This window comes from Lepisma saccharinum, chromosome 19 (genome assembly GCF_977018435.1).
Source record: "Lepisma saccharinum chromosome 19, izLepSacc3.1, whole genome shotgun sequence".
NCBI lineage: Eukaryota > Metazoa > Arthropoda > Insecta > Zygentoma > Lepismatidae > Lepisma > Lepisma saccharinum.
In genome coordinates this window covers 16,026,131-16,170,309 of record NC_139247.1, presented here as the reverse complement: position 1 = coordinate 16,170,309, position 144,179 = coordinate 16,026,131, and the positions used below count along the sequence as shown (strand labels likewise).

Below are 144,179 nucleotides of genomic sequence, written 5' to 3'. Positions count from 1 at the left end.
ATGACGTCCTATACAGAAATTTATCCACGCACCCCTAACGACAACAAAATTTCTCAACTCTCACCTAAAATTTTTCACTGAAGTCAAATTTATGATTATTTCGGTTCTAAATTTACCTTTACACTTCTGTAAAATTCTAGGTTGACCCCTGGTCATATAAAATCAGTATCGTTCGGCTTGCAATTGCAAAACAGTGATAGACTTTTTGCTAGCTTCCTAGTAATACAAACTTTCTAGTAGAACCATATCAAATTCTTACTTATTATACTTGGAAAATATTTCTACTTAGTAACAACTTTTCTCCCGAAAATTTTGGCCAGGGTATGAGGCCGGAGGCCACTCACCATCGTGAGCAAATTGGGGAGCTACGAACGATTAGCGTAATCAGGTCGTGGAAACCTATAACAACAACTGAGGGTTCGTCGTGCTAATCACACGTCATCCCGTAACTGGTAGCATGACAGAGGCGGAACCACGAATTTTTTAAATTTTTGTCTGGGGGGGGGGGGGCAAGTACCATAATAAACGTACCAATAATAATAATGTTATTATTATTGATTTTCTTTATTTTACTTTGCTTCTTGTGCCACTTTTGACTTATTTGCGAAGATGGGGATGAATGATATGATGAAATTGATGAATTGACACTCAAGCCGGGATTCGAACCCGGGACCAACATTATTATTATTATTATTATTATTATTATTATTATTGGTAGTAGTAGTAGTAGCGGTAGTAGTAGTAGTATCAAAGACGTTATTACCCTCGTAAATTATGCAAAAAGGGGTAGAAGTTGGTGCTAAAGTATTTGTTTTCGAACAAACGATCTAAATTATTTTTCAACACGTTCAATTTCACATTAATAATGGAAAACAAGTACTCAAACTATTTTTGAAAGATAGTAATGCTTGATAAATGCATTCCAAATATAATTCCCTTTTACATTAACATGTATAACATGCACGATATATGTTTCGCACATATGCAACATGGAGCGACGTGGACACTAAATTGTGTACGTATTCTAAGTTTCTTTAATGCATATTATATACAGGGTGTCATTTTAATGGCGCCCACAGACCACAGATTCGTATAGAGGACATCAAAACAAACAACTTTTCCCAGTAACATTTTTCTCGTTGGTGCGTCGATTCGACGCTACAGCCGTTCAAAAAAGACCGTTTTGCCGCCTGGATGCTGGCAACCCAACACAACATTTGATCGTACCTGTGACGTCATATCTATCCTCCGGCGAAACAGCGCACGGCAGGGTTGCAAAGAACACACAAATGTTGTAAAAAATGACTAACTACCAACCACATTATTAGCTGTAAAACGAAGCGAGAAACGCGTCCAGCAGACCGTATATCATAGCCTACCAGCCAGAAGATCAGCAGTCATCTCAGGGGAAATGGGAAATGAAACCAACGATATGAGAAATGGTAAAAAACGTATTCAAAATGAAATGTCAATGTCGGATTTTGTCTCAGCCTACATCTAAAATATCAAGAACTATAAATTTTATTAGACTTACAGCTTACACGTGGCTGTTTACGCCCAACTACATGTCAAATATTTGCAAATCTCGTTGCAAGGTTGATATCTACAGGTTTGTGTCCAGATGCCATGCGGTACTTTTGTGCTGATAACGGAAGTATCCGAGGTTCACGTTGTTACATTACGACTAAAACACGTACAACCACAGTAACAATCTAATGATGAATCAGTACCGAATATACTGCCCTGTTCACAGATGCAAACTATATTACATGTGTATCCGGTTCATAGATAAACACATAGTCGTCTTAGAGCTTGTAGTATTACTACTACTTATATCCCTGTATTTTCAATCATTTTTGCCACTTGCCTCATAATGCTCTGAATATACATTATATTATCTTTTGCTTACGTTTGGAATTTTGAGTTCTTTCATTTATATTTTGTCATCTGTTCAGTGTGTCACAGACAACTAGTATCAGAAGGTCGAAGTGGATAGACTAAATTGTAGATACAAACTTGGTAACTAGATTTGCAAATATTTGACATGTAAGCTGAGACAAAATTCGATATGACAACTTCCACTTGAATTATATTTTCTTTCTACCATTTTTCGTATCGTTTGTTTACTTCCTGTTAGGTTACAGAATGTGTTTTCTCGTTTTGTGTTACGGTACATAATGTGGCTGATTGTAGCCATATCATTTTTCACAGAGTATGTGTGTTCCTGGCAACCCTGGAACGCATCGCTTCACGACGGGATATGACGTCACAAATGCAATCAAATGTTGTGTGTGGTTGCCAGCATTCAGGCGGCAAAACGGGCTTTTTTGAACGACTGTAGCGCCGAAATGACGCACCAACGAGAAAAATGTTACTGAGAAAAGTTGTTTGTTTTGATTTCCTCTATACGTTTCCGTGGTCGCCATTAAAATGACACCCTGTATAATGTAATATATTATTTAAATACATTACACAATAAATTCATCCATATCACAATAAACCAACAGCAAAAATTACATAAATTGTGCAATTGCTCATACATTTAAAACAAAATCAATTAATAAAAGTGTTACTCTCTCTCTGGTAATTTACAATGCATTTCAGAAAACAACCTGCGAGTAAGAATATTTTTAGATCCATTTTTTTAATTCAATAGGGAGCAAATAATTTCACGGGACGCCAACGCATTCTCTCTGTTACAACTTTTTAGCCTCCCCGATGGCGTAGTGGTAACGTCGTCACCTTTTGATGGAGTCCCGGGCTCGATACCCGGCGGAGGCACATGACAGTGCTTCGGATCCCACTTTAAACTGTATGTCCAGTCCCTATTAGCCTTTCTGTGCATAAAGTGGACTTAAAACCACAATTCATCTCTTTTCATTTAGATCGTTCGGCGCCCAAGGCCGATTTTCGCCATCCCCAGCTATGTTTCGGGACTTGATAATACTAAGAAAAGCAGGTATTGCAAGCGAAGCGAGGAAGAAAATTTTACGAAAAGCATTTTTATTTACATAAAATTTGAAGTTGTGGGCGGTAATTGCCCCTTGCAGATGCACTTGGCCGTCAATGTTTCATCCCCCCAGAACTCATTTCCGTCCAAGGTTGGGGTGGGGGGCAATGCCCCCCTGTAGTTGCGCCACTGTTGCATGATCTCCCTCTGCTGAGGCATGTGGGAGTGATGCCGGCAGTATCTTGACCTGCTTGGACCTTTGCGCCATGGGTTATAATTATAATTATTGTTTACACGGAGAGAGAAATTGTATTGTATAAGCTTCATCATCCTCATCGTCGCGATTAAACTAAGAGTTATAAAAGCAACGAAAATAATAAATACAGTCAGTTTATGTGAATTATAGGACTGTGTTTTCCACAAAGACCTCGTATGCTTTCTTTCAATTTACTTTATCTTGAAACTTTTTCCCATCAAAGTTGATCTAACGGTGAGGTGAATATAAGTGTAATAAACTTAAATATATTGCTCTTTATATCATTAGATTAAGAAAGACGAGATGGAGGAATAAAAATATGAAACTGGGAGGAAGAGCCTCCATTATGGTACCATCTTTGAATTTATCCGGAGTGATTAAGTACAAACTGATACACGTACCTATATTTTCTACATTTAATGGACAGCCTCAGTGGCCAAATGATTTGAGTTATCGACTCAAAATCTCACCGCCGAAGATTCCAGGTTCGAACTTCGCCCTGGGTAATGTACACGTTTTCTTGAAAATTCTATTAATGTTTGAATTAGTAAGATTTTCGGACAGATTTCATTAGTGTATATCCCACGACATATATTGATCGCTGATCATATAAATTAGAAACTATCTGTTGAAAATATAAATTACAAATTTGCGCTGTCTGGGTGTCGTTCAGTTTGTCTTTCAAACATGGATTCGTATAAATTGTACGCAATTGAGGCTTTTCAAATCCCATTTCACAGTGGATGTTTTTTTTTATGTGGAAGCAATTCTGTGAAGACGGGACTAAATATAATCTAAAAACTAATTTCTGACATAAGCACAGAAATAAGCATAATATTTCTAATGACGCCTTCTTTGACGAGATCCCAAGATAAGAAATGGAGGACCTCTTCAACCTGGACGTTAACGATAGGTTAATTATCATCTCTTAAACATGTAATTCAATTTCTGTAACAGTGCATTAATTATTATATTAGGCCCGAACCCGAAGTGACATTGGAACATGCTCTTCACAGGAATATTAGAAAATGGAATCCAAGAAGTTAAATGAAGATAGAAGTGTTTTAGTGTTCGAAGGTAAAAATCTGCAATTTTGTGACTGTCTTCGTTTGGATATCACTTTAATTCATTCCTGAATTAACAAACTTACGGACAGAAAACGGCAGCAAAAGTTTCACTACAATAACTTACAAAAAAAGAAGCTCAGTTGTAATAAAATAAGCCAACTATTTTTTTCAGCGAGTTTGCAGATTCAAAATAAAATACCAGGCTGCCCCAGAAGACCTGCACCATACTAGAACGAAAACGAAACACAGAATATCAGAAACAAAGACAGACTTTATTCAGCAAAGTACAGGCCCCCATGTTCAATTACCTTCACCCACCTCTGCGACAACAGTTCAATCTGATGGCGATACCAGGTGGCAGGTTTAGAATTGAAAACCTCACGACAGGCAGAATTTACCTCATCATATGAACTGAAGTGCCGACCACACAGGAAATGAGAGAGAGCGAAACAAACCGTAATCCGATGGTGCAACTGCCAGACTATAGGTGGGATGAGGTAACAACTCAAATCCGCCAAGCTCAGCTAGTGTGTTGGTCACTCTTCGAGACCGTTGACTGGGAGCATTGTCATTTTGCAGCAGTAACCTCTTCCTCCTCGTTAATGCCGGGTATTTCCCGTCCAGAATGGCATACACTCGGCGTAATTGTTCAGAATACATTTCACCTGTTACAGCATGATCTTCTGGAACAAACTCATAATGGACAATCCCGTCAATATTCCACCACACACTCAGCATGAGCTTTTTTCCAAATCTGTCCTGTTTCACATGGGCGATGACCTCTTGTCTTCTTTTCGCCCACTGTTTACGTGTATCGGGGTTTTCAGAAACACCCACTTCTCGTCTCCTGTCACAATTCTCCTCCAAAAACGAAGATCATGCGGGTTTTGTAGCAATGTGTGGCAAATTGCAACTCTGCGCTGGGCCTGCACCTCTGTCAGCTCGTGTGGACTTTGTCGAGACTGTTTATTGGTGTAATCCATGTCATGCAAGCGAATTTTTACTGTCGATTTGGATGCCCCAACCACTCTGGTTAACACGTGTGCTGGATTGTGGTGTAGCATGCACAGCATCCTGCAGAGACTCGTTAATGTCCATCGGAGGTCACCCCGTGCGGGCCTTGTCCGCGAGGCGTAGATCACCCGAAGCGAATTTTTTACACCAACGGGAAGCTGTCCATCGATTCACCAGTCTTCGTTCTCCACACGACAAATTTCCTCCGCTGCCGCTTTTGCTGTTAGACATTTTTTCCATAAAAAAGCTAGCACTGCACGAAGTGCAATTTGGTCCTCACTCATCGTGCCCACTTTAATTTCAAAGGAACACTCGCTACACATGCTGCGCGTGCCTTCAATTGATCCCACGAACCTGTCCTCTGTGCCTGCCAACAGCCTTTCACCGGTGGCGCCACCTACCCTCGCAAACTTCATCTCTTGGGGCTCAGTGTGCTGATGGTGCAGGAATTCTAGGACAGCCTGGTATTAGTGTTGAACTAGTGTTTATTGACTAAATTATATATTTTACGCATGCACATATTTGTTGTGTGTATATTATAGGACAGGGTTTCGCCGATAAGCTGTCATTCTTCTGCTGCCTTCCTGCTTAATTGACTTCTATAGTGAGTACAGTTTTAATTAAAATTATTGATTTGATTTGCTTTCTTTAACTTCGCTTTTTGTGCCATTTTTGTCTAATTTGCGAAGATGGTGATGAAGAATGATATGATGAAATTGATAAATGGACACTCACAAACATCCATGCCCAGGCCGGAATTCGAGCCCAGGACCCCTGTCGTCGTAGCGCGATGTGCTAAGCACTCCGCCACGGGGGCCGGCAGTTTTAATTACACAATTAAAATCAATCAATTTAATAATACAATAATCAATTTTATACGGAATAATATTATATATTTTTTTATCAGAAAGGGGTTTGTCAATAATAATGAACAGAAATTAATTTAATGATGATGGCTTGAGGAACTTATATGCTATAATATTGCATTGGTCCAGTGATTGGTAACTAATTTAAATTTATATTTGTCAGTCTTTATGATTATACCACACTTTCCAATTGTTAGTATAAACTATAAAAAAAATTGAAAAGTATTTACGAATAAATTTGTTGGGATTGGGCATCGTCCTATAAAATAAAAAAATACTAGGCCGAGGTCTCGAAAAGGTTGAGAACCACTGGGATAGAGTAACCAACCTACCATCTGTTCTGTGTTCCTATGGACACAAGCAAGTGGAGAATAGAAGCTGCTGCGAATTTTGTCACGCTGCCCCTGCCCATGGCTATAAAAGGCTGAGGCAATTTATTCTGGATGAGGCAGTTCACTCCCCCCTCCCTTCTCTCTCAATCCCTCCCATCGGGCGAAACACTAGAAACCTGCCCGCTCGATCCCGTCGATTCTCGAAACCTGTTTTGTTTACCCTCGCTGAAAATGAGGAAGAAAACGGAATCGGAAAGTGAGAAGCCGACCATTTAGTGAGGCAATTGTACGCTGTTACCAAACTTAATAAAATTAAAATCAAGTATTAAATCATTATTGCTACAGAGAATTTGAGTGAATAGATTATCAAATAAACCTTTAAAAAGTGTCCCATAAAAATATGAAGGTCGTAAGTCCAATAGTTACGGAGGAGTGGAATTGATTACTTCTTTTACAAATAAACGGGGAAAACTCGTCTTTCTAGGAAAGGGAGGTGGAGACGGTCGCGCTCGGGCGAGGGGCATGATTTCCTCTTAAAATACTATTTTTATATTTATAAAGTTACTGGACAAATGACAGTTATACAAAATTTTATTGCTTGAGACCTCAATTCGAGATGTTGGAATGAGCTCTAATTTATATGACTGAAAATGTAAGAACATAACCATCAACAAAATTTTCAATATGCAGTTATTCTCACAAAATACTTTAAAAATGAGTATTTCACAAAATAATCGTTTATTTTTTAAAAATAGATTTATTGATTTAGTGTGAAAGTTTATACTATTTGGAGCACTTCTGAGAAAACCAGACATTCATAGGCGTCACCGTTCCCGAGAAATATCAAACCAAAATAAATCTAATACGGTGGACTATTTTGAACATGGGAGGCATCGGCACGCACATAGCGATTGGCTCCTCGACTGAAAATTCCTTAAATGGCATAACAATTCTACTACCAAGTCTCTTGCTTTTATCAAAAAGTGTAACAATTCGTCAATCATTAGGGACTTAGCCGCTGGACAGTGATCAAGATGGTGGGTACGAGTCCTCTATTTGGAGACACATCTTATGGCGATTCCTTGATTAAATACATTAAAACTTATATCAGTTTAACGCTTATAAATTAGGCTATAATTTTTATTGCAAATAATTTTCTGTCGCATAATTTATTTGATAGTTACAATCGAGAAAATTCTAAAAGTACAGGAAGACTTGTCTCTATTTTACAGGGGAAGACAAGACTTGTCTTTATTTTAAAAGATGATTTCTTACATAACGTGAAAACCACTTACATTCGTATCATTGCCTATCCTTCCAATTTTCATTTATTTCGAATTGAAATAAATGAATATCCCGCATCTATCACCACGTGGGATCGTACTACGGGTAATGTAGCTCATTCATCATTCCTCACCCCAACTATTGGCATACTCGCTGTTCATGGCAAACCTGATGGTAAGGTGCAAGTGGTACTGACTAAACACATACGTGTGGCTAGGGTTAGCAGATCGCTGTAAGGGAAATGTAGGACATGCTGTCCCAAAATGTAGGTAGGACACAAAACATTCTCAATAAATAATAGATATTTCTATAGAACACTTTAGAAAGTAGTTGAAAAGTGACACTTTTCAGTTTTAAAAAAAATGAATTCTTAATGAATTTTTAAATGCAAAATTTCAAAACTTGCAACCATACTAATCAATGCACCTCTCACTACATGATTTAAGCGGTACTTCTCAGAGGAGACAATCTTTATCAAAATTTCAGGTTTAGCCAAACTATATTTATGTTAGAGAGGACAGTCAAACTCTTTGAAATTATAGGGACCAGTACCAAACAAACATTTTACAGACTTCATGAAAAAATAATTTCTCTCGTGAGTCTGTTGTGCTGATGGTAATGAAAGTACTCTCTCAACATTTGAATTATGACCTGTAATGGCAAACAAATATTCAGCAGTTACCGTAATTGAAAATGGTTCGAGAAGTTTCATCTTGAGTAGTGTCCAGGGTGTCTACCAAAATAACACATCCAGAATTCTTGACTTTTTCTGGACTTTTCTATACCTTTTTCCGTTTTTCTTAATGTCTATTTATTCGACCCCTACTTAGGCAAAGTTGAAAATTAGTAATTAAGAAAATAAATATTTATTTAATGAAAAACCCTACTAAAGAGCCTGAAATGTGTTTGGCAGATAAGCGAGGCTTTGGCGTCTACTCACAGCCAGTATAAACTCATGTGGGGCTTGTGTCGGTTGTCCCTATATGTTTGTGACTGTCCCTTTATCCATCTTATCTTACCACCATTCATCCTCATCTTCGCGATTAGCCAAAGGGACAGAAAAAAGTGAAGTAAAATAAACTAAATCAACCAATCAGTCATTATGATAGCAAAAATTCTTGACCACAAGAATAATTTATTTCCTTTTTATTGACTTCTTGACCTACTTGTTAATATATTTACTTTTTCTTGACTACCATGACTTTCTTGACTGGCAGACACCATGAATAATTTTGTTATCTATACCCCTGCTTTACAATCAAATTGTATTGAATATTGAATCAGAATGGGCATGGGCAAGACCTTGTTCCATCAGTATAAACCCTAAGGCAAGAAATTCTGCTCAGGTATTGAACAGTGACGTTATCAGAAAGTGGTCCCAAAACTTTGTTCATTAAGTGCTTCCGTTTTCCTGTTTGTTTAATAGCAGGACAAACTTTTTTTTGGGGGGGGGGGCAATGACTTATGGCCGCGTTCACCAACGCCGATTATTTCGAAGTTCAGATGAACGAGATCAATTTTAATCCACAATAAATGAACTTGGTTTAAGGATTTGCATTGCACTGAACCTCGCCCGCAATAAAGATATATTATTATTATTATTATTTCTATTATTACTGTACTGTGGTAACTATTTGAATTTTTCATTTCTTAATTCTTATTTATTTATATTGTCGTGTCGTGTAAATAGCCAGTAACATGTATTTTCGTAAATTTATACAATCATATCTCCAACACCATGTAGCAATGTCGTAAACATTGCTGTATTCTAATTTACCTTGCACGTAATATATGACATTTATATATGTTTTGTGTTCTGCAGTGGCGTATGCTGGTTTTAACTAGTGGGTAATCTCAGACACTTTTGATTCATGCACCCACTCCTGAAGTCTCCCTGCAAATTTACCTCAACATCCATACAGGATTTACGAATGTATGTGTGAAAAATGTTACCTTATTGTTCGACCACTGTCGAATAATTGTTGTGATTGCACTTGCAGTTAATCTACGTTTAGAATTTCAAACAACAAAACAAGATAATATAATAAATCTATAAGAAAAAACCTGTAACAAAGAATATGAAAGGAATTCGGTAGTGAAATAAAAACCCTCAATATTAATTGAAGTGTAAAATTCAAGTTACCCCAGTACCCAGTTACTCGTGCATTCCTGATTTTTGTTTTTATACACGGAAGTTTGAGTTCAAGGCCTGTGGTACAAGAGATTCTACTGGCCTACCTACATTAACTATTTGCAATTTCTCCGGAAAAGATCCCGTTCCAAATATTTTCACACGAAAATATTATATTATATCCATTGCCTTTAACTTTAAACACAGCACTAGCACGAATACTAAACCACTAACAGCTAAACAAATATTAAATTCTCGAATCGCTACAACACGCATTCAATTCCCTGCGCCAATCTTCTATTGTGGTTCCTTACTGCTTGACACAGACTTCATATTCCCTGCCATGCGCGAGGTTCTATAAGTTGGAATCATTGCGTTTTTTGTTTATATATTTTACATTCAAACATCTTTTATCATTATGATCATTATTAATCTAGAGAGAGGGGAGAAGCAACTTAAATTACCTAATATATGTGTACGTGTATATATATAATTTATTTCTGATAGCTTTCCCTTTTAAAAATTATTCATTTCTGTGCAAGAAATACTCTCACTGGTTTTGAAGGCTACAAAGAAAGTAATCACGCATTTTAAAATACAAAAATGAATAAAAGTAAGCATATAAATAGTTTAATTACTTCATTAATCGATTTATTAATTTGTTATTTGACGTCTCTTTTCTGCCACTTTTGGCTAATCACTACGAGTGATGATATGAAATTGATGAAGGAACATTTACAAAGAGCACCCATATACCCAGCCCGGTATTCGAACCCTGGAGCTCTGACGTCGTAGGGAGCTGTGACAACCACTCCGCCACAGAGGTCGGTGTAATTTCTTGAATTTCTAGTTAAAATTTTAATTTATTTAATTACCGTCATCTTCAATATTAAAGCTTTTTTTTCCTATGACAATATCTGTTGAAATAGCAGATATCAGGAAGATAGAAGCAAATGTAAAATGAGAATTAACATAGAATTGGTTCGCAAATGTTGTTCACATTTCCCTGTTTCTCGCGCACTTTCAGATGTATTTTCTCTACTTTCCTTTTCAGTACGTAATTTGCGAACCCAGAATTCTGTTTCCTGAGAAATTTCCGTCGTAAACAACACAGCTCCTACGATACAAAGGCCGCAGGGGAAGAATGGCAGAAGAGGGTGCCAGCCGAGGGAACGGCAAAGGCTCTGGGGTGGAGAGTGCGACCGATGGACTCTCTACAGAAGGAGCTTACCCTTGCCACGCCTGAGAAGCAGTGTTTCCTTCCCCTCCCGTCAAGGGATTTAAAGGGAGCCGGTGGAATCTCACCCTGACGTCACCAGATTCCACCAGCTGGAGAAAGTGGCTGAAAGCCTCTCGGACATTCAGCGGCAAACGTTTGAAAAACATTCGCGCGCTGGAAGTAAAGAAATATGCGAATCAAAGATTGGTTGAGAAGAATATTGCGAAGAAATAAAAAACAACTTTTTTTAAAAATTATAGTTGGGTCATCTCCGATTACCTAGGTGACCCAGAGTATACGCCGCTGGTGTTCTGGGATAGAAAGTACAGTATTTATAAACATTACAACTTTGCACCACAGAACCACAAATTATTATTATTATTTTGGCAGTTTTTAGTTTACATAGTTCTCGAATTAATCAGCATTGTACATCCAACATCTCTAGCGTTTGCACGCCCTCGATATCACTTTCCGCTCTTTTTATATTAAAAAACAACTGCCTGCAGTCGAAGCGTCAGTATCGTGAACCATGATCACACACCAAAACGGTCGCGAATGGCCGATCTGAAGATAAAAAGTGTTGAACCGTCTTCGTGCAATGGAATTTTCCAGTGATTCTTTCCCGATCCGAGTTTAAAATTTGATCTTCGTTCGTGCAGACGGACATCAATGTCTGAAGCAAAATAAATTTCGCTATTGAGTTTGGAAGCGTAGTCCATAGACTTGTAACTTGCATGATTTCTTTCTGTTACCTATTTTCCTAATTAATATTTTGTGACGCTCGAAATGTAGGACTTTTATGATATTTTTCAAATTCCTCCCGGACGCCGGACATAAGGCTAAAATGTAGGACATGTCCGGGAAAAACCGGACGTCTGGTAACCCTACGTGTGGCAAGACACACCACTTGAGTTTTAAACCCCCAAAGACTGGATGAACATGGCTTATTGGAAAGGGTATACTTGTCTCTGCACTACAGCTGAAGATATGCGATGAGAGGTTACGCTCGAGACTATACAAAGAGTCTGACTTGCGACTCGTCTCGACACGGTCTCCCCAAGGCGTCCTCTTATCTCTCTTCGTAATCTTCGTACTCGCTCCTCGATTGACTGACTTAGAACTGACCACTGACCTCTCTCCTTCCAGACATTTATTCCAATCGAATTTACTCAGTTATCTGTAGACTCTTCCTTGATTGCGATCGTTTACACCTGTTTGCAACGATGGCGATCAAGGAAGCTCGGCAATGTCTGACAAGACATTCATTCCTTAGATGGTTCTAGCAATTTCCTGATTGGAAAGGTGATGGCTAAATGTCTGGGATTTTAGAGTTCGTTGTATGTTACATTTAAAAGATTCTACAGATCGTTACGATGCCCCTCTCCGGAAAATAATTCCTTTGAATTCGTCTTTATATGTGATCCAATCTTATAGGGGTATCGTTCATTACCAAAGCATAAAATCCTACAGATCGTTACGCATTATTGAACAACGAAATATTACCTTTTCTTCAGTCTATCTAATGAGGATCAAAAGTTTAATAGAAAAATAACTGCTTAGATATAAGCCAGTAACTAAGAGTCTGTGAATCCGATGCTTGAGGGGAAGCACAGGGGAGAAGGACGTGAACTTTTGAGATTTTTTTCTTCTAGTAGAGGTCTAGCAACTGACCAAAATCCATCTTTTACGGAATCATTCCCAACATTCGTCGTTTTCAACTTAATTTTTTTTTTTTTTTTGCTAACACAGAAGTTTTCACAACACTCCCACATCTCGTCCCCATGAACGCGGCTAAAAATATGAAAACAGTAACGTATAAATTAGCAATAACAGCACAAAATAAAGGCAATCATCAAGAGGAATATCATCTGTCCCTGAACAGTACGTATGTATATCCTCTAGCGCGACACAAATGAAAAGTCTCATTATAGCTCAGTTCATTGCTGATGCAGGACAAATTTCGAATTCATTTTTCTCTCTTACATAAAGAAAAAAACCTCGATAAAACTTTATTAGTATGAAGAGGAAGGATGGTAGTTAAAAATATTCAAAAATGAGAAAAATCGATGGGGGGATGTTTTGAGCTGTTCAAACTTGAAATTTGAACATTTGAACAGTTTGTTCAAATTTTACAAAGTTTCAACATTTTATCATCTCATAATATGCAATCGTTTTTGCCCTTTACAACGAGCTCAAGAACGCTTCTGTATCTTCGTTCGTTCCCGAGATATACTTAATTGAAAAGAGCATGTTGCTCAAAAATGACATTTTGAACAACCCTCATATAATTCGTAATAATCATATTTCAGCAAAATCCTTTCACAGGTTTTGGAGCAAAGCAAAGCTGTGTCCGAAATATCATCAACATCGTGACTATGAGGGTCAACTCCTGCCTGATTTCACATGAAATGAATGACCCGACCCATATATATATATATATATATATATATATATATATAATGTCATTAAATGTCTCAAATTATTTTATAAAATATACAATATATTATATCGACTGTCTTTCATTCAAAATGTATAATTGCAAATAGATGAACAATGATGTGCATAAGGGAGGAGGGATAAAAAATAAGATATATATATTAAGATGATAATAGTTTCATGTATAAAATTCACATATAAATGCCATTACGTGTTTTATTAAGATATCTATGTACTTCGTGGTTGCTAACGAAAGATGATGAGAAATGGAGAAGAAGTAACAAGTCGGTCTAATTTCTGTGTTCTGGGGATTGCTGGGTTTAGTGTCCTTAGAGGTGAGGCTCTTTGTTGTCCGTTCTTTTTGTATGTTCTCGATATTATTCCAGTCATGTATATTCGAATCTCAAACTAATTGTTTATATTTGTTGTTAAAACAAAAACTCTTCCCCCCTTGGAAGAATTTTGTGGGGGGAGGGGGGGAATTTCAAGACAAGATCGTTGGTGGGAGGAATTCCCCCCGTCCCCCCGGGATTCCGCACCCTAGTTTGGAACATTTCTTCTTCTTCCATTAGCATCACAACCCTTTGTGGGTTTTAGCTTTCTCAGACAAATCATTCCAATCTTTCCTCTTCTTTGCCATTTCTTTCCAATTTCTAACTTTGAGAATCTTTAAATCTTCGCATACATCTTCAATCCATCTCATCCTAGGTCTTCCAATTGGTCGCCTTCCCATAGGTTTCCATTCTAGTATACGTTTTATAGTTCTCATGTTATCCATTCTTTGTATGTGGCCTAACCACTTAATTCTTTGACTTTTGATATATCGTATAATGTCTGCACCATTGATTAATTTTTCTAGTTCCACATTATTTCTTATTCTCCATACATCATATTCTATCTGTACTGGGCCAAAGATCTTCCTTAAAATTTGTCTCTCAAATATACTTAATTTGTTTCTATCCTTCTGTGTTAGGGTCCAGGTTTCAGCAGCATATGTAACCACTGGTCTTATCATAGTAAGATATATTTTTGTATTTCGTTTCAGAAGTTTCGATTTTAGCAGGGATACATTAGCATAATAGGCCTTATTACCTTTCTTTATTCTTTCGTCTATTTCAGATTCTATTTTATTGTTTTCATTAAGTGTAGATCCAAGGTAAGTAAAGTTACTAACACATTCAAAAGAGTAATTATGTATTAATATTGATTTGTTATTATTCATGTTTGTTCTATTAATATTCATGTATTTAGTTTTCTTTTCATTGACTTGGAGTCCTACTATTGCAGCTTCCTCTACTAGAGTTATAAACGTTTCTGAAAGAGCTTTCTTAGTTCTTGCTACAATAGCTACATCGTCAGCATATGCTGTGACTTGTTTTAGTCTAGTACTGATGTCTCCTCTCACATCTAATTTTTTAATCACTGAGTCCAAAACTAAATTAAATAATGTTGCTGAAAGAGGATCTCCTTGACGGACTCCTGTCATGACATCGAAAAAGTCCGATCTTGCATTTTCAATTTTAACTGAGGCTCTAGTGTTTTGAATTGTCATTCGGATTAATCTTACTAATTTATTTGGTATTCCAATTTCTTGTAACCTTTGTAATATTCTTGGTCTATATATTGAATCGAAGGCTTGTTTGAAATCAATAAACAAAACATGCAAATCTATATCATATTCATAGCATTTCTCGAATATCAAACGCATCATCAAGATGTTATCTGTAGTACTTCTGTTATTCCTAAATCCACTTTGATACTCTCCTATAATATCTTCGACATAATCAGTTAGTCTGATGTTAATTATTGCTGCAAGTATTTTATATAGGTTATTTAGTAGTGATATGCCTCTATAATTTTCACAGACTGTTTTATCTCCTTTTTTAAGTATAGGGCACACTAGTGCTATGTTCCAATCATTTGGCATTTGTTCTCGATTCCATATATTAATTATAAGTTTATGTATTCTACGATACATTTCTTTTCCAGCTGCTTGTATAAGTTCACTGTTCATATTGTCATTTCCTGGTGCTTTTTAAAGTTTTTAATTACTGTATCCACTTCTTCGTATGTTGGTAACTAACTAACTAACTAACTCTCTAGCCTTCTTAAACCCGAAGGTTCATGGCTGCAGCAACACAGGCCTTCCATCTTTCCCTATCTTGAGCAAGATCTATATACTCTTTTCCATCCCTACCGATTTCCCTTAGGTCCATCTCAACATTGTCCCTCCATCTTCGTCTTGGCCATACTACAGGTCTCTTACCATCAGGTTTCCCAACAAGAATCCTGTAAACTCCTCTTTCCTCTCCCATTCGTGCCACATGGCCTGCCCACCTAAGTCTTCTTGATTTAATTATTCTAATAATATCTGGACATGAATACAAATTATGTAGTTCTAAATTATGTAACCTTCTCCACTCACCTGTTTCCTCATCCCTTTTAGGTCCAAAGATTTTCCTAAGGATCTTATTTTCAAATACTCTCAATTTATGTTCCTCTTTCAATGTAAGGGACCAAGTTTCACATCCATATAATACTACAGGCAAAATTACTGTTTTGTATATTTTAACTTTTAGTTTCTTAGATATTAAACGAGAAGACAAAAGTTTATGAAGAGAGAAGTAACATGCATTTCCTGAATTAAGCCTACTTTTTATTTCCTCTTTAATATAATTTTCATTTGTTAATATTACTCCTAAGTATTTGAATTTGGAAACTGATTCAAAAGAGTTGTTATCAATAATTAGATTTTGATTATTACCTAACACTTGGTTTCGGCCTGTAAGCATATATTTAGTTTTCTCTTTGTTAACTTCCAAACCTATCTCTTGAGCAGTTTTGAAAAATATTTTAGCATTATTCTTAATTGTATTCACATCATCCCCCAGTAAGTCTACATCATCTGCATATGCTAACAACTGAGTCACACCATTTAATTTTAGTCCTTCTGTAGTTTCTTTTACCTTCCTGACATTACCTTCCTAACAGCATATTCTAAGGCAAAATTAAAGAGCAATGGAGATAATGCATCTCCTTGTTTTAACCCATCATGAATTGTAAATTTGTCAGACATATTAATACCCACACGAATTTTACTTTCTGTTTCACTGGTGCATATTTTTATCATACTAACAAGCTTCTTAGGTATTCCAAACTCTACTAATATATTATATAATTTATCTCTTTTGACCGAATCATATGTTTTTTTGAAATCAATGAATAGCTGATGGACATTTTGATTATATTCCCACTTTTTTTCAAGTGTCTGTCTGATGTGAAAAATCTGATCTGTAGTTGATCTGTTACGTTTAAATCACCTATAATTTCATTAGCATATGGGGTCAGTCTTGTTAAAAGAATGTTAGACAATATTTTGTATGTTGTTGAGAGTAGAGAAATTCCACGGTAATTATTGCAGTTCATTTTATCACCTTTTTTAAACACAGGAACAATTATGGATTCTTTCCACTGTTGAGGGATTTCTTCTTTATTCCATATTAAATAAATTAATTTATGAATTTGACATATTAATGAATTTCCACCATATTTAATTAACTCAGCTGGTATTAAATCAATGCCAGGTGCTTTGTTATTCTTTAGCCTTTTAATAGCATCTTTAACTTCAGTCAAGTTAGGTTCTGGAACTAAAGGTTCTTAATTTACTTCTGATCCAGGTATGTTTATGGATATCTTTATGTTTAAATGTGGTACTTTTCACAATTAAATTCTTTGAGGTTGCAAAAGTAATCAATCTTATACCATTATCATTACTTAATTCATGAAGACTTTCTTTACCAATCGTGGGTTTAAATGTCTCTTCTTTGCCAATCTGTGCATTACAGTCACCTAACAGAATTTTCATATCATACTGAGAAAATTTATCAAACATCTGTTCTAACTCTGTATAAAAATCATCTTTAGTATTATCATCTTTATCTTCCGTTGGTGCATGTATGTTTATTAACATAATTTTACACCACCTACCCTGTAAAACTGCATATGATATTCTATCATTAATAAATTCTAGTGTTTTAAGAGCCGAGATAATTATATTATTTATGCAAAAGCCTGTTCCAAAATTATGATTTCAGTACCACCATAGAAAAAAGTATAATTTTTAGTTTTACAATTCCCTTCTCCTGGCCACCTAACTTCCTGGACAGCTACTACATCTAATTTATACTTAACTATCTCATTAACTGTACACTGAAATGCCCCAGGCCGGTAAAGGCTCAGAACATTCCAGGTGCCTAATTTAATATCCTTATTCCTAACGTAGATCTTATCCTTAGTCCAGGGACCTCCCAAAGTAGTCCCCACCCGGAGATCCGAACGGGGGACTATTTTACCTCCGGAATATTTTACCTTGGGAACATCCATGGCCTTATATTGCTGATTCTTGACATGTCTTTTTACAGTGCAGAGTTGTCAGCTCTACGCCTAACCCCCAATATGAATGGAGGAACTACTACACAAGACAAACATAAACACATTAGACAGCACAATTACTACACAAGACGAACACAAACACATTAGACAGCACAACTACTACACAAGACACACACAAACACATCACAACTACAACACAATATAAACACAAACACATCACAGCTACTACACAAGACAAAAACAAACAAATTAGACAGCACAACTACTATGCAAGACAAAACAAACATACTAGAGTCGTTTTCACGTTCAGAAGACACAATGGGCTCTTATGGGCAATGCTTTTCTTATGGGAAATACGAAATACGAGCGCGCTGTTGTGAAATTTCTGGATTTACAAATTTAGCTTAAGTAAAATCGGTACCTGCAGTTTTGCAGGAAATTTTGTAGAGAATACGATGGTGAACACAAAAAACTGGTAACTTGCTTACATAATTTTAGATAAATTAAAATCGCAAATTTTCCGTGAAAACACAATTTTACATTGTTTTCATTCCTAACGTTGAAACATGCCGTAAAATTGAAGCATTCATTATTAAAAAAAAAATGACACTGTTTTTTAATTGTCATAGGTGATGGTGGTTCTCAGAATTTATCAATACTTTAAAGCATATTCGCATTAAAAAATATTCAAATAAAGTATGCGGAGATTTTTTATATTCGTGCAGTAGAAAATGTCGTCGCTGGCCATTTTTTGTTCTGTAATTCCAAGTAAAAACTTCCAGCGACAAAGTTGTGGAGAAAATAATGAAATTATTTTTTATAACCACTCAAGGGTTCCCAGAAATATTACTTCCATGCATTTGGAGTTTCTTTTTAACCCGAACCGCGCGCGTAGTAAGGAGACGTTGTCTGGCCATCTTGAGCAGACTCACCGCAGCATTCCGGCTAATCACCACCAAGTTTTCAAGTTGTTATTTTATTTCCATTCAGTAAAAATATGAACTTCATGCAGTTTGTTATAATAGAATTGAAATTACTTAAATTTAATTATTGACAATTATTTCCAATGCTGCTGTTGTGAGCAACATTAGTGCTGTCGCAAATACACCTTGTTTTCGTTTACATTACTGTCGACATTAATACTGAAATGAAGATCACCTTTCAGTTTCCAACGTACACATAAATTCATAGACACCATATTAACCTTTGAAAGGCTTTCCAACACGTGACAAAATATGGGGCTTCAAGATAGAAATATGACATGCCTTGCTTGAGTCATTCACGTCTTATCAGTTCACGTGGGCCATAACTCATTTGTTTGTTTGGGTTGCAACTTGAATTTAACCCATGTGCCAGGTTCCTCTTACTTGAGTGAGAGATCTACTTTGGTCTGTTTAGACTTTTTCCCTCTCCCGAAAAAGTGTTTTCAGTTGTGTGAGCTCTCAGTGATTTTTACTTTTTTAAGTGATTTCTGAAGTGTCATATTCGTGCATTACACTCGCGTGTGTAGTGATCGCAATGGATCATAGTAAAAAGGGTAACTGTAACGTTCACAGTATAATATTAATATTAATAATTACATATAATTATCATTATATATACAAAATATGTAACACCTTCATTGTGAAGGAAGGTCATAATTTCCCGGCGACATGAGCTAGCGCTGTATTGGCAACACTGTGCGGTTTCTCCATAAGCGCCGTTGTGTCTTCTGAACGTGAAAACGACTCTAGACAGCACAACTACTACACAAACATACTAGACAGCACAACTACAACACAAGACACATACATACACACCACCGATACTACACAAGACAAGCAGAAACACATTAGGCAGCATAACTACTACACAAGACCATCCCAACCACACTAGACAGCACAACTACTTACTCTGCTGGGCTGATATGGTGACGTTATCCATGCATAATGAATGAAATTTATCAGACAATAGGAAACTATATTTCCCGTATCGTACTATCACTGCATGCTGATGTGTAGAGAGAGATGAAGTGATGTGATCATAAAATCTACAAACAAATTTCAAATACACTCCTATCCAGTGGCGTGGCGTGGATTTTTAAAAGTGTTACCGGTTATCAGTAGGACATTTAAGGGAGATTTGGGCACCTCCCCACCTCATGCCCCCCCCCCCCCCAATGTCTTCCAAGTAGTTCATATAATATTAATCTGGTACGTATGCAATTCAATACTAGATTTTGGTAAAGTTATTAATCAGGAAAAAAAATGTTGACGTAAGGACTAAAGTGAAATCGCAAACATTTGTTGTTGACACAATAATACGTAATTTGATACTTACAGAAACATCAAAGGCTACTTATAGAGCAGATCAATCCGACTTTGAAAATAGTTATATGATGCTGGGATCCCGGGTTCGAAACCCAGCTTGGGCATGGGCGTTTGTGATGTCTATTCATCAATTTAATCATATCATCACTCATCCCCATCTTCGCAAATTACCCAAAAGTGGCACAAGCGAAGCAAAATCAATCAAATCAAATCAAAAAACTTCTATGATGCTGTCATAAAGAGAAGTTTTTCATTTGAATTTGAATTTTTGGGTGCGTCATGGTCATGGTCCATGTTATCCACATCTGAATTCGACACGTTTTTTTTTTTCACCCGAAAATAGAGCGCATGGCTAACAAAAGAGTTTCGACAACTGCACACATCCATAGGGTGACCAGACATACTCTTTTTAAGAGTAATATACTCTTTCAGAGGTTCATATACTCTATACTCTTTTCAATTTGCAAAAATCCCCAAATATACTCTTTTCATTGCTATTTAATTTCATTCATTATTTTACGCGTAAAAATGCCTTAAAATCCACAGAACGGAAAACGTCAAGATGTAAACAAACTGAAGTATTTACTCCTTGACTCAAGAATTACCTATGAACAAATTCAAGAGTCATTTTCATATTCCATCAACAAGCAAAACATATTTCAAATTCATTGGAATTTAATGATAATGATTAGGGCTGAGCCGATACCACTTTGAATCGACACCCATACTCTTACCGATTCCCACCGATACCGATGCATCAACATATCAAGAAATTTGCTTTAGAATATTCAAGAATTGCATCAGAATATTAAAATATATATTATGTAGTCACAAAATATAATTTTTCGTGCAAAATTAGTGTAAAATAAAAAGGAAGTTTTAATTTTGCATAATTTTCAGGATAATTAGACTGTCAAGAAGTCGCGCGGGATTTTTGCGGACCCCGTGAAAGACCAAAATGCCGGAAAGTATCGACTGGTATCGGTAGCTGAATTCCAACCTATACTTTCCGATACCGATACCACTGGTATCGGCCGATACCGATACATCGGCTCAGCCCTAATAATGATATTTTTGAAACTTACTGTGCAATTTCAAAAGCCGTTGAAAACCATCTTGAAGATTGGGGGGAAAGAAAAGAATCAATGATGTGGAGGTCAGTGTGCAAAGATTCAGTACAGGCTGGGTCAAATTTAAAAGTGATTGTGCCTCTTATAAAATTCTTGTTTACTCTGCCTGGTACAAATGTTGGTTGTGAAAGACTCTTCAGTGTTATTAAAACTTATTGGCGAGAGGAAAAAAGCACACTCCTGGTGTTAACACTCGAACAAGTAATGAAAGTGAAATTCAACGTGGACATGACCTGTGAAGAGTTTGGACTGGCAATAAAGTACGATTTAAACATACTCAAGAAAGCAAAATCATTCCAGAAGTATGAACGATGGTGCCATTGGTGAGTAAGTATTTGTAATTAGCTAATTACATTAGACCCATAAGTAATTTGAATCTGTAGAGTAGGCCTATTTTATAGGGGCTATAATACAAGCAATAACAAATAGCCACCCTTATTTTCGTTTTCTTTTTATGTTTTGTGCATGCGCACCTTCAACTTATACACTATACTCTTTTTGGTCAACAAATATCTGGTCACCCTACACATCCACATAACCACGGATAGTCGTTATACCACGAAACATTGAAATGTCGGTCATATCCAGCAGACGACTTGGTTTTTAAATCATTCAAAATAGGCTTTGGCCTCCCTTTCGCCACAATTTCGATTTTTTTCTGCAAAATAACGAACCGAAAGATTGCTTCAAAATATCTTATATCGCACGGTTACACACACTGTCCAGATAGGATGAACCCGCCACCTCGGAACTCGGAGCAAGCTTCATTAATTAATTGGAAATGCCCGAAAACAACATAAAGACGAAAGACACCAGTCACAAAACTCCCACTGCACAGTCTCTCCCACAAACCGTTGTTTACTTTTGTAACACGTGAAGCACCCTCCTTGCCCCCTCCCCTCTCAGCATCGGCCCTTCCCCTATATTTCCTTCGGCATGTTGCCATCTTAGTTGTTTTGAAACCAGATTTGCCCAAATCGCGAAACTTTTCGTTTCAAATAAGACGCATGTAGAGTAGATGTCAGGGACGTCGTTAGGGGGGGGCCTGCGGGGGCTTTGGCCCCGGCAGTTGTAACTCTGGCCCCCGCAAACAAAATTTTGATCGATTAAAAATTATCCTAAATTAATACTACATATTATTTTCTGGTAAATTTGTAGCAGAGTTGGAAACACTGTTCCGAAGAAAATCTTCGGAAGCAAATGTAGGACAGCAAAATTCCACCCTTTCCTTGCTTACCAGATTATAACCAAGGTCATAAAATCTGCCTGCTTAGAGGTTATTACCCTTGCCCTAAGTTCCTGGAAACCAGAGATCCGACCCTTTTGTTGCAAATGACCCTTCCAATACAGATGGAATCAAAGACTCCGCCGTGGCCGAGCGGTCAACAGTAGGTGGTCGAGCGACATAGGCTATGGAGAGAGTTCTCCAGTACTGACATTGTTCTGAGATTTAAAATTGCTCTATGCTTCAGCTTCAGAGCCACAGATTAGCTTTGTGTTCTTGCTTGCGAGGAAAGTCTCGGGTTCCTACGGTCACTGTGTATTTGTTCTTGTGTGGGAAGAGTTCTAGCGTTGTTGTGCATTTCCATCTTGAATGGATAAATTTATCAAAACCGGATATTTTAAAACTATCTCAAAACATGTGGAAGATGACGGCAATGAAGAGGGTGTTGGTCCAAGTTCTGACGTTCCAAAGTTAGACAAAACAAGTGAATGTACTAATGTGAAAACAATTACTGATCTTGGGGTAGATAATCCTAGGCAACCACTTTTGCAAAACTATCCAAATACTACGTTTCAAAAACACTGGTTTGCATCTGCGCCGTGGCTAGAATGTAGTGTGGAACTTGACGCATGCTTTTGTTTTCCATGCCGTAAATTTGGCACAGATTCAGGATATGCAGAACCAAATTTCAGGAAAATAGGGATGCGCAACTGAAAGAAAGCATGTGAAAAAATCAAGGAACACAAAGGAACGTCATACCATCTAAAATGCATGGAACTGTGGGCGAATTACAAAGTGAGTACCAATCAGTTTTGTAAAACAATTATATGTGTGTGTGTGGGGGGGGGTGTATGTTCGTAGATTAAATTTAAAAAATGAAATATGTGTATGTCTGTATCCAGTGTTCAAATTGAAAAAATGGTGAGGGAAAAATTTCACAGCTTCCTTATTCTAATTTTGAGAATTGTACCTGATAGAAAGCCAACTGTGTTGGGCAGAAATTTCTCTAGGGGAGGGGTTTCAAGAATCCCGTATCTAAAACATACGGACTGATTTATATAAATTTCTTGGATTCAAAGTAAATAACACAAATTTTCCAATTCGTGTACAAGGTTTCAGTAATCACTGATCTCGTCTCAGTGGACTTTTATTTAATATCAGAATTATTTTTCTTAGAGGAAGGCAAATTAATCAGGAAATATTTTCTCATTAAATATATATTGTAATTTGCAAACCAACAACAGGATTAATTTTAATGTAAAATTTAGTTCAGAAACTGACAATATATATGTTGATATTAATGTAACATTTACTTGAAATTGAAAGAAATGATTGCGTCAAATTCTGAGCAATGGCAAAATATGATCTAGAATATACTTATGAGGGTAAATTCTTTACATGGTCAGGAGTTAAATTAAAAACTCCCCCCCCCCATTTTAATTCGAACACTGGATGTACTTTGATTTTCGTCAAAGATATGCAACGGTGATACAAGAAATTAATGAATGGACAGTAACAAAAGACACGCCTGCCTGTCCAGGGGAGGACATCGCGTAGTGGTAATGTCGTCACCATATAATTCCATATATATCCTTGGTTCGATATCTAGTGGACGCACATAGTGGTTCGGATCAAACTTTAAACTGTACGTCCAGTCCCGATTGGCCTCCTATTTGTGCATGAAGAGGACATAGAACATTTGGGGACAAAATCGTAATTCGGGAGCTAACGTGCTCAGCCACTGAGGCGGCCAAAATTCAATAGGTTTCCATTTTGGCTATTTTACCTTTTTTCCTACCTCGTAGATTAATTTTTACGACAAGTCGATGTGGATTGATGAATGATGGACGGATGGAAAAGTGATGGGAGCATAGACAAACAGAATGAGTCACCAATGACTGGTGGAGGTTTGAACATGGGATCTCTGATTTCGTAGCCCTTTACGCTTACCACTCCGCCACGAACACTGGAATAAATTAAATAAGTAATGCCATGGTTTAGAATGAATGTCGGAGAGAGTGGAAGCCGAGATAATAACTTGTACACTAATGCATTGTTGGCATTGCTAGCAGATGTTAACGGTCTACCGATACCTCGCAGAACGGAGAAATAATTTTTACCTATATTTGCATTGTTTTAAAAAATATATACAGCACTGACGAACGAAGGAACAAAGCTAATCTCCATTGTCTAGAGCAGGGGTTCCCAAACATTTTCGTTTCACGGCGCCCTTCGTGTTTCAAGATTTTTCCACAGCGCCTACGTCATGAATGTAGGCCTATCTAGTACTTGCTTTGATTGACTGAATTGATGTTTTAAGTCCATGCATAGTAAGGCTAATTGGGACTGGACCTACAGTTTAAAGTGGGATCCGAACCACTATGTGACTCCACCGGGTAACGAACCCGGGACCCCTTAATTACAAGGTGGCGAACTCTAACACTACGCCACCGGGGAGGCCCTATCTAACACTTGTAACGCTCTGTTAGTGTGCTTACGTTGCTTGCCTTAAGTTAAAAAATAAACATATTTAAAATTCAGAAACATTTTTTATGCAACAAGTACAAAATAAGAACATGTATTTGGAACAATCATATCGATGACTGAATTTCATTGAAAATATTGGAACATCACGCGGCGGCCCCGTAAGCCTACCAGGGCGCCGCGGCGCACACTTTGGGAACCACTGGCCTAGAGATTACAATTTCTGTAAAACTGAGTCCTAGGTTTGAATCCTGAAGGAGATATTATTTTCTTTCATTATTACAATAACTTGTCATCGTAATCAAAAATAGTTTAAAGTCCATTTTATGCTCAAATATATTAATTGGAACTGGATTTATAATGTCAATTGGACTCCGACCCATTGTGTAATGTGCCTCCATCAGGACTTGAACCTGACACTCTTTGGTTATAAGTGAACGTGGTAAACCACACCTGGGAGGCCCGCCGTGGTGAACGTGTCGTTATAAGAAATATGCAATATAAAGCAAAAATGTGAATTTATTCTTGAGAATGTTAAAAAACAACAAGAAAAACCAGAATATTTGAGCCGCTAATAATATTCTGCATATTACATATAATTGTGATGGCCGTTTGCGAGTTTTCCTTCATTAATTGCCATTCATAATCGTCAACATTGCGATTAACTAAAAGTAACAAAAAAGCGGTACAAAATTTGAAAAATAAAATATACATAGAATAAAAGTAAATGGCAATTAATGAAGGAAAACTCACAAATGAACTGAAAAGAAAGGTAATAACAAGTTGATATTTACTACCTACTTTTGGGCTTTTTGAAGTTGTCATTTTTGGCGCCAATTTACCTGTCTATTTAGCATGGTTTGTGGCTATTATAAACGCGCTCCCTACTGATAACACGAACTGAGACAGAAATAAACAAAGTGTGAAAATACCTAAGTCAGTGTCTTCATGACACTTGAACAAACCACCAACGTCGTTTTGCGATAATGCAGGGTGCAAGTTTAGAGGTGCACAATTTTCGAAAGAAAAGTGGCACGCGTCCTATTTTTCCTATTACATCTCGAGGCATTGGTGTACACATGGGGGAGCTGATGAGGCTACAACTCTCCCGAAACTTTGAGAAAAACAAAATTTTGAAATGAAATCTGTAAAGAACTCGGGGAAAAAAACAAATTGGTAAGTGCAACCCCCACACCCCCTAAAATGACCCTAGATACCATTTCTCTCTTTGAACAACTTTAAAAAGGAATCCCAAAAGTGGTAATTACCAAATATTTTATATTGTCTCTCTCCACCTCCCCTCCGAAAGAAAATCCTGCGTACGTTTGTGTCTGGAGGAGAGTTACAAATCACTCGCGTAATGTACAGTGCTGCTTGCGATGGAATACTGCTAGAATTTAAATTTGAAAATAATTTCTTCAATGTTAAAGGCGTCATCATTATTACTATTATTAATATGATTTTGTAACGTCCTATTATTGTTATCATTACGTCCCTGCCTAAATTCGCAGCCAGAAATACGATTGATTGATTGAGTTATTGTTTTAAGTCCACTTTATGCACAGTAAGGCTAATGGGGACTGGACCTACAGTTTAAAGTGGGGTCCGAACCACTATGTGCCTCCACCGGGTATCGAACCCGGGACCCCTTAATTACAAGGCAACGACGCTACCACTGCGCCATCGAGGAGGCCCAGAAATACGAATAAAACGCGATCTTCTATCTTCAGGAAAGCAACGTCTTGACAAGGCACAAGGCGGTCCTAAGACCAGCACAAAGCTTGAATGGAGACAATACAACAAGCTTGTTCAACAAATGTTGGCGCGAAGGTTGCGGACAACCAAAGGCGGCACTGCGTCCCAAATACTCTCTGAACTTCCTGTCATAAAATATTCCTGCGAGAGCACAGTCGTCACCTGTCGAACCTGACAAATTGCAAGGAGCGGTCTTTCTTGCTTTAAGGGAACAAGGGAAAGATGGAGAAGATAAAGGGAAGGAAATGACAATCAAATGGTAGAGAAGACTTATCCCTGGGTTGTACCCCTGCTGTAAGAGAGCACAGTTTCCGAAAGGCAATACGCAAATATGGTTAAATTTTCCCTTCCCCAGTAAATCTTTGTTTCCGATTCATTTTGTTCATTCTGCTAGATTTTGCTTCTATCCAGGGTGCCAAGTACCAGAACGGTCCAATGACCTCGGTGCCCTCGAGCAAGGAATAACTTGAGTGAGGAGGCAGGAGGGATTTGGGGGAGGGAGGCGGGGCAGATGCAAGAGGACGAAGAAAATGTAGCAGTTTACTTACATGATGACTCGTGAAAGTAAAATTGTTATTGCTTGCTTGAAAGAATGAATCGTTGTACTGATTTTTGCATGTCTCAGCAGAGAGGAATTTTCAAAAACATCTCTCCTCTGAAAGTGCTAAGCAGATTTCGTAAATTCTGAAAAATGAATATGTAAGATTTCATCTGTAGGTTTGTTTGTTTGATTTGTTGTCTTCACTTTATGCACAGAAAGGCTAATCAGGACTGGACCTACAGTTTAAAGTGGGATCCGAACCACTGTGCCATTATCTCCACCGGATATCGAACCCGGGACCCCTTGATTACAAGGCGACGACCTTACCACTACACCATCGGCGAGGCCCTTTCACCTGTAGGTTTGGAAGAATCCTCATGATGGTTACATTTGTAGCTGTGTTGAAAATAAATGTAGTAGTTTTGTCTTTCCGGAAACTTAATATCAAATATCTTGACAGACAATAATGCAATCCATAGGAGGATTCTCCAGAATAGCTAAATAGGAAAAATCCTGCACAGAATAATTTATCAGATTTCAAGAAATCAGCTTAGCACTTCCACAGTAGTTTCGTGGCCGCGGTGGCTCAGTCGGTAACGCGTCTGACTACCATGCTCAAGGTCCCGGGTTCGATCCCCGGCCGGTTCAAATCCGGGAACTTTTCTAACGGTGGAAGCGGCCCCGGCGCCTACCCAGCGTCGAATAGCATGGATACCTGGGGGAAACCCTGGGGGGTAAAGGCGGTCAGGGGCGTGATGCTGATCACATCACCCCCACTCACGACCGGATCAAGAAAGTGTGGGGCGTTACCCCCACACCCCCTATACGCCTTCATGGCGTGGTGCTATGCACAGGGGAGCACTTTACCTTGCTGATATTATACCTTTACCTTTTACAGTAGTTTCGATAAAAAAGAAGAAGTTGTCATTGAGACAGGCAGAAAGTAAAATACATTAAGAAAACTGTAAAGTAATAGTTTAATAGTAGTACTTTCATAAATTGATTTGCTTCCTGAAAATTCTTGAACTCTAATGTTTATTTGACCTCCAGTATTAACATATATATTATATACACTTCGTAGTAGTTTTATATACCAATGCACTATATATGTAGCAATATTATAATGTAATATAATGTACATATAAACATTATATATGTGTGTGTGTGTGTGTGGATGTGTGTGTGTGTGTGTGTGTGTGTGCATCACACAGAGTTGTTTAACTCTTTACTGTCGGGTAATATTTGCATAGGAACAAATTTTAGATTTGGCCCCCCCGAACTGATCTACGTCCCTGGTAGATGTAGTCTTCATCTGTTTCCTAACTAATCCCACTCCCATGTTTCGCTAAATCCACTGAAATCTCGTTTCCGACACCACTACTATTTCGTATATTTTACATCCTTTGCTACCTTTAAGGCTTTCGCTTTATAGGATAATCATGACGATGAGGATGCATGGCGAATTATTGAAATAAAATTATTATTTCTTTGTGTATGTAATTATTAATTTTTATAATTATGTAAGTAAAATAATAACAACGAACATTGAAATAACCATTTCTTGCTGAGGATTCGAACCTGCAACACCTGACACTTCAGAGCGTGCTAAGATAACAATCGGGAAATTATGCTTGTAAGTTTTGTTTTCACCCAAAAACAGTTCTACCACCTCAAAAACATTGCTTCAATCCGAAATTATTGCATTCCTGCGACAACGTATGTCAATCTCAATCAGTATTATCAACAATTATCACAAATTCCTGTAACCGAAATAATATTATATGTGTGAAATATGGAATTTTAGGTTTACATTTTTAGAAGGACAGCGGACCCCTTGACCATACCCATCCTTCTCCTCTCCTTCTCGCCCATGATGTCGAAGAAGGACAAAGAGGACTTTCATAATCGCTGATATTTAGTGTAAATACAAAATATCACTTGGTAGTTTGCTTTTGCCCCAGTGTGATTTGATTTTTTTTAAATTTTGATTTGTCGATTTAAGTCCACTTCATGAACAGTAATGCTAATCGGGACAGTTTAAAGTTGGATCCGAACCACTGGTGCCTCCACCGGTTATCGAACTCGGAATCCCTTGATTATAAGGCGGCGACGCTACCACTGTGCCATCGTTCCCCAGTGTGACTGGACACCTTCAGAGTAAGATAGACCCGATTAGGCGACTTATCTCTTTTCTGTCAATTGAATATGGCAACACTGGTATGTTTCCGGTAAGTATCACCGGCAACTGCGGCGGCTAAACAGTGATGCCATTAACCCGCCTCCTCCTCCCGCCGAAACAGTCTTTGCTGCGACGGAACGTCTTCCTTGGGTGGGCTCAGGGCCCTTTCCTCATATTGCCTGTGGAGGGTACCGGATCAGTCCTCCTCTTCGCTTTTGCCGGTGTCAGAAAAAATGTCAGTCTGCAATGTTTACCTTACGACAATATTACTAGTTTATGTACGTAATAATATTTTAAGACAGGTTCTTCAATTCTTTATATTTTGGTGTTACCTGCGGTAACAGCGGCTACATGCACGCCACGTCTCTGCTCCTATCTATATCAAACCTTAGAAACATACATTACCATGTTATATAATTTTGTCTAAAAAAAAGCAAGTAAAATATATTCAATTTGCATCAACTAATATGTTTTCATTATCCTGCTGATTCATCGTATTCCAGTAGGGCACTTCTAAATCCTGGTTGTGTTGAACTCCCTGGAAATGTTCTTTCCATCTGTTCATTATTTCTGCTTGTTCAGTTAGTTAGTTAGTTTGGAACATTTATGTTTCATATTATGCTGTTCATTAAATCACATTTTTGTAATCTGTAATTTTAAGGCAGTATATTGTTTGAAATAAAATATTCCAAACCATTTCAAAGGTAGAATTACAAGTATTGTCAACTGACCCCGAACATATCGTCAACTCACTCCACATACAGGTTGAATTGACAATTGTCACTCTTCAAAAAAATAAAATAAAATAACATAAAATAAAAAAGCACTAATTTTACAAGTTTTTTGGAGCATGGTGAATTAAAAATTTGTAGTGGTTGAGGAAAATACAAATATTGCTCGTAGGATTTCATCAATAGTATATCTTAATTTTTAAAAGCTGCAAAAATTTAAACATAAAAACATTGTCAAGTACGATTTGATGTTGCTCTTAAAGTAGGGTGACCCAAAGGTCACTTTACTCCCTCCTGAAAAATTGGTTAGGCCTAATTAGCTATAAAATTATTGTCATTAACGTATTATTATTATTATTTATAGTAACCGCTGTAGCTCAGTCGGTGGTCGGCCTCCGTGGAGGAGTGGTTAGCATAGTGGTCCCGGGTTCGAATCCCGGCTAGGACTTAGATGTTTGTGTTGTCCGTAAATTTAGAAAACCGAGAATATAGAGAAAAACTGATATGTACGAATGTTGAGAAAATGTGTGTGAATGACGGGGGATACCATCGAATAGGGGTATTTCTTTATTTTATATACAAAAAAGTCGGTGTGGCGTCTGACTACCATGCGAGGGGCCCGGGTTCGGTCCCCGGCTGAGAGAACCGGGACTTTTTCCACCTGTTTATGCGGCTCCGGCGCTCGCCCAGTGTTGTATAAAGTGGATACCTGGAGGAAACTCTGGGAGGTAAATGCGGCCAGGGGCGTGGTGCTGATCACATCACTCCAAGCTTCGGCCGAGATACGCCTTCATGGCGTGGTGCAAAGCACAGGGGAGCACTTTACCTTTTTTATTATTTATTATAGTATGGATCACATAAATTATACATCATGAACAATATCTATGTAAAATATGATCTCTCGTTGTCAAGAGCTATTAATTTTTATAATCTCGGTATGACTACTATGCCAGAAGTATTTTGCAGATTGACCAATCTTCTTGAGAACAACTTTATTCTTTACTAACCGTTAATAAAGCTCCCCGAAAAAGTTGCATCACATATTAATATCTAACACAAAACGCGGGATTTGACATTTGAATTTCCGCCAAGACACAGAAAGTCATTCTTTTTAAGAATCTCTCAAATTTAGACTTGGTTTTCAAGCTAATTCCTAGACTTTTAAAAAACGGGACAAATATTGTTTCTTGTATAATATCGACGGGACAACTGGGACACGCCTATGAAACGGGACTCTCCGGTCAAAACGAGACGAATGGTCACCCTATCTTATAGAAACGATTTTATTTCGAGCAAAGTGAAACAAAAATTATTTGAATTTCACGTTATTCAGTTCATTTTCATTTCTTGTGCGGCGAGGTCGAGTAAAGATTGTTGCAGTCAAGAAATGATTGTTGCGCCGGTGCATAGAATTCGTTGTACTTCAGTTATGAGTTATTATTTTTTTCTTTTTGCTCAGACCAATCGGGACTAGACCTACAGTTTAAAGTGGGATCCGAACCACTTGTAGCTCCACCGGGTATCGAACCCGGAACCCCTTGATTACAAGGCGACGACGCTACCACTGCGCCATTTTTTTTTTATTTTTAAAGGAAATACCCCCTACACGGAGGTATCCCCCACCATTCACTCTTTTTCTCACTTTTACACTTTTCAATTCTTACATTTTCTTTGTTTCTTATCAACTGGACGAACACAAATACCCATGCCTTACCCGGGACTAGAACCCAGAACCCCTGGCGTTGTAGCGCGCTCTGCTAACCACTTTTTTTTTTTTTTGAATTAACATAAGTGTAGTACTGCTATTACAATTCGTATTTCTATCTGGTTAACCTTTACATTTTTGTTTGACCTAAATTAAGTATAAAGCACTAATAAGAAATTTGCATACCATTTCTCCACTTCGCCACGGAGGTCGACACGCCATCGGGGAGGCCCACACACTGTACTCGTTATTTCAAAAGTGGTAATGGAAATTTCCACAAGCGAAGTTGAAATATTTTTAAAAAAAAGTTTTTTTGAGAACTGAATTTGAAAATTCAGGCGCCAGTTGAAAATGCCTACATTTTACATTCCCAATTTCGCTTTCAAATAAACACTCAAAGAATCTGTTAATTGCATAGGAAAGGCAACCTTACTTTCGAGTAAAAGATTCCGAAGAACTTTGCGGTGGCGGAAACCAGCGTTGCCAACCCCTCAGCTACGAAACGTGCTGTTCTAACTGTGAAATTATGCTAGAATGCCACCCAATTGTGCTAGGGCAGTATTATTATTATTATTATTATTATTATTATTATTATTATTATTAACAATATATGTCATTACTATTTTCAAATGTTATATTTTATCCCACCCTAAGATTTATTTATTTTAAGTCGCGTTTTTGCCTTAGAGTCTCTGGGAGTAAGTACGACAATGAGGGTGAATGAAGAGCTGATGAAATGGTCTATGGATTATGGGATGGAAAAAACATAATTACATGTCCATACCTTACCAAGGGCCGAACTAGGGCATGTGACTTAGTAAATTTGTAAAAATACTTCACATATTTTTTATAGCAGATGAGGAGAGGAAAGATGACATGGCACCCATTACCTTTCAAGTACTGCCGAGGTAGGGGTCGGTGTATAATTCACAAATATCTTTCATATACTACTGCATTTTTTTGCGTTATATGGAAGGACGTATTAACCCATTTCCACCTCCAACAACACCTTGCTAGAGACACACGCTTTTGTGCTAGTTCTTTACAACTTTCAAATGCTCATACAATGCATTTCTATGTAAACTAACAATTTTTCCAAATAAAAAAAGGAAAGGAAAGGGAAAAAGGTACTCAAGAAACGAAAAAATAAAAACTGCCTCTTTCCCACTCCTTTCTATATATTTGAGCATACGACTCCCATTTCTGGTTTAAATCCCCACGGTCTTTTTTTTTCTTTTCGGGAGTTTCACAGTTACTTCATTTGCTATTAGCACTCATTTTTCGAAATTCTTCCAAATATATTTTATATAAAAATAATTAAAAAGCAGGAAAAAAACACTCATAGATGCACTCAAACACACCCTCGAAAATACACTGAAAGACGTACGCACGAAGAATTAAAATCATTCACAGGAACAACGCTTTTTTCGCCGCGGGAAATGGTAAAATGTCCGGCTTCCGAAATGGTAAAATGTAGAGTTCACTGAACCGAACCGAACACAAGCTGAAGACAAAGATGGACAAAATTTGAAACGACAAACTTTTGAGCGTGGCCCGTCCCAACCCTCCTCTTCGATTTTATTACAGGAAGATGCGGAAGAGATGAAAGGCGTTGGTGGGAGACAGGATCTCTGGGCCGGTTTACTCTCTTTTGTTGTAAACATGTTCACTCCTGAAATAGAGATGTGCAGTTACTTTTATTTTTACTTCTTCAGAGCACTTCCCTTTGAGTTCAATATCTACCGACGGTTGCAGATTATGCTAGATCTGGCTGTTATGCCAAACACAGGGTGCTAGGTGCCAAAGACGGTTAAATTATGCTAGGTTTAACACCATTATGCTAGGGTTGGCATCACTGGCGGAAACGCATCACCCATCCCATCTCTTCACCCCACCCCTAACAGCGGTGCTTGGAAGGGAACCAGCGAAAAAGAAAGCCCTTGCCATTGGTAACAGCCTTGCTGGGATACAAGAGATCTGACCAATAAGGACGTTTGAAAACCACGTGACTGTCACCGAAGGAGCTCTCCCCCCAATTTGTGCTGGAAACAGCAAAAGAAGACGGCCGCGCCATCTACTGGCCACCGATGGAAATGCAATTTCAAAGCGCAGCGAGGTTTAAATGTGGGGTAATCCTCTACTCCTTAACTCCTCTATGCTTGAACTAACTTCCCTGAAGCTAGTTTTCTGGCTTGCTATTGGTCGGAAAAAAATTCTCGCTCTCGGGACCCGTCTCCCTACTCCCTTCTTTAATCCGCCCTTGCGATGATGAAATATAGCAGTAACGGTTACGAAATAAATTTTAGTTTTTTATAATTATTATTTATTTAAAATTGCAATGAGGCTTCAACACAGCATCCTTTTATCTGCTTTATCTCGTTGCTATGAGATTTTCTTCTATGTGTAACTGGCAACATTGAATTGCTTGCCCTTCCAGCAACCTTGGTGTGCAAGGCAAGTTCTAAAGCAATTTGAGATTCACACGAATTAAAAAGTTTGGACGAGAAGACGTATAAGTGCGAAAATGGCTACAAGATTTGGAAGTGTTGAGCAAGGACCACCTATTGAGGTTTTTGCTCTAAACAAAGCTTACTTGGATGACACACATGCCAACAAGGTTAATTTAGGTGTTGGAGGTAAGCTGCTACAATCACTGGATCGACACTTGCACTACTGCTAAAACAATGTAAGGTTACTCTGTTTAATATATATTTCTGGCTGTCGAGGTACTTATGACAATGTGGAGATTCATACGTGCACTTCTGCTGTGTCTATTTGGTACTAGTTAGATAACCGGAAACACATTTAACTCGTTTATTTTGAAATACAATTCAGTACTACTTTACTATACCAGAGACACCTATCAATGATTTATATCGCAATTTTTTACATTGCTAACATAGTATTCTGCATTGCGGAACATTTCTTTAGGTGAAATAATGAATTTCTAACGAAAATAATTTCTATTTCTTACAATAACGAGTACTTACTGTTGCCTTATTTCCCACACACCTTCCACGGGCAGCCCAGAAACCATTGACGCTTGCCCAAAAACCATTGACATTGCCCAAAAATTCACGGGGATGAGGTATGCCTACTAGGTTAGGTTAGGCCTGTTAGGTTAGGTTCCATTAGAACTCCTTTCGTTCAATTTAGCATATACGGACAATACGAGAGCGTATTGTGCTCTCGTGCAGAAAGCAAATGGCGACAGCAACAATAGCACTTCGGAAATAGATTTTCGTAGAAAACCACATGCATTCGCATTAAAATGGATCAAAACTACATTCCCGAACATCAACAATGCTACAGAAAATGATTTACGTAAGTACTTTCTCCTGTAAATTTGAAGAAATCCGTCTCCGGTATAGTAAAGTGTTACCTTCAACTCGCTTTTTTTAAAAAAATAAACGAGTTAAGTGTGTTTCCGGTTTATCTAACTAGTACCAAATAGTCGTGAATATTTGGGCTAACGTCAATGGTTCTTGGGGCTACCCGTGGATTTTTTGTTGGAAATAAGGAACAAGAAATGGACATTATTTTCATTATAAATTCATTATTTCACCTAAAGAAATGTTCCGCAATGCGGAATAGTATGTTAGCAATGTAAAAAATTACGAAATAAATCATTGATACGTGTCTCCGGTATAGTAAAGTAGTACCCACGGAAGGTTAGGTTAGGAAAATTTAGAAAAATATAGTTCAACAAAAAAAAAAAAAACTTTCACTACACGTAAATGTATTGCATGCTATGAACCTATAAATGCCGCACAAGCTATTCACAAAATGTTTTTGGTAAATATGCGATAACGCCCGGACACCTTTCACTCATTTATTTCCTTAATTTTACCACTGGTACTTACCTATTTTGCCTTGCGGGACATTCTTTAAGGTGAAGTTATGCCTTTTTCCATAAAATAGTGTCAACTTTTTATATTACGATTGATTATTTGTCTTACTTGTTCCGCTTGTGTAATAGACAATATGGCGTGCACTCATCACGGATCATCACGCGTCGTGCTTGTGTTTTGTCGATTTGGAGTGGGTATGCAGTGTTTCAACCTTCTTCACTGAAAAATTCCTAATTTCGTGTTTATTATGTCATCACAAACCATTGACGGATAGCTCCAAAAAAACATTCACGATAACTCCACAAACCATTGACGGATAGCCCCAAAAAGCATTCACGATAGCCCCAAAAACCATTGACGGATAGCCCCAAAAACCATTGATGGATAGCCCCAAAAATCATTCACGATATCCCCGCAGACCAATACCGGCAGGGTTAGGTTAGGCTGGGTTGGGTTAGGTAAGCATAGTTAAAAAAAATCTCGTTATATAAAGGCACGTTTGGAAACACTGCAGAGATCGCGTGACATTCAACGCTCTAGCCATCTGTACGCACACAATGGAAACAACGGCATAATGTGGCAGGCAATGCCAATTTCTTACGTAAAAAGTGATTAATTCTTGTTCGGCAGCATTCAAAAACGAAGTTTTTATTTTCCGTGAAAGAAAATACCTCCAAGAATGTCCAGAATGCTAAAGAAACTAATGTCAGTAAGTACTTTCTCCTGGAAATTTGAAGAAATCCGTCCGGGCGATATCGCATATTTACCACGTTTTTATTCGAAAATTGTTCCACAAACCATTCACGTAAGGTTAGGTTAGGAAAATTTAGAAAAATAAAGTTCCACAAAAAAAAAAAATAACATCTTGTCAAACTACCTCGTGGTAGCTACACTGACAGTGGGTTACGTAACCAAACGCACAGAACATTTGATTCACGTAGTCAACGGCAATGGTGGCACGAGCTATCGTGCAACGGAGATGCATGGATGACGAAAAATACCTTACTTACAGGCCAAATAATTTGATGAAATCAGTCTCCGGCTTATCTAATCGTTACCCATTTTTCAACGAAGAAAGCGTTATTTTTAACATTATAAGTATTTATTGGTCGTTGCTAATTGGCGGCCAAATTTTGACTCACGTTGTCTATTTTCAGTTGATATACTGTGTCGTCAGCTCATATGCAGTGTTTACAAATTTATGAACCGATAAATGCCGCACAAACTATTCACAAAACGTTTTTTAGCGAAAATTGATCCATAAACCATTCACGGAAGGTTAGGTTAGGTTCAGCTAGGTTAGGCAAACATAGAAAATTGAATTGGAAAATAAAACCGCTCACACGTCATCTTGCAAAACTACCCTGTGGTTGTTACACTAACACTTATTAACCGAAAATTGATTGTTTGGTAATTATGCGATATCGCCCGAACACCTCTCACTCGTTTATTTCATTAATTTTTGTATTGGTACTTACATATTCTGCATTGCGGACGATTCTTTAATGTGAAGTTATGCATTTTTCCATAAAATAGTGTCAATTTTTCATATTACGAGTCATTATTTGTCTTCCTTGTTCTGCTTGGGTAACACAACGTGGCGTGCACTCGTCATGGATCATCGTGCGTCATGCTTGTGTTTTGTCGATTTGGAGTGGGCATGCAGTGTTTGAAACTTCTTAACTGAAAAATACCTACTTTCGTGTTAATTATGTCATCACAAACCATTGACGGAGAGCCCAAGAAACCATTAATGGATAGCCCCAAAAATTATTCACGATAGCCCCACGAACCATCGACGGATAGCCCCACGAACCATTGACGGATAGCCCCAAAACCATTCACGATAGCACCAAAAACCATTCACGATAGCCCCATGGACCATTTCCAGCAAGGTTAGGTTAGATTAGGTAGAGTAGTCGCAAGAAAAGATTGCCACAATCACCGATGCACAGAGAACGCAATTTCGCCTGTGTGACCCAATTCTCATCACGGGGCTGCTCTGCTGGATAATACGCTCGTTGCAAGTCTACGTGACTATGTATGAGCTGTAGAGCGTAAAAATGGCCCCACCTAAGTCTAAATTAGAAAGTGCCAAAACATTACATAGTCAATCAAGGGAAGTTATTTATAACTTCTACAAATTCATGCAAAATGAAACAGGTGCTCCTCGCAATGTAAAAGAAATTCAAGTGAAAGTGACGAAAGCAACGGGTGTGTCCGAAACGTCGGTGCGGAGTGTGCTTCAACAAGCGAGAACAGTTGAAAATGGGGAAGTTGAATCATTTACAACGCCGGGGAAAAGAAGACCAAAATGTGTCAAAAAAGTGTGAATTGGATGATTGTGATAAGTGTGTAGTAAGGCGAACAATTCACATTTTTCATACAACCTATGCCGAGAGACCAACGCTGGAAAATATTTGTAAGAAGTTGTTTGAAGATATACAGTTTCAAGGTGGTATAACTACACTAAGCAAGATAGTTCGAGACTTGGGATTTCGATAGAAAAAAATAAAAAAGATAGATAAAAACAGAAGACATGCTTAGAATACTAATGGAGAAGAATGACATAAGGTTTTTACGAATGCAATACATAAGGAGCGTAAAACAGTACCGAAACTAAGGCAGGCCTATTGTTTACACTGATGAAACACATCTGCACAGCTTGCACACAAAGACAAGCTTTTGGAGTGATGGTTCTCTACAAGGTTTAAAAGCACCAATGTCTAAAGGCCAAAGATTGATAATCGTGCATGCATGTTCTCAAGCAGGTTTCGTGCCAAATGCCTTGTTAGTTTTCAAATCCCACCAAAAAAACTGGAGACTATCACGACGATATGAACTACAAAAACTATGAAAGATGGTTGACAGAAATTAATTCCTAATTTGCTGCCCAGTTCTGTAGTCGTAATGGATAATGCTTCGTACCATAATGTGCAATGTGAGCGTGCACCTACGTCATCCTCTCATAAGGCAGTTATGCAGGACTGCTTGACAAAGAAGGGAATTACGTATTCTGATCAGATGTTACAACCTGAGTTGTACGCCTTGGTTAAGGCCCACAAACCCTCATACAAGACATATCAAATTGACAGACTGCTATCCAGCTATGGCCACACTGTCCTCCTCCTCCCCCCTCCATGTCATCAGGAGTTAAACCCAGTGGAAATGATTTGGGATGAAATTAAAATTATGTAGCTCAAAAGAATGTCACTTTCAACCTCGATGATGCTAGAATGTTGCTCATGGAAAAGATAGAGTAAATTGGAACAGAGGATTGGGCAGCTCTCTGTAGCCATGTGAGCAGCATTGAAAACAAGTACATTGAGAGTGATCACATATTCGATGACGCATCCGAACGGATTGTCATCAACCAGGGAGACGAGACAGCGACACTGTTAGCGATAATGATAGCACCATGGATTTTGATGGCACTGAAGATGAAATGAGTTGAGTACTAAATTCGCTGCGCCTCTTACAGTTTTCAATTTGTGTGTTAACATTCAGTCTGTCGAGACCCCTAGATCAGCTGTCGCCTTGCAAACATCCCGTCTACATGTCAACCTTCGTTCGGACGAAGGACTGAGCTACCGAGTTGACCCGAATGTTGGCGAAAGTCCATGCAGATTTTTGTGGCAAGCTTTTCTTGTGACTACTCTAAGCATAGTTAAAGAAAAGAAATTCTCGTAAAAAAAAAGGCACGTTTGGAAACACTGGCGAGACTTTCGACGCTCACGCCATCTGCAGGTACATAATGGAAACAATGGCATAATGTTGATTTACAGAAAATGCAAGTTCCTTACTTAAAAAGTGATTATTTCTTGTTCTACAGCATTCTATGTTGAAGTTTTCAGTTTCCGTGAAAGAAAATACCTCGAAGAACTTCGACAATGCTACAGAAACTGATTTAAGTAAGTAGTTTCTCCTGTAAATTTGAAGAAATCCGTTCAGGCGATATCGCATATTTACCGTATCAGGATCTAGAAATTGCAAAATAATTGCGAACCATTGACGGTAACCCCACGAACCATTGACGTGTGGTTAGGTTAGGCAAATATACTTAAAATTTGGTGTCGTGGTAGTATCAGGATTACATTTATATTTCCTTGTGAAACAAAAAATTTCGCGAAAATCGACAGTTTCCATTCCGAAAACTAAAGACTTATTTTAGCTCATTTTGCAATTTCTAGACGTTTCCGACAACTTTTAACTTCAGATTCATGATTAGGAGGCCTCAATTAGTGAGTGTGCCAAATATGAAGAAAATCGGAGAGGGGTCCGGTCATCTTAAGTCGTTCCTTTTTTTTTTAAAATTAATTTATGTACTTGAAATGATCTGTTTATTCTAACCCTTGGTAACAGGTTCGTATGGGCACAACATCTCTCACTCATTTATTTCTGCATTTTTAACATTCATACTTACGTATTCTGCATTGCGAAAGATTCTTCAAGGTTGCATGTTGCTTTGGAGCAATTTTACAATACCGGACCATTCCCCGATTGCGTTCATATTTCGTATACTTAATGATTTTGGGCTCCTAATCACGAATCTGCAGTTAATATTTGGGGGTCACGTGCAGAAATAAAAAAAAGGGCGTCCGTGATCACAAACGACAATGAACGATTGCTCATTATTTACCAGAAGATTTGGGTTTCCCATACCTTAAGAAACGAAATTTCAACCCCAAATTTTAACTATGTTTGCCTAACCTAACCTTACTGTGAATGGTTTTTCGGGCTGTGTGTTAATGGTTTTTCGGGCTGTGTGTGGATGCGTGAATGGTGTGTGTGGCCTGTGATCGCAAACAAGAATGCATGATTGCTCATTATTTACCGGAAGATTTCAACAAACATGTTTTCCATTCTCGTATGCAAAGAACGATTGCGGTTATTGAAAAGTTTGTTATACAATTTTTGCATGTCAAATAACAATATCAACACGTCACCCCACATGTTAACCTCAGATAATTCATCGGAACTACGTATTTTGTGAGTATAAGAAGTAGGATAGAAATTACAGCTGTGTCCGGTGTTGTAAAATCTTACTGTTGCTTTTTTCACGAAAATAATTTCAGTTTTTTACATTAACAGTAATTATTGTTCTTCCTTTTTTCGCTTGCGTAATACACAATATGGCGAGCTCCACTTGAGTCGCATTGTCATCATCAGTGGGTATGCAGTGTTTCCAACCTTCTTCACCGAAAAATACCTACTTTCATGTTCGTCATGTGTGCAAATTGTCACTATGCATGGATTTTTAAAAAAAAATTTAACTATGTTTGCCTAACCTAACCCAACCTAACCTAACCTTACTAGAAATGGTTCGTGGGGCTATCCGTGAATGGTTTTTGGGGCTTGCCCCACAAATCATTGATGGATAGCCCCAAAAACCATTCACGGATAGCCCATGAACCATTTTCAGTAATGTTAGGTTAGGTTAGGCAAGCATAGTTAAGGTGAAGATAGTTAAAAATCTTGTTCCAAAACAACAAAAACAACGGCGTGGTTCAAAACACTGACAGGGAGTTAAGTCATCAAACGTACGCAACATCCCGTACACGTAGAGGAGGCAAATAAAAGCAACGTCTATTGTGCGTCGGAGAGATATTTTTCTTGAAAAAACACATGAATTCCCGGTCACTTAGATTCCATGATGAAAGAAAGCACCTCCACGAACTGTCAACATGCTTCAGAAACTCATTTCCGTAAGTAGTTTCTTCTGTAAAAATGAAGAAATACGTTGTGCCCATACAAAACTGTTACCTAACCCTTCTTGTCCATTTCATTTTTGTTTCAATATGTTCATTTGTTTTCAAACAGCGTTGAAGCCAACAAGTCTCAGCGTTAACAAAAAGTGCATGTTCCTCTGAGGTAGTTCCATCTGATCTCCAGAAATCTGCTATGATATAAAATCACGTCGACACTTTTCGAATTTTATATTAAGATGACAAGAAGAACATATAGGTACAAAAACTCACTAGAAACAGAATAGACATATTCTTATTGACTAAATAATGCACAAATGTAAATAAAAAAATATATATAACACAATCGGTTGCGTGTGAGCTTTGCGCTTACTGTGACAACACTATTTTCACAATAATGGTCTATCTAAGAATACCGTTTACGCCATCTCATAAAAATGTGATCAGGTTGTTTGTGAAACTCTAAAAGTCAGCTAGAGAGCACCACAGGCCAATATTTTAAATACTGTTTAAATGGCACTTCATTAAATTTAAAGTGAGTGAGGTGCTCTCCTGCGACCGATCGCAGGTTAATTATTTTGCTGCACTTATAACACAACCAGAGACAGTTTTAATTTGCTCGGTAATGTGCTTTAAGGGAATAAAATTAAAATGAACATAAATAATATTTGCTTATGTCTCAAGTAATCATTGGAGTCTGAGTTGGTTTTCGTAAGGCAGTTGTTAGTGAATGCACTACAGAGACCAAGGTTCCAGATTCGAACCATGGATCTGTCATTGTGTTTGCCACATTATCCATTTCATCAGTTCATCATTTATTCTCGGTCATAGTAAACCCAAGAGCTAGAAAAAAGATGAGAAAGATATTAATTTATAATGTAGACATGTTGAGTGAATAGAATTTTACAACTGAGATGCTTAATGTTTTTGTTGATAAATCAGATTTGGTAAAAATATAGCACATTGTGTAATTTTCTCTGTATATTACATTTGTATATTTATTTGTTATAGCATATAGAACAAATGAAGGGAAACCTTGGGTCTTACCGGTTGTACGCAAGACTGAACAGCAGCTAGCCAATGACGAGGCACAGAATCATGAATACCTTCCAGTATTAGGACTAGATGCTTTTTCTACTGCAGCCACTCGTATGTTGCTTGGGCCGGACTCTCCAGCAATTGCAGAAGGAAGGGTAGGTCAATTATGCAGTTTCTGATGTGTATCATTTCTTCCTTTCCTCTTTTTCAAACACACACACACACATATATATAAAGTGACTATTTTCAACAGTTGGTAAGAATGGTAACTGTTCTGAATGTTTAATGAGTTTTTCAAAGTTACATAGGAGAAAGACGAAGTATTGCGAAGTTCTAAAAATGCTTGTTACAGTAAATTTGAACTTTGGTGAAAGTAATTATTAGTTTTGAGTTTGGAAAAGTGCAATAAAATACTTAAAAAGTACCTTATGCAAGTACCATCGGCAAGGCATTTTTCTTTCATACAAGAAAGAGAAAGTATTTCAGAATAGTGGAAATGATTGTGAAAGTAAATTTGAAGCTTTCTGAAAGTAATTAGCACTCTTTCTAGTTCTGTAAAGTCCTATCATGTATAAAGTACAATATCCCTGCTTCCCATGGACAAAGCATTCCATAGACTACTGCCAGTACGAGGCTTGAAGGGATTTCATGCCCGAGACAAGCACCAACATGATGAACAATTATGGAAATTTTTTGTTAATGTCCTAAACCTGACCTGTTTAACCTAACTACAAAAGGATTTGTATACATTATTAGAATACTAAGAGCCTAAACCTAACTTGCCTAACCTAATTACAAGAACCCTTTGCACCACACACAGCAGTAGTCCGTAACCAAGACAACAGTAAACAAGAGAAGTACGTGGAAGTGAAAAAACATTCTCAAGGAAACATTTCTAAATCTTCAAAGTATGTGTTAACAGACAAATAGAAATCGATCCATGATAAAAGAATTCGTGTACACCACAATGTAATTGAAATTAACCTTTTGCCACCCAAGGCCTTTTTCACATGTAAGCCTCTCTGTCCCGAGCCGATTTTGAGCAAAATGCAGAGTTTCAATTAAATGAGTGTAGATCGGAGGCTAATTGCCCTAGAGAGAGGAGTGATATACCGTTGTACGCGGAATGAACCAGAGATTCAGACTATATCAAATTTTTGCAAATTCGGCGTATATGTGGTGTGGGGAGGGGGTTAACTCTCCAAATTCCAAAATTTCGGGAAAAAAATTTTTGTTCCCCCTCCCTCCCCTCAAGCAAAAAGTACATGACAGTGTCGACATGCACATGGAAATGATCGCTAACATGTAAGGAACACAAAAATATTTGCATTATTATCATATGACCAATGTAACTTGAGTTATACCCCCAAAAGGAATTGTCGGCATGCCACTGATTCAAGCTTCAAAATGCAGCGGTATCTTGAAATGACTTTAGCTCAGAGACTATTTGCCTTGGAGATATAAACGATATACCGTTGTATGCAGAATGAATCACAGATTCAGAAGATATATAATTTATACACATTCGGCGTATATATGGAGGGGGGAAAGGGGGTAAATCCCCTGAAAATCCTTTTTTTTTTAAAAATGGGGTTTCTCCCCCCCGCCCCCCGAAAAAAGGATATGAAAAGTTCAAAATGCACATAGAAATTTCGCTGACATGTAAGGAACACAAAAATATTTGCATTATTATCATATGACCAATGTAACTTGAGTTGTACCCCCAAAAGGAATGGTCGCCACTCCACTGATTCAAGCTTCAAAATGCAGAGTTACATTGAAATGACTATAGCTCAGAAATTAAATGCCCTAGAGATATGAAAGATATACCGTTGTACGCAGAATGAATCACAGATTCAGACGATATATAATTTATGCACATTCGGCGTACATATGAAGGGGGAGGGGGGGGGAAATCCCCTCAAAAATACTTTTCTTTAAAAAAAATGGTGTTTCCCCCCGCCCCCCCCGAAAAAAGTCAAAATGCAAAATTTATGTAAAATTTATGCAAATTTGGCATATATATGGAGGGGGAAGGGAGAAAAACCCAAAAAATTATTTTAAAAATTTGTGCACTTGGGCACAAAACGACACCTACACACAACATTCACGGACGAAAAGCTACAACATAGTGAAAAATGAGCGCCAATTCTTGCAGCTGTTTGAAATTCTATTTTTAGACAATGCTGGGTAACCCCTGTTGCCACTTGTGGACACTTGTGCTAAAAAAACAAAGGTTTCCTTAAGCGCACTTCGAAATTCCATTCTCACAATGCAGATTCAACAACCAGTCTTCCTCCTCCCCCACCCCTTGCTTGCGCCCTCACGGAAAACTTTCATTTTGACATCGGATGCTGATAAACAAGCTTCCTTCGAATGCACTTAGCAGGAAGGAGTGAAAAACATTGCTTTAGAACAACAAAGCCGGTCTTCCTTTGTCGGCAAAAATTTGACGTTGAAAAGAGCCGCAAAAGAGAAGTACCTTTTCCCGCTTTTTCCCCTCCATTTTCATGAAGACAAAAAAAATGCAAAAAACCATTACTGTTAAATACATGTGTTAGGAACAATATAAAAAAATAAAATCGAAATTCTAGCCAAAAATAGAAAAGTTATAACGTAAAAACCGACCTTGACACAGCATCTCGATCGAGACGCTTGGGACAGTGAGGGTTACATTTGGGTATCTCGTTCGAGACGCTTGGGAGGCTAAAGGTTAAACAATTGGAACTTGTGCCTAAGAATGACATATTACTTTCACCTGGTGGTGAGAAAAGCAGTGCTGAAGACCAGAAATCACATGATCATTTGTTGAAAGTATTTACAGAAGTAATTTTAATGCTAACAGGGTCCAAGTTCATTTTGTTTTATGCAAATTCATCGTGCTACACATGGAATTTTTACATGGTTCGATTTCGATATACATCTGTTAAATTCTACTGCAAAGTTTTAGCGATTACTTACTGCGTTTAACCTTGATATGGGTTTTTTACTTCCATATAATTCTGTACTTGCCTTCAGCCATTCGTTTACTATCGTGTTGGTTACGAACGAATGCTTTCGTGGTTAGGGTAGATGAGTCAGGTTTAGTTCTCTTAGCATTAAAATAATATGCCCAAATGCATTCTAAAAAAACCTTCTAAATTACTTCTACATCCATTCCCACAAGTCTACGGTACTTGCTATCGCTTCTATCAATGGTGAATGCCTTGTTCATTGGGAGCATGCATGGTTGCAAAAGGTAATTTTTAATTATTTTTTTCCAACATAAATAACGTCTCTTCGAAATCCAAATAGTGCTCATTACTTTAAGGAAGGTTCAAATTTTGTGTGAAAATGATTGCCAAAATTCTACGATTCTACTAATTATAATTAGTCTTTCTGCTAGGAGAATTTGAAAAAGTCATAAATCAATCGTAACCATTACCACTAACAGTGCTAAACCTGTCTGGCCAAATCTAACAATGAAAGTATTTGGGAATGTAATATCCCTTCATAGTTGCACATTAGCATTCATCATGTGACACATTAGCAGTAGTGGTCCATATCGAAATACCTTGTGGTATTTTTCCAACTCCATGATGTGGAGAAAAAAGTACTTGTCACCCACATGAAAATAAATGCACAAGAACATAAACTTGATACTTGCCTACCACTAACATCTTACAAGAAGCCAGGCAAGGTCATTAATCATGTGTATCTGCACTTTAAAACCTGTTAAAAATTACTCAAAATTTTCGTGGACTGGTGAAGCTAGTCACTGCATTATTTGTGAAAATTGTATGTTGTAAGATATTTTTCTTTTGTTCTTTCTTAGGTTAGGCAGTTATGTTGCATTTCCGTCTCTCTCTATCTACAAAATAACCAATTAGACATTTCCACATTATGTAGGTAAAGGTAGTGTATCATATTGTAGATTGGTGCGTATTACTCACTATTAAATGAAATAAACAACGTTAAATTGTATAAAGTTAAATTTAACTTTATACAATTTAACGTTGTTTAAAGGTAGTGTAGTTAACTATCGTAATGCTTGTATAATGCACACCCTGGTTTTTGATGGGGAAAAGTAACAGTTATATCTTGTATATAATGTTCAGTACAATCCAGGTTCAAGAAATGGCTTCCTTGGTTGTAGGTTGTAAAGCTGTTGCTATGCCGATCAAGAGTGAATGACATCATACCTTTCAATGAGTCACCAACCCATGCCACCTCTGCCCTCTCACTCCACTGTGTGTAGCATCTCAAAGCTTTCACTCTTTAACCACCTTGTTTATTCTGTAATAGTAGAAAGTGAGATCAAAATTACGTTATTTATTTGCAGTGCTCAGGAAGTTAGTTTCTGTTATTTCTCGCCAAACAAATACAGCTGTAATGGGAGGTGCATGCTCGAATTCTGCCAGAATGGCACTGCTTTTATTGGTGTCGAAGAACATTACATTGCAAAGTGAAAAATCGTGGGAGATGGCCTTTAACTTTTATGCATGGTTTTGCTCATTCCTTCTTTACTTTTTTTTTAAAAAAAACTTCAAAATATGCACTTTTTCCAAGGTTAACATAACATTTATATGAGGTACATTCAGGACCCTGGGACTTAGCAGTTAGCAGGACAAGATTTCTTCCAATAAGACATTTACACACTCCATATCATATTATTTAGCCAGTAATACATTTTAATTATTATTTTCTTTTTCCTTATCTTTTCTTTCATCCAAATCAGAATGATCCTTCATTTTGTGATGAGCTTATTTCAAGCGCATTGCACAGGCCCGTACCCAAGTGGGAGGGGGCAAGGGGTCATGCTCCCCCCCTCAAGCCATGAAATATTTTAATGCGAACCTATAAAAAGACCACAAAATTAATATGGACGATTTTTCAGATCTTGCAAGAATTTCAATTTTCTTCTTGCATAAATGAATGGGTTCTTTATGGAAAGAGGCAGACGCCAGATGTCTGCAGTGTAGTATATTTAGTAATCTTAGTTGTATGACCATTGATATAAAGTTACCAAACGTCTCAAATACGTATGGACAGATCACAATTGTAATCCCTCTCCTGTTTTTTTTTTCGAACTGCAGTCTTGATGAGAAAATGTCCCTTTTTTTTGTTAATTCACATTCAGGCATGTTCTTCATTATAAGAATAATTCCTAATATGTCATTTAACTTATAAATATATTACTTTGTAAACACAGATCATCAAATCAAATCATGGCTGTTCAATGGTGGTGGTATAAGAAAATTGAAAACATTGTTAATTTGGGAATATTGTATTATTCAGATACTTTTGAGAATGGAATGTAAGCAATAAGCACTGAGCTGTACACCATGTAACAGCCGTTATCTGTAAGCGACTGTATTGTTGATTGTCGGGTTAGGAAGAGAGAGAGAGGGTGGGGGGTTAATTTTTTTCATTTACTTTGGTCCATAATATTGCAACACTACAATTGTACATCCAGCTGCAATACTACCGTAGCGTTGGTGGTCACATCCACAGTACGAATCCTCATGGCGGAGGGGGGGATCTACCTTCCCACCAAGGATCTTGTTCTATTAAAATTCACCCCCCATCAACATTTTCCGAGGGAAAGAGTTTGTGTTATAAAAATTAAAATAAGCAATTTGTTTTGACTTCATACATACTTTACTAAGAATAATATCAGAAACACATACATGAAGGAAAAACAAAGAATAATGTCTGTCAGTGTGTGAATGTTGCGTACATCTCTTGCTCTCTCTGTCTGTCTGTTTCCTTCTTTAGAGCTGGTAACAGCATGCGGTTAAAATGCACTTCTATAGTCATTGATAAGATTTTATAATTATTCAAAATGGACTAACTGAACGGAGCCGTAGCTGCTGTGGGGGTTGTCATTATAGTCACTCTAGGCCCCAGGAACACAGAAATTAGACCGACCCGCTATTTCTCCTCCATTTCTCACCTCCTCTCGTCAGAAATAAAACATAGCACTTAAATGTTAATTTAATAGGAAACTAGTGTGTTCTTGAAGTCTCTTATTTTTTACCCCTCCACCTAGTTACGTATAACAGATCTTTAATTTGCAACTTAATTTGCAGATGCGAACAATACCACACACTGCTTGAATGAAGATGAGGTGGGATGCACAACCGACTGACCTTTTATTAGCCACATTTCTTGAATGCTAAGTTTTCTTTCGTCAGATTCAAGGGAAAAGAGTAGGTACATAAAATTTCTTCAATTTCTAAGTATGCTGCATCTAGGCAGGGGAGGAGGTGAAAATTCGGTGCAGGGGGTGCGAAAAACTATTCTCGTCCTGGGTGCTGAAATCTCTAGCTACAGCTCGGATAAGGAAATATTTCCTCTCGAGAGATCATTAACAGATTTACACTATTATAGAAACATAACAGAATAAAATTGATCATTATTAATCAATATTATTAACACCACAGTTGATGTCACCTCCCTCTACACCAACATCCCCCATGCCCATGGCCTCCGTGCCACGGAATCATTCCATAACAGCCAACCTAAACCCCACAATCCCAGCACCCACTTCCTGATACAACTAGCGAACCTGGTACTTACCTGCAACAACTTCTGCTTTGGAGACCAGCATTACCTACAGATATGTGGCACAGCTATGGGCACCCATATGGCTCCCTTTTATGCCAACCTGTTCATGGGCAGGTTGGAACAGGAATTCCTTGACTCCCAACAACAGAAAGCACTCCTCTGGCTGAGATTTATTAACGACATTTTCCTCCTCTGGACACATGGCGAACCCTCCCTCACTACATTCCTAAACCAACCGAATGACTTCACTACCCACAAATTCACCTAGTTCCACTCCAAAGACCAAGTGACCTTCCTAGATGTGGACATCCACATTGCAGGAGACCACTTGGAAACTTCCATACACATCAAACCGACCAACCACCTCCAGTATCTCCACTATTCCAGCTCACACCTATACCACACCAAAAAAGACATCTCATTTTCCATAGCCCTCAGAGGCCAACATCTTAACTCATCCCCTTCATCCCGCCAAAACTACAACCTACGCCTGCACCAAGCCCTAACCAACCATGGCTACCCCTCCACCCTCATCAACAAACAAATTGCAAGAGCCACCTCACACAACCGCACCAAACAACCCAAAAACCAATCCTCCAGCTCTGATCACCCAATACCACCCCCCATTATGAAAATCACATACCCTCCACTCCCTCCTCCCCATCCTACACAGTGATCCAGACACCAGGGACATCTTTCGGGATAAACCTAGGGTCAGTTGCCCCCCCCCCAACCTTAGGAACATCTTGGTCCAAAATACTCCCACCCCTTCCACACCACTCCCCCCAGCTCACAGGTGCAACAAACCCAGATGCAAGACCTGCCCCATACTCATCACCTCCCCCACCCTCCTGATCCCCACAGTGGCAGGTGAGTTCACCCTTCTCCCTAAGGGCACCTGCCACTCAAACCTGATTTACACCCTCATCTGCCAAATCTGCAGCAACTTCTACTTAGGTGAAACCTCCACCCCCTTGAACCTAAGGATCAATAATCACCGTTCCTCCACCCAAAACTTCGATTTCACACCAACAGCCATAACACCACCTTAAATAACTGTTTCCGTGTTGCCATCATCCATCTTTTACCCCTCCACTCTGACACATCTTTCCGCAGGCGATGGGAAAGGGCCTATATAGCAGGCATGCACACCACTATACCCCCCCAGACTCAACCTAGTCAACCAGTAACCCTTTCCTCTCCTCCCCGAAACTAGCCACCCATCTTACAGTAAACACTGGTTAAAGTACTTTTTGTTCTCTGTCAACTGTTTCTGGCAACACTGACTGTAGTGACGCTACGGTCAGTATTCTGTGCCTCTACTCTACGTGACGCCAATCTATCTATCTTCTTCTTTAAAAATGCGATATACATCGCGAAATATTGAACTATTTCTCTTCGTGTGGTAAGTATTTACTGTCTCCATCATTTGTATTTATCCGCCCTTTTGGCACCTTTTCTGATCTTATTCCTGTATATATATATATATATATATATATATAATCAACGGTTGCCAACCCCCTCAAAAAAATCCTGGGTACTTACCTGGCATTGCACATTAGTGTCACCATCTTCAATGGAATGCTGTTGCTATATTCAGAAACTGCAGAATTTAAGCTTTACAACGATATACAGGGTGATCGAAAAGTCCCCGAACGCAAACTTCAAATTTTTTTTTCGCCGGTTGTTATTATGATAATGTCAAAATTTCTGTGGAAGCTGGTTTGCGAGGGTCTTGGCTGTACACGACACAAGAGATGGCGCTGGGGAGTGGTGCTAGCAGTCGTGGCAAGGAAATTAACTACGAGCAGTGCTGGTAACAAAATAATCAGGTAAACCAAACCAACAGTTAACCTAAACTGTGAAAGCAAGGAACAAGTGGACCTTACCTGCGTGATCGTGTAGATCCTTCTCATTGGATATCTGTTTGGATGTAGGCACATCACAAGAGATGCTGAAAGTGTCCCCCATGCTGCAGCATGCATAAACGTATGCGACAGCACATGTTTTGTGCTACGTGATGCAGAATAGGCATATTAATTGCAGTAATCCACTGGGCAATGTTGGTTTTCAGGGTATCTAAATCGTGGGGATTATTTTCGTACACTTTCTCCTTCAAATAACCCCACAAGAAAAAATCGGGCGAGGTTAAATCAGGTGATCTTGCCGGCCAAACCCCTGATGAAATCAGGCGGTCATCAAAAAATTCACGCAGAAATGCCATGGTGGCATTGGACGTATGGCATGTTGCCCTGTCTTGTAACCACACATCTCTCCACCGACAAACTCATCCTTGCAACTGGCGTGATTATTTTGTTACCAGCACTGCTCGTAGTTCATTTCCTCGCCATGACTGCTAGCGCCACTCCCCAGCGCCATCTCTTTTGTCGTGTACAGCCAAGACCCTCGCAAACCAGCTTCCACAGAAATTATTACATTATCATAATAACAACCAGTGAATTTTTTTTTTTTGAAGTTTGGTTTCGGGAACTTTTCGATCACACTATATAACATGATAGGGTTCTGTAAACATAAAAAACAATGCAAGTATCACAAAATCATGGAATAACCCTGTACGGTTTCATGTTTGCTGTTCGAATTATTCTTTGCGTAATCCACACCACTGTTTTTTGGGGAAAAATTTTGGAAAAAAAGTGTGCATTATACACGAGTAAATATGTTGTTTTCTATATAATTATAATAGTACTCATCTTTGTTTATCATGTTATGATTTAACTTACAGAACATTGACTTCGTGTGGGATATAATGGTTTAAAACCTTAATAAATGGTGGTGAAAATAGCTCAATCTCATAGTGTCACTACCAGGTTTAAATCATAATGTCAATAAGACTTATTTTCTATAAGTAATGATTGATAAGAAATCTGTTAATCATCTAAGGAATAACTGTGTTTCTAGTCATAAAGTACCGGTACACTTGACAAACTTCTTAAAATACTCATTTACAAATTTACAAAACTGTTTTGTAAATCTCGTATGTAGGTTGTTCGAGAAGGTTCAACGAATCCAAGGTTTCTAGGGCCCTCTGTATTGTCATGATAACTTTTCTGTTTTCCGAGATTTACATTTTATTGTGAATGCAGTAAAATTCAATGACACTAACAGCAATGTACATTAAGTGCAGAACAAAACTGTTTTAAACACTTGCAAAAAGAAAACGAAGGCATCTGTTTTAAACATGGCACACTGTTACTCATTACGGTATGTTTCTTTGTTAATTGATGCATGTTTTTGGCCACTGAACAGATTCTGTGCAAAGTAAACTAAATGACACAGATTGAACAAAACTGATGAGTTTTCACACACAAAAATAACCACAAGCTATCAAATATCAAGTATCAAAATATGTTTCAGGTCTAAAAAGAAGGTTGTTTAAAAAACTGTGTTTGATATGTTTAAAACATTTGTAAAAAAATTCAAAGGTATGTGTTTTAAACATACATAACTGTCCTGGATATACGTAGGTACATAAGTATAGTTTAGTGGTAAATTTGCCAATGTTTTAAAGATCCAGTACATCTATAAATAACTTATATAGTAAAAAAATTCTGCCATTTGGTTAATTTTTCGATATAAAGTTATGATTCATGTGCCCTAGTTTTGTAAAGTAAATGTGTATTGCATAGTCTCTTATTTGAATGAAAAACCTATTGCTGTCAGTTACATATATTAATTAAGAAGGTAGATGAACCATTCATGCACTTCAAACAACTTTATATCGAATTGGTAGAATATTGATGATGATACATTTTATATCAATACTTCATTAGTATTGTTAAAACTTTCATGTTGCCCCATTATTAATAATTTCTTAAAGGTTTCACAATCACAGCTTGCAAATAAAGGGTGTTCCAACAAAGCGATGGATTTAATATGCTTAATAAAATACTTTTTTTTTTAAATGAATGACACGTATGTTTACATCAATGCAACGGGAAAATATTCAGATTTAAGAATGCCAAGTTTGATTTACGCACCATGTCTTGTGGTTTGGTTGGTAACACTGTTCTTACAAGTTCCTTTATCAATGATTCGTCGTCGCCTTGTAATCAAGGGGTGCCGGGTTCGATACCCAGTGGAGGCACAAGTGGTTCGGATCCCACTTTAAACTGTAGGTCCAGTCCCAATTAGCCTTACTGTGCATAAAGTGGACTTAAAACAACAAATCAACTTTATCAATGATTATTGCAGCTTAGTTGAGATGGATCTCTCCACAAAGGAATTATGAGTTTCGATAGGGAAAACTTTTTACAAGCATGGCAAGTGTTATGCAGATACTGTTAGGAAGCTTCGTGCAATCCTTGGAAGTGAAAGTGCACCTAGTGAGAGTACAGTTCATAAGTTGATTAATAAATTTGAGGAAGCAGGTTCGACAGCAGACATTAAAACACCATGCTCTAGATCTAGACGTAATACAAAATATGCTAGATGTAATCTTTCATTCTTAAATCGGAACGTTTACCCGTTGTAATGATGTAAAAAATTTTGCCAATATGGAAACATACTGTATTTTCATAAGCATATTGTATCCGTCGCTTATATTGGGACACCCTATACTAAACAAATCATAAGTCCGTACTTAAATGTGGTCCAAAAGTCCTATGCAAATTCTGATGTTTTGGTCCGATTTCTATATCATTCCTCAGGGGTGATTTCTGGAGTTCGAAAATATTTCAAGGTGGTCAGATAACTTTTTTTGTTGTTAAATTTATCATATTGTTATAACAGTAACATTGATCAAACTACAAGTAAATGTCTGATGAAGGGAGAGGCTTGACTTCTATGCCGACCCAGCCAGAGGCAGTAAACACACGAAGGATAATGAAGTTGAAGGGAGCATGTGCTCTGCCAAAATGTCACATCAAAAAATGAGTTTAAATGCTTGTAAAAAATATAATTTTATAGATCATGCACCAAGATCTACATATTTTAAAATTTACTATTATAAATTTACAATGATAGACACTAATGCAGACATTCCTCTTCAAAATCTTTGGGCTGGAAAATATAGAAAGACTTTGTGATAACAGTCAACACCCAAAGTAAGTACATTCGTTGGTTCACATCATCTACCAAGTTGTTCCAAATACTATATTCATAAAATATTAGGCTCTATATAATCCTGTAAGGGACAATGTGCAAGTTAAAATTGGTTCTGAGATGAATGGTAAGTAGTACATTGTGAAGCATTATATGCCACATGCTTACCAATGTTCATTCTCTTTTAGGCAACATCAGTTCAATGTTTGAGTGGAACTGGCAGTTTACGTGTTGGAGCAGAGTTTTTGAACAGAATATTGAAGTATAATACATTTTACTACTCCAAACCTACATGGGGTGAGTATATTTTAGTATTCATTGGTAGAACTTGAAAACATCTTAATCCTTAAATGTTGAGGCCCATTTTACAGAAAGGCCTAAGCACCAAACATGTTTTCAAAGGAAAGTTGAAAATTGCCCAAAGTTTTAACACTAGAACCATGGAAGCAGTCATTTTGACCGCTGTTGAATTTTAAATTGCTGTTAAGACATTAGTATCAATTTGAATCATCTGAAATTCCTTTTTACATTGAGAATATATTTTTGATTTAAAAATTTTAAAAAATAAATTTATTATGTAGTTATTCATCAAAATACCTCCAACCGCGGGTGCAGTCAAACTGACCGGTGGGCATTACCCTCCATTTTTTATGCAAAGGTAAACAGAAAAATGCAAACCTCCTTTCGGGAGATGTATTACAAAATTCGCCTTCAAGCTACTGCCACCTGGTGTGTCATTTATTAGATTTATCACTAGGTGGCAGCAGCTTACATGTGAATGTTCAATCTCTTTGAGCCGAATAGAGAGTTGCAAAACTTTGCAAGCACTCTCTTTGTTTGTTGTCTGTTCTTGATATTTGTTTCTTGCACACTTTACAGTAGCGTATATAGTCACACAGATGTTTGGTAAGATAGTTCTAGAAGAAGACAAAATTAATTTTTCCCTTCCCCTTTCTTTTCATCTTCTTTTTCATCTTTTTCCTCTCTTGCTACTATTTTTTTGTTTCTACTACAGCTAGAACTATCTCACCAAACATTTGTGTGACTATATACGCCACAGTAAATAGAATATATTGGAAACAAACATAAAGCATATATATACGCCTTCCACACTACGGCAGCACAATGCTGAGGGTGTATATATACTCGTCTTCTTTTTCATCTTTTTCCTCTCTTGCTACTATTTTTTGTTTCTACTACAACTAGAACTATCTTACCAAACGTCTGTGTAAGTATATATGCTACAGTAAATCAAATATAGTGGAGACAAACATAAAGCGTATATAATTTTTTCCTTCCTTTTTCTTTTCAAAGTATAGCGAGTTTACATTCTGCATTTGATATAATCGAATATTTGGAAATCTAAAATTGTATTGAGTTGTGGTTAAGATTTGTTCACTTTGTTTCTTAAGAATTACATTCTTGTATACGTGAAGTTTTGTAAAAATATTAAGGTAATGTGGCTCTTCCCCATCCAGGATGAAGTCTGAAGCATTAATTCTTACATGCATTAGTAATTAAAGCAAGTCTAAATCTCTTGTTAAAGACAGCTTCAGTTTTCATCTTAACCGACCTTGTGGTAGGTGTTTTCCATTTTTCTTAATTTCCAACTGTACCCAAGTAGGAGGCGATTAAATAAATGTTAAGAAAATAGGGGGAAAGAGTTCAAGAAAAAGGAAAGGAAGGTGTAGAAAAGTCAAGAATTTTGGATTTTTTTATTTTGGTAGACACACTGATTAAGGAAATGCAGGTTTCATTCGAACAAAGCGAAATCACAGGAAAGATCATGCAAGTTACAAGTCTAGGAACTGCACTCCCAAACTCAATAATGAAATTTTGATTGAGACATTTTAAAAAAGACTGAAGTAAGGCTGAACTGATACCGATACGTGAAAATTGCAGTATTTAAAAATTTGTTCAAAATATTGATCAATATTGAGTGTAAATATTCTTCTGCAATTATATGCATCAAATTACGAAGGAAATTTGCTTTAGAATATTCAAGAAATAAATCAGAATATGAAAATAGATGTTATGTAATCACAAAATATAGTTTTCCCTGCAAGACTGGTGCATAATAAAGATAAACTTCGAATTTTGCATAATTTCCAGAATAATTAGACTCCACAAAAGTGTCACGCAGCATTTTTACGGACCCCGTGAAAGACCAATATGTTGGAAAAGTATCTGCTGGAATCGGTAGATGAATTACAACCGATACCAATACATCGGCATCAGTATTGAATCAGCCCTAGACTGAAGTTATAGTTAACATACTTTTGGGGCCACATTCTGTTGATGTCACTTTTCAATGCCTGAGCAGAATTTCTTTCTTTAGGGTTTATACCGATGGAAGCAACCATGGATCTTTGAAAGGGTTTCCCGTTCTTATTTAATATATTGATTAGAGCAGGGGGTTATACAGAACAAAGTTATTGAATTAAAAACGATCCAAAATGAAAGTTCTGGAAGCATTTCAAATTATATTAAGGGCATTATGTTTCAAATTATTTCAAGTTATTCCTGAAAATTTGTTTGTCATTCCAGGTCATAATACAACCATTGAGAGAGTATTTTAATTAATGTCAGTACAATAGACTAATGAGAGAATAAATGTCTCCTAGTGCCTGTAAAAGGTTTGGTCCTGGGAGTTCATATATTTTCACAACCTGAAATTTTGAGACAATTTTGCTTCTTTAAGAAATACGACTGAAATCATGTGTAGTAAGAAGTGCATTAATATTGATTTTGCTAAATGACTGTAACAATTTACAGAAAATTGTGGTTACAATCAAAGGAGCTACTTGTTTCAGTGGTTTTCTGAATCGTGTATCATACTACTTAAGTATGAAAACGGACAAGCCCCATTCACTTCATTCTTCCTACTTTCCGATGATCATCTCAAATAAATTACATGGTTTGCCTATATCTGTGTTGGAGTGGATAGCACGGCATGCTACAATCAGGGTTCCTAGGTTCAAATCCTGGCCTGGCATGGGTCATCTTTGTGAGTGTCCCTCCATCAATTTAGTCATATTATCACTCATCCTCATCACAATTAAACAAAAGTGGGAGAAAAGTGAAGTAAAAAATAATCAATCAATCAAAAAAACATGATTGTTCCAGCATGTGGGGTAAGAGGTTTTTTTAGAAATAAATAAGAAAATCGAAATTTTACTTCCTGTGAAATTCCTTGCCATTCTCCCCAGAATAAATCAATATCAACCCTCTTTGACAAACAGTTCTCAGCTGGTGATGTTTTTGGTGTATGTCATCATATTTGGAAAGCCCACACTTTTAGGTCCAAATCAATTTCTTTTTTTAAAAAAAAAGTAAATAAAAAGGACCTCTCTCTGAGGATATGCAATACCCATCCCACGATAATGGAAACAAAGAAAAAATAAAACCTGAAAATATGCACAACCTATGGAATCGAAATTTTCGGGAAATTTTGAAAATTGAACTTTTTCCGCTGGATCCCTAATTTTTGCACATTGCAAACAAGTTCTAGTTTTCATTATTAGATGTAAAAGTAAAATACATAAGCAAAAACAGAGGTGGTTGTAATTCAGCATTTATAAATTATATCCCATATTATTCGTTGAGAAAAGAATGGATATTTTGAAATTGCATTTGTTAATAATAATGCCAATGGGTATATTGTTATGCCATTTCAGTTTGCCAACCCTTAATATATGTATATAAATGAATGTAACAGACAGAACTGAAATATCATCTGTAGTTTTCAAGAAATGACTTGTTACTTGCTGACACAAGGTGCGGTAGTCTAGTCCATAGAGCATCTGACTGCCATGTAGGAGACCTGGGTTTGATTCCCAGGGTGTATGATCTAAGGTTGGAATTTTTTCAGCCTTGTCCCCACATAAAGTGGTTCTGGGGCTCACCCAGCCTAAAACCAATGGGTCCCCAGATGTGCCTTCATAGCATGGTGCTATGTGCATGTGGATTTTACCTTTTTTTTTATTGCTGGCACATGTTGCTGGTTTTGTTCAAAATAAGCAGGTAAAAAGGCACTAAAAATGTACAAAACAAGCACTTAAATAGGGACCAGAAACTTGCTACCAAATTAAATACACCATTATATCATGCTCTATTTAATTAGGACAACATACCTCAGAAGGCATGTGGATTTTCACTTCATATAACAAAATCGAATCCAAAGAAAATAATTGTACTAGACACTCTGATTAGAGCACTATGTCACTGTCACACAATAGTTCTTGGTGGTCATTAAGAAATAGTTATTGATCGCACATAACAAGATACCATATTTACACATGTATAATGCAAACTTTTTTCCAAAAATTTTGCCCCCAACAAACTGTCGTGCAGCCACATATTAGTAAGATGAAATTACTGACAGGCGAAACATTTTCACTTCAGCAGGTCAAGAGAAATTCATGCATCAGACACTGCTACTCAATACAAAATAAAAATTGACAAGGCCACTGGCTCATGACTTCATTCAGAATAGTTATCCTACACGTTGCTAGTCTTTGGCGCTTCCTTTAGAAGATAAGCTGGGGGTCCGACGTTGGGGATGAGGTCCGACTTTGGTCACATTCCTCTGTTTGTCATTTCTTTTTATCAAAAACCAAGATGCACATTATACATGCGTAAATACGGTACTTCAAATTTTCCACATTTCAGTTTTGTCTTCTCCCCAAAAACACATGTTTGAGTACTTAAAATGGTGTCTCTCCATGTCTACCGGTGTTACTGCAGCATATTTAACCCCTTCCCTGTGTAATTTTCTGAGAAAATGCTTTCCCGCTCTGTGTATTTTTTCTGAGTTTGCGTAGTAATATTTTTAAGTAGCTACTGCTTCAGCACAATTCATCCGAGTATCATCGTTCATACGTCTTTCTCTTCAGAATAGAACAGACTTTCAAATGGTACCACTCACATGTGTACATCAAGTATGAGGAAAGGGAAATGAGGGATAATTTGGGAAATTTCCCTCCTAAAAATCCCTTTTGGTAACTTTGGGGCCCTCTGGACCGGCCCTGGATATAGGTACCCGATTATAATCTACCTTGAAAGTACGATGGTTTATACATAATGTATCCGCTAAGTTTCATTGCAATATATTCAATAGGTATCAGGGAAAAATATTTTGCAATCCTGTTTGACAATACTATTCGAACTTAGGAAAAACAATATGAATTTGAACACTTTTCTTGGCACTTGGCACGTTTCCTCTTTGCCATTTTACACACCAAAAACAACAATAAATCACCAAAAGTTCAGATAATGCAACACAAAAAAATGTACATAAAGCAACTTACTAAACGCGACACACAAACAAACTCACGTTTGCACTTTGTCAGCATAACACAAAAACAGTTTACTTTTCTCTGAACTACTACTACTACTTTTTCTTCTTCTTTGTGGGCACTCAAAATCATGACTAAATAAAAGGTCGTTGTTTTTTCAATAGCAAAACATATGTTTCACCAACAAAAACGTATTATTCCGTTCAACACAGGTTACTTCAGTCAGAGATGTTCTTTAATATTATGGCCAACACAGAATAAGCTATAGTGACCAAGAGTGTAATATTACGCTAAACACAGGGAAGGGGTTAAACAGCGATACAGTGTTTGGATCAGTATTGGTTGAAACATTATTTTCATCTGTAAGGAACATTCCTGTGTCTAACCGATGAAAATCCCGATTATCAGCAAGAAACCACTTGTACAGTGCGATCTGCAACACCTGGAACCACTTCAATAAAGCATTCAGAAAGTATTGGCTACTGTACATTTGAATTTTTTAAATGCCATAGCCTATGCAAAGTTAATTTCGAAAATGAGGTAAATTGCATTTTTAGGCACTATACATGAAAATGGGGTAAAATAGTCAAAATAAACTTTCGTGTGTGAAACCCTAATACCCTGACGTGAACTTTAATTAAGTCATTTTTATGAAATCTGTGCCAATAAAAAAAATAGGTATTTTGTCTAACATACAGTCTCTACTCATAATTGCATGGTTTAATTTAAAACCATTCATTGTCTTAAGATTAAATTAGAAGTGAATGTCTGATGAAGGAATCAAGTGTTCTCCCAAAATTTTACATCAGAAAATGTGTGAAAAGCTTAAATTAGAAGAAACAATGTAAAGAGAATGACCATATAAGAAGATTTATGTAATTAATTTGACCATCTTGCATCGCTAATGGTAATGCACAAATAGTTTGTCTTATGTTCCACTTGTATTTGCAGAAAACCATAATCTAGTGTTCACAAGGGCAGGCCTCACAGATCCACACGAGTACAGATACTGGGATGCACAGAATCGAAAGCTGGACATTGAAGGGATGTTGGCTGACCTCCGTGCTGCACCTAAAAATGCTATCATTATTCTGCATGCGTGTGCTCACAATCCTACAGGCATTGACCCTTCGCATGATGAGTGGGCAAGGATAGCTGAAGTCATCAAGGTAATATACAGTTCGTCTTGTCTGCATATACGAGGGAGAGTCAAATTGAAAACCTTAATTCCTTTTTGTTTCCTATCTAGTAGATTTCTGTTTGTAGGGTTGCACAAGTTTGCTGCATTTTAACACAGACCTATTGCTGATCTACAATAAGTCTTTGGGGTCCCCGTGCAGTCACTTATGAGCCACTGCGAAGGCCTTTCCACCCATCTGCCTGCAAGATGAGGCCATTGTCGAACTTTCTCCTCCATTAGTAAACTTTCTGATGTGGTAAGCATGCAGAGATATTGAATTTTAATTTGCCGAGAAATTTCTGTAAGTTTTAGGCTGACAAAGGGCAAGAAACTTCACTGGTGCAAGTGTGTACAGGAGGCATCATCTTTAAAATGACATTTTGAAGTTCACTTGATTAGTTTTGCAGCCTTGAGGTCATTTTGTCAACAACAGTTGATACCTCGTGTAAATTTGAGCGGTGTACAACCTGTCCTACAATTTTTATTGGACTTTTTAAAGTTTTCTTTTGACTCTTGTAGTAATTTAGCTGTATTCAAACTTGCTGTTTCACATACATATTTTTACACTGTGCTGTCTATTATCCTGATTATTTAGTTGCTGATTTCCTACCAAAAATTATCCATAACGTGTAAAATGATTAATTCTTTCCAAAATTTAATGATCAAATGATTGTGGCTGAGTCAATACTGATGCCGATATATTGGTCTCGGTATCAGGAAGTACCGGATGGATTTTATTTACCAATTCCAGTCAATGCTTTTTTTGGGTATATTGATTATTTGTGGGGTCCTGCGAGATACTTTCACGGTGTCTAATTATCGTGCAAGTCATGCAAAATTTGAAGTTTCTGCTGATTTTGTACTGATATTATGTGAAAAACTGTTTTTTGTGATTATGTATCAAGTATTTTAATGTTCAGGTGTAATATTGAATATTTGAAATCAAATGGTAAATCGATGCTTATAACTGAGGTGGAATACTCACCTATTAATATTGATTGATTGATTGATTGAATTTGTGTTTTAAGTCCACTTTATGCATGGTAAGGTTAATTGGGACGGGACCACTATGTGCCTCCACCGGGTATCAAACCCAGGACCCCTTGATTACAAGGCAATGACACTACCACTGTGCCATCGAGGAAGCCCACATTAATATTAATCAGTACTCGGAACAACTTTTGTTAATATTTTTCGAGCATCGGTATGCATAAGTAGATAAAGTCCAGTTTTAGCATGAATGGTGGAATGCATAAGTATTACCATGTAAATTGTCCAACGCCATGTTTATTCTCTTTGTTTTACTTACGCAAAGAGTACATCAAGAACTGAAACAAAATGTGACAACCTCTGCACCATTCTAAACAATAATCCTTTTCTTAAAACATGTAGGACACAAGAGAAAAATTAATGAAAATAGTCTAGGACAATTTACCAAGCAATATTTGTGCATTCCATTGTACTTACTTTTCACTAAAGCTTTCGCCGACCCCCGTGGCAAAGTGGTTATCACTTAACGCTATGATGCAAGGGGTCCCGGGTTCGAATCCTGGCCTGGGCATGGATATTTGTGAGTGTCCATTCATCAATTTCATCATATCATCACTTGTTCTCATCTTCACAAATTAACCAAAAGTGGCAGAAGAAGCAAAGTAAAATAAAGCAATTCAATCAATCAATCACTTACTCAAGCTTTCACTACATCATGTCGCTTCTTCAGGAGCTAAGACAAGAATACTCAAATGTTAAAACATAGGAAAGGTAAGTTTGGTTAGAAAGATTAAAATTGAAGGTAAAAGGTCGACAGTTGTTTGCATCATGTCTGGTGAAATCTGAGCTACACGTCATTGTATGCTAGCCTTCAGATCAGGCAGAGACCGGAGATGTCCCTGATAGACAAGATCTTTTAAATATTCTCACAACCAGATGTCACATGGATTTAGGTCGGGGGATCTGGAAGGCCACACATCTGGAAATAGCCTAGAGATGATGCGGTCATTAGTGAAGGTTTCTCGCAGCAAATCTTTCACTTGGCGAGCGACATGTGGTGTTGCCCCATCTTGCATGAAAATGGTGGTGTGGTCACAATTCCGTTCTTGCAAAGCTGGAATCACATGTTGCACAAGGTGGTTCCTATAACGTGCAGATGTCACTGTACACTTAATAGACCTTCGAGGTGTCATCTCCTCAAAGAAAAACAGATCAAGAATGAAGAAGCTAGTGAACCCACACCAAACAAGTCATGTAAACATAATGCAATGGTTGGTTGTTCCTGCACATGTGGCTGAGTGGAACCCCATATGCAACACTTCTGTGTATTCACTGCACCGTCCAGAGTAAAATGCACCTCGTCGGTCCACATAATATTCCCCGGCCACATGTCATCCACTTCCATGCATGCCAAAAACCGATGGGCAAACTCAAGGTGTTGTGGAATATCTTGGCGTTTCAATTGGTGCACAGTTTGAATCTTGTAGGGATACCAGTGCAAAATGCACCGCAAAACCTTGCAAACTGTTGACCAGGGAAGAGACAATTCATGTGCCACAGCTCGAACACTGGTTGAAGAAGTTGAGGCATGTGCTGCACGTCCAGAATTTCCATGGGATCTGGAAGGCCTCGCATCTGGAAATAGCCTAGAGATGATGCGCTCGTTAGTGAAGGTTTCTCGCAGCAAATCTTTCACTTGGCGAGGGACGCCTTCCTCTCCCTGGTGCGACCTGGTTCCTCAAATTTCTTCATGTTCTGTAGCCCATTAATTGACATGGGCCCTCTTCTTATCCCTTTCTGTCGGCAATATTCCTGCAGTGCAGCGTTGCTATTGCTCCTATTCTGGTAAAACAACTTCACTAGCAGTGCAAGGTCTCTCTTCACAATAGCCATTGTGTTTTACACGAACAAATTCAACCTTTTTAATTTTCAACAAAAATTCACATCACAAAAGGAATCATTAACAAGCATTACCAACAACAACCAGGGAGCTCGCACAATGGTTAGGCAATCCCACCGACATTGGAATAGCATATTGACGTCAGAGTTACAGAAATTTCTACATTCTGACTGCTTACACTGCCATATTTTAACCTGGTGGCGAGAATTGGAACTATTTTTTTGTGCATTATTTGCGAGCTCATTGCTTCATTAACATATCTATGACGTTTCAGACTCCTACGCTCATTACAGCCCGTGCTGTACCACTCTGAACACCTTCAGTTTAATCGCCTTGTATGTACATGCCAAAACTGGACTTCATCTACTTAGTGAAATTATGGCATGTGATGTAAGTTATGCCTTATTGGTAACTGAATCGTCTCAGTCCTCACAGTAAAGTCTTATTCATATTTGTCAGAATGATATGCTACCTACGGAAATCTTCTTTTCTTTTTATTGAATATTATACACATGAAGGCATATGGGGTGATGTGGATGTTGATTTCTGCCATAGTTGGAATGATGTGATCAGCATCATGCCCTGCTGCCATTACCTCCCCACCCACCCAGGGTAACCCCGGGGTATTCATTGATACGAGGCTGGGTGCACCTCGGAGCCGTGCAGAAACAGGGAAATGACTGCAAAAGAATTCTGGTCCAGATCACCTGCCCCAGGATTCGAATCTGGGTGTTTCAAGTGATGGCCAGATGCCCTACCAACTGAGCTACTGTGGAGCACCCATAAATTTGATTCAAATCTGTCATTACAGTTCAAAATGATTGCCAAAAAGGTAACATTTTCCCCTGTGCATTGTGTCATGCCATGAAGACACATGTGGAACTTTTTATTGCAATAAATATTGAAATAATTTTATTACAATAAACCAAAAATTATAATAATAATAATAAAGGAAACAAATGAAACACCAAAATTGTTTCAGAGAAATTATGCAAATCTTAGAGCTGCATGTTAAACAGCTGGCATTTGTAGATTAATACATTGCTATGTTTTGCTTTAATTGTGCAAATACATATAATGTTGTTTCCTGCAGGAGAAGGAGCTCTTCCCATTCTTTGATTCTGCGTACCAAGGATTTGCTTCTGGAGACCTTGATAAGGATGCATGGGCTGTGAGGTATTTTGCAAGCAAAGGATTTGAGTTTCTCTGTGCTCAGTCGTTCGCAAAGAATTTTGGATTATACAGTAAGTAACATTATCTACCTATCTACATACAGGGTGTATCATAGGTGATAGCGCAAACAGAAAAGGTAAAATTTACACAATAGTAGAATCAAAAACGTCTCCGTAAACATCAGGTCACATACGAACCCTTTGTGAGATAATTGTGAATGTGTATTACGATCCTCCACTGACTTGATTGTTTGCACACATCGTACGTTTGTCTCCTTGTGCACTTCGATGTTTCTTTGTTTAAAACTGAACAATGTGTACAAACAATTAAATCACTCTGTATACAGGGTCTGGCAATATATATCTACCATTTTAATATATTTCCCATAGCAACACAATACAACTAATGTAAAGCAAGATAATGGTAATTGATAGATAACATAATGGCATTTGTACCACAATAGCACAACACAGATAACTTTGTCTTATCTTTTTGTAAATCGCACCATTCTGTATTGTAACCCACGGAATCAACAAACAAAATTATCCATTACAGACACCAGCATTGCAGGTGGAATTGCCTCTACTTATTCCCTAATTCTTCTCTGCAGGGTCTCTAAGTTAGGGATACATGTTGCAAAAACCCACCTATTGAGGTACCCCAGAGAAGGAAATTTCATGCAGTTAGATTAGGTGATCTTGCAGGCCCAGCTATATCCCCGAAACATGAGATGAATCTGCCTGCAGCCACATTACATAACATTACTACCATTTCTTGAGTGGTATGTGCAGTTACCCTGTTTTGTTGGAAATAAACTACCCACCTCTGTATTGTCATTCGGCTACTCTTCCTTGTCTTCCAATGTTAAGCTGCTGGCAAAATTAAAATATTCCTCTTCTACAAATGATCAGTATTCAGCTCCATTGCTCTTACTTAGCATGCTTGGTTTTATTCCTACTGCGGGCCCATAGGGAATACCAACCTTCAGAAGTGGTAGATATATATTGCCGGACCCTATATTTGTATGTGTGTGTGTGTGTGTGTGTGTGAGCACGTGCATACAGCATACTATAAGCCAAAAACCTGAAACCCAAGGGGTCCCTAGTTTGATACCCGGTAGAGGCACATAGTGGTTCAGGTCCCACTTTAAACTGGAGGCCCAGTCTCGATTAGACTTTCTGTGCATAAAGTGGACTTAAAAAGAAAATAAATGAAGTTATCTGTATTGCAATGCATTAAAAATCATTACTTTTACATTTCCACTCTAAAATACACTGCAAATCAAGATAATGCACTATGCAATTCAGAACTCCTATATCAACTCCTGTACAGTTGTTAGTCAGTTGTGAGTTCTATCTAAATTTGAAGCTAATTTACGTTGTAGAATTTTTGCAGGCAGGCAGGCAGGCAGGCTTGACCATTACTCGAACCCGGGTGTCTGGCATACCATGCCATTGCTCTACCACTGAGCTACCGAGCTGGACTGGCATCGCCTGATTATTTGCCATCGCTGTTTTACCTGCAGACGATTCCACGCAGGTAAAACAGCGATAGCGAAAACTCAGGCGAGGCCAGTCTGGCTCGGTAGCTCAGTGGTAGTGCACTGGAACAGTTTGAGTCTTGATTGAGCCTGCTCGCTGAAAAATTCTACAAGTACATCTATCTGTGTATGTCTAATTTAAAGCTAATTTACGTGATAATTTTGATAGACTGGCATGGTAAATTAGCATTGTAAAAGGGATTGACTGTTATAAAAAAACAACTTAAGAGTGTATCATTTAATGCAGAACTGTATTATTTATTCGTGCTTCTTAATTAATGTATCTGACCTTAATGAATAATTCACTTGCTCTGAAATTTATTCCTTTACATAAAATCCAAAAATCCATTGTACTTTTCTGGAATTTTACATAATTTGCAGGAAAGTTGCAATAATAACTTATTCTATAACATCTAAATCTTAAGATTTTGGGGAACGTAGATAGGCTAATCCAGCCTCGAGCTACTCTCTAAGCGAGAGGGACGTTTGTACCAGTAAAAGGGGGCAAGCCCCTGTAAAAATAGAACACACTGCCATTCGATTTAAACACTTCAATTGACTGAACAGGCGGGGTGAGAAAAAGGAACAGGGATGTTCGTTACCTGTAGCACTGTTGGAAGTTCTCATCCTTGCAGGTCCTAGCTTCGACGTGGTCCTACGCTGTAATAAAACTAACTCCATTTTCTCCCAACACTACCCTAACGTAGTCCCAATATTCTAAACTATCACTTTCCGCTCGTAATTCTGTCCTTTTCCTTTTACTATGACAACTATGAAACTCATTCGCAATAACTTAATCTGATGTAAAACTGAAAGCAACTGAGAACAATATTTTCTCATGCGAGCTATTTAACTGAAATTCAAACTTTGTCATTAAATTCGTTGACTAGATCGCGTCCCTTGCCAACGGCAATTTCTGTGAATAATGCTGATCTACTCTATTTCATTTTCTTGAAGCCTAGTGCATTGTCAGCGGAGTTTTGAAACTCCACTGAAGGTCGCTGGCATGATTTGCTTTTAAGAAGCTATTTTCCACGCTTCAGCGGGACCCCTTTTATGACGTGATTAGCTTTTCGATGTATGATGCCTGGGGTCCTGGGTTTGAATCGCACCTATGGCATGATACAATACCATCAAGACTAGAAAAACAAATTTGAGTTCTTTTCTATAAATTTCCCATCCAATTTTATGGTGTTTCATCAAATGTGGATATTTTTTTATCAGTGCGTGACTTTCGGTTATCTATTATGTTTTTTTTTTGTTTATTTTTATTTGTTACTTTTTTAAATATGTGTACTCTAGCTGAAATTTTTTGATGAGAATGAATTCAGGAAGTATCAGATAGACAAATACAAAACTGAATGTTATATTTACAAATTCATTTTGTAATTTGTATTTAATTTCACTTTATTTTGTGACATTTTGAATCTCCTATTATATTGAGTAATCTAACAATTCATAATTTCATTAAAATCTGAATATGCATGTAACTAATAACTATTTTTTTTTCACAGATGAACGTGCTGGAAATTTAGTACTTGTAACAAATGACAAGAACTTTCTTCCACAAATAAGGTCTCAGTTGACCCTGGTTGTCAGAGGGATGTATTCCAATCCACCTAACCATGGAGCCCGTATTGTTTCCACTGTGCTCAACAATCCAACTTTGTATGAGGAGTGGTAAGTATTACATTGCACAAAATGGTTTAGAATAAATGAGATACATAAAAGAAAATTAAGAAACTAGAAAATAGAAGGATACATACCAATTCACACACACACACGCACACATATACATAATTCAAAATCGTGTCTAAAAATGTAAAGAGAAATGTACACAATATGCATTAATTGTGATGTCAGGCAGGTGTAGTGATATTTCGGGGGTTTAGCCATATGAGGAGTGACTTAATCGTTGTTTTTTTTTCAGTAAGTATGGTATGATCTTTTCTTTGAAGTGTTTGATTGAGGTAGCAGACGAAATATCACCCGGTAAGGCATTCCAAACAGTAGCAGACCAGAGAGAGAAAGAGCCATCGAAGCTGGCGACAGAGTGGCGGGGGATGTCGTGTTTACGTCAACCTCTGGTGTAATGTGAATGCACTGAATCTCTAAATACAAATATTTTGTAGAGATAACCTGGTGTTTTTGACTTAAGGATATTAAACATTAGGCAGTATTGATGCAGTAGGCGTCGTCGAGACATATCGAGGATTTCATGAGCATTAAGTAAGGGAAAGATTCTATTTGACAGTTTCCTTCGCAAATTTGTACCGTACACAACATCACAATAGCCTCTCCTATTTCACCAGTGATAGAGACGTTGCCTTGTAATCAAGTGGTCCCAGGTTCGATACCCGGTGGAGGCATATAGTGGTTCGGATCCCACTTTAAACTGTAGGTCCAGTTCCGATTAGCTTTTCTGTGCATAAAGTGGACTTAAAAACACCAACTCAACTCAACCATGGTTTAAAAAAAAATAGTAATATATTATTTATCCTTAACCATTAGTCAATATGTGGCAAGTATTACATCCCCGATAACAATCCAACAAGTAATTTCTGTTCAGTTTCCCTTCTCATTATTACCTTTAACATGTGAAGTGTATATTCGAAAAACTTGTTAAGTGGGATACTAAGTGTGATGTATAGCTAGGATATAGTAACATTCTTACACACATGTTTAAATATATCAATTGCCCTAATGGCATTGCAAATTTTCGTTCTTGATCTGGAAAACCTGGAAAAAATCATCAGGGGAATTTTATTTTTACAAAATTGTATATACCCTGAGTAGAGTTAATGTGATTCTGGCTATATTTGAGTGGGGTGCAGTGGTTCTGAAGATAATGGACATATTTTTTTTCCATGAATTTGACACCACCATTATTTTCTCAATTCGTGTGCTTTAAAACAAGTTTTATCATGGAAAAGTGTCCTATAAGGTCTTCTCAGCATTCTCTTCACAGAAAAGTGCTAATGGAAAAGGGGGTGGAGTTGAAAGAGGGAAAGTCATGTTCCTGTAGAGAGCAATGACAATAACAGGATGTTTTGATCATGACACTGAAAGGCAAATTGCTGCTTGGTTGGACAATTGGTTTAGCTGTGCTATTGTTACTTGCTTACAACAATAAAGAGAGAAGTCTGGTTCCTGGTGTTTCCTTCAAAGTCAGAGACTCTGAAGAGAAAGTGTGCATTTTCTTTGTGAACGTGGAACACTTAGCCATTCAAGCATTGAATTTTGAAGCACATAAGTAGTGGTGAGTCACTGAAACTTGCATTCAGAGGCATCTTGTGAACTCATGCGCTGCATGCTGCGCATACGTCAATTGTGGGAAAAAGGACAGCTTGCTCTGCGACGACATTCATGTGCATTTATACATTCTAATTTCTTCATATAGGAGAAGTATTTATTTTACACGAGAGTGCTCAACTAAGCTTATATTACATTTCTTAGATCTGAAGTGACGCATGCGTCAATTGTGGGAAAAGAATTATTACTTTCTTTCACTTCAGATCCAAGAAATGTAATATAAGCTTAGCTTAGTTAAAATAAATACTTCTCCTATATGAAGAAATTAGAATGTAGAAATGCTCATTAATGCCATCGCAGAGCAAGCTGTACCTTTTCCCACAATTGATTCATGCACAGCATGCACGGCATGCGTTCACGAGACTCCTCTGCTTGCATTCATTCATGTGTGGTTCACTGGCAATCATTTTACGTTAATTCAATTTTAAAGGCTTGCCAGGATGGTGGTATTTTAATGATCTTGCTGAAAGAGAAACAAGGAATTGCATATTGTATTGAATATGGAATACAAATACAGCAAAGTAAGTTCAGAAAGTTTGCTCCACAGTATTTAGAACCTACTATATGAATGTCAGATCACAACACTGTGTCATAGAAGAACATTCTTATGGAAGTTGTTAAATCATGAAATGAATAAATTAAACCTCCCGTATGGCATGGTGGTAATGTCATCACTTTGTAATCAATGAGTCCCAGGTTCAATACCTGCTGAAGGCACAAATGGTTCAGATTCCACTTTAATGTATAGGTCCCATCCTGATTAGCCTTCTTGTGCATAAAGTGGACTTAAAATCAAAACTCAAACTCAATTAAATAAATTCAAATTAAGATAATTAATTATAATTCAAATAATAAAATTAAGATTCAAATCATGTCAACAAAAACTAGATGCAAGAATATGCTTTTTTTTTCTCAAGAAGCCTAAATTGGTAATTGATAAGAAATCCATTATGGATAATGTGCGGGAGTTACAATAAATTGCTAATGAAGAATAAGACTATTGACATATCTTCCATGAACCTAAGGAAACTCAGTAAAGCCACTATAATTTGCTAATGAAACGATTAGAGACTGGATTTTAAAGGGATACATTTTGCTCTAAAAATGACAAGAAAAGGGATAATTTCCAAAAGAGGGGAATGAAAAAGTACTATAATTTACTAAATTTTGTACGCGGTAAAGTAAAAAATGCAAGAAATTTAATGTATCGCTTTTTATATATGAATGGCATATATTGTGCTTTCATTTAAAATAATATTTTAGTGGAGAACAAAAATAAAGTACGGTAGACTCGCGATTAACTGAGGCTCCGGGTTAACCGATGGAGTGGTTGGAAAACATCGCGCTTCATAACGCACCCCCTGTTTGTTTACTAGTAAGTTGGAGTCAAGTCACCGTCCACACTGCACATGTTCGTTACCTCTACTCTCCCTACAGCGTTGGCGTTACATCGCAGCGTCGAAGAGAGGAAAGAGGTTAGTCCAAAAAACTATGAAACACTTTTTGAAAAAGTAATCTTCTCATTTATGTTGTACTAGTAATAAATAATTACTATACAGTTTTAAGTGTTGTTTCGTCATTTACAACCTGTTAGCACATTATCTTCGTATTATCAGAGTTTTTCCATATCCGAGGTAGTCTCGGTCCCAATTAGCTTGGATAATCGTGAGTCTACTGTATATTCCTTTTTCATCTTATTTTTTGAAGGTAAAGTACAGCAAATAATCTTACGATTCATTTCAATGAAATCTTCCTTGAAATAGCTTTTACCGCATTTCATAGCTTGCTGCCACTTTTAAGTGGCTTCGCGATTTCACTGCTAAAAAAAAAACTTCCCAATTAAATTCTAAATCTAGCAGATAAGTACACTTTCAACTCAACAGGTGTTTGTTACTGCTGAAGCCCAGATCGCATTGTTGCAACAATTGCTTTAACATAGTCCCAATACTGATGGAGGGAAGATAAGGTAGAAGGTGCTTGTTGTTTCTTTCCTCTAAGCTGCACAAAATACACAATTGTTGTACGTTTTGTTTAGGGAAAATATTTGTAAAGGGACCAAGGAAGATTTTTTTCAAAAAGGGAATGTGGACTGAAAGAAGGAAAAGAGGGAAGTCAAAACCATGTAATCTTGTTGGTGGAAGATAATTATCAACACTGTTATTTGTTCTATGATCCGTGTTGAAAAATAAAAAAAAGAATTCCCTTTAAAATCCTGTCTCTAGAAATGATATACAGTAAAAACTGCATATCCCGGAACCTCTATAAGAAGGAAACCAGTAAATACGGAAAAAAAGTCCCCAGAATGGACCGATTTTATACCTGAAAATGACCTGCTTAAGGCGGAAACCTCCTTAACGCGGAAACAGAACACCATTTAACCCCTTTACCGCGGCGGCCTTGAAGAGAAGTTCGACAAAAAAAAGATCGTCTACATATAGACGCCACCGCAAAATAAATTCATCATAAATAATAACTATATTTAGACTCTCCGCAAAATGAAGTTAATCAAAACAATCTATATATAGACTCTGCCGCAATTTACCATTATATATTAATTTTTGGATTCATAAATTATTTTTATTTTTATATTTTTAAAATGCACATATTTTTAATTTGTACTTTTAATTATTTTCATAGGGTAAAATGTGTAATAGTTTTTTTGTTTATCGAAATTTTTGTTTATTTCTTCAATAACAAACAAAATACACGTAATTACAAAATTAATATTAGTGATTTTTTATATTTTGATTACAATATATAATGCCATAAAAACTTATGTTGCTATAGAGGCAGTATATACCTAATTTACATTAAAAAATCTAACAATTGCAATTGTGATCTACATTCAATATATAATGTCACTTTCAATAGTCCTTCTTTTTTTCTCAGGCTCATATTTACTTTGATAAGTTCTCCACTGTATGATACTCTTTAAAACATTGTATGATGCACAATGGCAACACAGGAATACAGCAGTAGATACTTCCTCTAACTTTGTTTTGTAGTGCGCAATACACGCATCTTCTTTGAAGCTTCTTCTTGGCACCAGGTGCATCACCTGTAAGAAGTTCGACTGGGAAATGTCTTCCTGTAAGCCTTGTGGGACATGTTCCTAAGTTGAGGGGACCTATTGGTTTTCTAATCCAGTACACATCTTTTCCATAAGCACTGATGAGCTGCTCAACGAGATCCATTTTTAAATCAAGAAATTTCTTTCCACCTCCATTGCGCCTGTAAATGATGTGTCTGTTGAGAAGAGTTATCTCAAGCAATCTGAAAAATATATTTTTGTAGTATTTCTTAACTCCTTTTCTTGTTCTACTTTATCAGACAAGTGCAAATATTTCATAAGTAAGTTGAACCTGTCCCTACTAATGCACTTTGAGAAGAAAGGAGTAGATATCAGAGGATTGGTAGAGTGGTAAGATTCGACAATCCCTTGCAGAATAATGAGAGCTAGGAAGACATACATCTCACCAACACTTGTGTCCTTCCATAAAAGGTCTCTGCTTTTCCGTCTCATTTTACCTGATCTTCTTTTGTCATCTCCTACTTTACTAGCATATTTATTTGTTTCGCTCACAATATATTCCATCAGAACTTTATAAAAAAAAGACTGAAATATATCCAATGGACTTTCTGGATTCGAAAGCACTAACTTCACACCACTGGCACCTGTGAATGGGAAAGGGTCTCTGCTTACCATTGAAGATTCACTCCATGTATCAGATGCAGTTAGTTTCATCTTCCAACTCACTGCTGCTAGTTTCACCATCATCTTCTTCAATTCCTGTCCTATCGTCTTGAGCATCTTCGTCACTTGAAACAATAGCTTCACTGCAAGTACCTTCACTCTCAACATCAGAGATTTCATCTAGAAAATCATCTCATCATCTAAGTCATGCTCTAGTAGATGCTGAATATCAGTACGTCTGAGGTTTCTCCCCGCCATTGCAAAAATTCTGTGTGCAATACACAAAATAAATATGTACAATTGCACAATGCACACCACTAGCTAACGAAACTTCCTTTTGGGAAGCAGCTCTCGAACTAAAAGAAAAGCCACTGAACACAAAGCAGTATACGATAATCAATAGAGTCCATATAGTAGCAATGGTAAAATGCAGCAAAACACACAATACAAAGGTGTTGTTTTTTTCGTACCAACAATGCATAAAAAATGGATGTTTGCTTGCAAACTTCTTGCACAGACCTGTAAAAGCATTAAAAAGAGGGGTATATATATATGACTTGCCGCAATAAAAGAGCCGTTAATTTTCAAACACCGTCTATATATAGTCGCGCCACAAAATAATCCCGTTTTTCGAGAGTCTATATATAGTTCTGCCGCGGTTAAGGGGTTAAAAGACCAATGAGATGTTTTTATTCTCAGTAAGACGGAAATTTCTTCCTTTATTTTTTTCGCTCGCAAGAAAACAATGCAATACTGTAAGTGGAACATGCCTCTGTTGCCACTCACTTATCGGTAACATTGTCGATATGAAAGAATGTGCTACAATATCTGTTACGATCCCATTTCTTTCTTTCATCTCTTACCCTCTTTCTCCACCTTTCTTTGTCTATTTCTCCTCTGTTCATTCGTCATCTTTTTATCTTTCTTGTTATCTCTCTCTGTTTGTTTCTTTTTCCTCTTCACGTTTATCTCAATCTTTCTTCACCTCTCTTATTCCATCTTTCAATCTTTCTCTTTCCCTCTATGCACATTGCGCTACGACGCCAGGAGTCCCGGATTCGAAAAGATACATAAGTACGTATTGTACGTTCTTACAATACTGTAAAAAGTGTACCAACATGTTGTGTAGTTACATAATTGTAATCTCTGCTATGCTTATTGCGACTGTATGGCATTTTTATTCATGTACATACATTATAAGTAATGCGAAATGTAAATCTGTCTTTCCATTATTTCCTGCAGCGCTCTATACTGTATTTAAAGTCAACCCTGTATAAGAAGGATAACTGTTAAGACGAAAAATTTTGCTCTGAACCATCATGTTCCGGGATAGACAGGTTTTACTGTACTAAAAGTTGCAAGCACAAACATATTGCAGAAAAATATATGTATTCACTATATTTAAGGACTCTGTAATTAGGTATGTACCTGTTGAATTCAATAAATAAATAAATTCATACCAGTACTGTTCACACAAGTTTTGGTGTGAATGGGCATCTTTAAGGGTATCAGTAAATTAAGATTGTATTAGCATAACCCTAACCTTTAGTGGACGGAGCCTCAAGTGGGTGAAATGCCTCTGTAGATGGGACCTTTTCAAGTGTGTGGTTTCAAACTTTCCATGAAGTACCAAAAAAAAAAAAAAACAAACAAACAAACAAACGTTGTTCGAGAACTAATTGTCATGGAGAGATGAAATCAGTTTTGCTTTCTTTCTTAAAGACAGGTCTTTAGTGGAGGTAATATTTATACATTTTGCCTCCCAATAATGAGTGTTAAAGGGGGGTGGCATTTGGCTTGCCCCTGAGGTCCCCTGCAACCTAAGTGAATTAAGAAATGTAGTATGCAGCAATGCATACCATGCAACATTTCATTACAAACAGAGGGATACTATGGGGGTGGGGAATGTAGAACAGCAGCAGTGTTGCCAGCTGATTGGTAAAACAAATACAGGATTTCATTTCTAGCATTGGCCCTGTAGTCCCTGGATGGACCAAATTTTGAGGGAACACAAAAGACCAGTCTTTGAGGATATGTAATGCCTGTGCCCAAACTTTGGAGAGAGAAAAAGGAAATTACAGTGTTAGGAAATATGTAATTTTGGAAAATTTCAAAAATTGGCCCTTTGTTGCCCCCCCCCCCTCCTCTTAGTGTGGACCCTTAATTGTTAGTGTAACTTTTACTCATCATTACAGCTAAAAGTGAAATATACCAGGAACATAGGGTGGTTAAGGAGTTAAGCCCTTCTTATAAAATCTATTCTATAGTATCAAGAGGGAAACTGAAACAAAGTACTTTTTTTTTATCTCAACTTGGAACAATATACAGGGTTTCTATAAATTAGTTATACAAAAGTAACCGTTAATTGTGAAGAAAGTGTATGTGTAACAGAAATGGTTTATACATCAATGAATACAGCATATCTTCAAGTTTATTGTCGCACGTCATTTGCTTCCAGTTGTTAGTTTCAGATGCCGCCACTGGAGGAGTGAGTGTTTGCTTATGTTCTCTAGTATTGCGCCAGTCATCATGGACTGTCAGAGGTGGTGTGCTGATTTCATTTTCCTCCTCATTTTCATAAAGAAGTAACCACCTACCTCAATCGTGAAGTCCCGACTTGGATTGGTCGTGGTGGAACAATTCCGTGGCCACCTCGTTCACCTGATTTGACCCCATGGATTTCTCTATCTTGGGTTACATTAAAGAACGTGTGTTTGTTCCCCCACTTTCCAGCAACGTCAACTAGCTGCGGGTTTGGATAACGCAGGCAGCTGCGACTATCGATGCAGACATGCTTCAAAGGGTTTGGCAGGAAATGGAATACTGCTGGGACATTTGCCGTGTGATGAAAGGATCACACATTGAACACTTGTAGAGAAAACTTGAAAATATGCCGTATTCATTGATGTATAAAACATTTCTGTTACAAATACACTTTCTTCACAATTAACTGTTACTTTTGTATAACTAATTTATAGAAATCCTGTATAAATATTGTTTTGTAATTTGAGTAAATCATACCTTTATATGTGTATATACTAATGAACAGAAGAGACAAAACTGAAATATGTAGAGTTTTCAAGAAATGACACGTTGATTGCTGCCTTGTAGTGCTGGTTATTTTTTTTCGATCATCCATCCTCAACAGAAGTACCTGCATGGTCAACATTCCAACCACCGGTCCACTAAAAGTTAAAACAAATTGAATGTTGTGATATAACAAAAATATTGATCTTATACCAGGTGTAGAAGTATGAAACCGAAATTAGCCGATAGATGGTGCTAGCCGGCAGTGGAGGGTGCGGAAGATCGCGTAAGCAGCGCCAGCTGCTGCCCGCCACTCCCGAGGACGTTATATCGGAACACAGTAACCAGAGTGCCAGACAGAGGAAGGTGTTGAACACCCGGAACATGTCGAGTTTTGTGCCTACGAACTACAATTTGCAGACAGCATTGGTGTTCTGTTATCATTTGAAGAAAACCGCCGCAGAAACGCATCAAATGCTCGTCGAAGCTTACGGCAAACATGCTCTCGGAAAAACACAGTGTTTCGAGTGGTTCAAGAAATTCAAAAGTGGCAATTTTGACTTGCGAAACGAGGAACGTGGGAAACCTCCGAAAAAGTTTGAAGACAACGAATTGCAAGCCTTATTGGATGAAGATGATACCCAAACGCAGCAGGAGCTTGCGGAACAATTGAATGTAACGCAGAAAGCCGTTTCTCTTCGGTTGAAAGCTATGGGAAAGGTGCAGAAAGTGGGCAAATGGATTCCGCATGAACTGAATGAAAGACAGCAAGGATCCCGCAAGACCACTTGTCAAATGCTGCTCGCCAGATACAAAAGTAAGTCGTTTCTCCATCGCATAGTGACCGGCGATGAGAAATGGATATATTTGGAGAATCCTAAGCGTCGTAAATCGTGGGTGAATCCAGGCGAACCATCGACATCCACTGCAAGACCAAATCGCTTTGGAAAAAAGACACTGCTCTGTGTTTGGTGGGATCAGCGGGGCGTCATCTATTATGAGCTGCTAAAACCCGGTGAAACTGTTAACGCAGATCGCTACCAACAGCAAATGATCAATTTACATCGAGCATTACGTGACAAGTGGCCGGAATATGAAGCAAGGCAACACAAGGTCATCCTGCTCCATGACAATGCCTCACCACACACAGCAAAACGGGTCCGGGAAACGATCGAGGCATTCAAATGGGAGATACTAGGGCATGCGGCGTATTCTCCCGACTTGGCTCCTTCAGATTATCATCTATTTTCCTCACTGGGACATGCTCTTGTAGAACAGCGCTTCAATTCGTATGAAGATGTACGAACATGGCTCGCGGACTGGTTCGCTTCAAAAGAAGAACGTTTTTTTTGGCGTGGCATTCATAACCTGCCGGAAAGGTGGGGAAAATGTGTAACTAGCAATGGAGCTTACTTTGAATAAAATATTGTTTCTCAGTTGCAAACACCAGCTGTTTACTTCTTGCAAACAAATTCCGGTTTCATACTTCTACACCTGGTATTTAACATTTTCAATTTTGCTTCAGTGAAATACCATATCAGCACTGTAAAACAACTTCTGCCTGTATTAATAATTTTCTCCATGGATCTTTTGCTTGTTTAGTTGCTTTATGAGCTGACGCTGAGTTCTTTTTCAAAAATTATTTTGATATTATTTTTCAGGAAGGAGTGCATTAGAACAATGTCCAAAAGAATCATTGAAATGCGTCAGGGGTTGAAGGAAAGATTGCAGCAGCAAGGTACACCTGGCACTTGGGAACACATTACTCAGCAGATTGGCATGTTTTCGTACACAGGATTGTCCCGTAAGTTCCATATATTTCTATCTGTGTTTTTCACATGCGTGTACATCAATTTACAAGTAGGTCCAGAAAGAAAAAAGTAGACAGTGTCGCACACGAACAAATCATGTTCTTCCTTTGCCAGGCTGTCGAAAACTGTGAGTGAGTGGTGAAAGGTGTAGGGAGAGGTAAAGGGTGTTGCTGAAGGTGAGGGTGTGGGTGTGGGGGGGGGACATTACTGGGTGGCCTTGTTCAGACCAGGGGATGTGGTTGCACTCATGGCTGATATGTATGCAACCACATCCCCTGGTCTGAACAAGGCCACCCAGTAATGTCCCCCCCCCACACCCACACCCTCACCTTCAGCAACACCCTTTACCTCTCCCTACACCTTTCACCACTCACTCACAGTTTTCGACAGCCTGGCGAAGGAACAACATGATTTGTTCGTGTGTGACACTGTCTACTTTTTTATTTCTTTCTGGACCTGGCGACACTGCAGGCCACGCTATCGCACTGTTCATGTAGCTCACTTCACAAGTGTTTTTTCTACTCTTAAAGATGTGACACGCGGTCACGAAAATTTGAAGTTTTTCTACGTCTGGTGAGTGTTTCCTCTCTCCTCTTTCACTTTTTATTTAGCCCTTGTGACCCTCCTTCCTTTTATCCAATTTACAAGTAGTTAATATCTGGAAATGATTTTGCAACAGTTCCAGTGTGAATAAGTATATAAAGATTGAGGAGTGAAGGTTTTGCCTTTTATGCCTCCTTTAACAGGGTCTTTCTTTAATTTTTTCTTTTACACACAATATATTGGATTTACATTCTGGGATTTCATAAAATTGAATATTTGGAAATTAAAATTGTATTGAGTTGTAATTAAGATTAATTCACTTTGTTTCTTAAGAATTACATTCTTGTATGGATGAAGTTTTTTTTAAAAATATTAAATAAAGTAATGTACCCATTTCCAATCCAGGATGAAGCCTTGACAGCATTAATTTTACATCCATTAATAATTAAAGCAAGTCTGAATCCATTGTTAAAAAACAGCTTCAGTTTTCATCTTAACTGGCCTTTTTCATTGAATAAAAATATACATTCTGTCTCATAAGTAATAGTGCAAACTGATAGAAAGTACACGATAATAGAAGCAAAAAAATCTCAGTAAACATGGGTCTGCAAATGAGCTGTTTTCGAGATAATGGGGAATGTGTGATTACAAGTCGCCACTGACTTCATTGTTTATAAACATCATCCTAGTTGGTAAAATGCTAATAATGTCTGGAAATGTGTGGTTACAAGCAGTCATTGATTGCATTTTGTAAATACAGAGTGCTTTACTCCTTGCGCAGTTCGAGGTTTGCTCTTTGTTTACAAAACAGAACATTTCCGAGAGGTGGCTTTGTAATCAAACAGGATGGATACAATCAGTACAGAGAATTGTATATGCTTGTGACAAATTCCGAAATGAACCGGGCCTCTTTGAAAACATTTTAACAACTGAGACTACGTTTACAAACAATGAAGTCAGTGGTGGCTTGTAACCACACATTCGCAATTATCTCGAAAAGGGCTTGATTGGTGACCGATGTTTACTGAGACCTTTTTTGCTTCTATTATCGTGTACTTTCACCTGTGCCAGTTTGCGCTATTACTTTCGAGACACTTTGTATATTTTCTTAATTTCCAACTATACTTAAGTAGAAGGCGATTAAATAAATGTTAAGAAAAAGGAAGGAAAGGTCAAGAAAAAGTCATGGAAACGTCAAAAATTTTGGATTTGTTATTTTGGTAGACACCTTGTTTAACCCCTAGAATCACATGATCATGATGAGTGAAAGAACAACCACGAAGGAATGTTGTATACAAGAATCAAGCATAGTTATTTAGAATGATTGTGTATTGATTCAACTGTTGTTAGCATAGTAGAATCCCGATTGTACATTTTTCCGTATTATAAATTCAATCTTCATAGTCTCAATAGGGCAAAATGCTATATATTCTCCCCATATTTTATATTTTTCTGCAATTTAATTTTAAGTTTTTCCCCTTTTTTTCCCTTAAGATTGGAAAATCGAGTATCTACTGATGCATCATATCCACCCTTACTGTTATTAACTTGTTGTGGATGATTTTCACATGACAAATCTTTCCTGTAATGAATAATTGAAAAAAAATATAAGTCCTCATCACTCCAAAAGTCCATCTTCTATACTCCAAGAAGATAGACGACTCCATTTGCTGCTAAGAGCCATCTTTAGAAAATTCTACATATATAAATGTAAGAAGCGAGTGGTCTTTGGTTAGAATCCCAGTCTTGGTATGAGTGTTCTCATATAATTTTTTTTAGTAGCCAGCCACCATTTCCTGCCTTTGACATTCTTTTTACTGAACCAAAGGGGTTGTTTTGACTCCAACCAACCCCCGCACCCTTGGATACGAAACTGTCTTATCACTACACACACACACTATGGAATTTACATGATAAAAGTGTGTTGTTTACAAAAGATTCTATATTATTGTACCAAGAAAAAACAGAACTTTCTATTAAAAGTCTATACTGGTAGCACTATACTGTTGTGTGAGAATCCCAAAATAAACCAATTTCTTGTAGGCCTAGGAGCGGACCTTTGTGGCGTAGTGGTTAGAACAGAATGCTATGCTGCAAGAGTCTCTGGCTCGAATCCCGGTCTGGGGATGAGTTTTCTTTGTGAGCAGCCCTTCATTCATTTCATATCACCACTCATGCTCATTGTCGCGATTAGCAAAAAGTGGCAGAAAAATAACCTAATATCAATCAATCAATAAATCTCAAATAGGCCTAGGATAAGCAGGCTTCGGATATTTTCAACATCTTTAATATTGTTACTGCAAATAATGAACATGCTGCTTTTGTTATCATGATTGAGATTGCTTCAAAGAAATTTCAAAACATCAGACACAAATTTAGATTTTCTGCTGCTTCACCTGCAAAGCATAATGTACTCCAGATGTGCTTGGTTTTCTTCGAATTGTGGTGCGGACAAACCAGCAAAAAGTGATCAGTTCTCCAGTCTGCCAGAACCTATCTGTGCATTAAGTGAATTTAAAGCAAGAACCCTAACACACAGTACAGCAATATGCCTGTTGTGACGCACAACGGCTAGATGCGAAAGGGATGGCATGAGAACCTTAATGATATTTTTTGTATGTGTTAACCCTTTCTACACCTCGTCACTGTGAGCACTAAAATCTGTTCATAAGAAAACAAACCCAGTATACTAGGTATACAAACACTGAGTTTATTATGTCTGTATTGAAAATAACATATATTAAATGGTTATGAACATTCTTGGTAATTATATGTTTGTTTCTTTGTATGACGTTACTAGAGGCCTCTTATTATTTTCTTTTATTTATCCTGAACTAAGTCCTGGTGACTTTCGTTGGGGCCCTGTTCACTACACTCCTCTCGCCTGCATTTTCAGTCCAACTCTTCCAACTTCTCTTCAGCGGCTTGTTTCTTTCACACTTATACACTATTTCCAATTATTTCCTGAGGTCAAAGTTCTATTTCACACATATAAAATACTCCTCCACACTATTCTACAACATACACTCTATCTCAGATACTTTCTTTGTTGTTCCTTCCTCTATTCTCTAGACTCTCGTCTTCTCTCCTCGAAGAGAGACAAAAAACACATAAAAGAAACTTCCTCCTTCCCCCTCCTAGGGTGGTTCCTGGACTGGCAGAGAGGGTGCCCACCGTAGCCACTTTGACCCCGCTCACTCTCTCTCTCTCTCTCTCTCTCTCTCTCTCTCTCTCTCTCTCACTTCTTTCTCTCCAGGAGCCTGAGGGTCAGTCACAAGAGGTGCTGCCCACTTGCGTATTTTGCTGCACTTCGTTAAGATTTCACCCATAATCCGTCATGGACCGTTTAAGAGGGTACACTGGTCGTACTGGACGTCAATTAATCCCTAACTATAAACCAAGTACCCCAGGAGAATAGGAATAGATTAATATAAACCAAAGCAATATATATATATATATATATATATATATATATATATATATATATATATATATATATATATATACAGGGTGTTGCAAAATACCTGTTACAACGCTTGGGAGGTGGTTCGACAAGTAAAAACGAGGAAAAAATGTCATGTGAAAAAATGTCGAAATCGGCACCGTTTGCGAGTGACAGGCGTGCGAAAATCGCCTCACACCATGCGTAAAGTACAATAACTCAAGAAGGAAGAAAGATATCAATGTCGGAATAAAAGAATACAAACAAAATCGTGCCTGACGAATACAATGGTGCAGCAATTGAGGCCCAGTGTAAATTGCGCAAGGTGACTCTCAAAGAAAGTGGGGAATCCCGATGAAAATATAGGAAATTTACTACTATTTTCTACATAATGTTGAGATCGGAATGTAGGCAGTAAAAAATGACGACGTATGTCCACATGTCCCACTACTGCTGGGACACCGTCCCACACTCGGGAAATAGGAAATTCACTCGAAAATGACGCTATGCCGTCAAATTACGCTCAGATTGATTTCAGCTAATTGGTACAGAAAGCTCCACTAGAGGCGCTGTGAGTGTAGGTCACCTGTTACGTATTAGTGTTGGTGGATACTACGTAGAGACTGTAGTCGACCGTTGTTTTTCCTGTCTTGTTCTGCGTCTCGCAGCGTGGAGTTTAGTCTGGCGTGTGTGTATGGTTGAATTGCGCTAAGGAATACTGTACGTAGAGTACGTATTCCCGTGTTCTTTCTCGGTTTGCAACAACTGCGTGGACACCTGTGTGACATTACGTGGGTGCTAATCACGGTAGTTGTGATCCGTCACTCGGAGGGAAAGTGCCCCTGTTTCTGGGCAGTTCTCGAACAAGACAATGGTGGAGTACTCTACCCACGAGCTTGCTGATATGCATCTCGTTTATGGAGAGGCAAACCGAAACAGCCGTGAAGCACGTCGTTTGTATCACGAACGTTTTCCCAATAGGCGATTACCAGCACATGCACTCTTTCAAAGACTTGATGCTCGACTGCGTGAAACTGGATCTCTACTACCCCGTAGGTGGGATTGTGGAAGACCCCGCACTGTGCGCACTGTGCAATTTGAAGAGGACGTGTTGGACGCGATACGAGACCGTCCTGACACCAGCACACGTGTCATTGCTCGTACTCAACAAACCCACCATAGCAATGTGTTCCGCGTTCTTCGAGAGGAGGGATTGCACCCATACAAATTGCATAAGGTGCACCACATACTGCCCACGGACTTTCCCCTACGCATGGATTTCTGCCAATGGTACGTGCAACAAACTCTTTCCATTCCAGAGTTCCCAACAATAGTTTTGTGGACCGATGAGGCAATGTTCACCAGGGACGGCATGTTCAATAGCCACAACAGCCACGTCTGGGATATGGACAATCCGCATGCAATCATTGTGCGCCATCATCAACATAGGTTCGCAGTGAATGTATGGTGTGGCGTAGTAGGTGACCACTTGATAGGCCCGTACATTTTGCCATCTACTTTGTGTGGTGGGAATTATCGGGTGTTTCTACATGACGTATTACCTGAACTTTTGGAAAACGTGCCACTGGCAGGTAGACAACGTATCTGGTTTCAACACGACGGCGCCCCCGCACATTTCGACCGGGGAGCCAGAGCCTTACTCAACGATATTTTCGGCGATCGTTGGATTGGCAGGGGTGGACCTTTACCGTGGCCACCTCGTTCCCCCGACCTCACACCACTGGATTTCTTTGTGTGGGGAGAAATGAAAAGGCTCGTGTATGAAACCCCTGTGGAAAGTGCTGAGGATCTCGTTGCTCGTGTTAGTGCCGCTGCTGGGACAATTGGTGACATGCCAGAGGTATTTGCACGTACCAGACAATCAGTGCTTCGCCGATGCCATCTTTGTCTTGAAGTCAATGGCGGACATTTTCAACAACGTCTCTGAGTATACCGGTGTTTGTGTGAGCCCCTATCAGCACCACATAGTGTCCTTTAGTGAAAGGTACGAGTGAAGATGCTGGATATCGCTGTACTTCATACCGTCGATCTGCATGTGCGGAGGTTGTGCGCTTCTCAGTGGAATCCCTTCCAGATGTGCTGTGCCTGGAAATGTTACATGCCATTGTGTGCGTTTTCTCGCCATTCTCCGTCTTCATTCCTTCGAGGATTACCCACTTTCTTTGGGGAGCTCTCTTGTAGTATATGTACAGCCTAACGACATGTGGCCATTGTTTAACTTTTGTTTTTCGTACTGCAAAGTAGTGTGTCAACATTAAGGGATTGAAAACTTTTTTTTATGATTTTCCAGTATTTTTTTCCATTTGGGATGGTGTCCCAGCAGTAGTGAGACATGCGACAAATTGGTTTATTTTCTTCGAACCGCAATGTGAACCGTGTACAACAGGAGATTTGCAGTTATTTTCCTATTTCCCGGGTGTGGGACGGTGTCCCAGCAGTAGTGGGACATGTGGACATACGTCGCCATTTTTTACTGGCTACATTCCGATCTCAACATTATGTAGAAGATAGTAGTAAATTTCTTGTATTTTCCATCAGGGGATTCCCCACTTTCTTTGAGAGTCCCCTTGCGCAATTTACACTGGGCCTCAATTGATGCACCATTGTATTCACCAGGTACGATTTTGTTTGTATTATTTTATTCCGACATTGATATATTTCTTCCTTCTTGAGTTATTGTACTTTACACATGGTGTGAGGCGATTTTCGCACGCCTGTCACTCGAAAACGGTGCCGATTTCGACATTTTTTCACATGACATTTTTTCCTTGTTTTTACTTGTAGAATCACCTCCCAAGCGTTGTAACAGGTATTTTGCAACACCCTGTATATATATATATATATATATATATATATATATATATATATATACACACACACACACACGGTTTTCAATTTTAACTTGACATATCAAAATAGCGGGAGTGATATGCATGTGAGGAAAATTTGGTCCAAACAAACCATGATCCTTGTCGGGGGGTAGTTAATGGCATACAAATGAGCCCCCGCACAGGGCCCCCTGCAGGGCAGGGGGCACGTTGTGTTTTTCAAATAGGAACCCCCGAATTTTGTTTCATTTTGGGATTCGCGGAGTCAAAATAAATAATAATTATGCTTGACATGGGTGCAACAACATGCGAAATAAAAAAGATATGGCCATGTGTATGTTTGGAAACACGTAAATGTCGTGCATGGAAAAACGGTAACAGGTCCCCACGAAAATACGAAGAATTGCGTGTGCAGAGGAAAATTTCATTGCTGTCGATGGTGTCATTGAAGAGTGGAAGCAGTACCAAAAGAAGAGTGCGGAGGGGATAGGGGGAGGGGGCAGCATGCAACGAACAAAGTGGAAATACATCTGCTGGATTAATGCAGATGCCAAGGATATGAGGGAAACAAAATAACGAACTGTGCCTGTGCCAGAAAAGTGAAGGGCTAGGGGATGTAAATCGTGTTTCCAGAACTCACGCGAAGAGTATGTTATCGCCACCGACGTTGTCGGATCAGCTGTGTTATCAGACGCCAGCCACAGACCTTGCGCTGAAGTCAGCTCTCTGTGCCCGTGTTTGCTTGGGGAAATGGGTGGTTATTGGGCGTGAGTGCTTCAGAAGGTTAGTTGACATGCCCGTGTTCGAAGTGAGTGCAGGGTAAAAGTGCAGGTATACCTAGGACGATGGAGCGTGTATCTGTGGAAGACAAAATTGAAATGATATTCATGTATGGTGAATGTCGACGGAATGTGCACAATGCTGTCACCGAATATGCCAGATATTATCCGAACAGAGCGTTCGCGGTCGACTTTTGCCAGGGTTGTCAAGCAATTTGCAACAGTAGGAAGCGTGTGTCCGCAACAAAGACGGCGTCGAAGAACTGTCACTGGGGAAAATAATGAAATCGCTGTATTAGCTGCAGTGGCGTGTGATCCCCATTCCAGCGCGCGTAACATAGCTCGCCAGAGTGGGATGTCCCATGTCAGTGTTTGGAACATACTCAAGAGGCACAAGTTCCACCCGTACCATGTGTCCCTGCACCAGGAACTTCATGGTGATGATTTCCGTGCACGGATAGTGTTTTGTGAATGGGCACGTGGACAAATACATCGAAATCCGGCATTCTTTCGGGACGTTCTTTTCTCCAACGAAGCAACATTCACAAACCATGGCCAGGTTAACCGGCACAACATGCACTACTGGAGTGCCGACAACCCACACTGGTTGCGTGAAGTTGAACATTAACGCCCGTGGTCAGTGAACGTATGGTGTGGCATCATGGGTGACAAACTCATTGGTCCGTTTTTCATTGACGGTACATTGAATGGGCGAAAGTATCGCAATTTCTTGCAGGACGAACTACCGATATTGTTGGAGGATCTAAGCCTTGCACAGCGACAGGCCATGTGGTATCAGCATGATGGTTGTCCGACGCATTATGCTGCCATAGCTCGGGAAGTATTAACGCGCAAGTTCCATCATCGCTGGATCGGACGACGTGGTCCTGTCAATTGGCTGGCTAGATCACCAGACCTTACTGCACCAGATTTCTTTTTGTGGGGTTTTCTTAAAGGAATGGTGTATCAAACTGTACCCACAACGTGCAACGACATGATGCAACGAATACGAAATGCTTGCACACAAATTGATGCCGCCACACTTTTGCGTTGTGAACAGTCATTTCATGCAAGAAGAAATAAATGCATCGACGTTCATGGTCACCATTTCGAGCATTTGCTTGGGTAAGGCATGTATGCCCATGCACCACCCCACCCCCACAGGTGAGAGGCAAGGGGACTCACGTGAAACAAGCACCCCACAGGTGAGAGGCAAGGAGACTCACATGAAACAAGCACCCCACAGGTGAGAGGCAAGGAGACTCACGTGAAACAAGCACCCTACAGGTGAGAGGCAAGGGGACTCACTTGAAACAAGCACCCCACAGGTGAGAGGCAAGGGGACTCACTTGAAACAAGCCCCCACAGGTGAGAGGCAAGGAGACTCACATGAAATGCACCCCACAGGTGAGAAGCAAGGAGACTCACATGAAACAAACACCCCACAGGTGAGAGGCAAGGGGACTCACTTGAAACAAGCATCCCACACGTGAGAGGCAAGGGGACTCACATGAAACAAGCACCCCACAGGTGAGAGGCAAGGGGACTCACATGAAACAAGCACCCCACACGTGAGAGGCAAGGGGACTCACTTGAAACAAGCACCCCACAGGTGAGAGGCAAGGAGACTCACGTGAAACAAGCACCCCACAGGTGAGAGGCAAGGAGACTCACTTGAAACAAGCACCCCACAGGTGAGAGGCAAGGGGACTCACGTGAAACAAGCACCCCACAGGTGAGAGGCAAGGAGACTCACGTGAAACAAGCACCCCACAGGTGAGAGGCAAGGAGACTCACTTGAAACAAGCACCCCACAGGTGAGAGGCAAGGAGACTCACATGAAACAAGCACCCCACAGGTGAGAGGCAAGGGGACTCACTTGAAACAAGCACCCCACAGGGGAGAGGCAAGGGGACTCACGTGAAACAAGCACCCCACAGGTGAGAGGCAAGGAGACTCACGTGAAACAAGCACCCCACAGGTGAGAGGCAAGGAGACTCACGTGAAACAAGCACACCACAGGTGAGAGGCAAGGGGACTCACTTGAAACAAGCACCCCACAGGTGAGAGGCAAGGAGACTCACGTGAAACAAGCACCCCACAGGTGAGAGGCAAGGAGACTCACGTGAAACAAGCACCCCACAGGTGAGAGGCTAGGAGACTCACGTGGAACAAACACCCCACAGGTGAGAGGCAAGGGGACTCACTTGAAACAAGCATCCCACACGTGAGAGGCAAGGGGACTCACATGAAACAAGCACCCCACAGGTGAGAGGCAAGGAGACTCACGTGAAACAAGCACCCCACAGGTGAGAGGCAAGGAGACTCACTTGAAACAAGCACCCCACACGTGAGAGGCAAGGGGACTCACATGAAACAAGCACCCCACAGGTGAGAGGCAAGGAGACTCATGTGAAACAAGCACCCCACAGGTGAGAGGCAAGGGGACTCGCGTGAAACAAGCATCGCACAGGTTCGAGGGTAATAGTATTTGCATTCCATCCTTCCCATCTCCTACACTTTTCTGGCATCCCTGAATACGTTTTTGTGTTTCCCTCATCTCCATGCCATCTGCATTAATCCAGCAGATGTATTTCCACTTTGTTCGTTGCATGCTGCCCCCTCCCCCTATCCCCTCCGCACTCTTCTTTTGGTACTGCTTCCACTCTTCAATGACACCATCGACAGCAATGAAATTTTCCTCTGCACACGCAATTCTTCGTATTTTCGTGGGGACCTGTTACCGTTTTTCCATGCACGACATTTACGTGTTTCCAAACATACACATGGCCATATCTTTTTTATTTCGCATGTTGTTGCACCCATGTCAAGCATAATTATTATTTATTTTGACTCCGCGAATCCCAAAATGAAACAAAATTCGGGGGTTCCTATTTGAAAAACACAACGTGCCCCCCTGCCCTGCAGCGGGCCCTGTGTGGGGGCTCATTTGTATGCCATTAACCCCCCCCCCCCCCCGACAAGGATCATAGTTTGTTTGGACCAAATTTTCCTCCCATGCATATCACTCCTGCTATTTTGATATGTTAAGTTAAAATTAACATACACACACACACACACACACACACACACATATATATAATTAAAATACACAATTCCTACCCGCACCTTCTCGCCAGAGTACTCCTTCACTGGATCACTTATACTCCAGAGAAGAGTGCAAACTACACGCGAAACACAAATATGGATGTATATACAAAAAAATATGTATATTATTATTGAAATAGTGAAGAAACTGGTAGTTGCATCATACATGTATTGCCCGATATGGATAGGATGCCGATTAATTTGTTCCATCTATACAATTTTTATTAAAATGAAACTAGTGAATATAAAGGGTATCTTTGTGGTATCTGCTGCATGCAGAAATGCTAAGTATTAGAGTAATAGTTCTGATGTGTGTTGCAGCTCGTCAAGTGGAACATCTTGTGAAGGAACACCACATCTACTTGCTCAAGAGTGGTCGCATTAACATGTGTGGTGTCAACACAAACAATATTGATTATGTTGCCAAAGCTATCCATGATGCTATTCAGAAGTTCCCTGAGTAACACACAGATGAATGTTTTGTAGTTATGTTGATAATAACCAGAGTTTGTGAATGCCATTGCTATGTTATACATAAATTGCTATACTGAATAGAAGGTGGCATGTCTATCTGCAATTGTAGCTATAATAATGAAGTGTTATTTAATTTCTATGTAGCTCTCTGCTTAGCTTTAACTTAATTCAGTAGCTTCTCTAAATTTGTTTAAATTTATGATAATTCTTATCTCTGATTGTATGATTTTTTTTTTAAGTTCTTACTGTGATAGAAATGTAAAATGCAATTGTCGATATTAAGCATTTTTTGAGAAGGAACTAAAGGCACTGTAATAATCAATTTGTTTGGCAATAATACAATAATTCGTAATTTTTAAGTCGTTACTGCATTTACGCATGTATAATGCACATGTGTGTATAATGTGCACCCTGGTTTTTGATGGGATAAGCAACAAATTATTATATATCGTATATAATGCGCAGCACAATTTAGGTTCCTTAGTTGTAGGTGTTAAAGCTGTTGCTATGCCGATGAAGAGCGAATGACACCATACTTATTGTGAGTCACCTATTGCTATTTGGACCAAGAGGAGAATATCCTCCTGTGTAGCAATGAGTCACCAACCCACACCACCTCCCCCCTCTCCCTCCACTGTATTATTAATACCGAAGATTTCACTTTTGTAACCACCTTGTTCATTCTGTGTGAGATCAGAATTATGGATTTGGAGCACTCGGGAAGTTATTTTCTATTATTTCTCACCCAACAAATACTGCTGATGCGCAGCCCATGTGCTTGAATTCTGCGCTGCTTTTCTTAACGCAAGAATTTCCATTTTTTTAAAAATATTATTACTCAAGAAATTCAATCTGGTAATTTGTATTTGTGCCTGTTGATATATACGTGTTGATATATATATGGAGTGACATAGTGAAAACATGTGTGGTTTTAATGTTGGTTGTCTGAATTATTCCATGCATAATACGCACCACAGTTTTGGGGGCAAACATTTTGGAAAAAAGTTTGCATTATACATGAGTAAATATGGTAATTTAGTGACAGTTAACCTATCAGTTTTCTGTGAAAGATGATAGTTACATGTGAAAGTCCGGTATTAATTTAATTTATATTGTATGAATAGAAACTATGCATAATCTTGTACTCAGCCACTAGCATGCTTCCTCTTAGGTCTTCCGTAGTTTAAAATGACAGATGTGCAATTGTACACCTCTGGTCAAATAAAGTGGCACATTTTATAAGGTTAGGCAGTTGAAGTATGTGGCACTTTATCTGAAGAGGAGTGTACAAGTGGGTAGCATGACCAGATGGACAAGGTTTTAGTGAAATTTCATATTTTTCACTTTCTACCATAATATTCTCTTTTTTTTTTAACTAAAAGAAGTCAGAAGTCAAGCATGAATTGACTTGTCAGTTTTTAACTGAAGTTCTTACTGTTTAAAGACCAATCTAAATTTTGTGCATATATTTTTCATTCAGAGTTGAAGTATTTGGTTCAAGCTTTTTGAATTATACAACAGGCTAGGCTGAAGGGTATAGCACTGTGAAAGGTGATTTGTGTACAGAAACTCAACCAAGATACTTCTCCAATAATGTTATTTTTCTGCTCAAGGGGTTTGTGTGCCTAATTGCCAGAGAAGAAGGCATCTCTTGCCTGTTGGACTCAGATATACCAAAATATTTGTGAAGGAATCATATATATATAGAAAGTGCTGAACGATTGGTATGTTCAGAAAGTAATGCCCCATGAGTCATGGAAAAATAAAACTAGTCTCAAAATAAATTTGAGCAATCTTTGTTAATAAATAACAATATTAGAGAACACACTCACAACAAACAGGGTACCATCAGATTATCTGAACTGTTTCTACATGATGATTAACTATTGTTCACACAACCATGATTTTGCTGTGTTCGTTAAATGATGCATTTTACCACTTTTTGGCTTGTATTGTTCCCCTTTGAGACTGCTGAGGAATTGATGGTCTTGAGTTTGAGCGCAGACATATTCTGGTGTAACAGTACAGACATTGGAGAATTAGATTGTAAAGATGGCCAGAGTGTGGTGCTGATCACCTCACCTCCAAAATGGCCGAGATCGAGAACGTGTGTGGCCCTACCCACGCATCCCCTAAATGTGCCTTCATGGCATAGTGCTATATGCACAGGGAACTTTACCTTTACAATATAATTACTTTGAATATGTTAAAATAAACACATTGATATTAATCAAGTTTTTATTTTATTTTTTATTGAGAGTAAAATTTATTCTTAGTACAGTCTTTTAAATGCATTGACTAGTGTAGAAGTTAAAAGTTGTTATCATTTAATAGAAACTTTCCAAGCCTGTATAAATCTATGAATGCTAAATGTTGACCATGCAGACATGTTCTGTTCACCAGAAACAAACAAAAATAACATTTCGTGAAAAAGTACAAGTTAAAAACAAATTGTCACAAGCTGAAATTTTGATAAAATCCCATTTTAGGGTTGTATATTTTTTTAAAGTTACTTTGTCAGCATGAATATTACCACAATATTTTTCAGGTATATTAAATGTGATGTTCGCTTATTCTGGTTGTTAACTGTTAGAAGACTGACACTGTCGCTTTACAATGGACTTTTTTTTTTAGTGAAAATGGTAATTGTGTACAATGTAAGTGAATTTTAGGGTAAATTTTTCAAAATAATTGCAAAGTGTTCAAGTTAGTAAGTGCAGTATTTTAGAGTGGAGGGTTTGCAGTATTTTCACGTAGGAAATAGTCGATGGATGATCAATGTTTTCTAGAAAAAGATAATATATTTTTTCAGTATGAAATAGCTGTAGTGAATAAATTGTGGTACACATCTATTCATTTAGTAGTGATGATAATTTGAGAAAGGATGCTATTCTTAGAGGTATTTTTCCATGGTATTTTTTGATTATAATAATTGTAACTTCAATCATTTTAATGGAAGTAATGATGCTTGATTGAAGATGAACATTTTATGCAATAATGTATTGTATTGTATTGTAATGGAGTGTACTCATGTTATCACAAAATGCTCATTGTATAAACTCCAAGTATATTTTTATGCAGCTCATTAATTTTGGAAAATGTATATTCCATGAAGAAAAGCATTTCTTTGAAAATCTTGTTGTTGAAATGTATTCTTGCTGTTGTAATAGATTACGATGGAATGTGTGATCTAGTCGCATCTAGTTGCCTTAGTGTGACATTTGTTTGTATTTGATTCAGAATGTAAGAAAAAACTAAAAAATGAAATGATGTGATTACAGTAGCCAGTTGTTACAGGATTTGTTGAAATATAAGATTGAAAAAGTAACTATTCTTTCATTGCAAATAAAGTAATTCACTTTTCCTGCCAGCTCTCGGGTGCAGTGGTCTTCAACATTCAAGGTGACTGAGAATTTTTCTCTGTAGACGTGAAAAATTTGCAACTTTTATTAATCCAAATCCCATTGAATTTATACATATTTAAAAATGCCCAGAGACAAGTTGTTCACAATTTAGCATTTATTTTTATCGAGGAAGGTAAAGATAGCTGCATGGAAAAATGACATAACAAAATTCTCTCAATCTGTTTATTTTGCAGAACAATCTATCTGACAGATGAATTTGAAATTCCTATACAATTAACAATTTCTCGTAGAATAGTATATCCCGTAACACTTGTGAATTGTGTTTGTAGATGTATTTTGAGTCTGAGTAAGTGAAATGGCAAATTTAAATTCTGCACCTAAATAGGATTAGAATTTTTGGATACATTGGAGTCAAAAATACCCTTTATATTGTTTACGTATTTGTGTACGAGTGTTGGTGGTGAGAGAGAGAGTAATATCAATCATCCTTCGCCGTTTCCTGCCTCTGGCAGGGTCGGCAGAGACGTCAAACCTCTCAATTAATTCCTGGTCTTCCACAACTCCTCTCTTTCCATGGTGTTCCAATCTTGTCCTCTTCTCCTAACACTCTCTGCTGTCTGTTCTTTCCACCGATATCTTGGTCTCCCCCTTGGCCTTATTCCCACTCCTTGTGCATTGTAAGCTCTTACTGGTAATATTTCTGGATCCACCCTCTTCATGTGTCCAAACCATCTCATCCGTTCCTGATCTATTCTGTCCTGAAGCTTCACCACCCCCACTGTCTGTTGGATCTCCTCATTCCTTATTCTATCCCTTCTAGTCTTCCCCAATATACTCCTTAACAATTTCATCTCCACTGCCTGCATCTTTCTTTTGTCTCTCTGTGATTGTCCAAGTCTCTGCTCCGTATGTAATTATTGGCACATAGTATGTGTTATATATTACCTTCTTGCATTTCATAGGTACATCCCTGTTCCATATTAATCTTCAAACACTTTGATATAGTCCACCACCCATTTGTCCTCTTCTGTTTACCTCCTCATTTATTCTTCCACTTCTCTCGATTATGCTTCTTAAATATTTGAAGCTCTCCACCACCCTCAACTCTTCCATGTCCATCTTTATTCTTGGTTCATTTCTGGCTGTGTTTCTTGTTATTAGCACCTCGCTATTTTCTGCACTGAATTTCATTTCTGAGTAATATGTAGGGTTGAAATAGAGAATACATCTGCTTGTACCCTTGAATTTTTGGAAGATTCACGTTGAAAACTGGGAATTATACTTGAATTTTATCATGGTCCTACAGTGGCCATTTTGAACATACTACAAAGCCAGAGGTCCCAAGTTTCATCCTATCATACATTTTATATGGAAAATTGCCTCTGGGTTAAAAGAGGAGGATGTACAGTCAAGTTCAAAGATACATGGACACAAATTGTTCATCACAATGCCTCGGAAGGTTTATCTTGTTACTGCTTCCACCACTCGGTAGTCTGTATTTTGCTGGAAGACATTATGTGAGTGCTTTCACCCACTAAGAGGACTGCTGGAGACAGCACATGCTTTGTTCTCTGCCAGCCAGAGCTTGCTATTCCCTTTGCAAAGATAATGAGAACACTTGGTTGCCACAGTGGAAGGGAGCCGGTTTTTCAGATAGCAAGGGAAAAAGGATTTACCCTCTAAGGCCTTGAATAATAATAATAAAAATAATAAAACACATGGTGGGTGGCCACCGGTCCGCTACACTGGCTGAAATCTCAGGAGAAAAGTTGTTACGCTTTCCCCAGGAGACTCAAACCAACATGTGTTCTGGAGCCCGAAGACTGATGCCTTATACAGCACAGCCACTATGCAGGACAAGGGCTTGAATAGTTCATTGATAATATGTTTTGCCCTACAACAGCATAGTCAGTTGTCATATTCGTGAACGACAGCTTGCAGAGGACAGATCATTTCTTGGCAGAAAACAAAGTGGATGATTGTGTCACAATTTTGAGTATGTATGTCTTTAAACTTGGCTGTACCTATGTTGCAACTGTATGCTTTCACTCATGTGTCCGCATGAAATGGCTTTGTGATTCACCGAGCAACTTAAATACATATCCAAGGATGAAGTTGACTGGACAATGGTTCTTATCACATAACATCCACTATTGCCAAAACCAAGAATATGTGGAGCTCTACCTCCACACTTCATGTGCCTCCAATGTACATACCTTTTTATATTTGTTCATAATAATTTAAGAATATCCTACATATACATACATTATAGATTGTAACATGCAGATAGTAACAGCTGAATAAATTACATTAACATGACATACATTTATTGGGAATTAAAGAATCATGGTACCTAAGGTCCTTACAACATGCATTTTTCAAAGCACCCTCCGGAATGGTTGTACAAACGATCTTGTGTTGACAATACCAAGTGTTCCGTTCAAATCTCCCTAATTTCAATTAATCGTAGAAAAGAAAGTATGAATGATAGAGCAATGATATTTCAGAGAACTGAAGAGAAACTCATAAATTTTATTTTCCACACAATCCCCGATGTGAAACATTGCTTCATCTGAAAACAGGACATCAAGGAAGTGAGGATCCATGTCGATATGCTGCAGCATTTCCATACCAAATTCTTTGCAACGTGGCTTATCATCTGGCTTCAATTCTTGCACAATCTGCACTTTATACGGATACAACCGAAGTCGCTTGTGCAGAACTTGATGCATTGTTGTTGGAGGCACATTGAATTGCCTAGATGCCTGGCGGATGGATTTACTCGGGCTTCTCTGAAACCCCGCTCGAATTTCTTCCACCTTTTTCGCTGACACATGACTGCGAGCTCCACCAGATTGTTTTAGGACATTGACAGTTGTTAGAAACTTACTAAACCACAGCCTAATTGATTTAGTATCAGGTGCAACTCCTCCATACACTCATCTGAAATTTCATTGCTTTCCAATCACAGATTTTGTCTCGGCGTACCACACCACTGCCTGCGTGCGTTGTTGAACAGTCGCCATTTTTATTTATGCGACCGTGACACTGCGTAGTGAGCAAACTGACAACTTCAAGTCATGAAAACAAAAGTTGAAGATCTGGCCTTTCATTTGGTGTTTGGTATTTCATAATTCATCGTACTTCTTTCACAGTAATTATGTAATTGAAATTAGGGAGATTTGAGCTTAACACACTGTATTTTTTTACACTTATTCCCAAGCAATGTGTGAAGCAAAGTCAGTGAAATATAATGTGATCCTTTCATACTACAACAAACTGACAGATCTATGTAGAACTTTCACTATGTAATATTATATTTGGGAAACATTTACGTAATTCACTTTTCAAGTTCCATTAGCACAAGGAAATAAGATGCAGTTACTCCAAGAATCTGGAAAAGAAGAATTTATTATTTGTTAGATTATTACAGAATCCAAGTACTCATGTTCAGAAAACCAAAATATGAAATACCTGATCCAGGCATGAATATTTCAGGCTAGTTAGGCTCTCTCAAAAGCCCAAACTAAAATACAGGAAATAATCAACCAACAAATGTGGCTGGTGTATCACTCTCAGGTACAACCATGGGAGACAAACAATAGCTCATTGGTGTCTTTAATGTAGAACTTCTTCTACACCGTGGCCATGCTATCTAAGGCATTGGGCTTTGCTCTCGGGCACACAGGTTCCAGTCTCCCATTGGTTAATCCATACCAGATGGTCCCAAAAAAAAACAAAAAAAAAACTAATTTTGTTTGACCATTTTGGGAAAAAAAATGAAATGTTGCTGTAACCCCTATGCAAGGGTAGTTCAAAACAGGCTTTTTTTTAATGACTTTTGAAAATTGAGACCATTCTTGTTGCATAGGATCTGGCATTTTTTGCTTTCGCAGGCAGTTGCAATAGTTACGATAACTCGGCTAATAAAAATGATAGAAAGCTAGGATAAAAAAAAAAAAAAAAATCATACGTAAGTTTGCAGGTCTCCCACAATACCACTCCAACAAAGGAGAGCCAAACCAGGGTAGCCAGGCCAAACTCAGGATTCTGTCAAAAGCGCTACTTCATGTCAAAATTATGATTTATGGATTTCTATGCAGTTGCGTGGACAGTACTTGTGTACATGTCTGCATCTGCTAACAAAACTTAACGGTTAGTGTTGCTATGGTTATGTGCCACTAAAATAACACTCATCCCATATAACCTTCCCATGGCACAACAACCCATTGAGGGCCCAGGCCTCCCTACCGACTGCCAGCCTCACTCCCACCTACTCACTCACCCGAGGTGGGAGACCATCCAACCAAGTACGGGGTGATGTGGACGAACCCCCAGTTGTTGTAGGTTTTTATGACCAGGTTACACAACTCATTCGTAGCTCCCCAATTTCCTCGTGATAGCGAGTGGCCACCGGTCCCATACACAGGCCGAAATCTCAGGAGAAAAGTTGTTACACTTCCTTCAGGAGCCTCGAACCTGCATTCATCCCATAGTCGGAGGCCAGAGCATGGCACCTTAGACCGCAGGGCCACGTTGCGGGAGTATCCCATATCAGCACTATTCCCAATCCCATCAGGCATTAAACATGACCAATATTGGATGCCAACTAATTTGAATTATTATGCTGTGAAAAATTTGTCACATCTCTTCTTTCTCAAAATTAATGTTCTGGAAAGAAATTATCTCCGACGTGCCTCATTAATTAATTTCTGATGCTCCCTGCAAAGAAGAAATTGACAATGTAAAGTATTAAAAAGTATTCCAAAGCATGATGCTTCAAGAAGCAAAACTCCTTGTTAGCATATCACAGCCAACCTCCATGGTGGAGTGGTTAGCACATTATGGTCATTGACGGATTAAGGTGGGTGCTATTGATGCTGCAGCATTAGGCCCATTCCTGAAATAGGTCCAAATAAAAACGGACAAGAATTTTCTGAAAGCTGAACAGTTGTCTATTGCTATATTAACCCGAAAATTAATCTTAGAATGAAATTTGGAGCCCCAATTTCAGATGCGTAGAGACAATGTTACTTATTATACAGTTACTATTATTCTTTGACTGTAACGTAACTATAATGTCATTGTGTCATGTTAATCCATCCCTGATCATGGTATGATGCCAGAGGTCCCAGGTTCGAATTCCACCCTGGGCATGGATGTTCTTTGGGAGTGTTACTTCATCAATTTCATCATATCACTCATCTTCATCTTCGCAATTAGCCAAATGTGGCAAAAAGCCAAAGTAAAATAAACAAAATCAATCAGTCAATCAAGTATATCACAGGTTTCAAGTAATTATATTTAGGGTTGCATGATTATTTTAAACACACTGTTTTGTTTTCTTCACAAAATTCTGAGAAATTGATCAGAAACTTTATAATCCTTTAGTTTTATTGTATAAATATTGTTAGTATTATTTACTTACTTGTTATATGATATAAAAATATATTAAGTCCAAATTACAAAAATATTAAAGGGTGTCCCAACAAGAATGTCAGATTTGAATTAAGCCATTGTCTTATTGTTGTTCAAGAATGGAAATGCCAGGACAGTAAATGGAGAACATTACCACAGTATGGTTGCGAAATGGTTGTGGCCTTATTTGCATTGTGTGGAACACTTGTGGTTCAGCAGGATGACACTAGCTTTCACAACTTCCACGAGGCAATTGCCTTGCCGCACGGCAAATTTCCAGGTCAAATCCTTTCACAGAACGGCGACCAGAAATGGGTAGCGAAGTTATACGACCTGACACCCTGCAACTTCTTCCTTTGGGGGTATGTGAAATAGCAGGTTTATGAAAACAATCTCCAAACCCCACCAAAACTCAAGGAGGAAATTCAATGTGTCATCGGCCAAATCGAGGAGCAAGTCATGGCATATGTGACATATTGTTTTTCATTTTTAACTGTCAACATGTACTCTTTGCAATGATGTAGAAATATAAGCTATTTCATGAAAATTAAGACTTATTTTTTTCACGTTCTTGTTGGGACACCCTCTATTACAAGCGCTTTGAATACCTACCAAAATTAATGTGTCTATGGACAGGTTAAAGAATCCCAGCCCAGTAAGTGTAAATGGTTTCCTCCAAGTGATTGCTATAATTCTCAAAACTGAAATTATATCCTTGTCATTGGTGCACCAGCAAATGTCATAAAGACAGTTGGATGTGGATAAGCTCTATAATGAATGAAAAAAAATGTAAGATATATACAATATTTTATGCGATGTACAGTCATGGACACTTTTGGGTTGCAGCAATCCCATTGCAGTCAAACTAATCATTGCAGAAGTGTTCGTGACTGTACTATTAGACCTTACAAGAATTAAAGTGTAAGCAAATTAATGATCTCAATACTGTAGTTCATGTGTGGACAGAGCAACTCAGCAAAATAGAAATTGGAATGCTGTCACAACTTAGAAAATTTTCTAAACTGGAGATGGGAGAGCACCCTTCCATGTCCTCCCCTCCCCCAACTTTGAGCACTGTTAGACAAAATGAAACATGAAAAAGGACTGATGCTTGTGCCGACTGGCAATGTGAAAAATTGTACATAGTTTACAAATACAAAGAAATCTGCCCTTTTTATATAGGCACAAGTGAAATGGAACAAGGAACATGGTGTTTGTTTACAGACAAGGCAAATGGGAACAATAGGTGAAGCAGAAAGGTTGTGTAGGACCATGCATCCACGGTGGAGATATCCAGCTCAAACCATGTTAGCCAAACTTGACAAATTTTTTGTGGAGTCATCTAAAATGTTTTGTTCATAAGACACCTGTGGAAAATGAAGATGAACTACTGGCATGAATCCTTGCTGCCTGCGATATCAGAAATACTAAAGAGATGTTTAACTGAGAAACAAGATTTTGAATCCAATATGATAGCCGAGTGTCATAATGAAACCCAAGGTCTCTAGACAACTTGGATGTGTTCTGGCCAGTGGTGCTAAGAATGATCAAATTACAAATTAGAAGTGTTCATTATAAAATTTAAGCTTCTGAAAATGGGTTCAAATTTATGAATTAAATTTTGGGAAGGACATTTAAGGATGGATAACTGAATAAATATTTGAGCAAGCAGGATACCATTTAAACAGCTTTATGACATGCCCATGGCCCATGAACTGGAGAAACACCATCCTCTGAAAGCAATTTATTCTGTAGTTAGAGCTTGCTTAAAGTTTAGGGCAAATTCATCGTGACATTCGTATGTGTGTAAGAATTGAAAAAGTGTCCTTCATAGGTTGACCAGACACACACATTCAAGAAAGAGGACAGAGCACGGTGAAAAAGGAGGACAAAGTCATAAAAAAGAGGACACCAAAAAAATTGCAATACATTTGCTTTACTCATCATTTAAGCAATATAAATTGGTGTTCTTTGTGAGTGTCCCTTCATCAAAATCATCATATCATATCCATCTTCGCAATTAGCCAAAAGTGGAAGAAAAGCAAAGTAAAATAAACAAAATCAATCAATCAAAGAGGAACTGCACAGACAACATGCGTTCCAGCAGTCTCACAGGCCAAAGCAACAAGTTAGAACTTAGAATAATAGTAATGACGGGTGTGTAATTTTACCTATTTGCCTTTTTAATTGCTTTGTAGTAAAACATAGGCTTTAATGTTTAAAGTTCATTTCATGGTATTTCTAATCCAAAAACAAATTTTTATAGTGCCTATAAATGCCTATTTTGCTTAATCGTGCCAAAAAATTTCTATTCTGGAATTTTGGAATACTTCAGCTTTTTTTACGTGCATTTGGCTTTCCCTACATTGAAGAAGGCTTTGTTGATGTTGTACTGACTGATATCTGGTATTCGCCAGATTTGAGGGTCTCAATTGGAACATTGATTAATTTTTTTTTTGTTACAATGGTGCAGATTGTTTTTTCATGATTTGTTGAAATTCGCACAGTTAGCACAAGCTCTTTTTGTGAGAATTTATTAACTGATGATTCCCAGCAAATGTGAATTTTGATCTAAAGAGTATTAATAGTTTGTTAATCGTTAGCACACTTTTATGTATAAACTGAAGTGCTAATATAGTATAACTGTGCATTGTAAGAAGAAAATTGAAATAAATTCACATTCATTGCCTATTTTAATGTCTTTTTTCTGAATTTTAGGGTGCCTTTTTAGTGTATTTTCGTGCCTTTTTAAGTGCCTATTTTCATCATTCTGGTGCCTATTTCAGAGGTTTTTAGTGCCTATAAATCCACACCCTACTAATGACTCAGTCGGGTAAAGTGATCCTGTTCAGCTCCTATATGCTAGGCGAGCATTGATCTACCCAGTGTGAAAGCATTCTTGTTACTTGACATGGAATGACCCTTTAATATTTATTTATGCTTATTTCATTTCTATCTATCAATATCTACATTTTCATAATATTGGTAACATAATTACAGTTATGAAAGTAAAGTCACATTTATTTCTAAGATTTTGAATTTCAAGGATGAAAATGTCAATTCGATATTAAACTTATTGTATATTAACTCTAATAGAAAGATACTATGCCCAACATAGTATATCTATTTATTTATTTATTCCAAGTTTCAGATACAGCACTTCTAAGGCCATTTTACGCTTAAAACTCTAATAAATCAACAAGAACAAGTCAAGATGGTTTTAGGTAAAGACAAAATAAATATAAACATGATAAGACGTAAACAAGTGAAGTTCACACAGCAAAACTTTTAGTTCCAGAATGTAACTTGACTGAAGTTAAAAATGCTATTAAAAGGATAAAGAATAACAAAGCACCTGGCATTGATTTAATACCAGCTGAGTTAATTAAATATGGTGGAAATTCGTTAATATGTCAAATTCATAAATTAATTGGTTTAATATGGAATAAAGAAGAAATCCCTCAACAGTGGAAAGAATCCATAATTTTTTCTGTGCTTAAAAAAGGTGATAAAATGAACTGCAATAATTACCGTGGAATGTCTCTACTCTCAACAACATATAAAATATTATCTAACATTATTTTAATAAGACTAATCCCATAGGCTAATGAAATTATAGGTGATTATCAATGTGGATTTAAACGTAACAGATCAACTACAGATCAAATTTTTCACATTTCACAAATTTACAATTCATGATGGGTTAAAACAAGGAGATGCATTATCTCCATTGCTTTTTAATTTTGCCTTAGAATATGCTGTTTGGAAGGTAAAAGAAACTAACGAAGGACTAAAATTAAATGGTATGACTCAGTTGTTAGCATATGCAGATGATGTAGACTTATTAGGGAATGATATACAAACAATTAAGAATAATGCTAAAATATTTTTCAAAACTGCTAAAAGAGATAGGTTTGGAAGTTAACAAAGAGAAAACTAAATATATGCTTACAGGCCGAAACCAAGTGTTAGGTAATAATCAAAATCTAATTATTGATAACAACTCGTTTGAACCAGTTTCCAAATTCAAGTACTTAGGAATAATACAACTAATGAAAATGATATTAAAGAGAAAATAAAAAGCAGGCTTAATTCAGGAAATGCATGTTACTTTTCTCTTCATAAACTTTTGTCTTCTCGTTTATTATCTAAGAAACTAAAAGTTAAAATATACAAAACAGTAATTTTGCCTGTATTATTATATGGATGCGAAACTTGGTCCCTTACATTGAAAGAGGAACATAAATTGAGAGTATTTGAAAATAAAATCCTTAGGAAAATCTTTGGACCTAAAAGGGATGAGGAGACAGGTGAGTGGAGAAGGTTACATAGTTTAGAACTACATAATTTATATTCATGTCTAGATATTATTAGAATGATTAAATCAAAACTAATTAGGTGGGCAGGCTATGTGGCAATAATGGGAGAGAGTTTACAGGATTCTTGTTGGGAAACCTGATGGTAAGAGACCTGTAGTAAGGCCAAGAGGAAGATGGAGGTATAACGTTGAGATGGACCTAAAGGAAATCAGTAGGGATGGAAAAGAGTATATAGATCTTGCTCAGGATAGGGACAGATGGAAGGCCTGTGTTGCTGCAACCATGAACCTTCGGGTTTAAGAAGGCTAGGGAGTTAGTTTGTTAGACATAAACAAGAAACCAAACAAAAGATTTACATATTCATTGTTAGAGAAGATCGGAAAATACTTTCAGGGGCAAAAATGTCGATGTTTGTGGGTCGTTTATTATAGAACTGTGGCAGCCTGTGGATTAGAGAGCGCTGTGTAAGGGAAAGCCTAGCGGTAGAGTTGTGGAACAATTCAGTGTTTCAGGTCGATTGAGAGAGAACTCTGAAATTGAATTCTGTAAGTAGAAATTCTGATCTTAGTTTTCCATTGATGATTTTATAGAAAAATTTCATATCGGCCATATTGCTTCGGATCTGCAGTAACTGAATGTTCAAAGTAGTCAGGATGTCAGGTTTCTGAAGATGGCGCAGAGAAGTAATTCTATGATGAACAATGATGCTGAGGACTGAATCCATGCCAGAAAGATTTGTATTGGAAGCCATGGCCCAGACTGGAGAGCAGTATTCAAGAATCGGAGAAATGAATGACTTGAAAAATAGGCTAAGAGAAGTTGGAGTATCAATTTCAGTGAATCTGTAGAGGAGGCCTAAGAGGTGCATTGCACTTTTAGTTGTAGCTGCGATGTGTTCCTTAAAGTTGAGTTTTTCATCTATGGTAACACCTAGATCTTTTTGGGTTGTTATTGTAGTAATATAATTGTTTTCAAGAACATAGTGAGAATGTATTTTGCTCTTTTTTAAAGAGACTGTGAGGGAGGAACATTTCTGTGGGTTAAGTTCACTGCTTACACCATGTGACTAGTTCGGAAAGAGCATTCTGAAGAATCACAGCATCTTGTGTGGTTGAGATTTCTTTAAAAAGTTTACAGTTGTCAGCAAACATGAGTATATTGACAGGAAGTGAGGAAAGTCTTTGAGGGAGATCGTTCATGTATAGGATGAACAAAAGAGGGCCCAAGAGGTTCCCTTGTGGCACACCAGACAAGACAGGAAGAAAATCAGAAGAGGTGCCTGAAAGGGTGACACGCTGTGTCTGTGAGTGTAGATAATCCTGGATTAAGGAGACAAATTTGCCATGTATGTTACATCTAGTTCTTAATTTGTGAATAAGAAGAGCATGGTTTATTTTGTCAAAGGCTTTTGAAATATCCAAGTATATCACATCTAGCTGGGAATTTTTGGAAAAATGGCATGTGAAAGGAGAACTGAAGGATTCGTCAAGCAAGAGCTACCTGGAAGAAAACTGTGTTGGGCAGTACTGATATGCGGAGATGTAAATCTGAATAATCTGTCCTTAATGATATTTTCACAAATTATAGATAGTGATATTGGTCTGTATGGTGTAGCACTATTTTTATCTCCAGATTTGTGAATGTGTACAACGTTGGCTTTCTTGAACATCTGAGGAAACATGCCTTCAGAGAAGCACATATTTAGCAAGAGAGAGAGAAGATGAGCCGAGAAGTCAGCAGTGTTACGGAGGAAAATTGTGGGATTTTCATCTGGTCCTAAAGAGCGGTGTATGGGTAATGAAGCAAGGAGAGATTTAACTTCTTGAGAAGAGGTTTAATAGTGGAGAGAGAGTGTGAACAGACCGACTGCACGTCGTGGAGTGGCTTGGTTGTAGCATGCGAGGTGAAGTTTTCGTGAAAGAAATTGTTGAAAAAGTGCACTCTTTTATCTCCACAGGCTGTTTCCGATTTGTACTTGATTTCCATGGGGACGCGTGATTTTTGCTTTCTTGAATTTAACAATGTAAAGATTTTTTTTTGGGTTGGTAAGACACTGTGTTGTTACAATGTCTATGTAGTCCTTATATTTTTTCCTAAGTAAATACTTGAGTGACGTCTAATGCTACAGAAGGTTTGGTGTGTATGTACATTGGGGCTTTGTTTCCACAGATTTCAGGCTTCCTTTTTGTTTTTTAACACCAGGAGAACTTCATTGTCAAACCACACCAGATATTTTGTCGATTTCAATTTCCTGGTCGGCACGAAGTCATTAATCATGGCGTCCACAAACATCTCCACTGATTTGTTGACGTCATCATCCTGCACCAGACACCAAGGGTAGAAGAAGGGTGAAGAACTCTACAAAAGTCATCCCAGGGTGCATTCCACCACAGGCGGTAAGGCTGCTTTTGCGACTGAGACTTTCTCTTCTCCACGGGGGCAGGTACACGAGGGACATTTAGTGAGTCGTGGTCCGATGGTAAAATGTTTCTCTCCGGGGTTATTTCTGGATCAGGCAATGTTGCCAGGATGTAGTCTAAGTTGCTATCACTGCGTGTCTTATGCATATTGAATTGCTTCAAACCAATACCATTCACGAATGTGTCCATGAACCATTGGTCAGCCGGGCAGTTTGTAGTACGAGACGTGGAAAGGTTAAAGTTACCAAAAAGCATTATGTCACCATGCATTAAGGCTGCCAAGTCTGAATCCCTGCAGGCTTCTAGAATTTGCAAGGGAGAGTTTTTGTTCGGTCGATAATATGAGCCAATTAAAATTTTTCTACCTACCTTTTTCGATGTTAATTTCAACCCACACGATTTCACAATCCCGGTTCAGATCTTTTCGAATTTTGATTTTCCACTTCACATTCACGCACACCATCACTCCCCCTCCCCTTCCAACAGGCCGATCATTTCAAAAAATATTGAAGTGATTCGCAAAAGGCAATTCATTGTCTGGAACAATGTCATTCAGCTAGGTCTCCTTAAACACCAAGCAATCATAGTTCAACAGCTCTGTCAGATGAGTAGTACAGTCGGTGAGTTTATTTTTATGCTTTGAGCATTTTGGTAATAAACTGAGAGGGAGGTAGCGTTCCGTTGGATGGGTCGGGGATTCAGATGGACGTCACCACACAGGAGCGTGAGGCACAGGAAGTGACGGTAGCTGGCGAGGGTTGTTGACTTATCCCGAGGGTCCCATTGTAGCGGAAGCCGAGACATGGCTGTGGAGACCTCGGGAAGAATTTGAATGGCTGGAAGTAACTTCTGTAACCAAGTATGCAGTTGAGATCACAGGATCCCTAGCCCACAATGACGAGCCAGTGTGTAACTTCACAGTTTCATGATGTTGAAATACACTGGTGGCACAAAAAACTACAAGAACACAGGCTAAACTTGAGGAGTGAAGAAACGTACTCTGTCTACCATCCGCCATCTTGAACTTGCCCCTGCAAGTATTGTACTAATGCATCCATATGAATATTTGCACCTCTTTTGATCATAGCTGTATTTGTTCACTTTTTTTGTGTTGTTCATTATTCTATTTTAAAATTAATACAAAATAGTTACTAAACCAATAACCAGTATTTGAACCCATTAAATCCTCCCCTTATATATGGCCATGGTTTTGGGTACTTGAAGATTTTCTACTTGAATTAAAGTATCTGAAGTGGTGAACTATCATATATGAACAAGGTATTGTTGAGTCATCCCAAAATTATAATTGTGGATTACAAAAAATTACATGTTTTATTCTGAGTCTCGTATTTTTAGCTTTGTTTTAGCCTTTAACCTGCAAAAAGTTATTTGTATAGTATTGAAGAAAAAAACTTACATTAAAAATTAATGTCACATACCTCCTGTGTCAGTTGAGTTCCAAGTACACAAAGCATTCCAAGTTGTGTAACCACATGAAATGCAAACGACAGAAAGAAGGGGATATACACTGGATCATTGACCTGGAACAAGTTTTACAATTACCTTTCATTTAATAAATAGAATGAGACTCAATTATTTTTATTAGTTAATATAGGAAGATTGCACAGGTCTAAATTCATACAAAAGAACAAAAGCACATTGGATGTAGGGTGTCCTTCACTTTTAGAGGCTGTTTTTTCTGCAGGTTAATTCCAGCAGTTAACTTGAATTTCTTATGTAGAAGGTACTTGCTATAATTTCTGGTAATATTTGTATATTTGATAAAAAGTGTCAAAGTTCTTTATTGTTGCAAGGCATGTATTTTCGGGATATACAGTCAATGGATATCTGCAGGCCTGTAGTCAGGTAGCCTGTAGCCCGTAGTCATCCCCTCTGGCATTGCCCCATGTGATATTAGCTGAAACTATTTTGTATAATTTGTTTTCAGTGAAGAGTGAAACTGTAGATAGCAGATATTATTTTGCTCACAACTTGGTGAAGGATAAATTCCCAGAACACGAACAGCAGCTATTACATTTGTTAATCTTGTTTATGAGCAAAAGTCCAAGTAGTGGCAAACAGCGGCGGCTAAAAGGGGAGAGACACCGTGCCATGGCACTACCCTCAGAAGAAACGCTTAACTTTGCCAAAGTATTGTTAAATTAATACATTTATAGTTTACAGACAATGAGATTCGAATCTCTCAATCGGTGAAGCTGAGGACCGCCTCACAGCATCGCCAGCTGTTTTGAATTGAATTGAATTGAATTTTATTTTCTTCCGTTGACCCTTGATTAAAAGGGCATGGAAAACGTCAAGATACATAATGAAATAATAATTAGTTAAGTACATCATAACAAAAAAGAAGAAACATTGTGTAGTACATTACATCACTACACCAAAGTAAAAATTAAAAAATACACTTCATTACACTACAATAAAAATTAAAACACATTATCATTGTTGCATGATTGAAATAAGAATACAATTATAATACATATTTTTTAGTACATTGGCCTTGTATTGTCTTGTTCCATGAATTCTCTGATACTGTAGAGAGCTCTCTCTGTCAAATATTTTTTTATTGTTTGTATTTGTTTATCTTTTGGAGATATCAGTTTTATGTCATGAGGCAGCTGGTTGTAGAATATTTTTCCGGCATTCGTTGGTGATTGTTTTGAGATATTGAGTCTGTGTTGGTTCTGGTAATAATTATCTTTCCCCCTTGTATTGTGGTTGTGTAATTGGTTATTTTTAGTCATGCTTCCAGTATTTAAAACAAACGTTATAGCCTTATAGATGTATAGGGAGTATATTGTCATTATTTGTTTTTCCCTGAATAACTCTTTGCAAGATTCCCTACAGCCTAGTTTGTACATTATTCTAAGTGCTCTCTTTTGAAGTCTCAGTATTCTGACAGTATTATTATAAAATGATCCACCCCAAGCTATTATGCCATATTCAACATAGGGGTAAATTAGTCCATAATATATGCATTTGTTAATTTCTGTTAAATTATATTCAGCCATTTGTTTTAGCAGGTATAGATTAGATGATAGTTTACTGCAGATGTTGTTAATTTGTTCTTCCCACGTTAATTTTTGATCTAGTGTTATTCCCAAAAACTTTACTGAAGATACAGTTTCTATGAGCACATTGTCTATGCATAGTGTTTGTGACTCAAAATCCATGTTTCGGATTGTATTGAATATCATAAATTTTGTTTTATTGTTGTTTATTATTAATCCATGTGAAGTTAAGTATTGTGCCAGTTGGTTTATGGTGATAAAAGTGTTTATTTCAAGCTTCCTAGGGTCGATACCTCTGGCAAGAACAGTTGTGTCATCTGCATAGGTGACAATTTTTGTGTTTGGGTATTCTGGTACGTTGTTTATGTACAAAATAAAGAGCAGGGGCCCCAGGATTGATCCTTGGGGTACCCCCATTAACACTTTCCTACTTTGTGATTTAAAGTTAGTGACTATACCATGCATGTTGTAGCTTATTTGAGTAATTTGCATTCTGTCCTGTAGATAAGATTGTATAAGTTCATAAGCTATCCCTCTTATTCCTATATTGCTTAGTTTGACCATAAGCAGGTCATGTTTTACCCTATCAAATGCCTTGGAAAGATCTAGATATATAGTGTTTGCAGCTTCGTGTTTCTCTAATGTTTCGGTTACATATTCGATTAACTGTGCTAGAGCTGTGTTTATTGATTTCCCTTTCTGGAATCCATGCTGGTTTCTGTTTATTATGTTATATTTGCTACAAAACTTTATAATATAATTTGATAAAATTTTTTCCAATATCTTTGAAAAAGCAGACGTTAGGGAGATAGGTCTGTAGTTCTCAATGTCTGTTGCAGCTCCTTTTTTGAATATGGGTATCACTGTGCTGTGCTTTAGAACTTTGGGGAATATACCAACTTTTATTGAATTGTTGACTGCATACAGCAAGGGTTCTATAATAGATTCTGAACAGGATTTAATAAGTTCAGCTGACCATTCATCAGGTCCGTGAGATTTTTTGTTTTTTAAATCTTGTATGACCTTTTTTAGCTCATTAGCACTTAATTCTGGGATAAATATACTGTTTGGCCGATATTTCTCGATTGGGATCTCTAGTGTTTTGTCATTATTTTCATTCTCTCTGTTTGTGTTGGTTAAGTTTATAAAATATTCGTTGAATAAGTTACATATGATATTCGGGTCAATTACTTCAGTGTCATCCTTGATGACTTTTATGTTTGCTTTATCATTGTTTGTGTTTGATACACGGTGATTGCTTACAATTTTCCAAATGGCTTTTTGTTTATTAACAGACTTTTTTATTTGTTTACTGAAAATATTTGATTTTTGATTCTTTATGGCTTTCTTGAATAGTTTTTTTACATTTTTGTACTTTTCCTGGTGCTTAGTGTCTTTTGTAATTCTAAATTTTTCATATTCTATTTTCATATTACTTTTCAAAAGTATAATTTCTTCTGTTAGTGGCACTTTCTTCTTATTAGGGTATATTCTTTTTGTTGTTTTGGGACAAGCTACATTTAAATAATATGTTAAGTGACTTATTAGCAATTCCCATATATCATTTGTGTCAGTTAGTTGGTAAAGGTCTATCCAACTTTCCTGATGTAGGAGGTATTTAAGATAATCTATATTTTGCTCACATGTATCTCTACATTCTATCGTGTAACTCTTTGAGTATTCTAATCTTTTCCCTTGTATTGTAATTTTTTGAGACGTGTGGTCAGAGATAAGCGTATGTAGGACTTCAGCTTTAATGTGATTTGATTGTATGTTTGTTATTACATGGTCAATCAGAGTTTCTGTTCTTTCTGTTATTCGAGTTGGTTCTTGAATTATTTGAGTTAGGTTGTTTGACTTCAAGGTATCCAAGTATTGAGCACAGTTTGTGTCTTGTTTTAGAATATCTATGTTTATATCTCCAACTATTAATAGTTTGTTATGTTGTTTTGTCAGATGGTTTAGCATGTTGTCCAAAGCATTTACAAAGAGATTTATGTTACTGTTTGGTGATCTGTATACTGCTATAATCTTAAATGTATCTAATCCTATATTAAGCTCTACACCACTAACTTCTAGTATATTTTCCATACAGTATTTGTCAAGGTTTAACACTTTTTTGATATTTTGTACACTATTTTTTATGAAGATCGCAGTGCCACCACTTTTTTGAATTGACCTGTGGTAAACTGCATGTAGATTGTAACCTGTAATTGTGCATAATTTATAATTTTCAGACCTGAGGCCATGTTCAGTAACTACGAATATATCTGGTGTGCACTCACTTAGCATTATTTCCAGTTGGTCAATTTTGTTGGAAATGCTCTGTACATTGTTATGGAGAACTGTAATCGTTCCTTCTTGGTTTTGCAGGCTGTGTGTATTGGGGATTTGGTTATCATAAGTATGCTTATCACTTACCATAAAAAATCATTTTTCAGTTTACTGGGTGTACACTTCTTCCGTTGAGATGACCGTACATTTGGAGCATTCACTTTTTCACTACACTTTTCACTGCTATCTTCGGTGTCGTAACTGATTATAGCAAAATCCCTGTTTTCAGATTGTAATTCTATCATGGAAGAATGTGTTTCTTCCTCAATTTCCCTTTGGTTTATGCCATTCTCCTCACTTTCTTCACTTGATTTCCATTTCAGAGGTATGCTATGTTGAACTGGGAAGGTATTTCCATTGCACAAGTTTACTAAACACTGAGTAATGTAGAGCTTTCCCCTCTTGTTAAAATGTAGACCATGTTCTGTGTGTAGACTTCTATTTGCCATGCTGAGTTTCAGTAATTTCACATTCCTGAATCTCTTGCACATTGATTCCAGTTGATTGTTTACTTCTTTTACTGCACTATTTACACAAGAGGTACTTATTAGGTCATGACGAAATGGGATATTGCATACGATTACATTTGTATGGGTTAGTTGTTTCAGGGTGTGCTTAATTGTGCTTACGACATTCTGACCTTGATTTTTGGACACATCATTTGTACCACTCAATAACACAACATAGTCTTCAGATCCTAAGGATTTACAGTCCTTTGCTATTGTGTGGGTTACCTGTTGTGTTTCACCACCTGGTTTCACCATTGCACTACACACTGCATTAGTTGAAATATTGTTTACATGAGCAGCTAAATCACGCCCATGACTATCCGCAAATATAAGAATTTTTCTTTTTTGTGAAAGGTTGTCCTTGTTTTGACTTGGGAGAGTGTTTACCATCACTTTGGGGCAGGCACGTATCCAGAGGGGGGGCTTAGGGGGCTCGAGCCCCCCCGAAAGTTTTAGGTTTACACTAGATAAAAAGAGGTTTTTGATTTCTTGTGGTGTGAAATAAAATAATGTGAAAATAATGTAAGGAGAGAAATAATTATCGAGGCAAGACGGAGCATGTTTTATACCCCTGTTATAGTTAATGGCTCGAGCCCCCCCCCCTCCCCTCAGGAAAATTTTCAATTTACACTAGATAAAATTAGATTTTTGGCGTCTTGAATAATGTGAAGATAATAAATTTATAAATCTGAGAGAAATAATTATCGAGACAAAACGGAGAGTGTTCTATAACCCTATTATTGTCAATAGCACGTATCCAAGGTGAGAATCAGGAGGCTCGAGCCCTCCTTGAGGAATTTTTTTCTGTTTACACTAGATAAAACTAGGATTTTTTCTTCTTGAATAATGTGATGATAATTTGGGAGAAATAATTATCGAGACAAGATGGAGAATGTTCTATAACCCTGTTATTGTTAATAGCACGTATCCAAGCTGGGGTTGAGGTGGCTCGAGGCCCCCCCCCAGGAATTTTTTTTATTTTACACTAGATAAAATCAGGTTTTTGGCTTTTTGAATAATGTGACGATGATTTAAGGAGATAGACAATTATCGAGGCAAGACGAAGAATGTTCTATAACCCTGTTGTTGATAATATTACACGTACACTTTTCTTGTGCTTTCGGTGTTCTCGCAGCGCACTTGAGCACTATGTAGATACTTGTCAGCATTTGGAAGCTGCACAACAAAGGTAGCACCACACTTAGGGCGATTCGTTGTAATTTCTAATCTCTGGAAGGCGGGAGAGGGTACGTTCTTGAATGAGAGAAGGAGTCAACTACTGGCGATATTAACGAATCGTTCTATCTACGGAACATTCTAGAATATAATGAGAATATAAATACGCGGATTCAATTTTTCGGTTGATCTGTACAAAGAATCGGTTAATGAAATTTCAGAGGTAAGTGTGACAATTCATACAGTCGTTGGTGATCAGATCAGTCAGCGTCCTCTGATTGCTTTATAAGATATAGTGATTCGAAAATGAAGACATTGACGACAGCAGAATTTTCGGGGACTCAGTGTAGTGCTAGTTTGGTTCGAGGGCCGAAGAGATCAAAGATCTCTCTCTAAAGTGAATATTTCAGCAGTATCGGATATTGGAGTGGTTTATTAAAACAGAAATAAACTGCATAGATCAACTGAAAAGCAAAGTTTTGAGTGATGATTTAGTTTTGCCAGAACTAAATTTCGTATATGCAGTCCGAGAATTTCATGGTATAAAAATTACTTTTGTTTAAGCCTACTGGGTTCGAAACACATTCAAACACTTAACTACCATAAAGAGACAGCCGAAAATTTTATGAATGTCGAGAAGAGAAAGCAAGAAGATGTTGCATATGTAGACATTTTAGACGGAAATTGCAGGCTCTACCAGGACCCAAATCAGGGCTCTACCAACTGAGCCACCTAGCCATCCTTGACTTCAACCGATTTTTCGTTAAAATGTGTACATAGTACATGTCCTGTGTATATCAAATCGTAACAAGCACAGAAAATATAGGAAAACTGAGGAGCATTATCACCGGTTGAGGATATTTTTTTTCTGTGGTCAACAAGAGCTACTACTTCGAGGTGACAATGACAGTGGCCTAATAAGGGAGATTTCACACCCTGTCGCCTGAGGATTTCACAAATCGAAATTAGGTTTGTGCGGCCTTTTGTGTCGCTACGGTGTGAAACGTTCCTGTTGATTGGCCCATTCCAATCGACATGTATCGCGTGTCCCTTCGGTCTGAAACATTCCTAAGTCTTGAAAATCCAAGTCACAAGGATGGAAAATTAGGGTCTTGTTAAGGTTAGCTGTGAAGGCAGGCAGACGACAGCACCCTAAAGGATCATATCCAAACCTGCAGGAAGAACGCATCTTACTTCAATCTCCAATACGATGATAAAAACTTCTGGTGAGTTGATTTTAAAAAACGTCTCAGAGATAAAGAGAGGCGTGCCCAAGATTTTCGGAAGGGTGAGGGGGAATACTGGGTCAAATGGGGTTATTACCTCACCAAACCTCCCTTGGGCACGTCACTGGAGATAAATGAGTAAGCATTTCATCATACTAGGAGACGAAACATTAGATGTGTTGGGAACGGAGGGGTTTTCACTGTGCATTAATTGTTTCGTGATCCACCTGTATTCGAGAAGACTTCCTTTGTTTCGTGCCGATATATGACAAAACAACGGAAGCTGTGACAGGCATTTTTGAACACTTGTGAGTGCTAAGGCCTGAATCTGAACAATTTGGTGGGTTTCGGCTTTTATAAGAGCTGAAAAATGGGAGGACAAGACACGTTAGTGGTGTTCAGGCTCGAATCAGAGAGAAATATTCGAGAGCTGTCTGCGTCCAGTTCGCAGCCCACAATTTGAATCTCGCGTTGTCGAGTGGATTGTCCATTACGTGCATGTGTAACAGCTTAGTCAAAACACTCAAAGACACCATAGATGTTTTTATGTCTGATGAGATGAAATGGACAAACACACATACTGAGATGGTTCGGGCACACATAATTAATGCATGGAAACAGAGGAGTCGAGTGGTAAAATTGTTCAGATTTCACGTTCTGATTAAAATGACAGCCTTACAGTGGCAACGATTTAAGAGATAGTTGTTCCCCATTTTTTATTTTTTTGCCTCAACATTATGGCCTCTTAATGTTAAACCTTGTCTGCCAAGAGAAAGTAAACTTTCCTTGCAACGCCCTCCACCCCCCCCCCCCCCGTTTTGGAACCTAATTGCCACCTCTGGTCTTAAACACACAATTGTGAGGTTCTTACTATACCCCTTAAAAAAATGGTGTTGAGCCCCCCCCGAAAGGAATTCCTGGATACGTGCCTGCTTTGGGGGCTATTTTCCTTGTATTCAGTTTCACTGCATTCTTAGTTTTTTTGTTAGAAATTGTGTTTATGTAGGGCGTTGCATTTGTTTGGGGGCTTACTTCTGCATTGATTAGCACTTCATACGGGTTTTGATGGGAGAAAGTAGTTGTTACACCACGATTGCCTACATAGTTCGTGGAGGTAGATTTTCTCTGTATGTTTCTTTTTACCACTTCTGACCATGTACTATTACTATTTTTTTTTTTCTCTTTTTCCTTTCAACAGTTCTAATTTATCTTCTTCGAGGATTCTTATAATTTCACTTTTCGTTTGCAGTTCAAGTTGTAGTTTTTCTAATTCCCACTGAACTTTTTCACAATCATAGCAGACCACCATTTTAACGATTTTTCCTTGTTTTACACCTTACTGTTACCTGATTTTTAACTACACTATCTTCCGAGTTGTTTATGAAAGTATGTGAAAAATTTGTGACAGGTTTTCAGAGTTTTTTCCCACAAATTTCGAGTTTTACCAGGAGCACAACAGCACGTACACATTAAACCGGCGCTGGCCTAAACCATGGGCCTAACCAAGTTGACACACATGGAGAGGGTTAAAGAAGTCTCGGTGGGGAACAAGGTGGCGGCGGGATAGCTGTTCTGGTCATTAGACACCAGCCGAGCAGCCCGTTCTCACTTGGCACGACGAGGGAACTTTTGCAGTGTTGACATAGTTGCCACCTTTAGAGATAAGTTGCTAAATATGACTTATTTATAAGCCCCATTGGGGATGCAATTTGTGAGAAAGGTACTATCTAATTTTCTGCTTACTCTCGGAAAAAATGAACGTACAATTCTTCCAAAGTTAAATGAACATTAAGATATAAGATAGATGTGCCTAAAGGGCTAATACTTTTTGTTATCGATTTGTTCCTTAAGAAAATATACTTTTCTCTCACCTTCTCCATGCACACACATGCATTCAGCTGGATGTCGAAAATATCCTAGACATTTTTTGTAAAAGAAATTGTCGAAATGTCAAAGGAAACTCGCATCACCATAGGATTTTTGACATTTATATTTTTAAAAAAATATGCAGAAAATCTATAATTAGGGGATAGTTGGGGGTATCAGACAGCGGCTGCTATCAGACTAGAGTCGTTTCAAGTATTTGCTGCTTGAGGCAGAACTTGTCATCATGCAACTGGTAGGGTATGTTCACTGAATTATGAGAGGTGGGACTTTACCATATGGGAAGTCGAAGCCTTGCCGTTTGTGAGCTGTGGTAGATTTTTTAAGATTCTGGTGTTTCTTGCTGCACGGAGATAATTTCAACGACTAGTAACTTCATCTGAAGTAAGTGCAATTAGGTTTTTAGTTCACTATTGCAAACATTACCTATTATGCTGTAAGTTGTATGTTTCAAATTCCCCTAGTTTGACTAATGCTCGTTTTGTTGTTGGTTTTTGATGGCATGTCGTTCGGGTGATATCGGACAATGAGGTCACGGGTGGTATCGTACAATCTTTATGATCGGTGAGGTATGGATTCTTATGATTATGTTTTGATTTATAACTATGGAAAAGATTCGAGGAAAATGGGAAGAGATCAGGATGAAAGAAGCTATGCAGAAAGTAATGACTATGAAAATGACAATTAGGAAAGTAAGTGAGAGCTATTCGGTTCCGAAAAGTACACTAGGGGATAGATTTAGAAATAAAGAGGCAGGGCAAGAAATCTTGATAAAACTGTGCACAGTCAATAGTGGGATCTTCCAGAGAACCTCCGATGCTTCTCTCATAAATAAATTGTGTTCTTCAAGTCAATAAACAACTTTTTCCTTGATTATTGAAGATTAGACACACACAGAAGATGTACTACGTAGAAATTTTTCAGCGAAAAATGCAGGCTCGACCAGGACTTGAACCCGGATCTCTGGCACACTGTGCCATTGCTCTACCACTTTATTTTTTTTGTATTATTATTATTATCAGTATTACAAGTTACATTTTTTGTGAACATGGTTATATGTAAGATGCCTTCTTTTTATTCATATACAACCTTTAGGATGTTTGCATAATGTTTTCTATTATAAACAATATTGTTTTGCCTTACTTCCTGTTGTAAGAAATCTTTAAAATTACATGCGTACTTAATATTTGTGCAGTTTAATATATTAAATAGAATTGCTAATAAGCCATTGTACTGCATTCCATTTGGTTTTAGGATAATACTTAAAATCTGGTACTATTACAGTCTGTGTTGTATATCTAGCTATTGATGTACAACATATTCTACTTAACATGTTTCGTAATTGTTGCAACATGGAACTTGCATGATGACATTTAGATATTCTGTGTTCTATTATATCTTCCCCATTGCACACATTACATAAAGACGTGTTACTGAATTGAAGTCGATATCTTTTACATTTGGTATCATATTTATCATATACTAATATGTACCATAAGGATTGAACTTTGTTAGTTAAGAGTTTCACCCAAACATGTCCATACCATGTTCCATTCCTTATTGGGAGTTTGTTGTTCTACTTTCGTTGGCTGCATATTTAGGTCAAGTTCCTGACGATAAAAGTCATTGACTTGTAGGTTTCATATCGTACTTCCTGCTCCCAGTCTGTACACACACTCTGCAATGGATGGTAAAAGATAAGTAAAGTTTTTCGGAATATCTGCTGTGTGCATTGGCAAGGTTGTAGCATTATCGCTGTGTAGCTATCTGGTTGTTGTGTAAACGTCTGTAGATTGATTACACATGTTGAACAAGACCACTGCTTTCCATTCCATGTGCATTAGTCCCAATCCACCTGCCATTCGCTGTTGCACTGCAGTGTTATAAGCCACTCTGAAAACCTGACCTTGCCACATGTTGCTCACTGTCACTGCACTTTGTCCTTTTTTGTGCCAGTAATATTTTCCACTACAATTTTCATATTTACACTAGTATTCTCACTATCTTCATCAGTAATCAACTCACTATCCATATTGTCTCCCATTGCATCTTGATGTTCTTCCTGTTTTTCTGCTGTCTTCTGACTCTTAATATCATTGGTGCGTACCATGCCATCCTCTAGGACTACTTATCTCACTGATTCCGGTTTGGAGTTTTATTCCTCAGTTACTAAACATGGTGTACCATCTTCCTCTGGGATCTTCGAAACTGGAACTGCCACTTCCTTCGTTGTGTCTTCTATGGGGTTGGTAGGTGTTCCGTCCTTCTGGGGATTAGGGTGTCTTTCTGTAGGTATTTCAGTTGATTCCAGCTGATTATCAAGGCTAGTAGAAGGTGTTTCACTGGATGGAATTTCGTAGTATGATCCCGAGATTCCTACGTATCCTTCTCGTTGTTGTGCCACTTGACTGTAGTTTTGTCCGTGCCTGAGTGGAACTGGGTTGCTGAAGCTTGCACATTTTATGTTCATGACCAGGCTGGTGACAAATCTGGCATGTCCATTGTTGTCCATCATAGACAATGTGACACTGAAACGAGTGGATTACTAGAAATGAAGGTATTGGTTTTGCGACTTCCATTTTAGCCACTCACACTTCATTATATACTGGTATCGAAAGTTCCCTGACCATTATTCCTTGTCTACACTATCGACAGTTCCAAATTCTCGCAGTTTTTCTTTCACACTATCATCGTACATTTCCAATGGGAGATAAAAGACACACTCAAATTACACTTCCCTTCCCGCATCTTCTAATGACACTTTCACACTATTGCCATCAGCGTAACGAAACTCCATGTCAGGCCCATGTTGTTCTAATAGTTTTCTCATTGTTACTTTTCTCACAAATTTAATATACACACAACACATACTTATCAGGAGTTGTATTCCCATCAATTCGTCAACATGACAAGCTATTAGCTGGATGCAAGCTTGCATCCAGCAATCTAGTTACCAGAATTAGAAGTTGCAACAAGCTTTTCATAACTAGCTGTAAGCTTACAGAATGCAATGCTCGAAGTAAGGCATTATGTATCCACAAACCAAATTACATCTTCAAGTTAAACTTATATATATTTTTATTAATAGTATAAAGCATGGCTGTAATGCACATCTTTTGAAGGATATTAAAACACAATTTTTCACAAATTAACATCAAAGTTATCCTTACTAAAACTTACATTTGTTTTACATTTGAGTGGCACTGCCATCTAGTGTATGTTGAATATTGAAGTTGCAAGGAAGATCAGAAAATGAAATGTTGGTGAATAAAAGTGAGGAAACATTGCAAAGAAACAAGAACCTTTTTTTCCCTGTTGAGCCAGAAATATGACTAAATATGAAAAAGAAAACAGACTAGAAGATATCAATACAGAATTAAGAACTAATAATAATAATAATGATAATAATAATACACTTTCAGTATTACAATATTTAAATAATATCCATACTAACCATCCATAATGTTATAAACCAATGAAATAAAGAGTATTTAACATATATCTACAATACTGAAATACAAATAAAATATAAATTAAATAAACGCATGCGGAAAAAATCTAGTGAAACTCCCATGATGAATATTTTTATCCCAGACTATATAATCAGGAGCTAAGTGCTGCAAAGAAAATCTGTGACATTACAAACATGTGTGGTTTCCTGTTGATTAGCCATAATTGTTTTTAGTTTTGCTGTTATGCATATGTACAAAACATTAGGGTAGTTATTTCTTTACTTACTTAATTTTGTTATTCAGTCATAAAACACATATAGTTTATCTTTAATTATCATTATTATTGTTTTACATAACATTGAATTTGATAGCATTGCTTGCCTCCTTAACCTTGGGCGGAAGTCAATTCTAGGAGGGGATAAAAATTGAAGTAAAAAAAAGAAACAAGACTAGCAGAATTTAAAAGTAGCAGGACAAAAGGATACTCAAGATGGAATTAGTTTTAACTTATTTCTTGCACTTTTTCCTTCCAGACGGCCCAGGGCACTTGCAGGGAGGGGGGGAGACACAGAGGAGCAATTGCCCCTCTAGACATCAAATTTTATACAAATAAAAATACATTTCGTAAAATTATCTTGCTCGCTTCACGTGCAATATCTACTTTTCTTACAGTCTAGTCAAGTTCAGAGCCGCAGCTAGGAGGCGACGGAAGTCGGCCCTGGGAACCTAACGATCTAATTTTTTTAAAAAAATGTAAAGAGAATGACATGGAGCTCCGTGAAATTATTTGCACCCTATTAAATCAATATTGTTTTTGTCTTATCTCTGCACTTCAATACCTGAAGATGAGAGTGACGTTAGCTCTTGAAAGCTCAGAAGCCTATCCAGAAATTACCTGGCTGATTGCCCGAGAAAACCTTTTCAATATTGTTTTCAGTTTGTAAAAATTTTGATCTAAAAATTTTCTCGCTCGCAGAATGATTCTTTTCTCTAATGCATTGTAAATTACCAGAGAGGGAACTAAAGATTATTTTCTTACTTGAGACTGTTGCTGCTAAAGAGTTTGCTCTTAAATGCATTAATAATTGTTTTGAGGAATAGGAGTGCGCACATATGAGATACAATTTACATTATTTTTGCTGTTGGTTTGTCATGAGATGGATGGATTGATTATGTAATGCATTTAAATAATATATGTTTTACGTATAGGCTATGTATTAAATAAACTTTGAATACCTGCACAATTTAGTGTTAACAAGTTGAATATGTATTTTCTTATTTTACGTCGCTCCATGTTGCATATGTGTAAAACATATGTTGTACATGAAAGTTATACGTTCAATATGTACAAAAAGAATTATATATTGTCATGCATTTACTGTCTTTTGAAAATACAGTTTGTGTGCTTGTTTTCAATTATTAGCTAATGTGAAATTGAACACGTTGAAAAAATATTTCAAATCGTTTCTTCCAACAGAAATGCATTATCACCGACTTCTATGATCCTCTTATTGAAAATATGAACGTATTTGATACTACTGTTACTACTAATTACGTTACTAATAACAATAACGTAATTATTATTATTATTATTATTATTAAGGTAGGTGAGCCAAAAGTGGCCATAGTTAAGCTTCTAGGGCAATTCACAAATTTCCAATGTGAGATAAATTTATGAAATTTTAAGAAATAACTCTTATAACTAATTAACAACATGTACCATATAAATATTTTGTAAAATTGCTTGTAACTTTTTTAAAAAAAGAATTACAAAACCGTTACATCTATTCCCAAGGTGGCCTATGCGTATCAAAGGTGGCCCCACTGCTTATATGATAGTTTCATAGAAAATGTTTGTGCTCAAGAAAACATATTTATTCATGTTTATTCATTTTTTAATAATTTATTAGAGAAATTGTTGGTCTCAAACTTTTCATTGGTGACATGCATTATGTACAGTAACGATGAATAACCGACCTCCGTGGTGGAGTGGTAAGCACAGCACAAGTGATGCCAGTTGTCCCAGGTTCTAATCCTGCATGGATGTTCTTTGTGAGTCTGTCTTCATCAATTTAATCATATCACTCATCTTCATCTTCGTGGTTACCCAAAAGTGAAATTCTTCAACTGCTCTTCGGAATGATTGTCATCACCAGTGGCGGTCCCTCCATGGAACAGAGGGAACAGGCTGTTCCCTCCTACTTACTGCGCTTTTGGGCTATTTAAATTATTTATATTAACATAATAACAACACTTCTTTCTCCCGAAATCAACGTTTCCAAAAGTAACACAGAAGAAAATCTTTCACCGTGGCTGGACGTTTTTTGACGTCATCTACCCCCAACGCATCATGGTTCTCACCCCATGCTCTACCATGGTCTCTTAGTATCATGCCCTCTACTGTCTGAAGCCGAGTATTTCCGACCACGCGCGAAGGTAAACGATTCCCACGGCACCACGGAAGCTGAACACCACAGATTCCACAGATTAGCTCTAGCTGTTCCCTCAGAGAGATATTGCGGATTCGCTTTTCTTCCAGTTTTTGCTATGTGCTGAAGTTTAATCGCGTCATAAGTGATACTTTTGAGTGTAGAAAATCCATAACTTCCTAATCTCGTTGAGAACTTGCGTCTGACATTCATAACGAACTGAAAAAATCTTCTACAGTCTAAGCGTCTGCTAAATGCCTTGGCTAAACGCTGCGAAATAGCTTCCGAGGGAACAGCTCACATCCACCTGTTCCACCAACCCCAAGACCAAAGTTCCAAGGCACGCAGCTGCAGGACAAGAAAGCGAATGTTGCGAGTGTTGTATGATCGACCGGCTGAGTACGAAAGCCTGTAGTTCATTGAACTTTGCAGAAAATACAACAAACCAACACACATCCTAACTGAATTAAAAACTAAAACGAAATCATACACAAGGCATTTTCAAACGAGTTACTACAACTCTGTAAAATGATTAACTGGATATTCTACCAGTGGCAAATTATATTGTTGTCCTTGTTTAATCATGAGAAGGGAGTCTGGAACAGGTCGGGTTTTGTCACATTAACAACTTCTACTAACAGGGTGGCTACTCACCGGGAATTTCTTGAATTCCGGGAATTATGCGTGAATTATTGGCTCCGGGAATTGTGCGTGAATTCTGCTTGAAATTTTCTCTGTAGACATGAAAAATTGCAACTTTTTAAAATCCCAATTCCATTGAATTTATACATATTTATTAATGACCTGAAACAAGTTTTTCACAGTTTAGATTTTACTTTTATCAAGAAAAGAAAGCTGCGTGGAAAATAAAACAGAATTCTCTCAATCCGTTTGCTTTGTTAGTGTTCTTTGCGAAACAATCCATCTGATGGACGGAAGATTATTGCAAGATAAAATATCTTGAAGTTGATTAGGTAAATTTAAAATTCTTATAGAATTAACAATTTTTCGTAGATTACTATTTCCCGTAACATTTGTGACTTGTGTTTGTAGATGTATCTATAGTCCCGAGTAGCAGTGGCGTGCCAGGATTTTTGTACTTTTTCTTGGTAGTCCGCCCTCATTTTGTCATATTTTCCTACCATTGACGTTCTTTTTTTAGATATTGGGCCAAAGGGGGGGTATAACCCCCTACCACCACCCCTTGGACACGCCACTGCCTAGTAGCTATGTGAAATGACAAATGTAAACTCCGCGCCTTAAATTATATATATGTACAGTTTTAGAAAAAAATACCTGGGCCACGGGACGTAGAATTTCGTAACGTCTTAAAGCCTGTTGTTTATGCAACCCAAATAACAAAATATTCGCTTAAGTTTGCCTGGTGATTCCGAGTTCTCGGGAAGGATTGAGCTTTGATAGCATGAGTCACATGACTCGTGCCCCAGCCACAACAAACAGCTGGGTGCTACGATGCCTCCAGAAGAAAATTTCAGGAACTGGTTTCTTGACAAGAGCTACTCGTAAGGAAATACTATTCTTTCGAGTGATATTAGAGTCATTGTCAAGAAGGTTCGCTGAAATGATGGTTCTCATCACAGACCACATGCCACACGTTAATTGTTTAAGTCCAGTTCATGCACTGGACCTACAGATTAAAATGGGATCCGAACCAAATGCGTCTCTATTTGGTATTGAATTCGGAAGCCTTTCATTACATGGCGAAGACGTTACCACTACGACATCAGAGAGGCAATGGAACCCCTTGAGAAAGAGATAAGCGAAAATTGCTACGTGACAAACCATATTTGCCCGTACATTTTAAAAATAAGACAATATTTTGTACTGACAGTTTCGAACCGTGGGAGTCCCGGGTTCGATACCCGGTGGAGGCACAAGTGGTTCGGATCCCACTTTAAACTGTAGGTCCAGTCCCGATTAGCCTTACTGCGCATAAAGTGGACTTAAAACACCAAATCAAACCAAACCAAATCGAACTGGGAGAGGCATATATTTTTTTGTACCATCGTCCATTTCACGAGTTTATAATTCTTCCTCACCGACTCGAGTAACGCGAGTGGTAGAAGAAAAGCGAAGTAAAATAACAAACTGAAATAAAAGGAAAAAGCGAAATAAATTTTATTCATAATATTCTGCAGTCACTTGAGTTGTATTCACGGGATGCTATCTTTAAAGAAAGCCGTGGTCTCTTCCTTGTCTTCTTCGCTTTCTTTGTGCTCTTGCTTCCCCTGTCACGATTGGTCTAAAACTAATTAATGCGACGTTAATTAAACAATCCAAACAACGAAACAATGCACAATCAACTGCACAAAACAACATTCCAAATGTTTTCGAATCGGAAAACAATTGAGATGCTGAAAAAAATGACTTAAGATGCAGTAATAAAGTGGGAATTCGGTACCGTATAGAATTAAATCGGTAGAGATGTTCGATTTGATTGGATGTTTGTTATTTAGATTTGCTATTCTTTCACTTTTGGCAAATAGCGACGATGAAGATGAGTGATGCTATGATGAAATTGATGAAGGGACACTTACCAAGGACACCCACGCCCAAGTCGAGATTCTAACCAGGGACCCATGGCATCGTAGCGCGCTGTGCTAACCGCTCCTCCATGGAGTGGACATTATACCATATTTTGTGAGCTCAATTGGGATCAATCAATGGAATGAATAGGCATATTATATGATTAAAAAATTCATATCATAATACCACGTCATATTATTCGGCACGAAGTAACATCAGAGACATTCAATCTTCCATTTTTGCCTTTCAACTAATTCTTTGAATTCAGGTTAATCACAACAATAAGATAAATTATGAAGCAAATGATAGTGAATGTGGGATATTATTACGAATTACCTGACAGAAACAACATTAAGCAGGCTCGGTGGTCAAGCTCATTAAGTGATTGACATTCGATATCGTCGCCAAAGTTCCCGGGTTTGAGTACCGTCCTTGTCGGGGGTGTTTGACTATTTCGTCATCAATTTCATGTAATGGTCACTCGTCCTTATCGTCGCGATCATCGAACAGGGAATAAAAATTATAAAAATAAATACGATGGAAGAGTACTTATTTCATCTCTCACGAAATCTCCTACAAAACCGGAATATATAAAATAGGGTAAAACGAGGAGAGACGCCGCACCTTTTCATAACTGAATAGAAAAACAACATCTCTGCTTTTGTGGAAATTTATTGACATGAAAACGTAACTACAGTCCTTGCACTTTAAGAAAAAAAATAATTGGCATCCATTAGGAAGAATTTAAATGGATATTTTTTCAAATTACAAAAGCATTGAATTTTGAGTGTCATGAAAAACACGAGGAGAGATGCCGCACTGACTCACTTCTGCCTCTTTAAGTTCTTCTCACGAACATTCTTTCTTCCACAGTCCATACACAGTGCAGGTTTCGTGTAACCATTTCGAACACGCAACACACTGGATCCAGTCAGATTTGGAAGCCGCGAGGAAGTAATTCTCCAAGCATTCCACACAATATTGTTGATGTCTTGCTCAGATCCACTCGCTGTAGCATCTGGCGCAGGTTGCTTTGTGCCGGTTGTTTTTTTTCTTTCTGTCCTGTCTTGATCCTGGAAGTTGATTGCGAGTTTTTTGGTTTCATATTTGCAAGTCTGGAAGCGGAATTGAGCACTTCGGCTGACTGTTTGAACCTTTTACCTTGGCGAGGAACTTCTGGAATGGGACTCAGCTGGCGGAGGTACTTACCGGGGCTTTCCGTGGGTATGGAACTACAGGTAGATGTCGAAGGGTTTGAATTTATTCCTGGTAATTGATTCTGGGGCACAAAAGGAGGTTGTTGAGTTACTTTTGGTGTCAGTTGTGTTGCTTCGAGGTTGTTGGTTTAACTGTGACATGTGAGAGACTTCTTGAGGTACTCGATGGAGGTGACTCTAGATCCTGCGAGTCAATATGGTCATATATTTTGGTGTAGTTGGATGAAAGTGGACTAGGATCTGACTGAAAAGCATCAGAAATGGAAAAGAAGTAGTCGGGAATAGCATTTGAATTCAAAGGGTAAATGCCACAGGCTCGGAAACCTGAAATGGCATTTCCAACAGAAGCAGCTTTATTCCACGCCGCACCAATGAGAGAGCCTGCTTGGTATCTTGTGATATTCCTGTCTTTATGGGTTCTCATCCATGATGTTGCTTCCTTGTTGTAATATGATTTTACTGGACCAAATACAGATCGGTCCAAGGGTTGAAGGGCTTGTGTAGTGTGACTTGGCAAACACAAAACGATAACACCAACTTCAGCCGCATACTCCAGAAGCTCTAATGCATGGACATGTGACGGATGGCCATCTAAGAGTAGAAGCGTTTTGCCTGGATGTTTCCTGGGAACGAAGTGTTCTTTGCACCATTTCGTGAAGAGATCAGCACTGATGTACGACGATTTACGGTTCATGTAGACATCGGATCCTGCAGGAAGTCCATCAACGAATTCAGTTTTTTTTTATTCACACCTTTCATAATAAGAACAGGAGGAAGAAATGTTCCTTCTGCACTGCAACACCCTATCAGCGTCACATTTTCTCCCCTTTCTTTTGGAGTCAATATGTGCACAGTCTTTGAACCTTTGGAGGTCACAACCTTTCCAGGTCTGTTAATGAGTGGGAATCCTGTTTCATCGACGTTAAAAATGTTACCTGGTTTATTCATTAGATCATGTTCTTCCATTACCTTTTCTAGCAACGTAAAATAGTTTTTCACATCTTCACGAATCATTCCTTGAGCTCTGTTGATAGAGAGGCCTTGAGCTTGCAGCAAAGAAAGTTCAGAATTTCTCCTCAGGAAGGAATTTAACCATACGTTTCCTGCCATCTGCGATTCATGCGAGAACGTGTGTTTAATACTTAATTGTTCAGCAAATTTGTATGCCAACAGCCTAACTGCTTGTCTGTCTGGAGCGAAACCTGCTGCACCTAGACGTTGAATATGGGAAACTAATTTATTTTCATTATGTGCACCGAAAACACCTTCAGGTCCAAGCCGTAATATCGTTCAGCTTCTCTTTTCCCGGGCTTGCACTCTGGTACATGCCTTTTTCAGAGTCTCATGAGACCACGAAGCTCTAGCAGATCTTCTTTTGTATGTGTTGGGCATCTTGAATTCTGAAAAGAATAAGAAACGAGTGCTTAGAAACTTTTAGACAATTTAATATTTAAGTACACTCTATTTTACATAACTTATATACAAGCACAAGTAACATGTGTATAATGTTGTGTTTGTATTGCATTCTTTGTTAAAATACATAGCCTACAGTACATGTAACACTGTGTTCAAAATATTCAATGTGTCAAAAGGTGAAATAAATGACACTGTACACCTTATAATATGAGGGTGAGAAAAGTGCGGCATCTCTCCTAACAGAAAAATGTGCTGCATCTCTCCTTTGTGTAATTGCGGCAACAATCCTTTTTCTCGAGGAGAGATGCCGCACCAGTTGCTTTTTACTGGTTTTGTAGTTTCGGTGCAAAATCGTGCGAAGGTAATTGCAATACTCTAACAAGTATTCTAGAAAATATTTGTCACGTAGAAACTAGCGTGCGCTCTATTACGATCTATCACACTTACCTTTCATAAAATTTCGAGGGTCAATTCACCAGAAAATTTTCATATGAAGGCGCCCCACTCCTTTCCACTTCACTTGAGTGGTCTCTACTGCACTGGCGTGGTGGAATGAACGACAGTTACACATCCTTGCAGAATATTGCTACCATCTGATGTGTACTAGGCAAGCTACAGCATGTGCGGCATCTCTCCGCCTGCGGCGTCTCTCCTCGTTTTACCCTACATGTATATTCATTCACATACATTTTCGATTTCTATATTTAACTAATCGAGACCGAGAACGGGAGAGCAATTTTCAATTCGACAAACCAAGAGACGGAGACACTGTCAAGTCTCGTTTCTTCTTGGCACCTCCGTAATCGAGTTGTTCTGTTTGTCATTGGCTTTGTATTGGCAATTATTGTCATTATTCTTCCCCTGCAGGTAAACCATAACGATGAATTATGATGAAATGAAGCAGATAAAAGGGCAAGATCAAGAAAGTCATGCCTGTTCGGGACTCCAACCCAGAACCTTATGTAACGAGATTTGAAATTCTGGAGAAGGCGTCCGTGTTTCGCTTGGTTTTCTCTTTCCTCTACTTCTCTTATATTATCATACATGTATAATAAAAATGGATCTGATACGATATGTTGCGATTCATAATTGTGCTGGTTAGATGCTACAGATGTGAACTCCAACCTGCAATATATTATTCCCTTTTGTTTCGTATCTGGTTGAACATGAAATTTTCTTACACTGTGACAATTTCTTTCTTAGTTTTGGTTTGGTGCACAGATATGCTAATCTGGACTGGACCTTCAGTTTAAAGTGGGATACTAACCACTATGTGCATCCACCGTGTATCAAACCCGGGATCCACTGATTACAAGGCGACGACGTTATCACTACGCCATCGAGGAGGCCCCATGACAAAATGTTATTCACTCGATCTCTACCATAATTTATTTCGCATTTACATTTTCGTTTTCTTCTTCTTTTTTCCTTTTGTTAACTATTCTTATACAACTCTTTTTGCGTCTTCGAATTTCTTCTTGTTTCAGGAAAAAATAATACATGCAGGCTGTATAAAAATTCCCCGTTCAAATAGATAAAACGTTCACTCTCGAGAACTAATTTACATGTTTATCACTAACGTAACCATTAGGAAGGAAACTATTGAAATGTTAACTGATATAACTGCAGATGAAACAATACTTACAGCCACTGATGAAATATCTATTCTTGTGTAGCCTCACAGACAACAAGTATATGGTGAGTCATTCACTCTTGCTGACTACGGGCGAAGGTCACTGAACTAAAGGGTGGTGGCAAGCAAGCAGGCTTCTGCTCTACCAAAGACGAGGTCACGTGTTCCAGTTATCAATGGCGTACGAAATAAGGAGGAACACAGCTATCTGACGTATGTTTTGGTCCCGTCATTGCACGTATAACACTTTATCATCGTGGCCTTGAAGTTCCCTCAGGGCACTCCTGCGTAAAGGCTTCTCAGCTAGAAGGATATCTTCCCCATTGAGTGGAGGAAAAGTGGGTGCGTATAGAGGTCCTTCAACTTTCGTATTCTTTTTCATTTCAGAACCCTTGCTGTATCGTCGACTTAATCCAATCTATCCGATGTAGGTTTTAGGTTCTGTTTCTGTTCGGTTATTTCACGTTGTCTTCCTGCTTATGTTATTCGCGACGAAGGTTCTGGATTCGATAATCTGGACAATAACGGGATTGTGTTGGTTGCTTGATTTGGTGTCTTAAGTCCACTTTATGTCCTGTTAGGCTAATCGTGAATGGACCTACAGTTTAAAGGGGGATCCGAACCACTATGTTCCTCCACCGAGTATCGAACCCGGGATCCCTTAATTACAAGGCGCCCACGATCCCACTGCGCCATCGGGGATTGTGTTCGAAACGAATGAATCAAATTTGAGTGCTATGATATGCAACCATTGGAAGACTATTGAAAGAAAAGCTATGGGAACCTGCCAGTTTTTCTACTGCAGACAGGAAACCATAAACATGGAAGAGAAGCTTATATTCTATGAAATCTGACGCTATGTGCTCGAATACTGGCTAAATATAATCCATAGAGGCATAGCAACGTTAAACAACCTCTTATATGATACATATAGGTTTAAAAAGGTCGAAATACAAAGATTGTGTGCGCCTCACTGATGGCGTAGTGGAAGGCCTTGTAATCAAGGGGTCTGGGGTACGATACCAGGTGATCGCACATAGTGGTTCGGATCCCACTTTAAACTGTATGCACTTCAGATTAGTCTATCTGTGCCGGTGACTGAGTCGGTGACGCGACTGACTACCATGCTATAGGCCCCGGGTTCGATTACCGGCCGGTTCAAGCCCGGGAACTTTTCTAACGTTGGAAGCGGCCCCAGCGCCCACCCAGCGTCGAATGACATGGGTACCTGGGGGAAACCCTGGGAGTAAAAGCGGTCAGGGGCGTGATGCTGATCACATCACCCCCACTCACGAACGAATCAAGAAAGTGTGGGGCGTTACCCCCACACCCCCTATACGCCTTCATGGCGTAGCGCCAAGCACAGGTGAGAACTTTACCTTTTTTTTTGTATAAAGTGGACTTACAACAAAATTTAAACTTGCGATAAAGATTATGATAAGGTATTAAAGAATTGGGTCTAACACATTTTTTTATTGTTTACCAATGACATTGTTAACTAATATTCTTAATTTCAGTTTCAAGATGAAATCGGCTACGAAATAAAAGGAGTGGGTTCATATTTCTGTTACGAAATTCCACTTTTGTAGTAGACCTGTGCCACACTAAGATGTGACGTAATAAACAAATCTGAGACACTTTCAAAGTATTAAATTGCTATCTACGTATTTGGGAAAAATCTTTCAATATAATACTTTTTTTGGACGCGTCAAATCATAGTATTTAATTCCTGTTTTAGCAGCTTTAAGAAACCTGATTTTTGGGGGGGGGGGGTTACAAATGCCCTTTCTGCTCCCGTCAAGTTACGCCTATGACAAACAGGAATTCAAAGTAAAAGACTGTCCCGACTAAATCGGGAGACACGTCTGATAGATTTACAATTGGGAAAATCATAATTAAGCGTGTAGTTGAAAACAACCTATTTTCATATATTGCATGCAGCTCTACTTTTTCTGCAATGTGGATCAAGAACTGGGGACGTGGAGAAGCACAACACTCCACGTAACCAATAGTCACGTGACCCTCTTTGCTTTCTTGTCACGTTGACCTTCGCGTGGAACACATTTCTCGGTGTTAAGACAGGCAAAATCACCCAATCATCGAAGGGTGCAATATGTGTTGCCTACCCTCCTGCATTACTTGCTCCTATTAAAGCCTTATGGGGAAGAACTTTTTTCCATGACTGTACCGTCAAAGTGGATTGGAATTATTGGATTCATTGGAATCGCACAAACCATATATTGTTAATATAAGTATTTGTTGGTGTGTATGTGTGTGGGTGGTGAGAGACGGTAAAACCTTAGTTTGAAATAGATAAAACATCTGCTTGAATTTTTGTAACGTTCGCCTTGAAAACCGGGAATTATACTTGGATTTTATTATGGTCCTACAGTAGCCACCCTGACTAATCTAGCGAACGTCATGAAAAAACTCAACCATATGCGTGCCACTATTGCTTTGAGGACGTTTGAATTACAAGAATACTCAACTCTATGAAAAACGTCAACTTAATCTACGAATAAAGAGATGAAACAGGTCACGACAAAATATTATTTTCTTTCTCTGATGACTCATAAATTTATATTATCAATTTTTTCTTTGTTGCGCATCAACAATTTTATTTTTAATGTTTTCTTTATATTATATCACATTTGCTTTAACGTGCCTCATGTTTGTCACTTCTGACATTTCAATAAGGGTTGAATTTTACTTGATCTATTGTATTATATTAAGACACCCATGCGAGGGGGAGCAAGTGCAGGTGACCTGTTCCCCTGCCTGATTTATCACCGCACGCCACTGGTCATCACTAAGAGCATTGCCCCATGCCAATATATAAATCCAACATATTAATAACATTTAGTGATTCATGAAAGTCTGTGCAAATTTAACATTATTAAGTAATCTTTAATAATAAAATGTATTTTAATGTGAAAATAAGTGTAAATTCCAGAGGTGAGTGCAACCTGTTCTACTACCTGGGCTACTTTAGGAACTCACCTCTGGACTACGTTTTTCAACAAAAATAGGTATCGCTCCTTTGACACAAGAACCATTTTTACAATGTAACTATGGGATCAAAAACATAATTAAACGAGTTTTCAAAATATGTATAAAATATTAATATTCGTTAATTTCAAGGACGCACATACACATTTCTTACCTTAAAATAACCACGACAACTAATCTGCTCGATCCCCGACACAATACCTTACATAAAATGGCCGCTGGCAGCCCGAGCCAGTTGGTTTTCTGCATAGTGCACCAGAGGGGGACTGGGTACATTGATTTAGTGCCATTTGTTAACTTTGTTAAATACTAATATGATTTTCGTGAAGTGGGCCACCTTGGGAACTGGCCACCTTTGGCCAGGGACGTCTTTAGAGGGGGGCACGAGGAGAACTGGCCCCCGCAAACACCCATGTGGCCCCAGCAAATATTTCTGTATTTTACTGGAAATTTTAATTTGATGACAAATATTGCAAAATTGTTCTTCAGTAAATTTTGCTTACAGTTTGAAACACTGCTCCCAAATTTCCCGCGCCATGAATGCCAAAGCAAGACTTGTACTCATTTTTCTACTTCTTACCTGTCGAAAACAGATGCAACGCAGGAGCTGCCGCTAATGATTTTAAAGCCCATTCCGTTAAAGGAATTCGGAGGTCTTTTGAAAATGTATTTCCTCCCCCTGCCAGTTCAAAATTCGGGCCGATTGACTGGTAAGCGGTAACAGATGTCCCTCAGAATCCACGTTCCTCCTTCCGGAGCTCTTTGGAAACAATTTTCATTCCTGTCTCAGATTACGGAGACAGTCATAGTGCGGTGCGTGATAGAAGTTGCAAATAAAACTTCAGGGGGAGGGGGATTGCCGCTATCACAGGCTATAATGAAGAATAAGCCACCCCTCTTTTATGGAAGATAACGAGGTATGTACTAAATTATTAACAATGATCTACACGCTTTAGATACATTAGCTTTTCAAATTCTAAAGCGATTTCTGGTATCATTTGTATAATTACTCAAGGTAGGTGACGGAGTGGTTAGCACATCGCGCTACGACACCAGGGGTCCTGCGTTCGAATCCTGACCTAAGCATGGATGTTTGTGAGTGTTCATTCATCAATTTCATCATATCATCACTCACAAAAAGCGAAGTAAAATAATCATTACTCACAGAAGCGGAAATCTTCTTCCCATGGGGTAATGTACTCAACTTGTGCAATTTAGAGAGAACGTTTTCTAATTCCATTTCTAGGTTGGTTATTTTTCGTTGCTTTCCTTTAATCGCGGCGGTGAGGATGAATGATGAACTGAAGAAATTGTGATGGGACAAGCATAGCCTGGGGCATCTGGTTTCTTAGTGTATTACGCTTACATGTCAGAAGCGGGATTTTGAAAAAGCTGTAGAAGTGGGCTGTAGGAAAGTAGCATCCTTGGGTGCATAAAAAAAACACGTTCGGCTCAAGCATAAAAATAAAATTAGCCAATAACTGTGCGAAATCTGTTATATCCAGTGCCATCAAATATTTAGTTCTCCACTCGCAAACAAGATTATTTTTTAAGAAATTATACCATAAACGTATAACACCATTAAGCCTTGTTTCCATGATTATGAAAAACTAAATATGCTGACCAAGGCAGTAATTTAATTTTATTAAAAACATAAACTAAAACGTAACGTTTCAACCTTCTAGCAAGGTCTTCATCAGACTCTGTATCAAGTACAAAAGTAACAAGATACACCAAAAAGGGCATTATATATACACAAATATAATTATTGAAGTGTTAGTAACACAGCAAGAAAGCAGAGCAGTTAAGAACAGTGAACAAGTAGTAGACCTCATAAAAGGACTTAAGTTAAAAGAGATGAAGACGACAATGTTCAGCTTAGACGTGAAAAGTATGTTCCCGAGCATCAAGAGGGGACACGTTTTGGACATTATTAAAAACAGAATGGGACAAGAAATTATAGGAGAATGGGATAGTGAAAGGGTAGTCAATGCGCTGGAAACCATTTGGAATAACGGTTACAGTATAATGGGAGATAAAATAATGTTAATGAGTGAAGGACTAAATATAGGTTCTAGCCTAAGTCCAGCATTGGCAGAATTGGTTATGAATGAATGGGAAAAGAATGTGATAGAAAAAGGAGGTGACAAAATAATTCTGTTTTGCAGATATGTGGACGATTGTTTTGGCATATGGAAGGGAACGAAGAGGCAGCTCGACATTTTTGCCAAAGAAATACAAGATGAAGAAAGAGGGATATTATTGGAACTTGAAATAGAAGAAGAAGACAAATTAAGCTACCTAGATATATTGATGCAAAGGAAGAGAGGACAAGAAATTGAAACCACTTGGCATCAGAAGAAGTGTGCAGCAGGGGTATTCTGCCACAAAAGAAGTGATGTAAGTGAGGTGACAAAAATAAATTTTATAAAGAATATGGAGGACAGAATCAAGAAAATATGCATGAAAGAATGTGAAAAAGAAGGCAAAATAAATAGCCTATGGAAACAGCTGGAAAAGAATGGCTATGAGAAGCAGGATAGACTGGACATAAACAGAAGAAGGAAGAAAAGAGGAAGGGGAGAATTGGAAGAGAAAGAAAAAGAGGAGAGAAGGTTTGGAATAAAGAGTATGGGGAAGACCACATAAAAGATATGCAAAGTGCTTAGAAAAGCAGGAATTAAAACTTACAGGAAGGGAGGGAGAAGCATCTTAGGAATAGCGAAGAATGCAAGCAAGAAAAAGGAGAACAGAGAAGAGGAAGAGGAAGGGATTATCTACGAAGTGAAATGTAAAGAATGTCAGAGTGTGTACATAGGAGAAACGAAAAAAAGGCTGAAAGACAGGTTGAAACAACATAGGGATGATGTACGACTTAAGAGAGAGAGAAATGCAATATTTAAACACACGAGAGAAACAGGACATGACATAGAGTGGGATGAGGCTAAGCAAATAGGAAGGGAGAAGAGAATGCTAGTGAGAAAATGGAAGGAAGCCAAGGAAATAGAGAAGAGAGGTGAAGAAGACATAATGAACTGGAATGGGGGACTGAAGATAAACAAAGAATGGAAGAAGGTGTTAGAAAGAGTGGAAAGGACAAGAGAGAAAGAGGAGAGGAGAAGGGAGAAAAATGAAGGAAAAAGAGCGTGAGATATTCTATATGAATATCTCTTCACATTCTATATGAAAGTAATTATGTTTAGCCTTTTAGGTGAAAGTTCAGTTGGAAAGTGAAAGCCACCTGCTAGAAAGTTCCTAACAACTTTCTAATAGTCTGGAGGGAGTAATGTTTGTGTATATATAATGCCCTTTTTGGTGTATCTTGTTACTTTTGTACTTGATACAGAGTCTGATGAAGACCTTGCTAGAAGGTTGAAACGTTACGTTTTAGTTTATGTTTTTAATAAAATTAAATTACTGCCTTGGTCAGCATATTTAGTTTTTCATAAACGTATGTAAAATTTATTATCCAGCGTCATCATTCTTGAAGTTCACAACCAGTTGGAAAACAGACAGGGACCTCCCCGAAAGTAGTGAGTGACACGATCACCTCGAAATTAAAGGTGCTAGGTTCGATTCTGGTATGAGATGTCAAGCTGAGGATTTATTGGAGTTATATTCCCATATTACAGATCCATCACCGCATTTGAAACCCTAGCATGGACGTGTCAGGGTGAAAGAAATAGGAAGGGAAGTCTGTAGTTCCGATGTTTCAGTTACCTTGGCGCAAGTATACACCGCTCAAGGCTTATGTTGGCGTCTATGTTACATTATGAAAACTGAAATAACAGACAAGACAACATCCACTTCTATCAAATTCTAATCTCAAAACCAACATGGTTATTAATATTGCGTAATGATTATTTTTGTTACTCGCACACACACACACGTGCGCTTGCGGTATCCCAGTAAACACCAATATTATTTATAATAGGGAGTGATGTTTAAGGAGGGCGCTCAAGTATCAACCTTTCTTCCACGTAGTATACCGTGGACTACATTCCTGCAGATTAATGAGGCTCCAGTATGTGGACTCACAGCCAGTGTAATCCTATGACGGGTTCTGTTTTGTCTTGTCAATGTTCCTTCTTGATTGTCCCTTCATCTTATCATCATTCGTCCTCAACGCCGCGATTAAAGCCAGTTTTGAGAACTAGATATTATCGTAGGAATAAAAGGGGAGGAAAACAATGAAGCAAAGCAGTAAATGTATCCACAATTTCCAAGTTCTTTCCTCCAATGTGCTCAAATTCACATTTCTTCTTCTTCTTATTATTATTATTAGTTCCTTTGAATAAAGCATTTTCCCTATCATCAATTTCATCTAGCTACTATTCATCATATTCGTTGCGATTAACCAACTGTAAATAAAGTGTCGCAAATATAAGAAAAATACAAAAAAATACCAAAACAATCAAGTCAACACTTGTGCCATCAAGTGTGTACGTGTACTTCCATCATGTTGGGTTCCTATTTGCCTGCCGTTTTAAAGGTTCTTAGCGTCTATAAATCTACAACCCTGCCCATTTCTCTAAGAAACAACAGCACTACGTGCTTTGTAATACTGAAGTACGAGATACTCGGAAGGCAGTTTCATCTTGACGTCAGAGAAACCCTCCCGCGGTTGTAAACACAAGAGAGTGGAAAAGAGCGCAGTAAACCTTCTGGCTTCTGGTTCTGAATGCCGACGACAAAGGGAATTATCTTTGGCCGGCCGTTTGTCCGTTCCTTTTCACCCTTCCTCAATTTGGTCACACCCTAAATGCAAGTATGCAGGGCAGTACCCTCAAATTTGTCTCTGTCAGCTTGAATACAATAGAATCACGAATCTACTTTTTAATGCCCGCTCTTTGCATATCTTTTCTCTGGTCTTCCCCATACTTCTTATTCCAAACCTCCTCTCTTTTTCTTTCTCTTCCAATTCTCCCCTGCCACTTTTCTTCCTTCTTCTGTTTATGTCCAGTCTATCCTCCTTCTCATAGCCATTCTTTTCCAGCTGTTTTCATAGGCTATTTATTTTGCCTTCTTTTTCACATTCTTTCGTGCATATTTTCTTGATTCTGTCGTTAGTGCAAAGTGCTTAGGAAAGCTGGCATTAAAACTTACAGGAAGGGAGGGAGAACCATCTTAAGAATAGCGAAGATTGCAAACAATAAAAAGGAAAACAGAGAAGAGGGAGAGGAAGGGATTATCTACGAAGTGAAATGTAAAGAATGTCAGAGTGTGTACATAGGAGAAACGAAAAATAGACTGAAAGACAGGTTGAAACAACATAGGGATGATGTACGACTTAAGAGAGAGAGAAATGCAATATTTAAACACCCGAGAGAAACAGGACATGACATAGAGTGGGATGAGGCTAAGTAGATGGGAAGGGAGAAGAGAATGCTAGTGAGAAAATGGAAGGAGGCCAAGGAAATAGAGAAGAAGGGTGAAGAAAACACAATGAACTGGAATGGGGGACTGAAGTTAAACAAAGAATGGAAGAAGGTGTTAGAAAGAGTTGTAAGGACAAGAAAGAAAGAGGAGAGAAGAAGGAAGAAGAATGAAGGAAAAAGAGCGTATGCAAAGTGCTTAGAAGAGCGGGCATTAAAAACCACATTCTATATGGAAGGAAATTTGTTTAGCCTTTTAGGTGAAAGTACAGTTGACAAGGGAAAGCCACCTGCTAGAATGTTCCAGAACAACTTTCTAATAGTCTGGAGGGGAGTAATGTTTGTGTATATATATCGTCCTGTTTTCAGCATATTGAGATTATCAAAAATTTGACATATTATCATTATGATAGGACGTGATGGTCGACGGACGCACTGTTTCGATGCACTGGACCGAGGCGATTCACTATAGATAACTGACCATAACTGGCCAACCCAACACCAAACTTCAGCTGAAAAGTTCCAGACAAACCGTGCGAAACGAGCATCTGCTTTTACTTAACGTTCATATTCTCCCGCCAAAGAGGATGCGGGCACGAGGCATGCAGAGAGAGAGGGAGGCCAGAAATTCGTCAAAGGACATTTGGTTCCTGCACGGCACCTGTTTCGCAGAAATGTGTCAGGTAGTATCTATTTAGGAACTGCAGGCAGTTTTCTGAGTACACCGACCTCTGCCCCCTCCCCGGAGTATTGTTACAAGGGAGCGCACCTGTACAAAACTTGGTGGAACTCGAAACAGAAGTAGCAAATTCCTAGGGGGAGGGGAGTGGGAGACAATTCACGTTCCACTTTATTTGAAGTCTATTATTTGATTATTCGTAATCTGCTTAGGGATCTGTCAGTCACGTACTTCCTGTTCTTGCTGTTAGCAGAAACTTGAATCCAGATACATTTAACGAGTGTAAAAATATTTTCTCAAAATTTTTTCAGAATCAAAAATAAGTTAAAAAAATATAGTATCATTTTTAGGGCGCGACTGGGGGGAGGGCAAAAACACCATATTGCCCCCTCGTTGATGAGTGGGAGGGCATGTTGCCCCCCGGTTCCGACGTCCCTGGACAGGTATTATTCATGAACATATTTTCTACCGAATTTCTTTATCTTAGTAAGATAATGTAAATCCAAGAACAGCGAAATTTCTTAGAAAATAATTTGTTCGGGTGGGCAGAGGAATTTTTGGGTCGGCGCTTGCCCACCCCTAGCGCCGTCCCTGATAAACATCTATCAATTTGTTGATTAACAGTTCTGTGTTTTTTGTACATTTTCACGATGCCCATATCAGAGATCACTTAATCTGATCTGCTGTGTTTTATGGCATACCTCGTCCATGTTTACTAAGTTTACATGCTACAATTTCACCATTTGAATTGTGTGATGTTCCAGATCTCAAGGGGGACAAGTGCATCCTGGCAACGCTCTGCGGGCGCCCTTGTCCAAGATCTTATAGTATCGTAAATGTGACGTCACATTCAGAACGTAACCTTGAGTGCGACTACTTTGGAATATGTTTCTGTTATAAATAAGTAAACAAGAAGCAAAGTAATATGAAACATTGTGTAATAAATAACCATGGCAAAAAGTGCAAAATGTGGTAATCCGAAAATAAATAAATAAAAAATCTTTCCTGGAATTTTCTTTGCGAGTGATTTCGATATCTTTACAGCACCACCCTCTAGTGGCAGTTGCGTGAACTTACCAGATTTCGTTCGAGCTGGTTTGAATCTGCCTGTTCACGTGCTGATTGGAATTCTGTTTTAAGTGCATAGTGTGCGTATTTTAGTGGCTACTTGTAGAGTTTTGACGTTCACGTAGACCCTGCTGTGTCGAAAAATTAAAAGTGTTTACTTTCCTAGCGTAATCGTGAACAGTAAAGTATCGTGAGTTTGACGCCGTAAAGGTCAGAGGAAAATGTTTGATAACGTCCTAGTTGGCTGCACTTTTTGACTCTCTGTGCACCGAAGCATCTAGTTGGTTGCACGGTCGAGTCGTGTAGTTCGTTGTTTTGGAGTCAAGTAGTGTATTTGGTGTCTGCACCGTCTGCACTACCTTCCGGACCGGTGTATGTTTGGTGTATGGTCACATGATGCGTGCTAACTAATCAAATGGCCGTTTAAAGCAGCAGACAGGCATTTGTTGAATCTTCTGAACTTGAATCCGTCTAGTTGGTTGAACGTCATTTCCTTGCACCACCCTGACACTGGATACACCTGCACTGCACAGAGTGTCAGAAAGTGCAGCCAACTAGACGGGACTAGTATTTAGGCTACACAGTTATTTAAGTTTTTGACAGTTTGTTACTATGCTCGTTCGTTCCTTGCTACATTACGTGTGTGGGTTTCTGAAGATTCTCTCAGTGTGTATTGTTATACGTAGATAACAGTATTTGACATATAGCGTACTGTTTAGTTGGGTAGATTCATAGCGGCGATATGTCCATCGGGCCTCTCAAAAAGTTGGTTTCGTACTACAGCTATTACAGAACCTTTGTTCTAATCATTGTTAAACTTATAATATTAAAATATGTGGATTCTTAAAATAATGGAATTCAGAAATGTAATGAAAGTTTCCATAAAGAGTACCTATCCAGGACGATTCTCTTAATATGAAACGCCTTAAATATTGTGATCGAAGGTTGATTGGCTGATTGATTGATTTGCTTTATTTTACATCGCTTACTATGCCACTTTTGGCTAATTTGCGAGAATGGGGATAAGTAATGATGTAATGAAATTGATGAATGGACACTCACAAACAGCCATGTCCAGGCCACGTTTCGATCCCGGGAACCCTGGTGTGATCGAAGGAATCGGGCATAATTCAATAGGGGAGCGGGAGCGGGTACTATTTGCGGACTGTGGGGGGGGAAAACTTTTTTCAGCAAAAAAAGAAAAACTCAATTCTCACTGGCAACAGTTTTGCAAGATACTGCAAAGGACTGTTCTCGTTCTGAATTTGTTCGAGCCGGCCACCGTGGCGGAGTGGTTAGCACATCGCGCTTCGACGCCAGGGTTCCCGGGTTCGAATACCGGCCTGGGCATGGATGTTTGTGAGTGTCCATTCATCAATTTCATCATATCATCACTCATCCCCATCTTCGCAAATTAGGCAAAAGTAGCACAAAAGGCGAAGTAAAATAAAGCAACCCTTAAACAGAAACAAATATATTTACTTCATAATTCGAAACATTCGGTCTGAGAGACCTTATTTTTTAATATATGTTGTTACATGTTTTAAAAGTTTCTTTAGACAATAAAAGGGCAAAATTATGATTAATAACTCAAACTTATTGTAAACTAAAATTACATGGGAACAAGACTAAGAAAATATATTATGTAAATCACTTCCAACCTTGGCATTGAATACGTAATGCGAAACACCCGGTCTGTTAGACCTGCACGTTTTCAAACAACAATAAGTCTCTCGTAACAAACAGTCACAAACTGAGCAGTAACATGTGCAGAGTGTAGGCAAGTGGTTGATAATAAGGTACTGTGGAGGGGGGAGGGACAGCTCAATCAGTGTTGCCACACTGTAGAACTACAAAACACTAAAGGTCTCACAGACCGATGTTTCTGTTTAAATGTTAATCAATCAATCAAATTTGTTCGAAAATTGTCAAAAGTTTGAAAACTGTAGACCTTGGATAAAACTGGAAATACATGACGAAATTAATATTAATTATCTGTATCTTTTCTTGCGAAATAATCTAATGTTCGTTATTGCCTGTTGTGAAGAACACATACCTTAAGAACAGCGAAAGCTATCAAGAAGAGACAACATCGACTGGAGAGGAAGGTTGAGAAGATCATGGGAGAAACTGCTTCATTTACTTCCCCCACCAATCTGAAATTAAGGCACGTTAGCAAATTATCAAGATAACAATAAATTTAGTATTAATTTTATTTATGGCGCACCAGAGTTCAGACATACTACTTCATAAAGCTCAGATAGAATACGTTCCATGCGATTTGTTCTTTTATGTCGAATAATTGACCTGGACGTCATCATTGACGTACGCAGCGGGGAGCTGATGGGGCTACATCCCCTCCCGAAATTTTGGTGAAAATCCAAATTTTCAAATGAAAGCTGTAAGGAATTGGGGATAAAAATAATAATTAGAAAATATTTTATTGTGCATTCCGTCCTTCCTCATCCCTGGAACTGTTTGCGCTGTGGCCTTCATTGATTGAAAAGTGAATCATGTTTCGAACTTATTTGCTCATATACACAATTACAATAGAAACTATTTTTTCAAGCTCCTTTGAATGCAATTCGTATTTAAATACGTATAAGATCTTAATAATAATAATAATAATAATAATAAATAACCCTTGGCTCTACAGCCCTAGAAGGGCCTTGCCCTACCTCCCGACTGCCAGCAGGGGCGGCGCCAGGTGGGCGCGAAGGGGTGTTTGCGCACCCCCTATTTTTCTTCCGCACTCCCTATTCAAAACCTATGTTGAAAACAATTTCTTACAGTGTCATATGTTGTAGTCACATTGAGAGCCCGAATGTTAGGTATTGTAGTGAGACCGCTGATATTGTATACAACAGTCAAGCATTGAACGAGAAGCCGCATATATTTTCCTGTACTGTCCGCAGTCTCTATAAAGAGCAGAGGCCGTTGTCTTTTCTTTCGTCAGTATTGTTGTTAAGAATGGTATCTTCTTTTGTGTCTATTGGCCTGTTTGTGTTTTTCGATATTTGCCTACAGCTCAGTGTTCTTTTTTTTTTTTTTTTTTGCATTGATGTTAAACGGTTTTATTGTCCGCCTACTTGTTGTTCCTCTTTCCTCCAAGTCGCACTGGAACAAAAATTGCAGGTGCTTTCACGATACCATCAGCATCAGGTCGTGCTTGCGAAATTATTCAACGCAAGTTGCATCGTGACGGGTAGTTTTCCTGTTAGTAGTTCTATATGTTTCACGTAACATGTTTAGTAAAGTACCATTTCAGACTTTGCCGAAAGGCCCAAAGTTCGCGAGGAAAAGTTGCAGATCGTTGATGGGGATAGTGAGGCAGAAGGGGATATTCACAAAGATGAAGTTGCCGTGCACTTCGCATTTTGTCCTGACACCGCAGCAGCAGCATCTAGGGCAGACGGAAGATAGCCAGTGGCGCAACCACAGGGAGGGCATCCTCCCCCCCCCAGCCTTGGTCGGAAATCAATTCTATGAGAGGCAAGGAGGCAAACATTGAAGTAAAACGAAAAGCAGGGCTAGCAGAATCTAAGAAATAACACTTAAGATGGAATTAGTCTTCATGTAATTCTTTATTTTTTCTTCCAGACGGCCAAGGCTACCTGCAGGGGGAGAGGGGCACACAGAGGCAATTGCCATCCTCGATTTCAAATTTTATGCAAATAAAATGACATTTCGTAACCCCCCCCCCCCTTAGCTTGGGGACGGCGAACAATCTAAATTAGAACGTTATAAAAGAGAGAATGTGGCGCCCTATTAAATTAATATTTTTTTTCAATTTGCAATAATCTGGAACTAAAAATTTTATTACGAGCGAAGCGAGCAATATCATTTATTTTTGTAATGCATTGTAAATTACCAGAGAGAGAAGTAAGACCAACTATGTACTTCAGACCGTTACTGTTAAGCAGTTTGGTCTTAAATGCATGAACAATTGTTTGGATGAAAAGCAGCGCACATTTGTGAGATTTTTATCATTTTTGCTGTTGGTTTGTTATGAGACGGATGAATTGATATGTAAGGCATTTAAATAATCTGTTATATACGTATATATATGTAGTAAAGAAACTTTGAATACGTACACAATTTAGTGTTAACATGTTGCATATGTATTTTCTTATTTTTTACATCGCTCCATGTTGCATATGTGTAAAACATGTTGTACATGAAAGTTATACATGTTATATGTACAAAATTATATTCGTTATGCATTTTCTGTGTTTGGAAAATACAGTTTGTGTGATTGTTTTAATTTATTAGCTAATGTGAAATTAAATGTGTTTAAAAAACATCTTCAACCGGTATTTTAAAAATAAAGGCTTCTTGCAATATAAAATTAATTGAAAATGACCATTTGTTGTGGATAATTCAAATAATGAACACCGAACTAATGTTGTTATTCAAACTGTTTATTTAGAATTGTTATGTTTGTTAATTCAATTTAATTGTTGTTTTAAGTCCACTTTATTAACAGATAGCTGCAGGGCGACGACGTTACCACTAAGCCATCGGGGAGGCCCGTTATATTGGTTAACTTTAACCTGTCTAATAATAATAACAACAACAACATTGGAAGTGAAACACATCCATCCTCTCTCTCTCTCTCTCTCTCACACACACACACACACACACACACACACACCACACGACCATGTATATATTAAAATTTATTTTCAGGTGTATATTTTATGTCAGTTGTAAATGTAGTAATGCCGGTGAAAAATAAATAAAATGAAATAAGAGTAACTTAAAATTCAAACGCAAGGATATTATAATGATGTAAATTCGAAAACAGTAACATGCCAGGTACTTACCTCATAAGTTCCTGATGTTCCTGCACCCACAAGATCAAACATTCCTCCAGCTCTGACTTCTGTCTTTGGATGGTCACAGGCCTTTGGGTAATTTGTGACTGTGCACCATTGTCATTCACGTTGTAAGAAGAAACGCTCCTGATACTGTCTGAATATTTCTCATCGCCAGAAGATTGTTCGTAAAAGAATTCTACCAATATCGAAGCCATGCTCTGAAGATACCGCAGTTTTTCGATTATGTGCACAATGAAGTAGAACATGAACATCGGCAACACAAAACAAGTCAGCATCATTGGAATAATATACAGGAATTGAATAAACAAAACTACTTCATACGCTGGACTCTTTTGGTAATCAAAGGGATAGTAGCAGTCGAAGATCAACTTCCTTTTTGATATAGTGTCTGTAGAGTTCAACGTAGAATATATTCTTGAGACGCCTGAAGACAACAGTAATGTAATTGTAACTGAAAACACTTTAAGCAATTTTCTGTTTGTTCTCCTGTGTGTTTCCCTGAGACATTCGTCAATTTTCTCAGACAGTTTATCGTTGGCATAAGTTGGGAAAACGTAGGATCGGTCTAAAAGCTTCCAGAATGCATCCCACTTAAATGGTGTACAGGCATATTGCACAGATAAATTAAACATGTAAATGAGAATGGAAAGGTTTATCATTATCTTTTCGAAATTAGTTTGGTGATATATGTCGATTACTTGCAATGTGTAAGTTACAAATACACATAATGAACAAAGAACTTGGTACACTGCAAGAAAAATATTTTTCTTGAAGGAAGCAGTTATCCTCTTTCCTGGAATGTAGAATCCACAAAAAGGAAAAATTTCTCTGAGATATTTCAAAATTTTGTTGTTTGTTTTTGTAGAACACATCTCCAAAATAAGTTAGAGCTTATTTCATAAATTTAGACGATACAAACAAACTATTACACCGTTCTTCGCAAGAGACTCTTCAAGATGTGCACAGACTGATTCTTGATTCTTGTATAACCGTCGATTTAAAACGAACTCAATACGCTCCTCTAATTACATATCATCAACTTCTTTAGAAGCCATTTAACAAAGTTGGCCAATAACTCAAGCTTCAGCAACGGATATTTACCTAATTGCCTTTAAGTTGCTCGTAGTGTAATGAAAGGGTTTGTTCTCGAGAGTAATTCAAGATAATTAGACTGATACCATTAATGAAACACTATCTGGTGTATTGTAGCTTCCGCACATTAGTCAAAAATGTTGACATGACGTGAAAATGTGTCCTTTTCATGTAAGGCTATGCAGCAAAGCAACACAACTTATTGGACATATGATATAGATGGTCGATCAGGGAAAAGGCAAGAGAACAAGAAAAATGAAAATAAATTTGAGTTCATGTTTTCTCTGGTAGATATTTTTTATACCATGAACAATAAAATTGAACACATCCGCTGTTGGCAACTTTAGATAATAGAAGTGTTTCACTCTGTCAAAAGGTTTGGACAAGTCAAGCTATTCGACTACAAATACTT

The 144,179-nt window shown here is 38.1% G+C and overlaps 1 protein-coding gene across 1 annotated transcript; it reads left to right on the top strand.

Annotated features, from left to right (window-relative positions):
- The first annotated feature begins 34,285 nt into the window (after positions 1-34,285).
- Got1 (Glutamate oxaloacetate transaminase 1) lies at positions 34,286-92,657 on the top strand. Its single transcript, XM_083140767.1, has 8 exons — positions 34,286-34,642; positions 42,574-42,755; positions 54,399-54,507; positions 60,459-60,676; positions 64,671-64,821; positions 67,805-67,970; positions 77,985-78,127; positions 89,177-92,657. Exons 1-8 carry the CDS (start codon positions 34,531-34,533, stop codon positions 89,317-89,319), a joined length of 1,224 nt encoding a protein of 407 aa, XP_082996893.1. The 5' UTR covers positions 34,286-34,530; the 3' UTR covers positions 89,320-92,657.
- The last annotated feature ends 51,522 nt before the right edge of the window (positions 92,658-144,179 follow it).

What these genes read in the sequence shown, in the direction of transcription:
- Got1 (XM_083140767.1), top strand. Translation starts at nt 34,531, where the DNA reads ATGGCTACAAGATTTGGAAGTGTTGAGCAAGGACCACCTATTGAGGTT. An exon ending in CAGCAATTGCAGAAGGAAGG is followed by an intron (nt 42,756 to 54,398) that starts GTAGGTCAATTA and finishes ATTCTCTTTTAG; the next exon opens with GCAACATCAGTTCAATGTTT. An exon ending in GGATAGCTGAAGTCATCAAG is followed by an intron (nt 60,677 to 64,670) that starts GTAATATACAGT and finishes TGTTTCCTGCAG; the next exon opens with GAGAAGGAGCTCTTCCCATT.